We start from the raw sequence: 143,045 nt of genomic DNA, 5'->3' as shown, positions 1-143,045 counted from the left end.
TGAAACATTTTCATATACGCAAAACGGATTCAAAAAAATATTTCCAGATGTTTCGCAGGATTTTTTTTTTTTTCCCTACTAATAAAGGTTTTTTCAATCACGATCAATTAATAAAAAAAGAAAACGCAATTTAAGATAATAAGAAATATTCTCAAAAATCCGACGTGACATATGAAAATGTTTCGTCAACCATCGTCTATAGTAAAATGACTCCCGTTTCTAATTTTTTGACGTTTTTTTTTTTTTTCCATAAAAAGCTTGAAAACAGTAAGAAAAAAAAATCTCATCACTTCGGCTCTAGGTTTAAAAAATTTTTATACCTGACGCGCGATTTTTCAGAATTCTTTAAGATTTTTAAATTTTGTCAATCGATAAAAATCATCTTGAAAAATTGTAGAAAATTCAAAACCGTGTCGAAAAAATCTTTATAATGAAAGAAAAAAAAAAAAAACTTTTGGTGTCTTTTAATGTGAGAACAATCGTAAAAAAAAAATCGCGGACCAAATCCGAGAGGCCAAGGGTCCCTTATACAACATATATATGTACACAACGAATCTGCTTCGATATCATCGCGCATCAGTGCTTAATAAAATACATGCATATAATATATAAACGGCAACTCGCTTCGACCCCGATGAAAAAAAAAAAAAAGAAAAAAGAATTTAAAAAAAAAAAAAAAAACCAGGAGAAAAATAAGAAGAAGCGTAAGAGAAGTAATAAAAGAACGCGAAGTACGAGAAACTAAGGGGAGAAAAAAATATACTGAAAACTAGCTGCGGGGTAAACTCCGATAAAATAACAACAAAGAACAATAACAATAGCAGTACGGCGGCGATAACAATAACAATAGTAATATAAGGAAAAATGTTGGGAAAATATTTCCAGACGCTCGAGCCCGAGGCGTTTTTTTTTTTTTTTTTTTTCGTTTTTCTTTTTGTAAATTATAACCGTTCGGTCGCACCACATGTCAAGAATTTCGTCTGATCGGAATTTTATGAAAATAATATTTTCCATCGTCGGATGTTTTTTCTTCATCGCCTTCTTCTTTTTTTTTTTTTCTTTTTATGATAAATTGATTACATCCTTGATTTACTCCGCATGTTGTACACTTGTTGTATAACAAAGAAGAAGAAGAAGAAGAAGAAGAAGAAGAACTTTCTTTCAGATTTAAATTCTCTTTTGTCTTGTGTTTTTTATCGAAGATACGCAAAGTGACGAGGAAAATTGTGCGAAAGAAAATGCTGTAGGTGAAAATAATAAGTAATGATAAGTAACGAAAAATCGTCGAGTGAATTTATCTATATTATTCGTAAAATTTCATTGTTTGTTAAATTATTTCATCACACAATAGTACAGTAAGAAGTCAGGTAATAATTATGGATACCATGAAAATGTTTGAAATAATTTCAGAAAAAATTTACAAATTTACAAAATTATTTACTTACAATATATGTACATACATTTTTAAAATTGAAAAAAAAAAGAACAATTAATTTCGTCAAGACGAATATGGTTGTTTTTCTTTTTCAAGTTAAGTTACACAGTGTAAAGAAACGATTTGTCGTTTAATTTATGAAATATGCTAAAAGCGAAAAACTTGTTTTTTTTTTTTTAAATCTAGACATGATGGCCACACACGTGAAAAATCTGGTAAACCTGGAAACGTCAAGGAATTTATAATAAAAAATCTGAAATTGTCAGGGGATTTTGTAATTTGGTCATAGAAAAAACTGGAAATGTTACTTTTTTATCATGGGAATTAGAAATGATTTTTTTCAAGTAATAAGCTTACTTTTTTTCATCAAGAAAACAAATTGGCCCGAACAAACTTTTTTTTTGCGTTACATTTTTCCTCAATTCAAATTAAATTTCAACCGAATATAGAGTTAGCAAGTTTTGTTAAATAACTAGAATCGGGAAAATGTCAGGAAAAACTGGGTTTCAGGTCCTGGAAAAAGTAGAATTGTCATGGAATTTTTTTCCACAAAAATTTGTGGCCACCCTGTTAGATGAAAAATAAAAGTTACTTGATTAAACGTAAAAACGATCATTTCACGATTGATTTCACAATCGAGAAAAACATTTCCTTAACCGATTTATCCGATCGCTGCGGATTTTGTGGGTTCAACAATCGTCCGGGGAATCAGCGCACCTGAAAGAGGCACTGATTTGTATCAAAGGGTTTGACCATTAAGCCGAGTCGGTGATTTTGCGGTGCTCACATTACAAGGGTTGTATCGCGGTAGGTTTTTGGTGTTTGTATGTGTGTGTGTGTTTGTGGGGGTGAGTTACACAAAAAGGAAGGAAGAAGGATGAAATGAAAAACGAGGATGAAAGGCGAAGGGAATAAAAGAAAGCTCTGAGAAATCTAGGCTGCTGACAACGAGAATGGCGATAGTTTATATATGGGGTATTCCACGCCAAGTCGACCAGTGTTAAACCCCGATCATCTCAAAATCATTTCATATTTTTTTCCAACATTCTAATCGGTAAAAAACGTGACCTGAATTTTTTTCAAATTTTTCTGTTGAACCATTTATTTCTTATAAATAAATATATGAAGTCGATTGCGAATGCCCATTTTTTTTTTTTTTTTTTTTTTAACTGAAAAAATTCTCAAAAATCCTGTGAACGACACAAAACAACCCCCGTCAAGGAAAACATGGGTCAAACTTCAAAAAATTTTTAATACTCAAAACAATATTCGACTTACAGAGGCTCGTAAAAAATCTCCAGATATGCCTTTCTACTTTTTTGAACCAATCTTCACTGTTTCAATTATCCTGATCTGTTCACAGATACTTGATGATTTGAGTTTCCGGTTGAAAGTCATTTCGAGACAAAGTATACAGAGCCAAAAGCGATTTGCCACCCTCAGTTTTACAAGGATCACACCATCGTCTGTAGATATTATATAACACGAGACTTTACAGACATAACTGGCAACTTTTTCATCCCATGCAGGATAAATATGTATGTATAAAATGAAAGGATCGTTGTAACGCGAAGAAGGAGAAAGTATATAAAGTAAGCAATATAAAAAATAAACGACAAAAAGTTCGAGGCAGTAAAAGCTACGTAACTCTATTCGAGGGGGAATCCCATGAGAATCTAACCAACGTCTGACCCTCGCAATTTTTTATTTTCTTCAAAATTTTCTCCCCAACTGTCCCAACTCTGAAACAGTGTCCTTAATTTTATGAGATTTTTATTCGATTTTGAGAAGAATCTTTTTTTAAATTCTCAAAAACCATATTCTCTTTTCCAAATTATTTTTCTTCTTTTGATCGACTAAAACATTGTTCACAAACGGTACGAAAATTCCAAAAAATAATTTTCAAAACTTATATTTTTCACTTGTTTGGAAAATTTCTAGACCAATTTCAGTTTCAGATTATTTCTACACCACAATTTTTTTTTTCAGATCTTAACGACGGTTTTTTTCCAGGCCTGTCGATTTTTCAGCCGACGATAATTCTACCCGACATCATTGAATAAGCACTTTTGAAAATTCGTACGTCTCCGGAAAAAAAATTGGCAAAAAATAATAAGACTCCGTACAAAGTATAACGTGAAAGTGTTTAATGGGAATCGAGTTTGTTATACCGATACAGTCTGTTTATATTAGCGGCAGAGCAAACACCGTAATCGACTCTCGAAGAGAGAGAGAGAGAGAGAGAGAGAGAGAGAGAGAGAGAGAAACGGAGAAAGAGCGAGAGAAATTAGATTGGGTTAAAGTTAGGTTAGATTAGGTTAGGTTAGGTTGGACAGCCTGATCGTACAAAAACAACACAAACTCATTTCATCTTCTCTCGTGATACGTTATTACGTTTAATCAAATAATAATGCAGTTATTTATTATGATTTTTATCGTGATTAAGTTTGTTATTACATAATTACGATTGTTATCACTATCATCGTTATTATTATTATTATTTGCCTTAACGTTCTCACAAATTCTTATACCACTTCGATCACGCGCTGTAAAAATCAGCCAATTAAACTAATCCCAAAGCACGCTTTGATCATTAAGATAATAATGTCACGATCGATCGCAACAGAATTAATTTCTCTTGGTTCTTTGTTAATCCCTTTTCCTTTCGTTTCGGTGGTTTCACCCTTTTGCCTTAATTTACTTCGACAAAGAAAAGTTTGCCGAATGATAAAAAAATTTCTCACAATATAGTCTCAAATTATTTTTTATCCTTGTATACAAATGGCGATGAATTTTTGTAAGTTTATTAAAAAGAAAATTTGTAATAACTCTTTGTGTTTTTTTTTTTTTTTTTTTTTTTCCTTTATCACTATTGCTATAATCGATGTTCAGTGGACAGAATAAACTGACGTTGAAGGCTGATTCAATGGAAAAAAATTTAGTAAACTAAACAGAAAAACCGAACGTTGCAATGAACGATATAATTCAATGACGATTTTTGACATTTTTTTAAATTTGGAGTGACCTCGTAAAATTTTTTTTTTCTTTCGAACTGTCCTTTGGAGTGGGCTCTTAAAATTTCAAAAATTAACATTTTGTCATACAAACTCGAAAAAAAAAAAATATTCGGTTTTTTTGAGGCACCGTAATAATTATAAACTAAACAAATTAGCCAAAATCATTGCAAACGTTATTTAACATCGATAAACGTGAATCTATTTTAATTACATCTTTTCATTTTTCGTTCTGTAAATTTCCACGACAAAGAAAATTCCCCCAGGGATTCTCCACGGTTTATTCTGCAACTTCCGTTCTACCCTTTTTCCTGTCGATGGTTAAAACGGAGCGTATCTAATCGTTTCCCTAGCAATTTCCCGAGCGTTCTTTCATTCTGCAGGACACGTGCGGTATAGAACAAGCAGAGCGAAGTACCTGCAGCCATCGGAAAGAGAGAAAGAGAAGAAGAAAAAGCGAGAGAGAGAGAGAGAGAGAGAGAGAGAGAGAGAGAGAGAGAGAGAGAGAGAATCTTATTGCCTGGACGATTTTCCTTCCGCCACTGCGACAGCAAAAATTTCATCTACCAATATATAGGTATAGAAGAGCGAAAACTAAGAAGAGCTCTTGAGTAAACGAAAGTCAAGTATAATTGCTATTTGAAATTAGCAGAGCAAGTTGTAGGCAATATACGTATAATACATTAGGGTGGTCCTTAAAGGGGTTGTTTTTTCCATTTTTATGCTCCTAGGGACGTGAATTCTTACAAATTGATGAAAAAAAAATATTCCCTGAAAATTTGAACTCTGTATCAATTCTAAGATAGTCCGTTTTGTGATCGAAGTATTTTATGGAAATACCGACGATAATAGAAGAATAGAAAATAGTTTTTGTAAAGAAATTGCGCTGTGTTTAGCATTATCATTTTTAGTAATACTATTATATCAAAAGACAGTTTCCAAAATTACTGGTTCAGTTAAAAAAATATATAAATCAATTTTGGCAATCTAAAAGATAATTTGGTCAGTAGTTTTTATAAATTTTCAAAAAAATTTTATCGCAATGTTTCCTCGAATCAGAGAGCAATGAAACAAAGGATAATAATGACGAGTGTAACTGTTGAAGTAAAAATTAATATAAAAATTATTTGATGCATATTTTTTGTTTTGAAATCCATCGATGGGTCAACAATTCGATAGTTTAAAATGAGGGGTTGATCACTTTGGAATTTAATGTAGGTACATCCGATTTCAAATGTAAATAGGTTTCAAAAGATTCCAGGGATACTTTAAAGGATTTCGAAAGATTACAAATAATTTCTGAGGTTTCAAAGGATTTCGAAAAATTGCAAGATATTTCAGACGATCGCAAATATTTCAAAGATTTTTAATAATTTCAAAGGATTTCAAAAGATTTCAGTGGGTTTCAAATGAATTTAACAGATTTCTAAGAATCAAAACATTTCAAGGGATTATAAATAATTTTAGGAGATTTTTAAGGATCCCAAAAGATTGCAAGTGATTTCAGGAGATTTCTGATGACTTTTAGGAGATTTCAAAAATTATAAAAGATTTCAAGAAATTCATAGGATTTCATAAAATTTCAAGAAATTCCAGACGATTTCTAAGGATTTCAAAATATTGCAAATGATTTCAAGAGAATTCTGAGGATTTCAGAAGATTGCAGAAGAGTTCAAGGGTCACAAAAGATTTCAATGATTTCGAAATATTGTAAATAATTTCAAGAGAATCCGAAGAATTTCAGGAGATTTCAAAATATTGTAAACGATTTTAAGAAAATTCTAGGGATTTCAGGAGATTGCAGAAGATTTCAAGGGTTACAAAAGAATTCAATGATTTCAGAATATTGTAAATTATTTCAAGAGAATTCGAAGGATTTCAGATTTCAAAATATTGTAAACGGTTTTAAGAGAATTCTAGGGATTTCAGGAAATTTCAGAAAATTTCAAGGGTTACAAAATATTGTAAATGATTTCAAAAGAAGCTTAAGGATTTTTCAGAAGATTTCAGAGGCTTTCAGTGGATATTAAGAGATGTCAGTAAATTTCAGATGGTTTCAAAATATTTCACAAACTACAAAATATTTTAGAATATTTCAAAGATTTCAAGAGACTTTACAAGATTTACGAAAATGTATACACGACATTTCAGGAGTGATTAACCTCTAGGTTTAAAACGATTTTCAAAAGTAGCTTTTTTCCCGACATTTTCGATCCTTTTCAGTACACGTGCATATTTGAGAATTGCTATCATTTGCTCGAGCATTTGTCACGAAGGAACAAAAAAAAAAAAAATCGGAAAAGTGAAGCTCAGCCAAATGATACTCATATACGGTAAATCTGTTAAAATATGTTCAACCAGCCGACAGAGGGTGAAGCCGCTAATATTTTCGAGTGCGATAATATGCTCTTGGCGAAAAAAATAATAGAGAGAAAGGAAGGGAAAAAATGTGAAAAAGCATTGGATGAAAAAGAACAAGAAACGAAGGAAAAAAACGTGACGAAGAAAAAGAAATCCCTCGAGGCGAGGGAAGATATAAATCAAGGGGATGCACGGGTAGGTACACCGGAAACGACTCGAGGGGAAAATAATTTACGTACCTGCCTCTTAATGTATAACGCCGGAAGCCTTAACGGCGAACGTGCCAAGAAAATGAAGAAGGTCTCTACACTAAACGGAGTAAAATTCATTTTTTCTTAGGTCAGCAAGTATTTTCCTTATACATAATATATGTTGAATGTTAATTCACGTATCAGACACACCCCTGAAAACTTTTCAACTAAAAACATCCCCTAAAAATAATTCAGGATTTTTATTCAAATCAGTAAATTTATGAATTCTTTGATAAAAAAATTTAAAAACACACAATTTTAAGCAAAATTTTCAACAAAAATAGCCGAATTATTATCAATGATTGCAGAGTAGTTGGTTATTTTTTATTTTACGTTTCGACCAGAAGCTAATTATTTTTATTACATTGATAAATTCTGTACCAATTTCGCTGGTATTTTTTATCGTGGAAAGAATGAAAAAAAAAAAACGTTATAACGAAAATCTTTTTAAATATTTTTGAAAAATCCATTAATAAAAGACAAACGAAATTTTACATGTCTTTGGTAATAATAGCACCACCGCGAGTATAACGCATATCACTACTAAACAACAATTTCTTACCGTGTAAATGTTATTCAATTATTTTACAAACCGTTAATTTACAATTACTGAATAGAAAATATCGTAACACATGCGAGAAATGTGAAATAATACCTATATATTACGTAGAATGTAATCAGCGTGAACGATCATCTCGTGACATTTGTGTAATTGTGAATTTTTTTTTCTCACTCCCAGCCCTCTTTTATTCCATCTTTCAAATTCTTCATCTTGTTTTTTCGCCATCTAATCGCCACTTTGCGTGTCTCGAAATCGTTTCAACGCGGTCATAGAATTTCGAACTGACGTAATCGCCAGACTGTGTCTCAAGTCGTTTGACTAATCACCAGAAACACTCCAATTTTCAACTCCCCAAATGTTGATAAGGTCAGTAAGTTTCCTATTGATCCTTTGATTGGATGAATTGAAGTTTATGAATTTTGAAAATTGTAAAGTCAAGTTTCACAACTTTTCATGCAAAATATTTTAGCAAGTAATTCATTATTTGTTTTTTGTTTTTCAAAAAAATGTTGTCTCCAATTAATTGAAAGCAATTTTCTAGCGTGAGTGGATTCAAAAATTTTTTATTTTGAACTTAATGAGGTATACACACAAGAGCAAACTTGTTTCATGGATAACAAACATCCCCTATTACGATAATGAAAAGGACACATATATACTTTTTCAGCAGATGTTCCAAGGGGTAGAAAAAAAAACATCCCCGTCGTACAAAAAGTAGAAAATTACAAAAACCGAGTCCGATCTAATCGGAAAGAGGACGTCAAGTACAGCCGGCGAATCGCTTAATGCCCGGATATTTTCTTTAGCCGGAGGAAATAAGTCCGGAACATTAGTCAAAAGCATATATATATATATACATAGATACGGGGCATTCCATGTCAACTCCACCACGTTTGACCCTCAGAATTTTTTATATTGCTTGAAATTTTTTACGCAACTGTCCCATCTCTGAATTAGTACGCTGAATTTTTTTAGATCGCTGAATTCGAATCTGAAGTCGAAATTTGGAAATTCAAAATGGTGGATCCAAATGACGGATTGGAATGTACAAAATCATTTGATTTTAATGAAACCTGCTGTTCGTGGGTTTTTGGGGTCGCTTGATTTTAATCTGAAGTCGAAATTTTGGAAGCCGAGATTTGAAAATTCAAAATGGCAGATCCGGTACAGCGGATCAAAATGTAAAAAGTTCCTCGATTTTAACGAAACGTAGTATTCTAGGGTTATTGGAGTCACTGAATTCGAATCTGAAGTCAAAATTCAAAATGGTGGATCCAATATGGCGGACTAAAATGTAAAAAAATCATTTCATTTTAATGAAACCTGTAATTCTAGGGTTTTCAGGGTCACTGAATTCGAATCTGAAGTCGAAATATGGAAATTCAAAATGGCGGATTCGATACAGCGGATCAAAATGTAAAAAGTTCCTCGATTTTAACGAAACGTAGTATTCTAGGGTTATTGGAGTCACTGAATTCGAATCTGAAGTCAAAATTCAAAATGGTGGATCCAATATGGCGGACTAAAATGTAAAAAAATCATTTCATTTTAATGAAACCTGTAATTCTAGGGTTTTCAGGGTCACTGAATTCGAATCTGAAGTCGAAATATGGAAATTCAAAATGGCGGATTCGATACAGCGGATCAAAATGTAAAAAGTTCCTCAATTTTAACGAAACTTGATATTCTAGGGGTATTGGAGTCGTTGAATTCGAATCTGAATTCGAAATTTGGAAATTCAAAATGGCGGATCCGATATAGCGGAGCAAAATTTCTGGTGACTGCAATTCACAACCTCAGAATGTGCCATGTGGAGACTGCGATAGAATTTTACACTTCCTTAAACATAAAAAAAAAAAAAACTTTTTCAAATTTTGTTTCTTTTATTTATTTTCAAAACTGAGTTTTTCCACCGCAAAAGTCCGCCGACTAAACCAATTTCCAAGTTCTTACAGTAACTACGAAATTTTTTTATTAGGAATACGTAACATCGAAAATTCGATTCTAAATTCGAATTACCGATTTTCGTAGCGTCCTCGATCGTACCAGTTTTGACACGGAAAATGGCTCACCCGCTTACCAATTAACTGGTTAATTACGCCAGCAGCAGGTAATACCGGAAAGATACGGAAATACCGTCCTGTTTAGCTTTTATACAGTTATCGGATCGACGTCGGTGAAATTAAACTGGAAGATAAAGGATTGAGACAGACAACGATGGATCGAGATATTCGCCGCTAATGGACCGCGAGACGAGAGGATGATAACATCTTAGAATGGGCTCTGGAGTAGAACTTTACTCCGGAAACGATTTTTGCGATATATCTACGTCTAATACACGTGATATTATATGGCAAAAAAAGGCGAAAACAAATGATCGATAAATTTTTCGCGATGAATTTTTGATGCTTCTTAAAATACTTTAGTTTCAATTATTTTTATTTTCAACACGAATTTTTGAGTCTGGGTTCGAGATATCAGATTTTCATTACTTCGACGCAAACATTTATTTTAAATAAAAACTTAACAAATTTCAGATTGGCACATAAATTTTTAAATAAAAGTAACTTAAATCTAAAGTTTGTTTAATTCTTATTGGCAATAAATTTTTTATGGAAAATATGTAATTCTTTTAAAAATCGGAAATATTGTTCTGGTTCCTACAAAAGCAAACTTTATCTAATAAAAGTATTTTCACTTTTATTAGTTTCACGGAATAATTGAAAATTTCACATCTAGAAACCAAACTCAAAATTCGTGTTGACCGGTGTAATAGTCTCGTTAGTCCAGTCAAAATAAGTCTACATTAAAAAATATTCTGCTCGTGGCTGCATTTTGATTTACCGGGGTTTTCGACCCTCTCAAACTCAAATTTGAAGTCATTTTTGAGCCGCAAAACCGGGGTTTCAAGAAACCAGCCAAATTTGACATTCTTTGCATTTTTCTCAAAAACCGCTGTCGATAGATGAAAACTGACTTGCCCACCATGTAGAGCAGAAAATTCTAAATCGAATTTTGTCTGATTAACAAATTGAGAAAATAGAAATCCTACTTTTTGTTACATAATTTCTTTTTTCTTAATTTCTTAATCCGACTCCGTTTCCGACACATGAGAACATAATTCGATGTAAAATTTTCTGCTCTACACGATGGTCAAGTAATTTTTCATTTATCGACAGGAATTTTTCAGGAAAATGCCAAAAACCTCAAATATGCCTGTTTTCTCAAAACCCCATTAATGCAGTTAAAAAATGACTTCAGATTTGATTTCTTGACGGTCTAAAATCCCCAAAAATCAAATTTCAGCCACGAGCTGAATATTTTTAATACAGACCTACTTTGACTGGACGATCCTGTCACAGGTAAGATTTTGATGGTGTTATATGTGATCGGGCGATGCTCGAGTTTCGCCAAGAAAGCAAGTAAGCAAGCAAGCAAGGAAGCAAGGAAGCAAGTAAGGAAGGAGAGGCTTCCAGGGACTATGAGGCGTGAATTGAGCGTTGATTGATCGTTCAGACGCGTCAACAAGTCGATGGCTTAAGGCTCAGCCATCCATCGAAGACAGGAGACGGTACATTAGAGAAACCCTGGGGGTGGAAAGGGTTTAATGGGTTTTGACGAGCGTAGGTAGTTGCTGCACGCCTTTGCGATATATCAATCAATCCGATTCACATTTCCTCGAAAGGTGGTAAAACGAAGTGTCCCATTTTAAGGAAATGGAAATGAACATTTTTAAAAATTTGGAGCGACCTATTAAAATTGTTTTTTGATCTGTCCTTTGGAGTGGGCTCTTAAAACATGAAAAACTAACATTTTGTCACACGAAACTCAAAAAAAAAAAAAAAATAGTCCATTTTTTTGCGCCACCCTAATATAATATATATATATTCAAACTTGAAAAATAAATGTATTTTTCTTTTCTAAAAAGTGCTTGTACAGAGTTTTAATTGAATTGATCTTTATCGAGCTTTTTATCAATTTTCATTGTTTCTTTCTTTTTTTTTTTTTTGTTCTAAAAACATTATCGACCTTTCTTTAAAAGCACCAAGAAAAGTGATACAAAATTATGCAGCTTGCAGGGAAACGATTCGATGAAGAAAAAAAAAAAGCGACGAGCGTAGCTTTTGGAATCGCGAAATTCCACGAGGGTGGCGAAAAAACAATCGCGATTAACGATAACTTGGCAATCCGCCTGAGGAACGAATTTAGCGAGAAAGAATGTTTAAGGAACGAGGAGATAATAAAACTGATTGTGACGATCCAGGGATATAATTTGGACTCTATCGCTGGAATTGAGAGCGGTTGACTGTCCATTCCCGATAACCAGCCGCCCCCTGACGTTTTATATAGAGAAGCTCAATCTCAAGCTCTGGAACTGAAGCTTCGGTTTTAAGGCACGCCGTCTCTTCATTACTCGGACGGAGGATAAACTCGATCGGCTTAACGCCGGAAGAATTAGGAGTGGAAACGAATGTACAGGAAAAAAGAGAGAAATTTTAAACACAAATTTACTTTTTACTTTTTTATCACTTTGCTTCAGGATTTTAGTGCATATTTTAAACTTTGACTTATCTTTAAGTTTGTTTACTCATTTATGTTTTTTTCTTCTTTTTTTTTTCATTTTTCTTGAGTTGTTAATACGCTCAAATACTTGCGGTATGTCTTAATTTTCTATATTATTCTCTTTTTTTTTTCGTACTCTTTGGTGTAATATTTACTTTCAACTTTTATCTTTTCTTTTTTTCTTTTTTATTTCACTTATTTATTGTTTTTTTTTTCTCAATTTTTACTTATTTTTATCGATTCGTTTATTTATTTTCTTGTTTATTTATTCTATCTTCATTCATCGTTCGATTTAGTGTAGATTCATCTATTTTAATCTCTCGGATTCTTTTTTTTTTTGTTTATTGTTATTTTTTTTTCAAATTTTGTTTTCATTTTATTGTCGATTTTATTGTATCTTATACTCTTCATCTCTCTCTCTCTCTCTCTATCTCTTTGTAATATCTATAAGAGGAAAAAAAATTTAAATACAATAATAATGAAATTATTTATAAAATTATTTGTTGATAAATTTTGTTGAAACCGTGGTTGAAAAATAATTCCAAATTTCAAAACATAGTAATAATATCCATGAGATTCCTCGAGATATTTATTTTCTAAAAATTTCTAAAAAAAAAAAAAAATCATGAGATATATTTCAAAATTCTTGTAAATCGTTTGAAAAAAAAATTTCTCTCTAACGCTTCGTTAAACTTGTGATCAATTTTTTTATACATATTATAATATTTGTATTGTTGCGAAAAATATGAGTTAAATATTACGACTTTCACGTGTACAGAAAGAGCCAACCACCAACCGGAACGTATCGACGTATTCCGATAAGAAAGAAAAAAAAAAAAGAAAAAACAAAAAAAAGCCGCTTCTTGAGGGCAAAAGAAACAACAAAAAATAGGACTCGCCTTTCAACCACAATCTACAAATCCTTAAGCATCTGTTAAACTTTATCCGCTCGGCCGATATCCGTTGGCCTCGGTTTTTTACCACCCACTACCGAAGAAAATACCTTCCTTTTTGCAACAGACAGGTTACTGCGACACGATCGAGAAGATAAGAAGCAAGAAAAAGTGTTTCAGAAACAAAGGAAGCTGGCGAAAAAATCTCTTTAAAAGAATTCCTGCTATTCAGGGGAAAAGAAAAGTGCTTTTTGCGAAAAGTGTTTTTCGTTGTTGTTGTTGTTGTTTTTTTTTTCTCCGCAGAATGCTCGGTGATTTTTTCAAAATCTAATTAGTTCTTAAAGAGAATTAAAACAAACCAATCAACCCAAATTTTCCTCAAAATTTCGATTATTTAATTGGCGGTGTTTGAAATTTCGCTCTAATGTTTTTTTTATTTCATTTTTCTCAGACAAAATTCTATAAAAAAAAAATGCAGTAGCTCACTAATTCGGACATTTGTCTTAACCACGTGACGTTTTGGTGAAATTTATCACTTGTACAAAAGTAGTGTAAAATTGATCGATAACATTCTAGAATAAAATGAAATGAAAAGAAAAGGGAACAAAAAATTATTTCCAAGTATTCGGAAAAAAAAAAAAATTCGATCAACAATCTCTGCAGGTGTAAAATGTGTGGAAAAAAAAAATAAAAAAAATAAAAAACAACAAGGCGAAATTATCAAAATACGCGATATACGTACGACAAAGAAATTCTTCAACCGTAACAGCATTCATTCCGATTGACAGGTGCAGAGAATGGGATTTTATTATTGAACATGAGATCGACGGGTGAATCCTTCCGGAATTCTAGCCAATAAATTTCCACACGACGATCATACGCACAGAACGGATCAATGCACATTTGAATGAAACTTTTTTTTTTTTTTTTTTTTTTTTACTAAAAGATATCATATAAAACGAGGATTCGCAATCTGTTCAAACTAATTATGAAACTTGATATTCGTAAGTTTATAATTTGACGATACATTTTTTATTGTTATTGTTATTATTACACGGTAATAAATCGTTAATTGGCAACCTCATGAGAACGTTGTGTGAAATTCATTGAACACCAATATGCGACAAAATGAACTCAAGATTTTTTTTTTCAAATTCATTCGACATTTCGAAATACTGATTTTCGATTTCTTAAAATCTTTCGTTCTTTTCGAACAAACTTAACTTCAATCACGTAAAAACGAACGAATTTGAAAGATTGGTGATAGAAATCCAGAAATAATTTTTACAAAAAATCAGAATTTCGATAATATCGAATTTTCAAAGAATCGATTATTTAATTTATACAATTTAAATATGTTAAAAGTCCAAGCACGGAGGAATAAAAAATATAAAATCACATACAGATTCTATATTTTCAACTTTCTACACTTCGTATTTCGATTCAACATATTTTCGTTTTTCTGTACGTACTGTCGACCTGATCCATAAATTTCATGATCCTACGAATTTTTTTTTTCACCGTCTTTGGAAATCGACATTTTAGTCCTTCTATCAATCGGCTATTCCCACTATTTACCCCTGCTGAATTTGAAATATATTGTTTAAAAAATATTCATGAATTTTTTTTCAAATTCCTTCTTGTTGTTGTTTTTTTTTTTCTTTCTTTCTTCCTTTTTATTTCTCTTTCCACGTACAAACGCGGATCAATATTTCACCGGTCAGAGAAAAAGAGCTTTACAAAAAAAAAAAAAGAAAAAACAAAAAAGTAGGGGACAAAAAAAAATATCGAGAGACTCGAGGGATTAATCCTGGGGGGGGGGGGGGGGGGGGGGGGCGTTTGTATGATTTAGAACCGTGAAAAATAACGCGTGGCTCATAAATTTTCCGTAAACGTTTTGATAAAGAGAATGGGAAATTTCGAAGTTTATGACAGGCATCCGTATTGTAGTACAACCGAAATTACGGATGGATATTATGCCACGAATCGCATGTATACCGGGTGTCCATTAAGTCCCGGAACAGTTGAATATATTCTCGGAGACAGTATTTCGGAAAAAAATGTTATGAAAAATTCGACGAGGAATTAAATGGTTACCTTAAATTTGACCTTCATGGCCATTTCAAGGTTTCGACTTTTTTTTTTTTTTTTTTTTACATGTCTAAAAAAATCCATAGAGCGGGAAATTTTACGTTCAGATATCTATTGAAAACATAGAAAACGTTTAACCTTGCAGGTTATTTAAGGGGACAGGTCAGTGAAACTGTTAAACTTTTTCGACTTGCTTGAAAGTGGAAGTCATAATAAAGTTCCGTAAAACAAGTGATTTTTACTCGGTTCCAATCGGTTACGTTCCACATGTGTCGACAAAAACGTGAAGAAGTGATGTTTTTCGAAAAGTTTCTTGAGTTAGAATTCTCGTCGGAAAAATTTGGAAAAATATTAGAGGAGTGTAGAGAACAACAAAAGTTACCATGAAAATTGCAATCCGACAAGTTACGACCTAATTAATTATTCCAATAATTGGAAATTGACAATTTTTGTAAAAATTTGTTGTGAAAATTGCCAATCACCAATTATCGGGACAATATTGTCAAAATAATTGGTAATTGGACAATGAAAAAATTGTCAATTAACAAAATTATTAGTGACTCTTTTGTTCTTTTGTTCGAACGTCTGTTTGTCTTCTGTTTGAACGTAAAATTTTCCACTCTATCGATTGCCAGTGTAAAAAAAGGGATTTGCCATTTGAAAAAAAAAAAAAAAAAGAATTTGAAATTGAATTCCTCGTTGAAATTTTACTAAAGAATTTTCGATATCCTTTTTCAAAAATACTGTCCCCGAGAAGATATTAAGCCGTTCCGGGACTTAATTGACACCCTGTACATATATTGCCCAGCATACCTGCAATAAATCACATCGGCGAGAAAATAATTATCAAAAAAAAAAAAAAGTTCCTTATGAAGAAACACATCGCGTGATCTGGGGTATAGCGGAACGAATTAATTTTATCCCACACTTGGCAAGATTAATCACTGTGGTGATTTTTTTTTTCTTTTTTCTTTTTTTTTTTTTTGTTTTCTTCTTCTTCTTCTTTATATTGTTCATTTTCAATTCTATTTTTACATCTGCCGTGTTCTTTCGAGCTTTGACAAATTGCTTTATCCAGTATAAGCAGAAAAACGTGATGGTCAAAGAATATTTTCACTTTTCTTATTTTAATACTTTTTTTCATTTGAACTACGCGGTTATTTCATTTTATCGCGGAATCAAATAGAATAAAAATACATAATATTCAATAAAAAATTGAAGTCTGATGTAAGGAAAAAAAATTTCTTCAGAAAGTTTAAATTATATTTCAGATGAAAATCGGGGTTTCGTTTCGATTTTTGAGTCAGCGATCTCAATTATCCTGCAGAAAATATCAAAAATATTTTTATCTCATCTCGTTCGTATAGAAAAACGAAACACCTAATTGATAATTCATTTCGAAAGTGTAACGAAAACTTCCGATAATTTTAGTACAATGTTTTTACTGCTCTAATGGAACCACTATTTTTGAAATTTTTTGTCTTAACCATATTCTATACAAAATTTTTTCCAATTTTTATCAAATTCGTGTTCATATTATTGTAATGAATTTTAGATTTCACTCAACTAGTTGCTCAATTGAAATGAAAACAAAACCTATTGAAATAAATAAATAGTCAAATAAGTAAATGAATGAATGAATGAATGAATGAATGAATAAATTAATAAATAAATAAAAGAATGGAGAATGAATGAATGAGTGACTGATAAATGACAAATAAACGAATAAATAAATGAATGAATGAATGAATGACGGATGAATGAATGGAGAATAAATGAGTGAACGAGTGATGACAGAATGAACGAATGAATTAACCAACAAATAAATAAATAAATAAAAAATACAACAGTGAAAAGGAATAAAAGAAACTAATAAATCTTGCAGTGAATCGTTTAAAAAATCTTTTTTTTTACTTCTTTTCCTCAAGATAAATTAAACACCGTGAAACGTTTCAGCGTAATTTCAACTCTAACCAACAATTTCGCCCGCGCAACACGCAACGAAATAATTTATAACATAATACATCATTCATCATCCTTAAGTGTGAGTATATATTAGGTTACGTATAATTGCGGGTTACAGGATGTAATTAACTTCAACGCTCGTTTGATTCGCTCATACATTCGATAGCTAAAAATCGGACAAGATTAATCTTATTTCCTGCGGACCGATATTTTTATTATTGTTGTTTGGAATATATGGTAAAAAAATTGTATAAATGAATCATTGGATAAAGTGAGTTTTGTAAAGAAAAAAAAAAAAGAAAAAAAATGTCTAGACGTCTAAAAAGTGTTTTTTTTTTTTCCCCCAATTTTTTTTCTATTTCAACGAACAATAAATTTTTGTTAATGAACAATTGTTGGGTATTCATTTTGTGACATATTTTTACAGATTTGTTTACCGATAAATCTTCGGTTATAAAAATTCTTTGGCAACTTGTATATCGAACTGGTTTTCGTTCGTCGGTCTGGTGAATCCAGGTTCCAGGGTTTTGAAACGCTTCACCTTTTCTCGCCCCTTTCATAAATCGGCATAGAATTCACCATACATATAGTATAATATGGGCAATTCCAGGTGAATTAGATATTTTGATAAAATTACGAGAAAAATTGAAAAACTTCTGTAACCACAACCAAAACCATCCCAAGAAAAATTGTTGCTGGCAGAGAGAACGGTAATTTTTCAATCATTTTTCAACAATTTACTAAATTTTTTCTTCTTACTTATTTTCATTTTATTCTTTTAAATCGTAGCAGTTTCTTTTTTTTTTTCTTTTTCTTTTTTTTTTTTTTTTTTTTTTTTTTTACAATGAGACAATTTTGGGTGATAAAAAAACAGAAAAAAAATTCGCCCCCACGTTTTCTCGATATTGTCGAGAATTTTTACCAGAATTGAAAAAAAAAAAAAAAAATGGACATTCGCAATCGACTTCAAGTATTTATAAAAAGTAAACGGTTTGATAAAAAAAAAATTTGTAAAAAAAAGATTCAGGTCACGTTTTTTACCGAGTAGAATGTTAGGAAAAAATATGAAACGATTTTTAAATGGTCGAGGTGTCTAACACTGGTCGAGTTGACCTGGAATACCTCATATATATTTATACACACATGTGTACAATCTATATGCATGCGGAAATATACAGCTCTGCAAAACTTTCCATCAATTTCTCGACGTCGTATAAATTTCGAAGGTTTTATGACTTTGTGTGTATTTGTGTGTGTTTGTGTGTGTGTTACGTAACTGTAGAAGAATATCAAGACTTGAACAGGGTTCAGCCAAGGGTGTTTATTTTATTTTAAAATTCTCCCTTCAACAACAGCTTTTGGGGTGTGCAATTTCCGGAAAAATCTTCAACATAATACAAACAAGCCTAGATCCTTTTAGGTATAGAGGATATTCTCCTGCCGCACCGGGTCTCGCGACGAAGGGAGGAAAAATTTATACGACAGAAGGGACGCCCTTCGAATACAAAACTATTTTCATTTATCAACCGGGAGTTGATAATCAAAATTTTATTCACTTTTTTTTTTTTTTATCTTTTTTTTTTCAACTGTATCACCAATGGTGAGAATTTTTTTTCTTTTTTTTCTTCTAACCCGTCAGAAATCAGTGTGGAACATGAATTTTTTACCAACGAATGAAATCTCGCTTTTTTCTATATGCTTTTTAAGCCCCCATCGAGATAAATCGTTTCAAGATCTTATATTATATTGTTGAGAAAAACTGTCGAGGAATTCAGGTCTGAAAAACGACACCAAAAGTGATTTTAAATCCAGACGACGAATCCCATTTCAAAGAAATTGATCAAAAGTCGAGTTTCTAGCTACGCCACGCAGTATATATAAGGCGTTCCAATTTATTATTATTATTATTATTGTTGTTGTTGTTGTTTTTTTGTCCTTTTTGTATGCTTTGTATTTGTTCAAACGTTCATTGAATTATCAGAATTGAAACATTTTTTTAACACTTTTTTCATGTTTCAAATTTTGCATAACTTCATATTTTGTTGATTAAAAAACTTATCACATGTCCTCGATTCTCTAACAAAGATGTTTAAATCAAGTGTAGAAAGTTGAAATTATGTGCCATCAATTTTTTTTCTTCTCTTGTTCTTGGAGATAGGATAAAAAATATTTCACCGTCTACACGCATTATTCAAACAGGATTTTCATAAACACAGAATCGGAAAGATTTGACAATTTGTCCAGAGACAGAGTGTTCAAAAACGTTGAAGTATTGATTATTGTGAATCCGAATTTTCCAAAGTCTTTAAAATAAATAAATAAATAATCATTTCATTATTCTTCAAGTATGATTGTGAGTAAAAATGAATATTTCGAGAGTCTTAAGAAAGGTGACATTGCAAAACAAAAAAAAAGTTCGATTATAATTGACAACTCGAAAACAATTTGATAAAACGTAGGAAAAAAAATGAAAGTGTCTTGAAAGAGTGCTATTGTCAGTCCAAAAAAACTTTGTAAATAGTTATGAAGTGAAAATCTAGTCGAGTAATTGACACGGAATGCCTTATATAACATTTATTCAGTCAAGGAATCGAAAGGTCTTACCCAGCGAAGTTCAGGTCCAGCGAACCGTACAGATTCGAATATCATAGATTGAGAAGAGTCTGTCGGTATGGAAAACGTTTTCCAACTATCAAGGTTCAATTTTATCTCATTATATTACGTCCAGCTTCCATAAATTTTTCCTAGTTTCTACTCTGGACGGTTTGAAATGAAGAAAAAATAATTTTTACCGATGAGAAAAAGTCGAGACATTTGTTATTGATAAAATTTTTAACTGATCCTCCAGTTCAAGATGCAATAATAGTTACTATTTTCCCATTCAATTACCTCAAAATGTATGAAAATAATAAATTTTCATTTCCATCATTTGTCGAAGAAAAAAAAAAATTAGGGTGGCGCAAAAACACCGACTATTTTTTTTTTTTTCTAGTCTCGTGTGACAAAATGTTAGTTTTTGATGTTTTAAGAGCCCACTCCAAAGGACAGCTCAAGAAAAAAAATTTAAGAGGTCACTCCAAATTTTAAAAAATGTCAAAAATCGTCAAAAAATTAAATTAAAAAAATTATATTTTCAGTATTTTGTTTGATTTTTAATTCATGTCGTAGTGTATTGTTATCGATTCTTTCTTACTAAATTAAAGAAAAAAAATTTATGAAATTTTAATACGAATATTGAAAGATCGAAAAAATGTAAAGAAATGCACCAAAAAGTTGAAAAAAAATTATGAGCGACATTTCAAAATTCGAATTTTGAACTGAAACTTTCGGAAACTTATTTTTTTTTTTTTTTGTTCATAAAATTCGACCTCTTAAAATTTTTCTATAACGTTGAACGAATAAAAACGAATCTCAGAGAGTATGAGTCAGCCCTTAACAAACTTGAGTAAAAAAAAACCCCTAAAATTGTAAAGGATTCTTACTTCGGCAAAAAATTGGCTTCGCAAAAATGTTTGCATAAAATATCACGTCAATCGTCACTGTACATACACGTTACAGAGAGTTAAAAAAAAAAGTATGACAAACACCTTGAAAGGCGTCTAGAATTTTTCAAACGACTGTAATGAATCTAAACACAAAAACGCAACGAGCAACGCGTCACTATTAACACCTAACGAATCATCCCAAAATTCATTTTATCCGCGTCTTACAAAGAAACCCCTCCACCCCAAAAACGGTTTTTTTTTTGGAGACTTAAACTTTAAAAAAAAAAAACAAGATTTTTAACCCATCCTGGTATTCACCAAACGTAATGCCTTTCACCTTGATTTATTTATTTTCAGGCTAACGTTAGTCTACGTATACCTACGTTTTGGGTACTTTTGTAGCGAATGCCGCGAAAAGTGCAAAAAAGAGAAACAAAAAGCAAAACAAAAAAAAACAAAAACAAAAAAAAAAAAAAACACGTTATACACCCTTTTACCGCAAAATTCGCCTTTTTTGCGCATAAGTTCCTATACCATTAGGCACGCGATATACATGTAAACACGTGAGCATAACATGTACATCCACATAGAGTAGATGAGATAGTGTATACTTGTACATACATGGATGCATACCCTAGATCCCAGAGGGAATTACACTATGTCCCGTAGAGCATAGAGAAAACTCTTGCAGAGGCGAGGTTGGATCGATGTCGCGAGTACCTACATCCCCAGCGCTGGAGCAGCAGTAACAGTGCACAGTTTCTGTCTCTATAATGAACCTAGAAACCTGAAACCTGAAACCTGAAACCTACGCTGGAGGCATCATCAACACATAGAGCCTGCAATACATTGGCATCAATTTAGCCCGTCGTCGCGTCGTCGTCTGTCGCAGAAAGATTTACTTCACAGAACAGCAATTGATATACAGAAATAGATGGGAGCAAAACTCTTCTTCTATTTTTCCGAGAACCTACGATTTCTCCTAAAACTTTTCCCACTAGCTAGCACGCGACAACTCCTCCTTAACTCCTGTTTATCCCTCTTTTTTCACCCGAGTATATGGCCTGCTGGTTTGGTTTGGAAGAAGATACGGGAAAAGGAAAAAATTTTTTCCAAATTCTGATGGGAACACCACCTTTGAACAGTTTTGGGCTTGTTTTTGGTACTACAAATCAATCCAATTATTGAATTCATCACGAAAACCTACCATGGAGGTAATATGAAACGGAATTCTTTGATAATCGGTTCTTTAAGAAATAATGTTAACAATAATCTAAGCTGATTTATACATTTTTTTACAATTTTTGGCCACGATTGCATTTATATACCGATAGATATGACCACGAATGGATCAATGGATGGCCATAGACGCTACTGTGTTTCGGTTAAAGCCTCTCTTATTCGTTAAATATATAATAAATCGATAAAAATTAAGTGTATATAGATAGTCATAAATAAGTCCAAGTATATTTAAAATCGTATCAAAACACCAGATTTTAATCATTTCCAACGTTCTGATTATAAAACCTTTTCTCTAACTGTCCATACCTTGATTAACCTGATTTATTTTCTTCGACTCCTACCGAATCGTTATTTTTTCGATGCGAGAGTAGTTTTCAATGTGGTCCCTAATTTTAGAAAAATAAATTCTATCACATTTCCAATTTTTCCGCAGATTTCCTAACCGAGAGGTGATCCAATAATTTTCAAATCATGTGAGGAACGCTCGCAGCTGATACAACGCGATATTTGACCGAGTCAAACAAACATGTCAGACGCCTCGAGAAATCTCTCTACTCCTTTCTCTATGTTTGCAGGACAGATTATTAAACAACACAATATAAGTCAAACAATTGTCTTCATATTGCAGTAGACAAGAGCCCGAAGTCTACAAGCAGTTTCCGAGTAAACGCCGCAGTACGTTGAGTTGCCTATCGCTCAGGGAAACAAATATCGGTAAAACAGACCTACCAAATGATAAAATCACTTGTTTCGAGTTCAATAACATAGTCACTTCAACGTGATTTCCGAACGCGATCACTGAACTCTTCAGCATAGGTTGTAGACAACGAAACAACTAAGAACTCACTTGCGAGGACTTTAAACGCGCTACCTGCCGATAACTCGGTCCGTCTGTATTACCGATATTTGTTCCCCTCCGTTGTAGGCAACCCAAGATACTGAGGCGTTTGCTCGGAAACATTCTGTGTATGTATGTACGAGTAATTTGTCGAAACTTCTGTCCGCTGAAGGGAAACGGAAATGTTGGATATAAGGTACACATGACACGACCAGCGGGTCCTCATAGAGTATTAATACAAACAACCCGACGAGAAGAGAGAGAGAGAGAGAGAGAGAGAGAGAGAGAGAGAGAGAGAGAGAGAGAGAGAGAGAAAACACAGTTCTTCTGGCTAGTTACCCTGAACTTTCTGCAAGTTTCCTTTGGCTCGAGTTGCTTTGGTTTAACTGGAAGGTCCTTCCTGATTGTAAATACTAAGGTAGAGACGGTAGGCAGCCATTTTAATTCCACCTTACAGCGGATGTTATATGTGACTATCGTAAAGAATGAGGATCGGAAATTATATCGTGGAAAGACGTTACCACACGGTCTTTAATTATTTATATTTTTTTACTATAAAAACGAAATATATAGTTTTGCGTAATGAATGAAAATTTATTCTGTTACTGTAACCAGAGAATCTGGTCTATATTACTGAATTCTTTTTCGATTAATGACAAGTATTTTCATGTAACTACATAATACTATGGGATAATTTTATGCTGGTGTAAAGATAAATTTCATGGCAATGCTTCGTTTAAGTGAAAAATTGTCGTAAACTAAACAAACAGATTCGACATTGCATAAACGATGCTGAATAGTTATTTGTACCACATTTTCTTTTAATTCTATGAATTTTCGAGCTGTTATTCTAACGACACTTGTCTGACTAAAATTTTCTGCTATAAATGTGTTCGTTTTTTTTTTTTTCTTTTTTTTTTTACACTCAAAGAAACATAATTTTATGTTTTCAACGCGCTGCGTCAGCAGTTCGTGGATGTACGAAGTGTATTTCAAACCTTGGGAATTTCTGCAATATTACGCGCTGTTCGGGATTACGATACCTACACGTTATATTGTCATATACTATTCCCTTTAGACACCGCGGATCGAGGATTTTCATTTTGCTACAACACGCGACCGTATTATATAGAGGCATTACGTATGCACATACGTATGATATTGATTGAGGTTTTGAACTGGTGCGTAGACAGTGGGATACGATATTTGAAATTCCCTTATTATGAAAACACTTTGCTACGCTTAATTTTTACATCAAAATTCAAGTTTTTCCCGATTAATAAATACTGAAAAATGTTTCCAAGACTTTTTATTTCCACTAAAAGAATTCGGTGATTTTCCTCGTGATGTAAAAAAAATTGACAGGAAAATTTTTAACATGAGATAAGATGAATCCATTTTGTTATCTGAAAAAAGTTTCGACAAGTTGTTGAATAGTTATTATGCTTCGTTAAACTGTACACCTATGTTTCAAAAATTCACTCCAAAGTTTTTTTTTTCTTTTCCAAAAGTCAATTCAATATTGGTATTCGATTAATCAAAATCAAAATCAGTGCAATTTTGAGAAATTAAATGTATTATAAATTAACCGAGTATATAATTGTGGCGAAAAGTATTATAGAAAAAAGAAAATTGACAATTAAGAAGAAAAAAAACGAGAGCGAGACAATTTCGCATTTTTTCGTTTCTCGCGTTACTTGGTAACTGTGCAGCTCCATAATTCATGGTGTACAAAATGTTCGTTACCACGAAGTATATGATATACAAGATATATATATAACAAGCGTAGAAAAATCGATCGCAAGTCAACGAGACGAAGAATAACAGCGAACGATTACTCGGTGAGATAATAAATGACGGGGGCAAGGAAAAGAAGAAGAAGAAGAAGAAAAAAAAAAAGAAAGGGAAAAAGGTATATAATTGCACGAATAAAAAGAGAATCAAGGCTATTCTTCTTCGACGCTTCTTTGATGGTTTCCATCGACTCGCCTGTCTCAACAGACTACTTTTTTTCCCTCGCAATTCGCATTCGACGTTGCAACGTTGTTATTGGCATTCTCTCTTTCTCCCTCACCCTCTCTGAACGCCTCTGTGACTTAAGATCATGTAGTATTCTCACCCATACCGACCGAGCAGGTACCGCGTTTGCTCGGTCGGTAACGGTAGGAGTACCACATAACCTTAAAATTTCCGCGTAAATGCCGGCTCAAACTTTTTCAGCCTATTTCATTCTCCGGTTCTGGCGAGAATACGCCTCCGATCCTTGCTTCGTATATTATATGTTTATATATATATATATATATATATATATATATATACTATATACATATGTATGAAAATATGTAACCGTATATAAAGTGGGTATGTGTCTTACCGTAATAGCTTTCAAGATGGGGAAATTTCTTAAGTAGACCTGCTGAAAATTATCCTCCGCATTTTCTCCCTCATTTTTCTCCTCTGTATTTATCAATTTATCTTCTCGCGCCATTTTCATCCAGATGGTAGATTAATATTTCTGAAATCATGAAAGGATATGCAAAAGTTGATTAACTCTGAACTCAATAAGGGATGGGTATGAATATTTCAAGAGGAGATGTATTTTTCAATTTCGACATCTCTGTGGAATGATTATCGCTTATAAGTAACAAAACTATATGGTCAAACACAAGGTTTGAAAATTTTTTTTGTACTCAACTATGTAAAAAAAAAAAATCATGTCTTCTAATCGCAAAAATGATAAATCTTTGAATGCAAATTAAGAAAACCTTCAACCACATTCGAGATTTTACGATATTCGAAATGATTCCAAAAGATTTAAAAAGATTTTATGAGAATCCAAATAATTTCATGAGATTGCAAATTATTTCAAAGGATCTAAAAATATTTTACGATATTGAAAATGATTCCAAAAGATGTAAAAAGATTTCATGAGAATCCAAATGAAATTGCAATTTATTTCAAAGAATCCAAAAAAGGATTTTAAGAGAATCCAAATGATTTCACAGGACTTCAAATAACTCTAAGGGATTTCAAAAGACTTCAGCACTAGGCGTTACATTAACATCCCTAATTGGGTGGGTTGTGAGAAAACTGTTAACTGTTAAGCAGTGCAAAGTGAGCTCCAGCACCCCTCGACCCTTTAGTTCCCAAGGGATGTTACGTAAGCCTCGACCAGAGTCGACTGCGGGCTTGAAACCGGAAGCCGGGAGCCATCTGTTGGCGGAATCATCCGCCTTTAGCCAACTCCGGAGAGGTTATCACGTTCACCCATCGCTCCCTCGTCCCTCAACTTCGGCTTGAATATTAATCGACGAAGGACACACCGTCGTGTCGGCCAGTTGCCGGAAAGGAAAGTCGACTTCGTCCTGTAGTGAGTGCATTATGCAAAACGGCGGGGTTCGCGGAAGAATTTAATCCGAGTTAAATGAATCCCAAAATTCCGATTCTCTGGATGTTCTGATTACTTCTTTGGCAACTTGTCGTACAGCAATTGAAACTGAGAATTATTTGGATCCTTGATCAAATAAGGCGGCTAATAAAATGTGGAATGGAAAATTCGATGAGAATTTTAAGTTTTTTTTTTTTTTTTTTTTTTTTTTTTTTTTTTTTTAAAGACAATTTAAAATCAAATTTTTTTTTTCCATCAATCGACTGCGTAACTATTGTAGATTGATCATTTTTAGTGTTTTTTATTACAAAATTCAAGAAGAACTTTCAGAGAATTCCACGTTTTCCAAAGTTTTTCCAGATAAGAAAATTTTTTTTTCAATAGCGTTAAACCAATCGTGTGTTTTAAATGACGAAGCCACCGAATTATGAAAATAATAACAACTTTAGAAAAATGTCAATATAAATAATTACGGTCTCATTTTTTTCACGAAGGATAGTTTTTTCAATCTATTGAGTTTTGTAAGGACAAAAAAAAAAAAACGGTCCCAGTGAAAAGTTAAATCACAGAAAACAGTAATCTTTCTATTTCCAATTCCAATCAATCGATCAGAAAATAACGTTTCTCATTTTCCAATAATCAAGACTAATATCGTTTACAAGATTAATTAAAAAATTCGAATCTCATTCTTTGAAAAAAAAAAATATCTTAAAATAGACCCGAAATCTTGACAATTTTCGACAAAAAGCGGTTTTGAAAATACCTTGAAAACGACTCTCTCGACTTTCTCTCACGACGGATTGAATAACGAATAAAAAATTATGACGATCTCGCAGAATTTGAAATCGACTTTATAACTGCTTTCGGTTTTATGCTTCTAATACACATACATCTATATCTATATATATGTATACATATACGTTTTATAATGTATACATAATGCCCCGAGCAGGAAAATCAGATTGACCAAATTGCTTTGTGCTCTGTTGAAAAAAGAATGTAGAAAAATAAGTGGCGCTTTGTGTGTAACGATTCTCTGCAAATTCTATCCCTGTTGGTAATACAGTTTATTACCAAATTGAGTCACGTTTTCATATCGTGTTTGAATTCCAATTATTTACAGACGAATTATAATTGTTATATATTCGCACTGGAAAAAAATTAAAGAGCGGATTGAAATCGTGAAAAAGTTTCGTTTGGATTTTTTTCGATAAATTGTCGATATTTCGTGGTACGATCGTGTGAATTTTTTCCCACACAGTAGAGCTAACGCCGATGAAAAACCTCGTGCTCAAAAATTTTTTTCAACATCATAACTTTTACAATAAAATATATACTGAGAAAAAAAAGTTTTTCTCATGTCATTTCCATAAGAAACTTCAACCTCAAAGCGAACTATCTTAGAGTTGAGATAAAAATTTGAAAAAATTAGGTAATAGTTTTCTAATTATTTCAGGGAGGTGGGGCGGGAAAAAACCGTCAACACCCTCAATAAGGGACACCCTAATAGACAACCATACTGGTACGTCGGACCTTTTTCTTTGGGATTTTTTCAAGTCTATGGTTTACACCACAAGCCTACGACCACCCACATCTCGACGGAAGAAATCGAGCCATGTATCAACGAAATTCAACCATATTTATACAATAGGGTGGTTTAAAATTTCAACAAAAGAGTACAAAGCCATGGAGACCATTTACCCCATATACTATCCCATGTATAACCCCATACTGTATAATTTATGAATCAATATAAGATTACCAATTCTTAATATCAAACCTGTGTCTTCTACCAAAATTAATTTTTGCCTGAAATTTGAGACACCCTTTATAATACTTAGAGGAGCATCATCATAGCTCAGGACGGAAACACATGTACGTCGTCATACCTCGAAGCTTATGAGCTATCCTACGCTACAGCAGCGTCTTGAAAACGGTACGAATCGCAGGGTTGAATGCCGCCAGGGTGCCCGAAAGCTCAAGGCTCAAGGCTGAAGAATGAGGTCCTGCGCATGCGCGTCCTTTCCCTATTGATCATGGGCTCCGCGATTCAGTCTGGTTCAGACCACCGAGCCGGACAGACATCTGTGATCAGTTATTTTTCCGCAGGCGCGTGCCCATCGAACCCCTGCTGCTATTTGTTTGTTGTTGTTTTTTTTTTTTTTTTTTTTTCCATCTCTTTTCTTTCATCCCTTGTGCAAAATAATATGTCGCAATATAATCGTACGAGGGAGAAAGAAGGCTGGAGATATTTTTACTCCTAGTGGTTACTCCTCTGGAGTACTTGATAATATTTTTCAAAATACACAGTCAAACGGAATATCTGATTTTTGATTCCTGAACAGATTGTGAGTTTTCATCGTAGACTGTTAATCCTTGTTTGACACACTTCTTGACACACTCGGGGTCATTTTTGTACCCCAGTGACGAAAATTAAAACAAAAAATGATGAAAAATGAACTGTTGAATATTTTCGATTGAATTTCTCTTTTTTTTTTTTTTTTTTTTTTCTTGCAGGGTCTCAAAAGGTTACTTTTTCAAACTATTTTTCATAGGTTATATGACAAAATATTAAAATTTCAGATGACGTTGAAGGCCCGATTTTTTTAGATTCAAGTACTTTGAATTAAGGAGAAAAAAAACAAGATGTCAAACAAGGGTTAAAATCCTAACTAATAGTGCCGATTTGAGTATCCAATTACACATACAGCTCCGAATCGAGAATGAATCTCCAGTCAAAATTAGTTTAGAAAACCATTTGATGGACACGAAAGCAGGAACGTGTGGGAAAAAAAACTACTTCTTTTCATTCTTGTTCAATACAGTCAAAATATGTTTTGGATAATTGAAAAACTCAACATCTGATGAATTAGGTACCGATTAAAAAGAATTTACACAATTTTGTGTGTATTAACGAATCGATCACGAAGCTTGACTAATTTTTTTCACGAGTAGGAAGAATCTGGTTGGAACATGATTAACTGATCGCGTATCATGATCTTGTAAATTTATCTGCAGTTATAGATACACACTAGGGTGGCGCAAAAAAAAACGACTATTTTTTTTTCTTGAGTCTCGTTTGACAAAATGTTAGTTTTTGATGTTTTAAGAGCCCACTCCAAAGGACAGCTCAAAAAAAATTTTTTAAAAGGTCGCTCCAAATTTTTTAAAATGTCAAAAATCGTCAAAAAATTAAAGTAAAAAGATTATATTTTCAGTATTTTGTTTGATTTTTAATTCATGTCGTGGTGTATTGTTATCGATTCTTTCTTACTAAATGAAAGAAAAAAAAATCATGAAATTTTAATATGAATATTAAAAGGTCGCTCGAAAAGATCTAAAGAAATGCACCAAAAAATTGAAAAAAAATTATGAGCGGTCTTTCAAAATTCAAATTTTAAACTGAAACTTTCGGAAACTTATTTTTTTTTTGTCCATAAAATTATACCGTAACGAAAAAAAAAATTAAAAAAAAAAAATCGATTTTTTACGATTTCTGACGTTTTAAAAAATGTGGAGCGACCTCTTAAAAATTTTTTTTTTTGAAACTGTCCTTTGGAGTGGGCTCTTGAAACATCAAAAACTAACATTTTGTCACACGATACTCAAAAAAAAAGAAAAATGGTCGGTTTTTGCGCCACCCTAATACACACTGTAATTGAAAATACACTTTTTTCATAATTCACGCATATAATTACAAGGAATTTCAAAACCCATGATTCAACGTTCAAACGTATGGGAATAAGCTTATAAAATTATAAAACTAAATAAAATAAGTCAAAATAATAATGAAAATATCGATATGCTAGTGATTTTATAATTTTTCAATAACACTTCAATTTCTGTATGGATTTTATAAATTAATTTTCATCGTAAAATTTTTTTTTCTTATCGGTATATAATTAACCAATATCTTTATGGTCATAAATATGATCCAATTAATGTTTCCTCAACGATTTAAAATTAAACTAGCATCATATTATCTACAAATAATATAAAATTTCCTGAGAAAAATTATTATCGAACGCGAGGATGTTTTTAATTATTCATGGCCAAGAATTTGTAAACATCTGCACGATAACGCAATGCAGGGAAAACTTACAGATTATCGAGGAAAGAAGAGTTTTTTTTTTTTTTTTTTTTTTTGTTTTTTTCTTTTGTAAAAACTAACCTAAACGAACAAACTTGGTGGAAAAAACCAGGCCAGCGGCAAACGAGTGTAATGAAAAACAAAAAAAAAAATTTCAAAGCTTTGGATATTACGAGTACTCGGCCAATGCTAATGAATGTATAAATACGAAATGATGAGAACGACAAGAGTAAAGCAGCTCGTAAGTTTTCCTTCATTCTTTTCTTCCTCATACCTACGTATAACGTATAGGCACCGCATTGTGTAAAAAGTAATTAAGGATATAAGGAAAAACGCGTTGCTGATGAATATTTTACCCTCGGCACGTTAAAAGCAAGCGAAACCTTTTGAAGTTATCCAGATTCTTTTTTGTTTTTAGTTTTTTGTTTCTGGGCGGTGAAGGGGTGGGGGGGGGGGGGGGGGGTTCGATTTGTAATTTTCAACTATTGTCGCGAGGTGACAAAAGCGAAGAAAAAAATTTCAGGCTCATCATCTCTATATCGCCAAGTGGTTGAACAAAACTTTGCGAAATCTCACAAGTATCATCGATACGTCAAGAAACCAGAATAAACTGACAAATGTTGTTTGTAAAACATGTAAAATCCCATCTCAAGATAATTTCCCTCCGAGAATTTGAAAGAAGAGATAAGAAAGAAAACACAAGCAACGAATTCAAAATTATTGTCAACGGATAGCGGATTCATTAAAGAACAAATAAAATAAACAAATAAAAATGAATAAAAATTTAACCTTAAAAAACAAAATACCAGATCCATATAAAATTATACAATACCTATACGTACATGTACAATAATAATAAATTACAATGTCAACTACACAGCAGCAGAAATGCAGACAACTTTTTAATAATAATACGACATACGTTATATAAATTAATAAATAAATAAATTATTGCCATGACATAGTAATTTTCGTTTAAAAACGATGTTTTTCAAATGGAATTGCATATATATATATTGAATTATTGAATTATTACTTGTAATAATTACAAAATAAATTTCCTCAAGTTATGAATTCGTCGAATGATATGATTTTAAAGCGGTTTGAAATAGTTTGAAAAAAAGAAAAAAAAAAAAAAAAGTCACAACATTTTGCGGTAAATCTAGTATTTTCGCAAGTTATTTTCGAAAAAGAGTGAATTTCTTTTTTTTTTTTTTCAAATTTAACTTTGAACAACTGTTGAAAGAGTTTATCTATCGAAAGATTACAAAAAAGAGAAATTTTTTTTCTGCAGAGCATTGAATTCCCTGCCTCGTTATCGAGCTTAAAAAATTCAAAAAAAAAAAAAAAATTTTTTTGCACCCTTTTAAACATAAAATTTAAAATTTCTTCACTTGTCCTCTTTCTAATTTTTTGTTCTTTCTTTTTTTCTTCTCTCGCTTCTCTTCTCTTTGTTTTTCTATCCCCCCCCCCCCCCCCCCCCCCTCAGTTCATCGCGTTACTAATTTGCTTTTATTTTACTTTGTTTCTTTTTTTATCTTTTTTATTTCATTTTTATTTCATTTTCATTTATTTTTTATTTTTTTTTCATTTTTTTTGCGAAACCACCTATGCATGCATGGTATGTATGTGCAACTTCCGCTAATTCCGGCACGACTTTGTCACGGTTCAACCCCTCCTCCCCCTCCTCCTCCGCCACTCACTCTCCGCTCACCACCCGGTGAAAAATGGGCCAGGGGTGAAAAGGGGTTGAGGGTTTTACCCCCGCGTCAATGAACAAAAAGAATACAGACGCACACATTCGTACATGTATACACATGCATACACACACACACACACGCGTATAAATAATAATGTAGTGGAAGTCCTGGACCTGTGTACAGCATACACGATCTGTATATAGTATATAAATATAAATATATATATATACGCGCAGGAATGAGGTAAAAAGCAGCCCAACGACGCTGGCTCGAATTTTTTTTTTTTTTTCATCATACTGTCAGCCACCCTTTAGTACCAACCTACCTACCTACCCAAAAGCTTAGCGCATTTTAACCTGACAATTTTCATTCAAAACACTGTTGTACTAAAACGCCCGCCTAACATCTTTTGTCATTCGCCGAACGTTAACGCGCAACGAAAGGAGAGAAAGGAGTTTGAGAAAAAAAAACAAAAAAAAAAAAAAAAAGCAACAAGAAATTTATGAATAATTGGAAAAACACACACGCAGACAAACTGAAGGGAAAGGAAAAAAAAAAATATTGGAAAGGTAATAAACCGTTTCTTTTTTCTTTTTTTTTTTTTTTGGTTTTATTTTCTTCTTCTTTTTTTTCTTCTTCTTTTCCGCGTCAAAAACGTCCGGTTAGAATTATAAAAAACTCGCGGCATCGGTAGAAAAAAAAAAAAGAAAAAGAAAAGAAAACAGAAGAAGAATCGTAGCGAAAATTGTATATTTCAAACTCGTAAGTAGGAATTATATCATTGATATATAAATTAATCAACATAGACGAGGTGATGAATGCCGGGAGGGGGGGGGGGGGGGGGGGGGAGTCCAATGCTAAATATTTTGTGCGTCCCTTATTTTTTTTTTTTTTCGTTTATTCGTACGCAGTGAAAAATTTATGCTGCACAAACAATGGTTGTAAACGATTTATTTACACTATTGTATAATTCGATTATGGATAAGTTGATTATTGGGTACACCTGCTAAAATATGTTCAACAAAGAAGGTGGATTTAATCTGTAAATAATAATTTGAGGGTGAAAATTGATGGATGAAATTTGAATGAATAAAATTTAAGTTGAAAAATGTAGAAAAATTGAAGAGGAAATTTATAAAAGACTGTAAGTACCTCCATTGAAAGAGAAAAAAAATTCACATTACGAAGTACCTATGTATGTGCCAAAGTCAATATTTGCTAGAGAAAAAAGTTGGGTTGGTAATTGTGAATTTGAAAAATTCCGAAGGCTCAAAATTGCGAATTTTTTGGTGGTGAAACTTGAAGCAAAGAAGTCAAGCTTTGACGAGATATCAAAGTTGCGAAAGAAAGAAAATTTTAAAATCTGAAACGTCGAAATTCGGAATGATCGAGGATTTTCAGTTCTGTAAGGTTTACATTTTTACGTTCGGAATCCTGATCATTCTGATTTTTTGATTTTTCCGATATTTTACAACCAGTTGTTGAGTAAACTATGCTGTGTGAGTACATTTCAATTTTCGGAATTTTGCTCATATCGTAACTTGACTTTTCAAAACTTTGCTATATATCGTAACTTGAATTTTCAAAATCTTGCATTTCGTAACTTTTAGCCGTCGGGTTTCCCACAATTCGAAACTTTGCTATTTCGTAAAATTTTTATTGCCTCACTTCAAGTTTCGCTACCAAATAATTCGGAATTAGGCGTTTTCGAAACTTCAAACTCACCCCAAAAATTATTTTCCAAAAACAAATATCCAACTCACGTCCTTTTTAATTCTTCTTTTCAACTGATCGAATGAAAGAATCTTGCTTAAGGCTGACGGAGTCTCATATATGGGGCATTCCACAAAGAATGCGACCAAACCAAATCGATGGGATCGAGAATTGAAGTCATATATTTTTTTTCGAAAAGATTTTCAGTTTTGAAATCTACACCTGAAAAGATTTTTTAATTGCGGTCTTTGCTTGGGACAGAATCACTCTCGGTCAATTTGAAAGTATTTCATATTCAAGACCAATTTTCTAATACAAAAAAAAAATGGATGTTTCAAAAAAAAAAACTTCAAAAACAAAAAAAAATAACAGCTTCTGAAAATATGCCATTTTTTATTTGAAAAAGTCGAATCTTAAATTAATCTTTGTCAAATTTGTGGGCTCCTAGGGACATTTTCTCACAGACAGCCAACGGTGGGCTCCTAGGGACATTTTCTGACAGTGATTGTCGGCCAATAAAATTCGAAGGATTTGGTGCACGCGTATAAGGTGCGCACTTTCCTCATGAGTGCACGGTATATATAATACTCTATATCGTAATGGAATAACCGCACGAAGGAGCGTCAGAACGCACCCTTTACCAGCCTTTCATCTTCCCCGTACAGCTTGCAAGGAGCTTGCAAGGAGAATCTCGCTACGTGTTTCCAGGGCTGCTACAACCGCCTTAGATACTAAGGTAGACCCCATCCGAAGGACATTCACGCGTCTTCAAACCCTCGAGAAATTCGCTTCCGTATATACCTTCCATAACCAATCCCTACGGGAGTCCCTCTTAACCTATCGTGTATATAGGCCATTCCATCACGATTTGCGATCATGTTTACACCTTCGATTTGGAGTAGGAAACATTCTCCGTTTTTTGCTCAAACTGCCGGCTTTTTTTGCTTTCCTCGAATCACGAATATTAAAACCATTTAGCTGTTCGTTTGATAATTTAGAAAAAAAAAATTTTTTAATTACACTTTTATTTTTCGTCTTATTCCAACATTCTGCACGAAAATAACAATCGACAAAAATTTGTATCTCAGTAACTATACAATTTTTGTACATACATACAAACTTGATGAAAGAAAAAAAAAAAAAAAAAAGTAACGAGAAATAAGTCGAGTTTATTTTGCAAAAATGTATTTGGAATCAAGAACAGAAAATAAGGATGAAAAAACACAAAAACAAAACGCCAGTGTTTTTGGTCGAAGAAGTAAAATTAATTCAATCTTTATGCCTCTCATAATTATTGTTATAAAAAAACGCGGATAAAACACCGAGCCACGATCCTGGAAAATTTAAACGGATAAATTCAAGCATCGAGTCGGACTCGGCGTTTTTCTAATTAGTGAAATCAATATGGAGAAGGTAGTCGAGTTCTGCAAAGGCACGATATCAGTTAATTAATACAATCTGAAGCACCCTGGGGATCACCTATATTTATGTGTGTATATATGTGTACGTGTGTGTGTGTGTATGGGTGGAACGGATGCGGCATTATCGGAGGAACAGAAGGTGAGCCGAACCGTTGTTGTAACGAACCAACCACCCGAGGGACTCGTCTGAACCGCCATAATGTTGTCTTAACCACCTTCCTGCGAGGGCTGCCAAGCTTATCCCACTACGGTTCGATTAACAGGGCCGGGCTTAATTTACATTAATTTTCATTCATCGAGTTATGATTCATCGTTGAATTCATCCCAAAACTGTTCATCGAATATCATTTTCTCATCATTTCTTCTTCTTGTCCACGTACAGAGTGAATTTTCTAACGACCACGTGGTTCGGCATCTGCTAAAATTCAATGAGAACCACTGTTTGTCAAGAGGACCAACCCTCTCTAACCTAAAAAAAAATTTACCGAATTGAAGTTGGTAACGTTATCGTGACGATTTATCCTGAGGAAAAATCGTTACTTCGCTATTTTCGAAAGGTACTATGATATTTTGAACTCTACCACGATAACGCTTTAGCTACTCTATCCTCAATCTCATAAGACTTTGACAGTTTTTGGCGACAGTGGTGCTCAATTCGCAACTAAAATTTTATTAGCACGCGCAACGATGGGAGAACAATTGTTTGTTGGCAGGTTAACCAATCGTTTCTAACCTCAGAAATTTTAAAAATTGTCAATAATTTTTAGGTTCGAAAAAATTGGCCACCCAGTAAATAATGGCTCTCGAATTGTGCCGCGTGAGCGCTAAATTTTATTAAACGACGAAACGTGCAGTCGTTAGGAATTCACTCTGTGCATAAAAAGCTTAACGTCTATCTATCTGTCTGTCCGTATGATCGCTTATATCTCTAGAACTACCGAACCGATTTTGATTCTTTTTTTTTTCTGCGAATAACTATAAAGTCTGACAAAAAGATTTTAGGATATATTTGATCATAACGTTATCAAAAATTTTGGAAATGTAACGATATTTTTAAGCCAAGTCGCTAGGGGATCGCCCATTTATGCGAACGCTGACTAAACTTTAGTTAGATAGATACAGAAAAGTGATGCTGAAGAGTTTTCAAGGTCTCTATGAGCTTTGCAAAAAAGCCTCGGTAAAAATTATTTCCACGATTATCTACGAATCTTTAAATATACATTTAAACATTTCGTATAATTTCGTACAAAAACACTGTAAACAAGAATACTTTCTCATAAAAAATTTCAGTCTCCAGAAAAAAAAAAAAAAAAAAAATCTGCAAGACACTACAATTTTTAAAGAAAATTAACAATTCTTTATGATTAAGAAAAACGCATATTTACAATTTTGTACGAAATGATGAGAATATTAATATTCCAATTTCCTTAAAAAATTCTCGTATTAATAGAAATTTTCACCGGATTCGAAGAGTTTGCCAATATAGTTTAAATCATATACCTACTATATATAGAACAAAGCGCTTGTAGCAAAGAAAAAAAAAAAAAAAAAGGAATAAAATTTTACTCGACGTTTGAATTTCGTTTCTCATGATCGAAATTTTTCCAGATCTATAAATAATAAAACATGAAAAATCCTAAAGCCATTTTCAGGATTCATTTTACTTTTACACGTAATGGTAACACTTCTACATATACATATTATTTAACATAATTAGGTGTAGAAATAAAAAATTTCGAAAAATTCCATTCCTATCGTCAGATAGAAAGTCGAAAAATGATTGACACGTAATTTTTCTTTTTTCAATTCAATGCTTATTAACAAAGATATAGCAAGTAGAATTCCGCGTGACGTCATAATGTTATACATGTATTACATTGTAGTATATCTATATCTAGTAACATTGTGACGTCACGCGTCAATTTCAAACTGCTATATCTTTGTTACGGAACGTTAAATCGAAAAAAGAAAAAATACGTGTCAATTATTTTTCGACATTTGATCTGACGATACTAATGGAATTTTTCATTTGCACACCTAATTCAGAAATTCACAGAAATAATATTTCAAAGGAAGAAAATTTTGTGAGAAGAAAAAATATGGTGAAAGTGGTGGTGGTGGTGGTTCAGTTGAAATCTCGAAGGAAACGTACCTTCCTTCCGAGTCGCGAGCGAGAAATGAGAGAGAAGAGAGAGGGTGAAAGGGGGGTGAGAGGGGGGTGAGGAGAGGGGGGTGGGGGGAAGTGAGTCCCGCGGCCTTTCAGACAAATTAATGGATTCAAGTAGAATTTACGAGGGTGGGCGGTGGTTAATAAAGTGACATTAAATTACCGGAGATGTATCTGTCTGCCGTGCAGTTCGAATACATATAGAGTGTCGAAGAGTCGTGAAAATTTTCTATAAGGTTTCATACACAACCGTAGCAGCCTGCAGGTGAAAAAGAAAAAAAAAATTGAATTTCGACTGTGTTGAGCTTTTTTACAATTTTTATCATCCGTGAGTCTCTATTTGAATAAAATTTCGTACGATATTGGGATATAAAATGATACTTTATCGGTAATTTCAATAAAAAAGAAAACCAAATTCTCGTTTTTTTTTTTCGTTTCTTACTTTTCTTTTTTTATTTTTTTTTCGCAAACTTTACTGAAATTCGTAACCAAAATGAAAGACAAACAAACGTTGTGGTAAAATCAGCAGTTAGAATTGGATAACGTTATACTGTTTCATATTGTCAGTCTGTTGAATGAGATTCGTTTTTTGCTGAATATCATGGAAAAAATTTACATCGTTTTTGCACACATTTGAAAAATGAAGGGTGAACGAGAACCGATGAAAAAATTGTTCGTTTTTCAACGTTTTGAGAATATTCAATAAATAACAGGTCCGTCGAGGATCCATTGATTTAAAAAATTTCCATAAAGCCAAAGTTCGACTGAAAAAATACCGCAAAAACGGGAGAATTTTTTTGTTTTTATAAAAAGTAAAATAACAGATAGATTAAATCGAAATTTATGTCACCGTATATAAAAAATAAAAATATTAAAAAAAAAAATTGTAATCTAAAGTAATAAAATCATAAATAATCGAAATCAACTTCAGTATGTATCGGGTGTACAGTCTGGTGAAAAAGGTGTAAAAACTGACAAATATGGGATCGAAAATGAAAAAGTCAAAACTGATAAATTGCGATTGTTAAATTATCAAGCAAAGCTTTGGTTGATGTGAAAATCCGTATAATTTGTCAAAAATTTTAATTGCACAATAATTTATTCAATTCGTAAATAAATTCAACCGAAATCACCTGAAATTTGATAACATGATGAAATATTTTTCTAACCAGAGCATAATTAATTTGCAATTGCATGCAATCCGGAGTATTAATTTTAAATCTGTTGTTTGTTCGGTCAATTAAAGGATTAATTAAGAATTCAGATCCAGGCGATCAGCGGATATTAATTAATTGAGAAAAAAAAGATGAGCCTCGATTTGTTCATCAAAGGATATCGGGGTAATATGACGTCGAAAAAAATATTGATAACCGATAATCCTTTGTTGTTTTTTTTATTTTTTTCATGCATATCGAGGGGAAGCTATTCGATTTTTATTTCGTTATTATTTCGATTGTACATTGTTTTTACCGAACTTACATAATAATAATCAGTGTAAACGATTCTTGCACCCCTATAGAAATCACAGAAACAACGCCGACGGCGAAGAAGCTTTGCCAAGATTTGCCAGACATTTCAATTAGCCCTGCAGCATCGTCGACGAATGGATAAAATCTAATTTACAAACTGACGGCCAAAACTTGACTAAGAGAAGGGTTCGCACCCTCCATTCACATGGCTCGTTGGATATAATTCGATGCACCATCGCGAGGCAAGTGCGTCGGTTTAATTTTGGGAGAATTTCTGAGAGACTTCTTATTCTTCTAATGGGTCAAGGGGTGGTTGGGTGGGGGGGGTTGAAATTCCGAATTTGAAAAGCTCGGAAAGCACGAAAAACCGATTTTTTATCTAGCGAAACTTTGAAGTAAAGGAAATCAAACTTCGACTCAACAACAAAATTCCGAATTATCGAGGATTTTCAGTTCGGTAAAAATTCGCAAATTTGATTTTTTCTTTATTTTGATTTCGTTCGATATTTTTACTTCGAGCCGTCGGCTTTTGCACGGATTCGAAACTTTCTTCTTTCGTATAAGAGTTTCATTCCCGCATTTCAACTTTCGCCAGTAAATAATTCGGAATTAGCACCTTCGGAATTTCAACGCCACCCTTGGACAGGGATGAAAAATTAAAATTACCCCACAGAAATATAAGGGCGAAAATATCGATTTTCCAAAGAGTCATAAATCAGTTTTACAGAACTTCGTAATAATTATGAAAACACGAATGAGAGAAAAGTCAAAGTGTATGGTATAGAATCCTTAGAATTTTTGCTTTTTTATTTGATCCTCACGATTTTCTTACTTTATTATTTCTGCATTTTAAATTTTCCCCACATCAACATCGTTTTACGTTTTAAAAACGTAGCCAACTTCTTAATATTGCGAAAACTCTTACGAAAAAAAAAAAAAAAAAAACAAATTAAATAATAATTAAAGTATTATTATATAAACGTATCTCTGATCTATCATCGTCGTTATCATTATTGTACGCTGGTTAATGTAAAAACTATCCCCAAAATTTGGATTATTTAATTTTTCCAACACTGAGTAAAAGTTATCAAAACAGTAATAGCAATAAAATTATCAAACAAAGGTTGGATTCGTTGAGAAAAAAGATTTGGTTCTTTTTTTTTTTCATGGTTTTTTTTTTTAATCTGTTTTATTTTTCAAGTGGTGGTTTAGATACATCTTAAATACTTAGTGATTATCTTATTTTTGGATTTCCGAATTCTTTTTCATTCATTGTGTTCATTTCTTCTTTTTCTTCTTTTATAATATTTCTATAATTTTCTCTTCAATCTCTTTCTCTCGCTGCTCATTATTCTTCAACAAATAATCGTTAATATATAATATTCCTCAATTGTATATATATGTGTGTGTGTGTGTGTGTGATTAGTTTTTTATAAATAAACGAATCTAATCGTCGAGCGTATAATATAATTCAATATAAGTCATTCATGATAAAATCTTACTCGCATTATATTATAATTTTTCTTCCATTAAGTTAAACATATATTATTTATATTATTATTATTATTATTATTTAATTATATATATATATATATATATATTTCGTACACCCGTATATATCATTATTCGAATAAGTATATTATATTATATATTTTCTTATAAGTTATCTTCGTCTTTTCTATTATTTCTCTCCCGAGTGTTTCAAACGTCTCCGTTGTCAAATTTGAATAAAACATTCCCATCCTATGATAACGTAACAAATTATCCAATCTGCATAATATTGTAAAATATATATATATATATATATTATAATTATTATACCATTCACGTATACAACATAACGTATTTAAAGGAATAATTCTCACTCTTATGAAACACCGTCATTTTCAATAAGAACTGGTTGCGATTTTAAAAAACCAAAAAACAACCCCCCCCTCCCAAAAAAACAACAACATATACTAGCGTTTTTTTTCTTGTTTTTTTTTGTTCAAATACATTTCGATTCGTCAAAACAAAAGCGCAATTATCTGTTTCTCTTTCTCACACGCATTTCTATGTATAAATATAATTAAATGACGGAACTCTAATATACCTACATGTATATATATTAGGGTGGTCCTTATTTAGGGGTCGGACGCATTTTTCATCAGACGTCCCCCAAATCGGCTCCAAATAGTTAAAAAAAAAATATCCTCTTTTTTTCATATTTTTATCTAGCCTCTAACCCCTCCCCCCCCCCCGGGGGGGGGGGGGGGGGGGGGGAATTTCCCCATTTGAAATACACGTGTTTCGGCCATATTATCAGGATACATTTTATTCTAAGAGTAATAATTTCTTTAAAAAATCTGTAACTGCGAGATTTTAGTGTTCATTGGTTCTACTATATAAAAAAAAAAATTCACAATATCATACGGATCAATTTAGACAAATTGCACACCCTTTATTAACCCTATGAAGCGTAGTGGTAACCCACGTTACCACCTCGATTTTCTTGAATTTTTCTGATATTGTGAATTTTTTTTTTTTTCACATAGTAGAACCAATGAACACTAAAATCTCGCAGTTAGAGATTTTTTAAGAAATTATTACTCTTAGAATAAAATATATCCTGATAATATGGCCGAAACACGTGTATTTCAAATGGGGAAATTCACCCCCCGGGGGGGAGGGGTTAGAGGCTAGATAAAAATCTGAAAAAAAGAGGATATTTTTTTTTAATTATTTGGAGCCAATTCGGGGGGCGTCTGATTAAAAATGTGTCCGACCCCTAAATAAGGACCACCCTAATATATATATATACATATATATATATATATATATATATATATGTATGTAACCTACCTATCGTATAATAGTGTAAACAATGTTACACTTACCACATTACACGTTTACGTTAATCTACCAACGTGACAATTAATATTTATAATAATAGTCTAACGTAAGTCTTACGTTGTTCTTATATAGAATTTTATTATTATCATTATTATTATTATTACGGTTATGGTTTTTTTTTCACTCCCTTTTTTTTTTTTGTCGTCAATCAATTGTTTAAGAAACTGGAAGCTCCGTACTCTCTTCTTATCTTCCCACAAAACATGGTCGTTAAATTCTTTTACATATAATATTCCGTTGAACGGAATAGATAATTCGTATAATTTATAATACACAATGAAATGTGTGCGTGTGTGTGTGTGTGTGTGTGTGTGTGTGTGTATGATATATATGTATATAAGTAATTTATAATCGTATAATGCTTATTCGTATTTCTCTTGTCACATGTAATACATATATGTATGTATATATGCATTTTGTTGTTGTTGTTGACGTTGTTTTTTTGAAGTGATTTTTCAAATTTTATATCGTCGCATAATTTATTATTAATTATCAATCTATACTATTGTGTTTGATAATTTCTTCTTCTTCTTCTTCTTTTTTTTTTTTTTTTTTTTTGTCATTTCTTTTTTCTGTTATTTTCTTCATATACTATATATATACATATACAATATTACAAGTTAAATAATGTATAATATTATCTCCATGATTAATGATTATAAACATTTTTCACATACATGTGTTATTGTATGTATGTACCTAACTATTATACGTTCAATGATTACCGTGTATGTATATATATTATATATATATATATATATATATATATATATATATATGTATAACTAATATAATATATATTTTTTATAACGTCAAGTCAAATTCACGATATATATATATATATATCTCGGTTTGAAGCCAATTTATAATACACGTTAGCTTGCGTTTAATGTAAATCAATGATGGTCAAGTGTTTTGAGATGGTTTTTCGAAACCATAAAAAATAATCAACCTCGGTTTTTTTTTCTATTATAACAAAAGATTAATAATAACACCTGCCTGGTTTAAATTCAAAATGAAATTCGCGTGTTGCAATATTTTATTTTATTTATTTTCTCCCTCCGCGTTCCTAAGTGACTTTTTTTTTCACGTACCCCATAGTTCGCCGGGGGGGGGGGGGGGAGAGAGAGAAAAGAAAAAAAAAAAAAAAAAAACACGTAGGGAAGTATTTAAAATTACGACGGTGTATGTAATTATTAAATTTACGCTCTTAAATTGGAAATCAATGTTTGGATTTAAATTCAAAAAATTTTACCCAACCAACGATAATTTGTAAATTAAACCCCAACGAATCCGGTACGAAAAATTTGTCTAATTTCGATGACTCGAGTGAACCCAAGTTTTCATTAAATTTGAATTTATGATATGGAAATTTATTCAACTGTATTGTGATAAGTAGATTTTTTGTTTACGCGGTGATGGAAGATGGAGCGAAGGATTGAAATGAAACGAAAAAAGAAAACAAACGAGAAAAAAATAAAAAAAATAAAATAAAACAAGAAAGTGAAGCTGATTGATTTGTTACGCAGTTGATAATGGGATTCTGGAATAATCGGGTTACAAGTGTGTAAATTATCCAAAATACAGTCAAGATTTGAAGATAAGGCGAAAAGCATTTCCTTTTCCAAGGGTGCAAAGGTAAAGAGTCAGAGCCCGGTTCTTATATATATATATACTTGACCCAGAAACTATTCCAATATTAAATTGCACCTCGGCGTGAGTATATCAAAAGCTAAAGCTCTGAAGCAAACGAGCCAAGTTGGATGTGAATTTGATTGGACTTTTTTCAGAAAAAACAATTTTCATCAAACTCGGAAAAAGATTTGGTTTGTAACGACGAAAATTTGATCCTGGCAAAGAAATTTCGAGACTAGTGTACACCTGATCGAAATATTATTTTAACAAAACCAAAAAAACTTGTGTTGATTTTGTAGCGCGTAAAAAACATAATATTTTTGTAATTTCTGAGATTTGTTGTGTTGTAACTGAAAAAATTATCGCACGATTGTTATTCATGCCGCGTAAATTATACGCAACGTCGAAGAATGGCAAAATGAAAAATGAAAGCAAAGAAAAAAAAAAAAAAACTCCCAAACGTGTTAGAAATTTGGAATTGCAAAAAACGTCGAACAAAAAAAAATCACCAGCACCTATGGAGAGTAATTTGTATCGAAAATTCCGATTTACCACGATGATCAAAATCATCGGATCGAAATCAGAGCCTGACAATGAGTAAAAAAATTTTTTTACGAATCGATGTGATGGAAATGAATTGGAGGAAATTCGAATTCTAACAAACAAAAGTTAAGGCATCAATTATTTGAGAAAAGTTTTTATAATTAATAACGTTCAAAGTGATTAGACTCGAGAGTTTTTGATCAGATTTTAATACTGCCGAAGATTTTTTGAACGGTTTTTTCTCATTTCCTAACTTTTTACTCAGACTGTGGTTCCCATTGATCCTTAATTTCGCAGCCCTCATCAATCATATTACTTCTTTCATTCTCTGAGGTTTCGTTGAATATAACTTTTTATCGATTATTCAAAACCGAGGCGAATGATCAAAAAACGAAATCTTTCTTCCGAGTGAAATATAAAATTAAAAGATCATCCAATTCGCTCCGAGGTTTGAGATTGATTTATTTATACAACAAAATTTTTTGAAAAATCAAATGAAAATTATCATATCTCGAGAATGGATAAACGGATTTTAATGAAACTTAATACCGTGAGATTTTTTTTTTTTTTTTTTGGGTTACTAATCGCGAATCTAAGGTCAGATTTGCAAAATTTAAATCTGTCTTATTCAATGAGCTGGTACAAAAAAAAAAAAAAAAAAAAAAAAAAGAAAAAAAAAGAAAAAAAAAAAAAAAAGAAAAGAAAAAAAAAGAAAAAAAAAAAACTAAAAACTTTTGGATTCTGACAAAAATTGGTAGTCATCGGTTTATTTGCTTGGCTGATCACGAATCAGGAAAATAGTCAAAAAATATTCTAATTTTTGATAGAAATTAGTTGGCGAAAGAGTTTTTTGGGTCACCGATAACGAATCCAAGATCAGATTTTCAAAATTTGTAATGGCGGATGAATTGCAACAGTTAAAAATAAAAAAGATCGTTATATTTTCATGTAACATGATACTCGAGAGCTTTAAAATCGTTGATCACAAATTTGAATTTGTAGTTCGAAATTCGAATGGAACGTTATTCTTTTTTTTTTTTTTTTTTTGTCTTTCTCCTGCAGCGTGAGAACAGGAAGTTCGAGTGCTGCTGGCTCATGGCCAGTCCAAATCCGCTTGGTTTTTTTTTTCATTTTTTTTTTTTTTTTATGTTTTTGCTTGTTTTTTTTTTCCACTCCGATCCCGATTTCACAAATCTTGAAAATCACTCAGCCGTGATATTAGACGACCGCATCGTCCCGTCGCAAGATGAAAAAGCCTGAAAACTTTACGAATATCCGTGTCACGGTATGTTTCGCACAAGCGGCATGGCAAGGGGATGTTTTTTTTTTTTTTTTTTTTTTATGCTTTTCTTCTTTCACCCTTATTTCGATTCGGTATAAGCGTTAAATGTAAGTGAAGCGAAACAAGTACGTAAGAGACAAAGGGGAAGAGAAAATTGGAAGAAAAAAACTCGCAACGTGTGCGTGAGAAATGAATACGTAAAAATCGAAAAATACCACGAAAAAGTGAAAATAATTTAAGGAAATAAAAATCCACCGAAAGATAGAAAAACGAAACCAAAGAAAAAATTAAAGGAGAAAAAGAAAAAAAAAATTGACCACATAATTTTTAATATATTTCGACTACGAGTTTCGTTTCGCCCCTCCCACCCCCCTCCCTCCATGTAACGTGTGTGTATGTGTGTGTGTATTATGTATATACGAGTATATAAGCCTCCATTTTTTATATATATATAATTAGTTGTATATCATGTATAATAAGTTGACTAGTTTCAGGATAAAAGTATGATCAATGGTTGTTATAAATATTACAATATTATTGGTCCGAATCGAGAATGCAGGTTGTGCTATTTGTTTTTTTTTTTTCTTCTTCTTTCTTTGCGCGTTGCTTTGCTTTGCTTTGCTTGGTTTTTCAAGTTGTGTACATATATATATATATATATATATATATATATATATGTATATGTGAGATTTGGTTTCAGGTCTCGATTATACAATATCCTAATTCTACGCGGGTGTAGGTACACGGATTAAGTGAGTATATATATGTATAGGTGTAACTATTTCACTATTTCACTAGTTTACTATTTCAACATTCAAATCTCGAGTCACCTCGCAACGATTCGCAAAATTCCGCATATTAATGCAATAATTTATGTATCATATCTATGTATATAGTGTATACATTACATATGATAACATAATATTTATACAATTCAATTATATTGATATTCTTTACCGTCGATAATTTTATCATACACTTAACATGTATATCATGTATTTAAACTTATATTATTATTATTATTATTATTATTATTATTATTATTATTATTATTATTATTATTATTATTATATATCTTTCGTTTTCGTTTATCTCCCAACTGTTTTTATTTTATTCATTCGTTTTTGTTTTTTATGGTTTTTTTTTTTTTTTTTTCTTACCCAAAAAAGGAAACAATACAAGTTTCGAACCGAGCAGGATCGAGTAATCAAATTTAACGATGATACGATGATTTCCATACGAAAGAACCGTGTAAAAAGCCGGTCAAATTATTATCGAAAATCGTATAATAATTAATCGATCGTTCCAAACATCCATCTGTGATGAAACGTAATATCTTCAGATGAGAAGAAAAAAGAAAAAAAAAAAAAAAAAACTCACATCAATGTTCAAAAACTATCGATAAGTTTTGAATAAAAAAAAAAAAAGAAAAAAATTGTCAATATTTTCGCATATTTGCAATAAAAATCTGTCCAAAGTGTAACTTTTTTTGTAATACAAAACTTGAATGTTCCTTTTTAGTTTTCAATAATATAACAAGCGCTGAAACCAGTCTCGTTAAAATCGTTTCGTTTCTCCCTCTCTCTTTATTTCGAATTTTCATTTCATTAGAAAATACAATTTGCCAAAGATTATACGAAAGTTATTTAAAATTTCAACGAACCTGGTTTCCCGACTGTATACGTATGTATGTATGTACAACAAACCCGTATCTTCACCGACGACTAAACCTTTTCGTCCGAAACGGTTAAATTTCCGTTTTAAATTGTCACTCTTTTTCCATTTTCATCTCTCGCAATTCTCTTTCTCTTAAAAAATTTATATCAATGACAATAATAATAATAACAACAATATTAATAATAACATTAAATTATCCCGATCCACACGATGACAGTTGTTTTTAATTCAGGATTAATTTTTATCTTCTTTTTACCAATTCATATATATGTATATAAGTATTGTACTGATACAGATCAATACGTTACGGTTATACATATTTTTATCATTATTATATTACCGTATTAATATCCACATCTTTTATATATATATATATATATATATATATATATAATCTATAGGTTGAAAGAAAAAGTGAAAAAATTAGTGAATGAAAAAAGTATACAATAATAGAAAAAAAGTGTGTTTTTTTTTCTCCCTCTCTCTCTCTCTCTTTCTCTTTCTCTCTCCCTTTCTCTGATTGTCTCTCACTTTGTATTTTCCTGTTTCGTAAATGAGCGGTTAGAAAAATGATCGACACAACGGATATATATCGTGTGTTTTATTATACAATTCCAAACCGAATCGATCGATCAATCTCTTCGTTAATAGCCACTCGTTGATTCCCCTCGCCCAATTGATAGGAGATTTCCACCACGCCGATCCGTGTTGGTTCAACTATTCCGCCATATAATCACACTTAATTCCGTCCTCAATCGTACTTCCTTCCGGCCGATTGTAGACCGCTGCAGTAAGAAAGAAATAAAGAAAGAAAGGATCTCTTCCTTCGATCGCGCGGAATTTAACAGGCATGCAACAGCTGATCGACGCACCGGACATAGAAGAACATGTAGGAACCAGATCGAAGTTTCCATGATTTTTAATCCATTTTCGATGAAACAAAACACGACGAATAACTATTTTTATCACACTTTCAACGGATGTTCTTCATCCTGACTTCAACCAATGATATAATGATGGATCAATAGATAAGGTACAATCTTAATGATCCATTCCATACAACAGTTTTGTAAACTTTGTTCCATCTCGCATGTAAGATCTTGAAGAGAGTCTGATGATGATGAAAGCGTGCCTTAGCAAGTTATAACTTCAAGTTAAGTCAAGTTCAAGTTTATCGTTCGAGATTCGGTTACCGAAAATCATGGATTACTTAACGGTAATCCCCGACGTATCCGTCACGTAATAACAAGTCTTTGGATAACGAGGTTAACGTGGATCAGAGACAAGAACATATAAGAACCAAAAAGAAGTCTCCGAGTGACGTTGAATCCATTTCCAATGAAACCGAACTTGACGAATAGGAGTTTTCATCGTCACACTTCCAACAAGGATGAACTGATGTTCTTCATCCTGACCTCAACCAATGTGAGAATGATGGATCAGTACATAAGTGTAAGCTTCACGATCCATTCGAATATAACACTTCTGTAAACTTTGTGTCATCTCACATGCAAGATCTTGAAGAGACTCCCCCTTCACAAGTTCAAAAGTTGATCGTTGGATATTCGGTTATCGAAAATCATGTATGTACTTAACGGTAATCTCCGACACATCCGTGACATAATATCAAGTCTTTAGATAACGCGGTTTCATGTCGAAACCCCTACTCGCGTACAAACACAAACTCGTTGTAATGGTTCCACCGATTCTCCTCAGCATCAACGCCAGGTTTAAGTTGTTCAGTACTACCACCAGCAGTACCAGATCCACAGCTACCAGCAAGCCGAAATCCCTGTTCCTGAAGCATGTCGAAAGCCTGTTCGATGAAATTGTGTTTGAGAAAGAACCTCGACGTGTACCTATCGGACATTCCATGATCAGGATCACGACTCTCGTTAAGAGTCTCACCGAAGACGTCACGGCAAAGAGCAACTCGTCCACAGACGAGGATCCTGGAGAGCTTTCGGAACTTGACATCAGCCAGTCCATCCCGACCAAAGGCAAAGCTTCCACGATACCCAACGGTTATGTAACCAGGTGATCGCTTCCCGGTTCCAGGTGATTCCGCATGTTCTATGACCGCCTTTTCGAGTCCCGGAAGTCCGAAGAACTTGGCCTCCTGTCGAAGCCGTTCCCGCTCCCTGAAACCCTCGGGTAACACGAGAGCCTTGTTCCTCAGGAAGTCGAGGACGTAACGGAAAAGCACTCCGTCCCGATCCAGGAAGTACTTCCCCTTCGCGTCTCGTTCCACCGAAGATTTCTCACCGAACATACCGGCCAGGTTCGAATCTCCCTCACCCGTCAAGGTCGATAACGACGTCGTGTAAAACACGCCGCCCACGTTCAACTCGACGACACTTCGAACGGCTGCACCACCGACTTCCTGGGCCGCTTCCATGCTCCTTTAAACAACCCTCGTGTGCTTAAAAGACAAGAGCCTCGATTTCACAGAGACGTTAAAAGCACTTCTTCTTCTTCTTCTTCTCTTCTTCCTCTTATAACTTATCACTTGACTAAAATTGTTTCCTTCCAATTCATGCACTGTGAGTATAGTTACGTTGATTCCTTTATCGGTGTATCAATTTTTCGATTAAAACTCTTGTATTCCTGTAACACTTCTTTCCCCTTCGGTTCTCTAAGTGACGAAGATGATCCGAGAACGCGAAAAACGCGCGTAAAATTTAATGTTTCCTTAATCTTCCTTAGAAAATTTTCCACCGACTAGCTCGCCAAGGCGGACTGGAACTGACTGATTGTTAGTCGGTCACGGTGCCCCAGTTACGGGTTCGACGTCACCCTCCTCCCGGCTCCTGATGCTGATTCTCTGGTGCTGGTGTACGTTCTGCACGAGCAAAACGGCCAACGAACAAACCCGCTGGCGCAGGACGCCTGGAAACCAGCCGCCGTCCGGGGGAAACGCGCGCAGCATCCATCCAACCCCGCGTTCAACGCAGGTACATAAGACCATGACTATGTGGGGTTGTGTGCGCGTGTGTGTGTGTGTGTGTGTGTGTGTCTATGTATTTATACCTCTACGTACCTGCCAGCTATTCCACGGAGGGCGATTGGCTAGGGGATTCGATACCGCGGTCACAGAGACTGCGGAGCATTTCCAAAAACTTATATCTGACAAGTGTTGTGTTGTGTTGTGTTGTGTTGTGTTGTGTTGTGGTGTTTTGTGGTGTTTCGCGTGGATCGAACGTTGGAATTCTTAAAGCTCGGCGTGATCACTGTTCCATCGAATGATGAGTCCTCGTAGTTTCAATGGTCAAGAGTTTATTACATTAGAAATTTGGAGAATTAGGAATAACACATTTGAAATGATGAACAGTTTCGATGATGATATGACTGTTCCGGTTTTAGACACTTCGACGAACGTGACACTTCGGAATTACTCACTGTTCGAGAATTTAATCGTTCGAACCGATGACATTAAATTTTAACGATCGGTATGAACTTAGACAACATACGTAATTGAATGAGGTATGCAGGCTGAATATGTATGTCAACTATTTTTTTTATTTTGAGTCTCGTGTGACAAAATGTTAGTTTTTTATGTTTTAAGAGACCACTCCAAAGGACAGCTCAAAAAAAAAAAAATTTTGAAAGGTCGCTCCAAATTTTTCAAAATGTCAAAAATTGTCAAAAAATTAAATTAAAAAAATTATATTTTCAGTATTTTGTTTGATTTTTAATTCATGTCGTGGTGTATTGTTATCGATTCTTTCTTACTAAATTAAAGAAAAAAAATTTATGAAATTTTAACATGAATATTAAAAGGTTGCTCGAAAAGATCTAAAGAAATGCACAAAAAAATTGAAAAAAAATTATGAGCGACCTTTCAAAATTCAAATTTTGAACTGAAACTTTCGGAAACTTATTTTTTTTTTTGTCTATAAAATTATACTGTTACGAGAAAAAAAAAAAATCGATCTTTGACGATTTCTGACGTTTTAAAAAATGTGGAGCGAGCTCTGAAATTTTTTTTTTTGAACTGTCCTTTGGAATGGGCTCTTAAAACATCAAAAACTAACATTTTGTCACACGAGACTCAAAAGAAAAAAAAAAAAAGTCGGTTTTTTTGCGCCACCCTAATGTACATAGAAGTGCAACGAATCTTGGTACATGGTGGAAGCCATAAATTTAACAGTTGAGAAGAGCAAATTGTGAATCAAAGAAAGTCAAATCAGTGAAATATTCATTTAAGTAGCAAGCAATGAATCGAGATAAACGAAATCACTGGATATCAATCTATTCACTTTGAAAATCACTGAAACTTGGCTGAGAAACACGCAGAAATGATTTATAGAAATTTCTTGATAAATTGGAAATCAATAGAAATCGCTCAAAATAAATGTTAATAAATTGGACTTATTGATTTGATTTCCAAGTGAATCGTTCCTTGAGTCCATAACACTTGAAATATGGTGAACACGGGTGTTATATATATAGATCCAGACCCATGAACTGCCCTGTAAAGTCTTACAGAACCCCATTAAACCTTCAAAGTTTTAAATAAACATATGAAATCTTTTTAAGTTCATAAAAATCCCGTTATAAAATTTAATGAATTCAATGAAATCCGTTCGAATCATTAAACTATAACCGCGTAAAGTTTTTTCATAAATTCACCCCGTCAAGTCCCGTAATTTATCCCGTTTATGCAGTTACTCAAATCCTTAATGTCTTATGTTAAGTACCGTACGCGGTTTAATGAACTCCCATAAACTCTCACGATGTCCCATTAGATTTTATGAAATACCATAGATTTCGGGTAAAGGCACTGCTTAAGTCCTCCGACGTTTCGATTTCATTTAAAGTTTTCAAATGTCGTAAAATATTTGAAATCGATGAAAAACAACGACTCGTATTCAAACCAAAATGGTGTTTATTTTTTTAGTTTCTTCTACTTCTCCTTCTTCTTCTTGTTCTTTTTCCTATACATACTCATTCCGATGTATAATCGTACTTTGGATACTTCAGAAATTAAACTAATTCCATGTTTCAAAAAATTTTATCACTCCAGTTTTAATTATGATTCTAATCTGTATTCTTGTTGTTGTCGTTGTTATTGTTCTTGTTGTTATAATCGTTATCAGTATGGTATTAGGTACATACATACATACATAATTATTTAACAGATTAACGACCATCGAGGATTAGGTATTACATGTATTCACCCTCGTTGGCGTTGCAGGGATGATTTATCGACTGAGCGACTGTACACAGTACCAGGGGTGTTGAAATATATCTTATGACGCGTATAAATGTACCCAAGCAGGGTCATTTTTTTCTACCAACCCTCTGACCCTACTATCTGTTGCTTCTAGCTTATTAAAAAAAGGTTTGAAAATTTACGAGGGGTGCATCGACCGACTAATGTAGACACGATGAACCATTTGGATACGATAAACCGTTACATCGAGGTTGAGAAATAAATTTTTCAAACGTTTGAAACGATATGCGAAATTTTTTATCCTACTCTCCGACTTTTATCCAGACTTGAAATTCAACAAAATTTAAATGCAATATCTGTTCAACAATGAAATGCTAAAAAAATTACTTTATAAAAAATTTTGTCATCTTATTTGGCGATATTCTCGTTGAAATATTTCGTTTCCTCAATTATAAAATATTTTCGCAAAAAAAAAAAACGATATTCAATTCTTCTCTATTCGGTGATAAACGGAGTTTCCGGTTGAATTTGGATACTTTGTCAAATATTACAGTCATACCATGACCCCGAAATTTCATTTGGAACAACTTAATCGGAGAAAACAAAAATGTCAGCAATTGGTGTAGAAAGAAAAAATTACAAAATATATCCGAATGTCTTAATATAAATCATAAGTATACACGAATATAAGGTGGTATAATAATCGTCAACAAGTATTAATCTCAACTTTTTCTTTCTTATCTGTCTCTCTTGAATTCGCTTCAAAGTTAATTAAACTCATGCAACGCAATTAAATATGCAAGTAGAATTTCAACAGCAATAACATACAAACAAATATCCAACTTGGGTATAATATCGCAATCCTCAATTCAATTTTTCAAGTTTTTCTAATCTAATTAGTGAAAATTATGTATGCAACGTAATTCGAAAATTGAATTACATATTTACCATGCGATAAAAAAATCATGAACAGTTTCTTTTTATCACTCCTCTTCACCCTTTAACTCCCTCTCCACGTCGACTCTCGACACTACGTTGCGTGCTACGAATATCGCTAATAAGAGCTATTTAGTTACAATCGATAGTGCAGAAAGCTTGCACGCTTCCAGACCAACCAGGCGATCAAAATTCTACGGGAATGCTCGTATATATTATTTTTCATCACCATTCTTTTTAAATAAAAAGTCTAAAGACCAACAAATCAAATCCAAGTGTGTTGAAAACCGTCAAAAACTGGTCACGATAATTTGGTAATTGAGTCTTTGCGCGGGTTCCGAAATTAGCTCCAAGTGCCGTCAACAATCTTTCATCTCTTATGCGCTACAAACTTCACGACTAGCTCTGCCTCTGTTTCTAGCGTCGCCAGCTACTTTCAGAACACACAATTTCTACTCTCCCGCGATTCCCGCGTTAATTTGAAACGGTTCGATCAATCTCGAATAGAAGTTCGAGTAAGTCGATAACCGTCAAACTCAGTTGGTCACAAGAGTCACGAGTTTTGCTCTATCGATGTGTGTGTGTGCATGATATGAATTGTATCCACACACAAACACACACAGACACTATCGACGCTTTCACTTAGCTGAAAAACAGCTGTATTCATAGTAAACGCCTGCACAGATAGACGGACATCAGAGGGAACTCGAGTCTCGAGGTCGCGTGGGTGTCAGTTGATCGCGATAATTCCGTAACGTAATATCGAGGAGAAAAACACTCTGGCGATGATCGAGTAGAAGAGGGTGTATTTTATTGTAATTCTAATTTCGTGCGTACACATACCCCTCGGTAAATAGTTTTTTTTTTTTTTTTTTTTTTTAAATCTAGAAAATAGTTTTAAAAATCAATCACCGCTGGGTGAACGTAGGGAAAATAATCCTCCGCGCGATATAATCGCCCTGGTTCATCTAGGCTGGCCTGCTGCATCAGCCGTCGTTCACCAACCGCGGATGAGATCTAGTACCAGGGAAATGGCGGAGGGATTAACATCGTCGACGACGTCTTCTTCTCATGAGAAGAGAAGAAACAACACAACAGGCAGCAACAACGTTTTACGCAACAACAGTTGGAGCCACGGTGACGACAGCGGAGACGACAGCGATTTGCTAAACGGAAATGAAAATGATCAGCCGAGGTTAGACTCGCATATTTTTTTCCCCACTATCTTTTGTTTCGTGAAAACAACTGCGTGACAACAAAACAAAAGACGTTATATGTATGTACCGTTTTCGTTTCGTTCCTAAATTCAGGACGGTTGAAAACCGCCAATTTCATCATATTCAAATATCGAACGTTAATTTCAAATGCAGAAACAACGAAAAATACAACCGTCAAGCTGTTCACGATCGAACAAAGAGAATGAGCGCGTCAAATATGCTTTTCCAGTACAACACGATTGCCCTATATTTTAGAATCCCCCCCCCCCAAAAAAAAAAAAAAAAAAAAAAAAAAAACTATAACAGTTAAAGCAAACAAATTTTGTGTGAATATTTTATTGCTTAAAATGTTACGATATCGAATAGTTTTTATCAAAACTATATATTTTCTGCTATATAGTTTTCTTTAAAAGCAACGAAAAAGATGTTTCAATTTTGTATACAAAAAAATATCTCGCTTTGTTGTACATAACTTCATGAGAATTTATTTTGCAGGACGATGCAATCGAGTCCGCGACAGAGTCACCGTTTCTACAGTTCGACGTCCGTGGCGGAGGATAGAATGCGTCGGAAGTTGAGATTCTTCTTTATGAATCCCGTAGAGAAGTGGCAGGCCAAGCGTAGAATACCGTACAAATTTATTATCCAAGTGATCAAACTAATACTGGTCACGGTGCAGCTATGCCTTTTTGCTCACAACAATTACATGCACGTCAATTACGCATGGGATAACCGAATTGCATTTTCGCACCTTTTTCTAAAGGGATGGGACAACACTCAGGAGGTGTGTAAAAATCGACAATAGAAAGACTTGTACGAATCGATGGAATGCTAGAGTCAATCTTCTCAAACTGAGACTGCTCTTATACAGTTTTTATAATTTGTGGTAATCATTGATGATTACCAATTAATTATCAGCAAACCAAAAATCCCAAACATTTGTTCGTGACACTATTTTTTTGTTCCCCGTTATTAAATTCGCAACCATCGCTAACTGTGGTCTTTCGATGTTTGTTCAAGTCAATTCATACTGATCATTAGACTGCATCAAAAAAATTGACTATTTTTTTTTTTTGAAAAATATACTGAAAATATTGTTCAGGATACCGAAAAGAGGCGCCTGTTGAAATGAGAGCTCTTAATTTTAAGACTAAGAAGTGCCTCATCGCGATTTTCTACTTTCCATAAGAATAACATGGAAAAAATGGTTCTTGCTCCTTGCGATTTTTATAACTTGATAACGATGCGTCGTACAGAAAATTCAAAAACATGTCTTTGTAGAAAATTCAACGTTCTACAAAAAAGGTCTCTTGTCATTTTACGATAAATCTACTCCTTCAAAAGTTATTTGAGGTCCTTTGTTGATGTTTGACCTCAAATAACTTTTGAAAGAATAGATTTATGGTGAAATGACAGGAGACCTTTTTTGTAGAACGTTCAATTTCCTACAAAAACATGTTCATGAATTTTCTGTACGACGCGTCGTTATCTAGTTATAAAAATCGCAAGGAGCAAGAACCATTTTTGCCATGTTATTCTTATGGAAAGTAGAAAATCGCGATGAGGCACATCTTAAAATTAAAATTAAGAGCTCCTATTTCAACAGGCGCCTTTTTCGGTATCCTGTACAATATTTTCAGTATATTTAAACAAAAAAAAAAAAAAATAGTCAATTTTTTTGATACGGTCTACTGTTCATACTAAAACATCGTCGCAAATAAAACTGATCGTCATTTTCCGTTTTTCCAGGTAGCCGCCTATCCACCAGCAATTGGTCCGCTTGCGCTGTACAGACAAGATGAATTTTTCCAGACGATAGATTACGCTTTGAAAGGTTACAACAACCTGAGCAACGCGATAGGCCCTTATTCTTATATAAATGAAGATAATTCGATAGCACCGGTTCAACTCTGTCTTCATCGTTACAAAGTGGGAAAGATATTTGGTTTCAACGAGAGTTACGTCTTCAACAGCGAAATCGAAGAGAAATGTTGCAACGTGCCGCACAATCTTTCGAAAAGTTTTGAGTCTCGTAAATTTTTCCAAGAAAAACAAGAGCCGATCGATTTCCCTGCGTTGGTCAGGGCGTATTTAAAGTTTGCCATTAAAACCGTCAACTTTAAAGCAGCTGGTGCAATTACACCGCCCGATTGCTACCTGTTCAACATTACGATTGATTTTGACAACCGAGATCACGATGGACAAATGCTTTTGTCTTTGGACGCAGATCCGATAAGGCTGCAGTGCAAGGAAGATGCTACTTACATAATGGACAATCAGATTGAAATGGCGCTTGGAACGCTTTTGAACATGCTGGTAATGATTGTTTGCACGACATCGCTGATTCTCTGTTCGAGAGCAATATACAGAGCGCAGCTACTCAAGTTTGAGACTATAAATTTCTTCCAAAACGCATATGGCAAAAATCTGAGCGTCGAAGGCAGGCTCGAGTTTCTTAATTTATGGTACATCATGATAATCATCAACGATCTATTGATCATAATGGGATCCGCCATCAAGGAGCAAATTGAGAGAACACATTACGGAGGCGATCAGTGGAATGTCTGCAGCGTTTTTCTGGGCACCGGTAATCTTTTGGTGTGGTTCGGAGTTCTGAGGTATTTGGGCTTCTTTAAAACGTACAACGTCGTCATACTGACGTTGAAAAAGGCTGCGCCCAAAGTGGCCAGATTCTTAATTTGTGCGATATTGATATACGCTGGTTTCACATTCTGCGGCTGGCTAATTCTTGGCCCGTATCACATGAAGTTCCGCTCTCTAGCTACAACTTCGGAATGCCTCTTTGCCCTGATAAACGGGGACGACATGTTTGCAACATTTTCAATAATGTCATTCAAATCGTCCATGCTCTGGTGGTACTCGAGGATATACCTATACTCGTTTATTTCGCTCTACATTTACGTGGTTCTCAGTCTATTCATATCCGTGATAATGGATGCTTACGACACGATAAAACTCTACTATCGTGACGGTTTTCCAAAGAGCGATGTACAATCTTTCGTCGCAATTTGTACAGACGAGGCGTCGAGCGGTGCGTACATGTCAGAGAACGACGATTCCGGCAATATCACTGAATTGTTTGATAAATTTTTTTGTTGTCGTAAAAAACCGTATTCCACTTTCGACGAATCGAGCACAAACAGCGGCTCTGCTAAGTCAGAACCAGTTTGCGGCACGGCTATCTGTATATAGTAAATTAATAAATCATCAAAGTTTGTACAGCAGATACGGATCATTGCCAGAAAGTAAATTCTAGCAGCCATGGTATTCGATATTCACAAATAACTTTCACTTCAACACTAAACATACTCCACAGATTTTGCTCATCATCTATTATCGCATTTACCAACACACTGTACGCAGATAATAGTTAGTAGCTATTGGTACAGTGGAAGGGTGCTATATATTTATTATCTTACTGAATTATTACCAACGATTTCATGTGTATACAGTATACGTTACAATTGTATACGATTAACAGATTTATGTATACGCTCTTTGTTCTATCGTTTGTTGTTAAAAGCTTTTTATACTTTATAATTCGCGTTGCTCAAGTTTCCGTTTACTTAACAATCTCCAGTGTCGATAACAATCATGAAATAGAATGTTCGCCGAAGACTAGGATCAAATTGCACAATTGATTCCACTTGTTATGTTTCCCACCATTTATTATTGTATATTAACAAGTGCCTCGCTCATTTTGTCTACAATATATAATTCAATGGCTGTATTTGTATTTTAAGATTTGTATATAAATTGATCGACTTAGTTGGAGGCGGAAAGCAGCATTCTCTTCATTTTGTATTTCGATACGAAATCTGGGAAAGATTTCTTTACAAAGTGTTCATTTTAAACGTGTAAATAATATAACCGATATTGTAGAATTAAAATTGAAATACTAAAAAGGATTCTAAGTCCGTATAGTTTATAAATAAATAAATTAATAAAAACGCCTAGTTATAACAAACGCACGATTAATTTATAGCTAGCTAATTTGTGATACAGATAATAATGTTTTACAAAGACAAACGAATCGATACAATACTAGTTCATCCTAGTTGAAAATGTAGATTGCTTAAAAAAACTCGATCCGGTAATCTAACAGTGCAATGTACACCCAGATATATTTGCTATCAATTTATATCATACATAACTAGAGCAATGTCAACTATTGTCAATCACGCTAAAAATAATTTCTTAGATATACACTGAAGAGCAGAACTTCCAGTCAAGTTGCCTTCAGAATGAAATTATTTTACGAAATAGAATTGGAAAATGTTTCTTCTCCACTAATTGCGCCAATTGGTCAATAAAATTTTTAATTCATGCGATATCTTCTGTGATAGTTTGTAACTATTAATATAGCACAAGGGGAATCGCAGGTAATTAATTTTTTTAGTCGTATTTTTTATTTTTATTTTTTCTTCTTTTCATTTTCTTATCAAAAATCTTGTTCTACGATAATACCTGAGATATTATTACTTCATCGCGTATCTAAAGAAATTGATAACCACTCGCAGTGCGATTAATTGGTGATCATACAATTTGACAAATAGCCGCGAATCTTCAGAGCTAATCGCAAATATATTACAATCAAGTAATCGTGCGATATGTGTATTTTAATTTTTATTCCCTCCAGAATTCATTTATGAAGGGTTTATTAGCGTTAGCTTTAATCGATATTTAATTCATCATTAATCGAACAACTCTAATCAATTGCGCAGTTAATTTCCATTTCCAATACACACGGCAGTTTAGGTAATACTACATATTGCTGATTGTAAATATTTTGCCACGTAATTATACACATATGCCCAGGCAGTTTGTGGCATATACATACATGTATATTCATGAATCATGAATTTTGAAGATAAAACCCAAAGTGGGAACTTTTATCTTATACATATATGCTTATACACAAGTGATAAACTCATGACAATAATAATTATATTACAGTTATGATTATTGTCATCCAATATCTTTATCTTTATTGATTGTTGAATTCTAAATTTTCAACGATTCAGTATTTTCACCAGCATTAGCTCAGCAACAGTGACGTAAAAATCTTGTAAATCAGAAAAATTCTGTCTTCCTGTTACGAATTAACCGTCACGATAGCTGCTTGCACGTTTTTTTATCTTTACTCTGAATTAGGCAGTTCGTATCGTATCAAATAAGGCAAATTCATATATGTATAAATATAAACACCATAATTGTGCCAAAGAAATTTTTTTGTATTACATTACCAGTGTCATTGTAAAGCAATTACTGAATTAAAAAGTGTACGTGTATATTACGAGTATACTAATTAAAATCTCATTTATCACCTTCTCCCTGTTATTAGATAATTTCAATTAGCAAGAAGATGAAGAACAAATTAACCGTAACGATTCGAATCCTTTGTTTTTAATATAAATGCAGTCAATGAGGCTGAAATTTGAAATTCAAACAGCTGTGACTTAGTTATTCTTCAATCTTCATTAAGGAGCCAAAAAATTCTACAGCAAAAGTCACATGTTTGAAAATTTTATTTTGTTTTGCAACCAAAATAGATATCTTCAATTAATAAACTTAGTGAAAAAGAAAACAACAAGTGTGTCAAAAATGTCCATCAATCTACCTATAATTCGGTATCGAGTTATTGAAAAAGTTTTTAGACGTCCTTTTGCTACTGAAAATTAATTGATATCCACGAGCCAGTAGCACTGGAAAATGGGATAACTATTTTGAAAAATGTGCCAAATTCATTTCGCATTCAAATTTCCCGGGCAAAAGAAAATCCTATTATTGGCAGAGGTCTGACGCATGCGCAATAAAGTACCATGGCATTAATTCGGAGATTAAAAATTCACCATCTGTAGTGTCAAACGAGCCTCAAGTTCACATCAGAGTTAGGAATCGACTTATCGTACGACGAACTTGTTCTATTGAAAAATCTCATGAATTTCCATGATCAAGAATCACCGAAAAACGGGATAACTATTTTGAAAAGTACACCAAATTCGTTCCGCATTCAAATTTCCCGCGCAAAAGAAAATTCTACAATTGGCAGAGGTCCGACGCATGCGCAATAAGGTAACATGGCGTCAATTTGGGGGGTTAAAAATTCACTATCTGTAGTGTCAAACGAGCATTGTTTACATCGTGTCTGTCAAATTGAAGTATAAACAAAAGAATAGCGTAATATAACCGTTGAGCGTTGATTTTAAAAGAACGAAATGAGGCAAGCCCGGCTAAATTTTAAAACGGATATTTAAGTGTGGGAAAAGGATCAAAGAATTATTTTAAATACGTGTAGCAACAATTACCTTGTTGTGTTCTTTGTTAGTTTGCTTTAGTCGCGAGTTTTTTTTTCAATTAGAAAACCCGAAACAATGCCGACAGCCCGATCGAACAAAGGCGATCCGGAGATTCGTTTTTCGCAGAGAGAAGCATCGACGAGCGAGCAGAGCATATCCAGCATTGTATCAAGCATTTCAATATCACAGGATGAAAACTTTCGGGTTCTCAAGCATGCCGAGAACAGCCTCAAAGTTATGGAGTCTTACTTCCAGAAACAACAGCTCACCGATGTCACTTTAGTGGCGGGTAAGCCCGACGATCAAGCAAAGGAGATACGCTATCGATTTTGTATTTTTTCAGGCTGTACATTTCAGTGCTTTGCTTCGATCGCGATACGAATAATAAACGAGTTCTAAAAACTCGTGACCTATTGTTGAGAAAATGAAAGAAAGAAATGGACGTTCGTTCGGCAATAGTGGCGCAGGAATCCTTCGATATCAGGAGAAAAAAAAATTGCATCCGATTTGTTTGTGAATGACGAAGAAGGGGAAAAAAAAAATTCATTACGCAAAGGAAAATTTTATTTAGTTTCAAATATAAGCTAAAGTGAAAATTTTTATGACGACAAAGTTGGTGACGTTACGCTGACGATGCATGTTTAAAAAACATTTGAAAAAAAATTTGTTTCAATTTTGAAAAGCCAACTTTTTCAAAGTCAATTTTAAATCGATTAATAACGATGATTGTTTCAGCGTGAGGTTTCGTTACGTTAACGTAACTAACTTCGGTCTGTGAGTTTATCATATCCTTACAGCAATCGTTAAGATAGATAAAAAGTATAAGCAAAGAATAAGCGAAAAACTTCTCGCATCTTTACGATTTAGAAGAGCAAGACTATTATCAGAAAAAAATTGTTACATCTTGATTGAATTCTGTAATAAATTTTAGACTGAAAACATATCCAATAATTTTTCCTATAGAATTTTTCAATATTTATCTAACAAATATTTATCTTTGTTATATTTCCAGGCAACAAACGGATCCCTGCGCATCGTCTTGTTCTTAGCGCAGGCTCAGAATATTTTGCGGCAATGTTTACAAGCACCCTGAGAGAATCGGCACAGAATGAAATCGAGCTGATGGGTGTTGACGGAGATGCGCTCTCGGCGCTCGTCCAGTACTGTTATACCGGTAATAAAAATTCGCTTTACATACGAGTGGATTAAAGTGAGAAAAACTTGAAGAATTATCAGAATTAATCTTAGAATCGTTGAACCCGATATCTAAAAATGGTTCAATTTCCTCATAAATTAAAAATTTTCATTTAAAGATATTAATTGAACTTCATTTATTTCTAACAGGATGCATAGAACTGCGAGAAGACAGCGTCGAAACACTGCTGGGAACTGCGTGTCTGCTACAATTAAACCCGGTGGTTAAAGCCTGCTGTCATTTTTTAATAAAACAACTTCACCCAAGTAATTGTCTCGGGATAAGAATGTTCGCCGATACTCAAGGCTGCGCTCATTTATTGAGCGTCGCGCACGCATACACGACCGAACATTTCATGGAAGTAATAAGCAATCAAGAATTTTTATCCCTATCTGCTAACGAAGTTGCTAAACTTTTGGAATCCGAGGATGTAAACGTTCCGTCAGAGGAGACGATCTTTCACGTACGATTAAAAATTCAAATACACTTTGTTTCCATATTTTTGAAAACCTTTTTACCTTTAATAAAAATATTTCCTTTTTTCAGGCTCTAATGACATGGTTGCAGCACGATCCTGAAAATCGGTGCAAGGATGCGAGCAAGTTACTGAGCTACGTTAAACTGCCGCTACTGTCGCCTGCTGTAAGTTCAAGTAAATTGATATTGCCCAATTGGATTTGGGCAACACCAGTCGAGACGCGCACCGTTCATTCTAAAATTGCCTCTTCTAAATCGCATCTTATATTGTCCTTAACTCATTGCCTAGAACTCACTACTTAAAGTAACTTCCTTTAATCATATCCTTAGTTCATCGCGGACCACATCGAAAGCAACGAGGTATTCAGAGACCAAAGAGCCGCTCAAGATTTAGTCATGGAGGCGTTAAAGTACCATCTACTACCTGAACGTAGACCGTTGTTACAATCCGGTCGTACTAGGCCTCGGAAAGCAACCGTTGGTTTATTGCTGGCCGTAGGAGGAATGGATGCTAACAAAGGTATTCATGCCCGTACGGATCATTATTGCAAAAATGATTTCGCATCGATTTGATCCAATTTATTTATATGTATGTTGAAGGTGCTACATCTATCGATGCATTCTCACTGAGGGACAACGCGTGGAAAAACTTGGCAAACATGAGCGGAAGACGTTTGCAATTCGGTGCTGCAGTTGTGGAAAAAAAATTACTAGTCGTCGGAGGAAGGGATGGTCTCAAAACTTTGAACACCGTCGAATGTTTCGACTTTTCTAGTTTGACTTGGAACACTTTGCCACCAATGAATACGCATCGACATGGATTAGGTATGAAAAACTTATTTTTTGCCAACTGGCGTCGAAGGAACGTGCAAAGAGAAATTTTTAGCGAATAACGAAACAATGTATCTAAATAAGTCTGTAGATTAGAAATTTTCTCAGAGATTTAGAGTTTCTCTCAGAAATCATTTTTAATGCAAATTACGAGAAATTTGTTACAAGAAAAATTATCCGATAATAACGAAAGATAACTATTTCTTTCTGATCTAGGAGTCGCGGTATTAGAAGGACCTTTGTACGCTGTGGGAGGACACGATGGTTGGAGTTTTCTGAACACAGTAGAAAGATGGGATCCAGCAGCGCGCCAATGGAGTTACATTGCTCCCATGTCGACGCAAAGATCGACGGTCGGCGTCGCAGTGCTGAATAACAAGTCACTCAACTCTTCTCGCGATTGTTAATTCTCATTTCCCAAAGAAATGTGAATCAAGATAGTAATTCCTACTTTTTCTACCTCTTAGGCTCTACGCTGTAGGTGGCAGAGATGGTAGCTCATGTTTAAGAACAGTGGAATGCTACGATCCCCATACAAACAAATGGACACCTTGCGCTCCAATGTCGAAACGCCGAGGAGGAGTTGGCGTCGGTGTTGTAAACGGGTATCTTTACGCTTTGGGAGGACACGACGCGCCTGCAAGCAACCCCAGTGCGAGTCGATTCGACTGCGTTGAAAGGTAAAGGACCACTTTTTGCATTGATCTCGATAAGCGCTATGATTCAGCAAATTGAAAAACTTTCGACTTGTAAGTAAAACTATATTTTCAAATAGGTACGATCCTAAGACCGACACGTGGACAATGGTGGCAGCAATGAGCGTAGCCAGAGACGCGGTTGGCGTTTGCATACTGGGCGACAGACTTTTAGCAGTTGGTGGATACGATGGTCAACAATATCTCACTCTGGTTGAGGCTTACGATCCTCATCTAAACGAGTGGCAAGAGGTAAATGTACGGTCCTTTTTCTTTCTCTTCACTTGTTACATTTCATTCAGTTTATTGTATACACGAGGAAATGGATTCTGGAACAGCTAACTTCTTCGATAAGTCAACTACGTTGACCTGAGTGACGTGTCGAAAAAGTTAGCCGTTTCAGAATCCATTTTTCTGTGTACATACATATAAACTATTTGTTGAAGTCATTCTGATAGATGTGTCAAATTCGCAATAATGATATTACTGATATGACATGATTTATTTTTAGGTTTCGCCATTAAAAATGGGCAGAGCGGGACCCTGTGTGGTTGTGAAAAATCTAATTGGAAAAACTTGAAGAGAGTTCAATCTTACAAGTGGTCCAATGGTTTGGTTTTTTACAGGAACATAGTAAAATTAGTATAATTTCAAAGGAGTATTCAAAACATCAATCAATTTTCAGAACTGATACAATCTAATGCAGCTTACTTGCAAATGCTTTAACTTAAAATTAATTTATAAATCTAATAGTAAAATTTTGGTGATAGAAATGAATTGATAATTAGGGATGTCTAATTGATTTGAATATCAACTGTATTCACGTTGAAAAAAACAGAACATACGCGTGGTCAAAATACACAATACGCTAAAGTATCATGAAATGAAAGAATTTCGGAGAATTGACGCTATTATATTTGGTAACTTTTAAAAGCCTGATATTGCACCAATAAAATTGGTTCCTGCGACAATTTTCCAGTGTTCAAAAACAGCGCTGTGTTATAATTTGTTAGCTGTAATGGAAATTTTCTTTAATGTAGTTTTTAAATCGAATAATAGCTATGAAGTCTAGACGATAATTACACGTGCGTACAAGATATAATTCAGAATCCCGATTGCCGGGTTTTTTTTAGTTTTTTTCAAGTATTAAAATTATTCTGAGCTCAGTACTAATTCCAGTTTTAAGAGACTTTTCAAAAACATATTTGCGTATTTTTGTAATTCTAGATATTATTACCTAGAGTATTTTAAACTAGAGACTGCTTCTAATTAAGATCAGTTCTGCGTATTACGGTAGCTGCTAGTCTATTTGACTAATAAGGAAGAACTGAGCGATTTTTTTCGATAAGATATTGTTAAGGTAAATGATTTTACAAGTTTATTTTATAGTCAATAAGGAATTATATCACTTCAATCTGTAATCGATTAGTTATTTATTTATAATTAAGAATCCAAGATTATACAGGAAAATTAGGAATCTCTTGATTGCTATGCATTTTCCCGAAATATTCTAAGCAAAACTGTTTCTTTGTGATTCATTCAATCAAATAACAAAAAGGGATTTTGTACTAAAATTGGAACCTTGTGAAAATATGCATTCACCCACACGTGTCACAAGAGCTGCAGCTCCGTATTTCGATATATGAATAATTGAAGAATAGTTTTAAGATTTAATAGTGTTTTAACGATTTAATGTACTGTGAATTTTTGCAAATATTTCGAGAGCTTTTCTCTTTCTTTTTCTTTTTATAAACTTTTCATACTTTACTTTTAAATCATGACAATTATATATTGAGATTTAGTTTATTACTTTACGCATACTTGCGTTAGAAAGAAAAACAAATGGATAAATGAGGAGTTGCTAATTATGACTATTAAAGATATCAAATCATTAATTGGCTTCACTGCCTGCCAACTCAGTATTCTATTGATGAAGTTTATAAAAATTTTATAAAAATTTCAAATATGTGTGCATGTGTGTGTACACAGAGGGCAAAAAAACATTCCTGTTCGTAGTTATCTTCGTAGTCGATTCTATAGAACGAAATTGCTTCGATTAAGAAGGCCTCCTCTGTGTATATACATAATATATGGATGATGTATGTAAAATGTGTTCGTAATAACATTGAATTTTTAATAAAACGTATTTTGCATCCATCTTAGGGTCGCTGATTTTATTTCCACCTCATTCGGATAATTATCAAAGGTTTAAGCAAGCACGTTATCGACGCACGTTGAATTTCTCTTTGTACAGGAAATTCTGACTCAACTTGTAGAAATATTCCTCAGATGAGATGGAAAAGTAGCCCTTATTTAAGGGTTGGAGAAATTTTCATTAGGTCACCTCCAGATCTGTTTCAAATCATTTTTAAAAAATCTGTGCAAAGTTTAAAGCCTCTACGTCAACTAGAACACATGCCTTTAGGCTCGGAAAATTGTAAACATAAAATACATGTAGTTTTTATAATCAGTTATTTGGTTTTGCATGACTTTGGTATAAATCGAAGGACCGATTTGAAACTTAGCAGAGTTTTTGCTTGTAATGATAGAAACAAACCATAAAAATTTTTACATTTTATAATTATTCTTCTCTTGTATATACGCCTAATAAAAAGTGATGTTATTGAGCTGATATAAAAAAAGAAATTCATAATAAAATTTTGCCCAGTTTCAAATCACTCCTTCAATTAATACCAAAGTCATAAAAAACAAAATAACTGATTATAAAAACTACGTGTACTTTACATTTAAAACTTTCGCAGCTTAAAGGTTTGTGTTCCATTTGACGTAGAGGCTTGAAACTCAACACAGATTTTTTTTTAACAATTTGAAAAAAATTTCTGACCACCAAGTAAGGACCACCCAAGGAAAATTTGATTGACGTGTGTCTAGGACTCGTGAAGCATTAGAAAGAAATTAAAAACTGTTTCTAATGAAATCGACGAATCTCTTGGAGATACTTACTAAAAACTGCACGACACTTTCGTGTTGATAATAAATTCTGTAAAGTTATGTTGTCACCGTACAGACGTTCGTAATTCGAACGTAATTCGAGTGTGTTTTGTTTTATTATATTGTCCTACGAAACGCGGTTGCCAAGCAACGCGGTTAGAAAGAAAAAACACGTGCTTACTACGTGCTTACTTAGGCCGGATTTTCACGGGCAACAAAATGCTGCGGCAGAGGCATCTTGTAAAACTAAAATCGTCGACGACCTCCAAGTGCGCTTTCGCGTATTTTGCGTATATTTAAAAAAGATTTATCGAACGTTTCTAGAAACCGTGTTTCAGAAACAGCGCTTCGATAAAAATGCAATGCTATTGTTTTGAATATTCTCAACTTAATTACCTTAGCCACCGATTCCAGGGTCCTCTGCAGCAATAGCAGTCAAGGTTACCAGTTTCGTCATATTGTTGATCTTCACTTGTCTTCAATAAACAAAACACTCACACTTTCAACACCGTCACCTGAAACATTTTCGTTATTCTTTTGTTCGGAAGTTAAAAACAAAAGATCGCAACGTTAAAAGTTTACACTTGAAGCTTTCGTGCCTAATAAATTACCTCAACAATCTACAATATCTTTGAATCCAATCAAATCCAATGCAAATACATACAACAAATAAATCAGTGACATTATAGAACGCCGAAAATGTCGACCCACCTCGTGATCACTGATCATAATTGGCATGAAACACGTTTAGATCCGATCATTTTGTAATATCATCAGTACTAAACTCCGCACACATTTTGCACACGTTCACTTCGTTTAAGAAAATTAAAAATTACAGCAAACAAACGATACTGAATATAAAAAAAAATTCTGTAATCTTGATTATTAACACACGTACTTTTCAAATTTGTCACTGTTGGGAGCACACCTGTTATTTTAAAAATCAATTTTAATGCCAAAATGAAATAAAATTTCATCATAAATAGCCAAATTATCCGACACACCACAAATATTACGATTTAAATAACGCGACGTTCCATCGCATGGCTCCCCGCGCGCTTGCCAAACGCGAATGACGCCTGGTGAGGCCTGTAATCGGGGTTCGCAAACTCACGCATGCGCAATGTTAGAAAGTATAAGGTGTGCAGCTTTGAAACGTGGTTCACCATGCGGTATTAGTTCCATGACCATTTTAAGTATATTGAAATCAATGTACGCCGATTACAAAATGAATAAATGTACTTTATTATTATATAGCGATTGGTACAATATGACAAACCTTCGTAATCGATCGTAGCGTAGTTAAAAACTCTGTTTGCTCTGCCTCTTTACTTTCGCGCTGTAGAGACATCCCCTCTAGGTTGCGTTGCGCCACCTGACGCCTTAAATGTAGAACTACGACCCAATCATGTGCTGCTTCAAAGAAGCCATCTTGGATTTTCAATCTATCGAATTGATCGAATTCGAGATCACCATTTTAAAATTTAAGCAAACATTACACATTAAGGAGCATATTTTCAGAGGGCATGAACCACTAATCTCTATTATATAACTGGATGAGGGATCACGACTCTGCTGTACAAAATCACGAAAACACTTGAAGATGGGAAGTCGCTATTCTTTTTTTGGCAGCGGTGACTTTTTAGCGGGAAATTTGAACAATCTATTGGCAAATCGTTCGCAAGTGACTAACACCTGTTACCTCCGGCGCAGTTTAATCGGTGTTCAAGTTTTTTTGTCTCATTCCGAGATAGGCTGAACTTAATTTATTTAAAATTCGATTAACGTTGGACAAATCCGGCCTAAAACCTTGTATTCTTGTATCATGATTGGCCCACCAAGGCAGGCGGCAAACGTTCAATTCCAATAGCACGTGATCAGACATCGAAGGACGACAGGAACGTTTAAAAATAATGATAGATAATGATATCTTACGGCCGGACGAATGCTGCCGCTTAAATATATGGCATGCTGGTAAAATTGCAGTACAGCAACGAAAGCAACAGTATCATCATTATTGTCGTTGATTTAGGTTATGTAACAGTACATAGACTTTTTTTCTTCCCCTTCATATACGACGGAGTTGATGTATGTACATACAATCTCTTATCTCTTTGTCAGTCACTCTGGCGTTCAATCTTACGAAAACAATCCTCCGTGAAGAACATATTGAGATAATTCTAGTCAATTGTCATCATGTTTCGCAGAGTTTATTGCTGTAAAAATTTGGCCAATGTAGCGTTTTTATCAACAGAAACAGCGACAGTGGCAAAGCAACAAACGTCGGTAAGTATTAGCGTGACGAAAGAAAAAAAAAAACACATTTCCTGAGATTTACCTACAAAACTTTACGATTGATTTAATTCTTTGTTATTTCATTTTTTCAGATTCAAAAATTCAGAGAACGACTGAAGAACGACACAAGTCGCAGTATATTGACTGATACTTTTGGAAGACATCACACTTACCTCAGAATATCGCTAACTGAACGTTGTAACTTGAGATGTAAGTTCAGGTTTTTGTCTAAGCTATCACTCAAATTTAATTTTCATCGAGATTCTTCAATGGTTTAAAATCTGTTCTTTTACAGGCACATACTGCATGCCAGCCGAGGGTGTTTCATTGACGAAGAGAGACGGCATTTTAACTACGGACGAAATTGTCCACATTGCAAGTCTTTTTGTCAAGGAAGGTGTCCAAAAAATACGTCTTACTGGGGGCGAGCCTACAGTTCGGAAGGATTTAGTAGAAATAGTTGGTAAGTCACCGAATCACATAATTTTCTGATATAATAAGTCAATCCAGGTTACTAAAAGTTTTTAAAAGTTCATTTGTAAAAAACAAGAAATTTTAATCGTGATTTTTCTCTGTTTTAAGGTCGTCTGAAAGAGTTAGATGGCTTGGAACAAGTAGCGATAACGACAAACGGGTTGACATTAACGCGGCAGCTTCCTACGCTGCAAAGAGCCGGTCTTGACGGACTTAACATTTCCTTAGACACTCTGAAAGAAGAACGTTTTGAAAAGTTCACTAGAAGAAAAGGATGGCCTAGAGTTATGGCAGCTATTGACTTAGCCGTCCAGCTAGGATACGATCCAGTCAAAGTGAGACAAATTATTACTTCTAACAATATCATAATTTTTTTGCAGATTTGTTATTTGCACCTGTATTTATCTTTTTTCGTGTTTCTTAAATTTATAGATAAACTGTGTTATCATGAAGAATTACAACGACGACGAGCTGGTCGATTTTGTCACATTTACCAAGGACAGACCTATAGATGTACGCTTCATTGAATACATGCCATTTTCAGGCAATAAATGGCAGGAGAATAAAATGGTTTCGTTTAAAAATATGAAGGAAATTATAAGAAGAGTGTACCCTGGGTTTAGGGCTCTTGAAAATGGTCCCAATGATACATCGAAGGTAAACTAACTGTGTTAAAAGAACTTTTGTTACGCTTTTTTAATTACCAGTCTTTCAAAATATGAACTGAAGTAAAATCCAACTTGAAATCTATTTAACATTAAAACTGGGTAGCCAAAATTTGATATTTCACATTTAAAACCCTTTTGTTTTATCATCATCAAACTTGAACAAGTCATGTTTTCTGCTCAGGCATACAAAGTACCTGGATTTGTGGGTCAGGTGGGTTTCATTACATCGATGAGTGAGCATTTTTGCAGCTCGTGTAACCGATTACGCATTACTGCAGATGGTAACTTGAAAGTGTGTCTATTTGAAGGAAAGGGCGAAGTTTCATTGAGAGATGCAATTAGGAGCGGAGCTTCTGAAGAATATTTACGGGAAATTATTAGCGGGGCAGTTTTGAGAAAAAAGAAACAACACGCAGGTGTGTTCACTTTAAACAATACAGAAAATGAGAATTGAATCTGAACTCCCTTAGTTTGTCTGATCAACGATGAGTCAACTTAGAATGAAAGCAGACCTATTCAATTTACTCCCTTCTTCGCTCTTAGATTCTTGTAAGACTAATCTAGCGATAACGGTCACGTTAATGTCACTTGTGTTACAGGAATGTTCAATCTTTCCCAGATGGAGAATAGACCTATGATTCTGATCGGCGGTTAACGCGAGGCAAGTGAAATAGTTGGTCTCTGCCCTATTTCCCACAAGAGACGTTATCGCTAAATTATAAACATATTCGATAAACGATGCAAAAAAACAAAACTACACACAGATAATCACATCGTCATCAATTTTCACGGATTCATTTTTAAATCCACATATCAATTACAGATCACCTTGAAGACCACGTGTATTCGAAGAGGCATAATAATCGCAATTGGAGTTCAAAGTACAAGGGCATTATCCGCGCGAGAGAGAGAGGTGCAACAAAACTTTCTGTAATTCGACGATTTTCCACACTGACTCATGTGGATAGAAAAAGCGGAAAAGCCAGTATGGTGGATGTGGGTGAAAAACAAATTAGCAAACGCACGGCCAAAGCTAAAGGATCAATTTGTGTGGGGGAAACTATTTGCAGATTAATAAAAGAGAATAATTTGCAAAAGGGAGATGTTTTGACAGTCGCACAATTGGCAGGAATAATGGCTGCTAAACGCACTTCAGATTTGATACCTCTCTGTCATCCGTTAGCTTTGAATTACGTCGATGTGCGTCTGACATTGAACGAGACGCTGAACGTAGTAGAAATTGAGTCGGAAGTACGATGTACGGGAAAAACGGGAGTTGAAATGGAGGCATTAACGGCTGTCAGTGTGGCTGCACTAACGATATATGACATGTGCAAGTCTGTAACTCCCCGTTATTCTATGGTTATATCTGATATTTGCCTCCTTTCAAAAACTGGAGGAAGTAAAGGTAATTTTAACAGAAAAGATCTCGAAATCGATGAATCAAATTGAACTATTTAAACCGATTGAATAAAATCAATATCCTCCTGTCTGTATTTTCTATATACTTATTTATAACAATTATTGTTCCTTGGCTGCTGTTACTCTAAGGGGTACGATTAACTTACTGTAGATGAAATTTAATTTACGAATACGCTAAGAGAAAAGTATTATTATCATGAAAAAATACAGTTATGAGTCAATTTATTTTTCTCGAGTGAAACAGGTATGAAATTTTTATCGTAATTGTTTCACGCAAAATATCATCTACTCCCTGCATTAATTCAGAAACGTATTTACAATATAGTAAAAATATGAGCATAATGTTTCAAATAGAACTAGTTCTTGAGTATTACGACGAAAACAAACTAATTTAATTGTTTTTGCCATCGGAAATCAATATTGGTTTGTTAATAAATAAAAAAAGGATATATTTAATTGATAAATATTCATGAAAGTTGTTATGTTGCATTATTTAAGCTGATATACACCTATACGTATATCATTGTCAAGTTATGTATATTATATTTTATATATTTTTATACTCCAATGTTATACTTTGTATTGAACCGTTACTAGAAAATATACTACTATATATATTTTAATAATGGCATGTAAAATTTGTTTTGAAGTCCATCGTTTCCCAACTATTTGAATATCTAGCTCTACACACTCTTCTCCCTCATTTTCTACCCTGCTTACAAAACATTGAATGCAAATTCTCTTGCTGGAAAATGCATAACGGATACTTACTTTCGGAATCGATTCCAGTGCAGTATCTGCCCTCGTCCACTCTAATTTATCTCACATATCTTGCACGGATCACGGTAATTTCCGTTTTGTAGGTTCCTCGTGTACGCGAACTTGGAGAGTCGAACGAGGTCCACACTTCCACACATTCCCAGCTTTGTCCAAAATACTCGCACTAGCGGTCACTTGATATTGTCCGCCACCACTTCCACTTGTGCTACCTCCGCAGACAGCAGCTGCGGCCCCAGGACTTCCTAAGGAGAGTAGAAACTCACAGGCGAAAAAGTCGCGGTGAGGTATCACCGTTTGCTGTAGTTCGTTCATGTTCGTATCCTGTAAACGACAAGCAATATACAGTCATCGTCGTGATTTCACTAGTCAGGTAAAATTTAGAGTAAACAAAATCGGACCTTCTGATCTGTGTTGATCTTAGATGGCGGGGCAGTTGAAATGGAAATGCAGACTGCAGCGACAGACCGAAACAGAGATGCACGTCTGCCGTGTCTCAAGACACCCTCAACTTTCAGGGCAAGCTGGCTTCCTTGAGGTAGAGAAACAGGCTCGCCAAGAACACGCGGTTGTGGAGAAACGGAGAGCTTCACACTGGTGGCCTGCAGGGCTTGGAAAAAGTAGCGGGGCAATGGAAGCCTGACTTTACCCCCAGCCAGCAGCGTCACCTGCGCTATTAAACACCCGACTCTTACGTGACTAATCGCCCCACCTTCTCCTTCGCCTTCTCTACCACAGCTCGGCGCCAATCTGTACACTTCTGTGCAACAACGTGCCAATTGCCTCATCTCGACGGATTCACCAAAATTGAATTCCGTTTCATTAGGCTGGCACATCGCTGCTCCGACACCCCCACAGACTCGTTCCACGCTGTTAGCCATCAAACGACACATTTCTTGCAAACTGTAGAGTTCATATTAAGGAGTTTTAACACAAAAAACCGATCGATGGCTCAGGCAGAACTGATGATAAATATATTTCCTTAATATTATTTTGTTTTTCCAATTCAAGTACGACTTTTAGTTTTTCTTTTTTTGCCGAAAAGTAATATTTTTTAAAGCAATCATCTGCGACTGTGATTATTATTAATTTTTGTAAGGGACTAATTAGTTCTTGCAAATGGATACTGAAACCCTATACACGGTTTCAAATAACTATAATAAATAAGATTTTCAAATTGAAAAGGTAATTTTTTTCACTAGCATAAGCAAGGTTTCCGGCTACTAGACCTGTTAAAGTGATTTTTTGGTGAAAAGGATACGCTCTGATGTTTGCTAGTGATCCTGGATCAGCGTCAAATGCAGATTGATAAAGCTTTTGGTAATTCTCTGCGCAATTCCTCAACTCTTTTGCAGACTTTCTCAGCTGGTTGAAGGGAAGAAATACGTTTTTTATTCACCTAGATAAATATTTTTTACCAAATACGATCTATATTCACCTGTTGTGTAACACGTCCAAAACGCTGCAAGTCATCTCTAGTGGCTAAAACAACTGTGGCCGCAATTGCTGGTGGTGGAGCAGTGCACAAAGACCTGCAATCGACAGAAATAAATTAAGTTAACATCTGCATTAAGCCATGTTTGAAATAAGTTACTTGTCACAAAATGCGTCTTTGCCACAATGCAAGATTATTACACGGTGCAACATTGACCTGCAGGAATGTAGAAGCTGCACCATACACTGAAGAAATTCACATCGCAATTTTGAATACTCGCTGGCGAATTGTAGACTCCGTAACGGCGTGCTAGCTGCTTTAAGGGATGCACATGCGCTAGCATACCGGGCAATTGCTCCATTTAGTCGTTCGACTGTGCCCAGTTTTTTCTTGACTCCGTCACTCTCTTTTGGATCGTCCCTGCATTATATTAAACCCAAAACAATCAGTTTTGTTACAATTTAGTGAATGACTGGTAAAACCAAAATTTGACAATTGTTAATTTGAACTCACAACAGATGACTCTCTGCGCTGGTGACCAAATAAAGACCGGATAGCCAAAAGTGTAACTGCTCAGAAGCAACGGTTTCCTTGAGGCTTTGAAATATCTTTGTAGACACACTATGATGGCCGTACCTCGCAGCTCCACGAGCGATACGGTATTTGGCCCATCCGTCAACGCTAACAACGACTTTCTCAACCGCTTTCAAACACTCTGCGTTCCATTCGTAACCACCTGCCACAGTTTGGAAGAGTAAAGTGCACAGCATCACCTAACAAGCAAAAAATATTCATTTCCAAATCCTAGCAAAGCTGCTGCACTTAAGCAGATATATACGAGTAGAAATCCGACAAGATGGTGAATTTTAGGAACTCATTTAGGGTTTGTTTTGAGCAAAAGCATGTAGATCAAGCTTCGTTTGCATTTTTTTTAAATTAATATTAATAGGAAGCATTGTTATTGACAAACACATCAACTGTTTCGCTCTGTCGAAAATTGGCAACCTTTTCTGTTAATCAACGAAGAAATATGATGATTAAAAAACAATTTGGATCGTGACAGAGAGAATAAACTATCCAAGAATACTATCCCCAATTTTGAAGTGAATCACTTCAGCCGTTTCTGAGATATCATCGCTAATCATTCGTAGGCACTGCAAAACATGTCCCAGAGCATAATGGTTCACATTAACGTCAATAAAAATGCTTTCTGTGCTCGGTTCTAGTAAAGAAAATATCTAAATAAAGCTTGATCTACAAACTTTTGAATAAAACAAGCCCCAATCCAATTGTATAATTTTCAGCCGTCTATTCGTGTACTCTCCCAATTAAAATATCCATACACACAGAACTTTTCGCTACCTTTGTGTGAACGTGAGAGGTTTGTTCAAGCTTCAACAGAATGTCAGGAAGGAGCGGGAGCAGCGCATTTTCACCTAAACTGCCTATAGCCCCCAATGCTTCGCACAGTGCTACAGTTTGACCCTTTTCTTGCCCTCCTTCGGTGTTAGCATTTATCAGAGTTGATCCAATGGCGTCAACGAATATGGGGCAATGTTTAGGATTAGCTTCGCACAGCTTCACCGTCGATCGCAGGCATACTTTTAACTGGCGTAGATGACTGTCGTCTAATGCCAACAAAACGATCAGCGACTCGAGGCAAGACACCACGTCAGCATCTCCATATGCCGGCAAACCTTCTTCGTAACTAGTTGAATGTAGAATCATTATTGATCACAGTTTAAGGATTTACGAGATTTCCTAATGGAAAAATAAAAGTGTTTATTTACCAGTAGCAAGCTACTCTAGCCAAAATTGTAACTGCTTTGACGGCGACGAGAAGATCCGGCGAGTAACATGCGTGGACACACAGGCAGAGTAGCGGGCTATCTTTCTCCATATTCGCATCACAGGTTACCGCACTTTGACTAAGCACCTGTAATTTTTGAAAATCAGTCTTGAGCCTCGGAATAGATTGCACTTAAACTTTTTTTGGAATTAACTTTCTTTACAAATGTTCAAAAAAGTTAAAAATATTACATCACCTCTATTACATCCAAAGTTCTAATTAGAAGACCAGAGTTAACGGTTCCATCTTGTAACAGTGTTGTTGTGCTATCTTTAACAGGAAATAAATATATCAGGCTTATTGGCTAAACTTAAACCTGTAGAAAGTAAAATCTCCGCATATGTTTAATTTGAAAATTACATTATATCTCATCCACATCCAAACTAGTGCATACATAAATCGAAAATAAAATTTACCATCTTGTTTTACTTCATTATTTGCTTGACTATCTTTAATAATTTTAGATCACGTCTGCCAGGAATTCTAATTTGTAAAAATTTAAGACATACCGATCAGACTTGTGAGTGCCCCCTGTGGCCAGAGATGTGCACCTCTCCTAGCCAAAGAGTGAAGAAGATCGAGAGCATGGCGTTTAATGGATGCTCTTGGGTCGTTGTGTAAGTAACGTAATAGCAAAGCAACTTGTTCTGGGACATCTACTAGAGTGGCAGAAGCCAGTGTGGTCAAAGCGCTTAATGTTACCCTTACAAATTCCACCGCTGGGTAACTCCCCAGTAATTCCATACACAAGTCATTTACCTAGATTTCAATGAAAAGAGAGAAAATTCTAAGTAGTCGATTATTGGACAGCTCGTAAAATTTTTTCCATCAACTATTACGAAGTGAAAACAAGAACGATGTAAGGTTGTTAGTACCATCGAAGCTGTTGATGTGTCGTGATGCATGTATTGCAGAATTGGTATCAACTGTAACTTCATTGTAGCAGGAGTAGCTTGTCCTCTAATCATGTCCGATATCTTACTGCACATTGAAACTGCGAAGAGCTTGGATTGAGCGGCAAACATCTGGGCAGCATAAATTGCAGCTTCAACTTCCACAGAGTCGTGAGAATCGAGCGATCTTCTTATGCTATGATGCACCTTGACAAAAATGGTAGAGATTATTTATTTATGTAGATCAACGGGCATTAAATGCATAATTTTTATAACATTGGAAGTCATACTTGTTGTGTATAAGAGCTGGATAAATAAATAATTGCAGTAATATTACCTGCTGCCTTTCTGGTATAATCCCCGCAACACTGCCCAAGGTACGCAGAGTAAGTGCTCTTGCGACCGGATCATTGGAATGAATGACGCTAAAAATTCGTCTGACAAATTCATCGACATTAAGAATTTTGTCCAAGTGTTTTTCACTTTGTTGGCAAACCCTCAATACCCAGACCCGCAGAAAATTGCTGCCTATACGAAAAACGTCAGCCAACTTGAGCAGTGAAGAATTTATGAGAATTGGAAACGGATATTTTTCAAATAGGCGGGGAAATCGTACGATAGCTTCGCACTGCTCTCCTATCTTGTTCGACCGAAGACCTGAAACAAAATGAAACATTGTTAGTAGATTGTCAGATTTCGAATTTTTTATTTCAATTTTTAATCATCCATTTATTCGATCCGCTAATACGTGAAGCTTTTTTCTTCTATAACTACAAGCTGTTACTTGTATTACTACAAATTGTTCAGACGATTTATTACCGACTAGTTCAACAATTTCAATCGAATTGAGCAGTAGATTTGGATGCTACAGAGTTTTTTTCTCTGTTGAATAATAGTCCCGATACGAATTGTTCCACAATAACGTCAAAAATTTGTTTGAAAACCAGGGATGCATAGGCTAACCTCAAATTCAATAACACGTCATATCCCGGCGAAGATTATAATATTTTTAAGCATTTGATTAGTCCTACAGAAGGTGAGATTAAAGAGAATATTAGGAATACGAAGATGCTACAAAAATTTGAAGAATCTCCTACTTTATCATAGAAATTCAATGTGGTAGCTCTGACAGTCAAAGCAGTTAACCTACAATTTGAATTTTGCAATTACCTTTATCCAGCTCGATTAGAGCTGAATTTGCATCTTGCTCTGGCTCTCCTAAGCCTGTATCGTTGAATGCGTTCATCCTCATGCCGATCATCTTATAAAATGATGTGTTATATTAGTTTATTAGAAATTGATAATGTTGTGCTTTTCTCGCACGGCCCAAGTATGTTTACTTCGGTAAGCAGTGAGTACAAAATACAATTACTACCCGAAGGATCCCTAGGGAATTTTCAGAGCTCTTAGGAAACTGGGGGAATCTTAGGATGCGTTCCGAAATTAGTTTCCAGTGCTATTGGCAATCTCTTATCTCTTTTCCACTGCTGAGTTTGTGACTAACTCTGTCTCTGTCCTAGGGAGTTTTCATCGATCCCAGCCTGTTTCGGAACACACCCTTAGAGCATATAAGGGGGGAATGCAACTAGTTATAACATGTCAAACACTAGTGATGGCGGCGATGTTAAAGGTTAGTTGTCATTAAATAACCGAAAATAATAGGTAAACGGTGAAAGGATTATCCTAATGACGCAAAAAATATTAATCACCAACCACTGAGTAGACCCAAATTTTGGGCGAACGCATTTCGATAATACTCGAGTTATTCGAGTGAAAATGAGTCATCTGGTATTGGAAATCAAATGTGATCACTCAACAAACCGCCGAAATTGAGTGAATTGCTACTAAGCGAATACTACTTGTCACAAAATACTAAAAATTTCTCACCTGCGCGCCTACTAATTCCGTTTTTCATCACCCATTTATACAGGACCGGGGTCAGTTTAGCTTCGCAGGAAAATGGCCATGTATGCGCCCAATAATATTGAAATTACTGAAACAAGAAGCCGTTACACATACGGAATGGCAGGATCTATTTTACTCAGTTCACTTGGTCTGCTTATGGGACGAAAAAGGCCCCCCCAAATTGAGGGACACCCTCAAAGTGGACATAATGGATTTCATACAACAGGCGCAGCAGGTAATCAAAGTTCTGATTAGTATTCTTCCTCTCGGAGTCTGTCGGCGACTCTCTTTCAATTCACATCTATTATAATCCTTGTTTTACATTGATTCAGAGAGTATTGGCACATCAGGAAGAACAGGCGTTGCTCAAAGCCTACATAGCTGAGTGGCGCAAATTTTTTACCCAATGTAATTATTTGCCAACACCGTTTAGGCAACTAGAGACTGCACTGGCTGGAAAAACTAGTACACAGAAGAGGAATCAAGTGGAGGAAAGTATAGTCAGAAAGGTAATACTCGTCCCTTATTTTTCATGACTTTCTGCTGCTAGATTTTTTAATCGAGTCAATATTTATTTCTGAGCAATAGCTGATGCTGGACAGTTGGAACCAGAGCATATTTGGAGATATAAAACAAAGGTTACAGGATTCAGCCATGAAGCTTGTGCGGGCAGAGAGAAATGGGGAGGCGTTTGACTCGCAGTTGGTCATTGGTGTTAGAGAATCTTATGGTGAGACCTATGCAAATTAAAGAGGAGTTCTCAGTTAAAACAAATGGAAATCAAAAAGCAAATCTCAGAATTAATTCACCCAAACACGTTATTGATTCAACAATAACTATTGCAAGAATGACATTGCCTCGAGCAAAGCTTAAACTATGGTCTGAAGTGAATAACATAATGTGGAACGTTTTATAGGACGACTTGTTAAAAAATATCCTGACTTATATTTCAGTAAATTATGAGTAAAGTTAAAGATTAATTTTTAAATTTATTTTTATCTCTTGTAGTAAATCTGTGTTCAAATACAATGGACAAGCTGCAAATATACAGAGATAATTTTGAGGCAGCTTACATAAAAGCTACGGAAGAATTTTACAAAGTAAAAGCTCCCGAGCAGCTTTCTCTGCACGGAGTAGAGACTTACATGCGATATGCAGAGGTAAAGTTGAGAGAAGAAGAATTGAGAGCTCAAAAATATTTGGAACCGAACAGTGCAAGTGTACAGTTGTTGACGGATTGCTGCGTGTCCGTACTTGTCGCCACCTTCAAGTCAGCCATTCTCGCCGAATGTCCTCGCATGATTCAGCATCACGAAACAGAAAGTAATTTGAAAAAGAGACTAATAATCTTAGACAATATAAATCATAAGCACTAGATACGTCACAAATTTTTCACACAATTTTTATTTACAGAGCTCAGACTCATGCTCAAGTTGATGGATCGCGTACCAGACGGAGTTGGTCCAATGTTAAAAGACCTGGAAGATCACATAGCGAGTGCCGGTCTTGCCGATATGATGGCGGCGGTCGACGTGATAACCCAAGACTCTGAGAAATATGTAGAAAGATTATTGGATCTCTTTAGACGATTTTCTACTCTGGTCAAGGAAGCTTTTGACGACGATCCGCGATTCCTCACAGCCAGAGATAAGGCATATAAATTAGTTGTCAATGATTCAACGGTATTCAAACTAGAATTGCCTGTTAGACAAGGTACTAGTGCAGCTGCTCCAGTTGTCCCAACTAAACCTGTAAACAGTAATAACGGACAGCCAGAATCCAAGTGTCCTGAACTATTAGCAAATTACTGCGATATGTTGCTTAGAAAAACACCGTTAAGTAAGAAACTTACTTCAGATGAAATCGAAAGCAAACTTCGGGACGTGGTGAGCTCAATTGGGTTTCATATATTTTCAGGAGATGTTTAAACATTATCAGCTAAGTTCCTTACAATCATTAAAGTAAAATGTAAACATCTCAATACTCAAACTTAATTCTAGCTGCTGGTGCTGAAGTATGTTCAAAATAAAGACGTATTCATGAGATACCATAAGGCTCACCTCACCCGAAGATTGATTCTGGATACTTCGGCAGATTCTGAGAAAGAAGAAAATATGGTGGAGTGGTTACGAGAAGTCGGCATGCCTGCGGACTATGTAAATAAATTAGCACGCATGTTCCAAGACGTCAAAGTTTCCCAAGATCTGAATCAACAATTTAAAGAACAGTGCCGCGCTACCATTGCCGATAGCATTAATATAAAGGTGAAGTAAATGAGGAGTTTTTTTTTTCTTTTATAAATAGTTATACTTTCGTTTTCCCACGATTGACCTTGTTCTTTGTCCTACTTTACAGAAAATATATTTATAAACTATTTATGTTCATTTCACAACAGATATTGAACGCTGGCGCATGGGCAAGGGGCAGCGAGCGAGTCACTGTGAGCTTACCCCTTCAATTAGAAGATTACATCCCCGAAGTTGAGGAGTTTTATAAAAAGAAGCACAGCGGGCGTAAACTGCAATGGTATCATCACATGTCTAATGGAACGGTAAATGCACTGATATTTATAAGAAATTGATTAAAAAAATTGAAAATCTGCACAATGTCAAAGAACTAAACAGGAAGTAACATAAAATGAGTTTGCAGATAACGTTTTGCAATAAAGTGGGGCGATTTGATGTTGACGTGACAACATTTCAAATGGCTGTTCTATTTGCTTGGAATCAACGACCCTTTGAGAAGATTTCGTACGAAAATCTGCGATTAGCAACAGAGTTACCAGATACAGAACTAAGGCGTACATTGTGGTCGTTGTGCGCTTTTCCTAAACTTAGACGTCAACTCCTTCTAGTCGATCCTACCACTTACAGCCCGAAAGAATTCGCGCACGACACTCGTTTCTGGGTGAACCACGAGTTTGCTATTGTGTAAGTGAAAGTGAATGTGTCAAATCTGCGAATAATCAGGCGGAAATAATGTGTACTCTCTCCTAATCGCAACAATTTATCATTTGTTAGAAAAAATGGAAAGTTGCAGAAGAGGGGCAAGATCAATTTGGTTGGGCGGTTACAACTGTCAACCGAGCGAAGCAAAGAAGAAGACAACCAATCTATTGTACAGCTGAGAATATTACGAGTACAGGTATGATTTTTCTAATGATGGACAAAATAGAGGGAGAAAAAAAAACTAATGTTCAGATTGTTCTCAAATTGATTCGTTTCAATATTTTACAGGAAGCTATTATTAAGATTTTGAAAATGCGAAAAACGATAAATAACGCTCAACTGCAGACGGAATTGGTCGATATATTGAAAAATATGTTCCTGCCGAGTAAAAAGATGATCAAGGAACAAATTGAGTGGCTGATAGAGCACAAATACATTCGGAGACACGAGGACGACATCAATACTTTTGTCTACATGGCGTAGCCAATAACCAATATACGTGCAAACAGAATTTTTTAAATATTCATTACTATATTTTTATATAACGTTCAGTTTCCCTCGGTTAGATGTGTATGCTGACGAATATAACTATGAGATGTGACTTTGGTCCGTGTATCCTGAAGTAAATAATCAACTGTTGTTTGAAAAGAGCCAATTACCATATCATTCGTAGCAGTTCAGTTAACGTATTGTAAAATCAAATTGAGTACTGGAATGTATCTTGTGGTGTAATCGTTGCATACGTATCAGATTTAGGTAAGCGTCAAGTCAACGAATGAATATTTTCCTTTTTTTTTTTCCCGTTTCACTTCGTAAATGTGTCGACACCACCAGTAATTCCTTATACAGAACGAAGGTTGACGTTAATCTCAGTTTTACTGCTTAAACTATAATATTCGGACTAATTTCTAAGAACTGTTTAGTCTTCGATCGACCGGGCTATTATATTTGTATAGTGTATATAGGGACATTATATTTGTGAGCCTGTTAAGTCTAAGTGACGAATGTATTGTTGTCAAATCCGAGTAATCACCTATTTTTTCTAACATTCTCAATCTAAGTATGTGTATATTGTCAGCGACATGACGACGTACAAAGTTATCCAAATTCCGCCGATGTTTGTTTTTTTTTTTTCTCTTCAACACTGGAAAATGGAATATAAAATAAGATGTTGATGGTATTTCAGAAAAAAATCTTTGCGTTTTATGCGTGTAAACTAGTGACGAAAAAAAAGATGTATTCTATGTAAACTGCATCGATTCAAATCTGCATATTGTATAAAGCCTTGGTAATATTATAAAAAATTCTACCAGATTGTAAAATATAAAACTTGTGATTCCTCATGAATTAGAAGGGAGAAAAAATCGCATTTTTTAAGATAAACTTGTGGCATGTATCACGTGATAAATGATATTACATTTACCAAATCTTTCACTTGTTGAGCATACTATTGTTTGACATATCAAATAAGAATAAAAATTGGAATTCATGATAATAAAGAAAGTCCTACTTCCATTTGAATAATAAATCGCTTCAAAACATACACAAGTACTTTTTCCAAATTCATTCCAATCTGTGACAAAAAGGATTGATTCAACTGAAAGTAAGACTGTGAGAAAAATAACGATCTCCCAAAACATACGGAGTGTCTCTTTAAATAGAAATCTACAGGTTATCGATAGGTTTTATTATGCAGCCAGCTTATATGTATGTCATTTAGCTCAATTGGCAGTTCTTACCTTGTAAAAAAAAAAAGAAGAAGTGATAATGGTTCGACACACATTTATCGGCCTTTGTTATTAACATGATTTAATATCAATTTTTTTCGCATACCTTTTATGCATATTTCGTATTGAAATATACAATCCTTTTACAGGAACTATAAAATCTCTTTTTTCATCTCGATATTAATCTGTCTAGTTTACAATCGTGTTCAGATATACATACGTGAGTGAAAATAATCATTTTTTTCAATTCTAATTTCTAGCAGATATTAGCAGAGTTTATTTTTATCATTTATTTCATCAACAGTAGACTGTTCTATTTGCCTATTAAATACATAGTTCGATGACTGATTTGCTAACGGGTAAGCATTTTAATATTACAGATATAATATCTGAGACCGATTTATAAATGCGGTACATGTTTCTTTTTTAACTATAAAATAATACAAACACAGCTGGCGGTAATCGAGAGAAAAATCTTTGTTTTTATCAACTTTATTTTCACGAATTCAATCTTAAACATTAAGAGGCCGTGTTTAAATTAATTTTTTTTTTTTTTTTTTTTTTCTCTTTTTCGTTTTTCTTTTCAACAACAATCCGTCTGAATGAATCCCTAAATATTTTAAATACAACTTAATGCATAATTGATCTTAAGTAATAACTATATGCAGATAAAGTGACGTAATATATCAAGTATTTTAAAAGAAACATGTTCAGTTTGAAATACAACTGTATAATATAAGAAAATTTCAAATTGAATTTATCGGAGGAACGTATATAGAGTTGGTAAAAAGAAAATTCTATCTTCAGATCTACTGAGTGTATAGGTATACTGTAATCTGGAAATCTGTGGAACACAATATTCGAATCTCTTTATTGTATAAAGAAAAAAGATTTTCACTTCTATCACTTGATCTGAAACAAAACTATTTTCGCTAACGGTACCGTGAACTTTGACGAAATTTATTATTTTAAACTGAACAAGTTTTTTTCATTTCACCTGATATGTATCATGTAGATAATTGTATATATATACAACAGATTTAAAACATACAAGAAGACATTCACACACTCATTTCAACATCAAAATGTAACATCTCCAAAATTACATTGAATACGAGAAGAAGCCACTTGGCTGTTTAAATATTCTTCTTTTATTCTCTTTGTAACACAAGTTACAAATACCTCATAAACAAGCTCGATTTTACGGCTCAACCACCAGTGTTGCACTTTATTAGGACAGGTATGTAGACCGGAAATGCCAAATTTCTCAACAATATGATAATTTGGTTTCTGACTGCCTTCTGAGCTGTTACCCATTTATCCAAGAAAAAGCGTAGTTGAAATAAGCCTAATCAGTTTTATCCACCCGCCCTAGAGTTTTCTTATATTGGAATTACTATCGAGATTGATGACACAAAATATTGTTGATAATTTTTGTCATAATACCTAACTGTGAGATTTAAACATGTAATAAGACCTGGTCTAGCGTTGTGGAACTGTTCTAAATATGTATCTAGCAAATACGTATGACATTTCTCCGAACATTGTAATCAACGTTTAATAATTGAAATATTTCGACTAATAATGATTATTACAATTTCAATAGTTAACATTGAAATATAGAAAAGATTCTCGAGTTCGCTTAGCTTTTGAGCATTAACAAAAATAATATTGATCGTAATAATAACAAATGTTATCCCTGGTAATGACGTCGAGACAACTAACGATTAGTATTAAAGGATTGGGGGGGGGGGGGGGGGGCAATGCAATGCTAAGCCATATTTTGTCAAAGTGCTAGCTAGAACCAGTAATTTACCGTACCCTAAGTTACATGCAACTTTCGAATGATCATCCAAGTCAACTATGTTTTCGCAAATTTCGAACGAGCATAAGATCAATATTTCAGTAAATTGAGATATTTCAATTCTTCCTATCCGGAAATCGAAGGAATATACTTGAAGAAATCGACAAAATATATGTTCTCGTAACAAACAAGAAGAAAAATTAAGCATTATTATACAAATTAAACTTAAGCAAAATATCAATTTGCCGTAACAAGAAAGTCCTATTTTACACTACTCAAGCTTTACAATAAATACTCAATGAACGATTTCATGGCAACGTATGTTTGGTGCACCATTTGAAAATTGCGATAAATAACAATTTTAAATTACCTATTTTTCTCCTTATTTACAGATTTGTTAAAGCTTTTATTGTAAACACCATATATTATCTTATCTGTTGCAAAACATGACTTCGCTATGCGATAATTTATGATTATTAATTCTCTTCTCGCCGTTTGGATGGAGTAAGCAATTCAATATCGTCCAATGGACGACCAATAAAAATGAGAAATTAAAACTTCACGATAAGTTAATACTCTGGACAACGTGTGTGCTGTATACGAGCACCACTTTTCATTGGGTTCGTTGTCTCACAGACGTGAACAACTATACCAGGTTGACCAGATCCGCCTGGATGGAGTTCGTGGGTCGCACCTGAAACAAATACGGTTGATATATTTAAGCCGATATAAAATCTTACGCTGAGTAAGAAGCAAAGATACTTTTTGTTGTAACGCCTAAGTAAATCTGAGACCTGGTGATAGGTTGGCAATTGCTGCGAGTAAGTCATGGTTTACGAGCGGCTCGCCTTCTTCCCGAGGCTCCCACCCAACTGGCGGTGATGCCGGAGGTGAAATTAGGAACTGTTTAGTTGGTGCTGGCGGGTGGAGATGCTGATCTTCCATATCTGAAATTGAATCATTTTAATTCATTATTTGCAGAAGGGTTGTCAGATTCTAAACACTATTTTAATCCTAACAATTCGAGTTCTGGTCAAAATAGAAACTAAGGTAAAAATCATTGACTAGCAAAAGACTGAATTGATTACAACTTCATAAGCAATATTGGATTCTATGATTTTTTTCAAAGATTTTCAAACACTTCATTCATAATTACGTGTAAAATAAAGAAGTGGACAAAGTAGAAGTAAAAAAAAAAGGAAGTGGAAGAAACTCATGAATACATCAAGTAGCATTTCTGCATACTTAATTGGTTTCGGTACTAAAAGCGATGACGCTTCTAATTTCAACTTCGTTAATAAATTGGTTTAAAATCGTTTTGAAGCTTGTACTAATATGCATTAAGTTTTTCAAGCAAAATATGTTAAATATCACTGGATGATAGAAATCCTGGGTAAAAAACATAAATCAAAAATGAGTGTAAAATATCAGGAACTGTGAACCTATTGGCGTGACAGGTTGAGCAAAGAAGCAGTTGATATCCGTCTCTCCATAACGTGTTTGATGCAGCTGTATCCTGGCATGAGCAGCGGCACTGGGCGAACTGTAGTTGACCCTCATTCGTCTGAAAGATCTGAAGTACTGAAACGTGGCGTCTTCTCCGAACTGTTTGAATAGTGTTTCTATGCCGCTCTGTGAATAAGAAAAATGGATATAAGTTGAGAAAGCTTGTGCGATAGAACATTAGATTACAAAAATCTTTATCCAAGAGTTATTACCATTATCTGAGGGTCTTTGAAAACTCTGGGGTCTACATTGGTGACAATCACTGAAGTCGGGAGATCCTCGTCTTTGACTAATTCGTCTATCGTTCTCAAGCTCGCATCCCCGCGACCCTTGTCGGATTCCAATTCCAGTACAAGCTGTTGATAATTGGGATGCAGGTTCGGCAAGCCGTCGACTTCGTTGATTATTATATCCTCCGTACTCTCCGAGAACCCACGCTCGCTATCGAGATTCGCCTCTCGTTTTTCCTCCATTTTTACACCCTAGAGAAGAAATGTGTATGAAGAAAAGCAATCGTAACAAAAGAGGATACATTTGTTCGATGTGGTAAAAACTTCCTTACAAAGTCCACGTCGGTTATTTCAAAAGCAGGAAAAATTCACACCGGCATAGACGAGAGGCTAGTTGAAGCCTGAATTTTACCATCGCATTTTCAAAACAGTTCAGGTCGTAACGACAAAATTTTCACACAGATAATTGAAAGCATGGGGAGTAAATTGACACAAGTTGACTGGAAATTTTGCTCTGATTTCACGGTAACGAAACGCGGGGATGACAGATGAAAACAGATTCAATGATGATTACGAGTAGAATTATTGTTGTTGCACCCGGGCTGTTTTACGATTGTTTTCGAATTTTAACAGTCGAATTAGCGGGGCGATAACATCGGTGGCAATTGATATAGATAAAAATTCAAAAGGTTGTTGTTAATTATCATTTTGCACAGAGAATAATCGCATATGATTAATTTCCCTGTAATTTACCTGTCTTCAAACCTTTCGTCCGCGTAGCGACTGCAGTTTCAGTCCGACTACTCTTCTCTTTCGAGAAGAAATCACCGCAACAAATCACAAAACAATCTGTCAATTCGTCCGAGCGAACTGCCGACCGTCTGATAATTAACACACTACTCGTGTTTACACGGCTGTACGAACCTCCTATTCGATTATTTCAGGACGCCTTTGCCCTTTCAAATTTGTCAATGTATTTATATTATTTTTATTGTTGTGAATCTAGACCGATTAGCGATAGATTACCCATTGAGCTTATAGACCGTGTTTGTATGCCTGAGTCCAGTGTTACCAGATAAATAGTACCGCAAGTCGCTAAAAGAGAGCGCAACGGTAAGCAAATGCAGCCAACCTCCAAGCCAAATAGCCCCTAGTAAAAAAAATTTTGCTACGACGCGCGCGTTTCAAAACAAACTGTTTTGACTCATTTTGGAACGTTGCGAAATATCACTCGTGCGCAAACCCATTTCCAAATACGATACCGACTTACATATTTTGTCCTCTTTTATCGCACAGGTTGGAAAAAGAGGAAAAGGCATGTGAAGTACCGACTAAATACCAACCGACATCCTTATTTACCGGCATGTACTCTGCTTCTTTCTTCCTGAACGGTTTTTTAACGCTTCCGTTTTCCATTTGTAGCGGTTAAATGTTTGAAACTTTTACGCGACTTAATTCGTAACTAAGAGGCCGTTTTACTAGGTAAGATAACCAAATTTTCTTCTCTGACGATGAAAAATCTGCTCGGCCGGTATGCTGAAAATTGTGACCAGAAGTTATCCGTTCTTGCAGTTTTAAATTTAACGCCGGGGTGGAAAATTTTTATTAGTCTCAGTTACGCCATATTTACTATAAAATTATACTCAATTTCATTTTCACTGTTTTATATTGAATATATGCGGACCTCAGTGATTCACATAAGGATTTTCCATGACTAAGAAGATAATTATGTGTGAAAATATTCATTAATTTAATGTACAAAGTCGGTTGAAAAGAATAACCTCATGATGGCGATTGCCCGACTTTATCAGCGACAGATAAAAATTTCATTCGAAATTTATTCAGGATATTAATATATTGTCATAATTTCTTTCTGCAATTTTGAGGGAAAGTTGGTAATAGCTTAAGCTCATTCAATTGACATTGTTTTGACAAGTTTATCAACTTTCTACTTCGTAGTTCGTGGTCAACAGATTTTGGCGGGATTCGTGTCTTATACGGCGGAGTTCGGGTACAAACAACTGACAATCGGTAGAAAATTTTTCTTCTCGCCTCCAAATTAACCGACGTGTCTTGGCGTGCCGTTATCGCATAATCGTTGTTATTTCTCATTATTAAAGTGAAAAAAGTGTGAAAAGTAGCCGCGAATATTCTATTTTACATTTGCAATTCGTCGCGTGCAGCGGATCAGACCGCAGACGTATGAATATAGCAGTCAACTGGCACCGCGAAGTTGTTTAGGCTGTGAAAAATTCGTCGAGTCAATTTTCACTCGTTGCGATCTAATCTCCGGTAAGATTCGAAATTATTTACGTAAGTCCCTAAGTACGGTAAGTTCTCGATCTTTTTATCAAAATGTATTCACGTTGAATCTTAGCAAGTGCAGTGCGCATTTTATAAAGTGAGTTTGTTCTATTTGCGGGGTGAAAAAATTATGGTGAGCTCTCCATCAGCGATTTTCTTTTTTTTTTTTTTTTTTGTCACGTCATGCAGTGATTGTGTTATCAGTGAACGAGTGCCTTATTGTCAGTATTCCTTTCCAAATGGAATATAAAATTTGTTCAGTGTTCACCACAAAAATATAAAATTTATGCAGTGTTCTTCAGAGGAATATTTGCGGGGTTCACGCCAGACTTCAGATGGTGAGGTTGGACCGATTGTCAAGATGCAGCATTGGTGAGTCGCATGAATTTAGAATTACTGATTATTTCTGACTGTCCGCTATTTGAAAATGTTTTGTCGTTACCATGATAAAAGTATTCGAAACTTACACTTGTAATTTATAAGTTACTAATATCGGAGTGGCAACGAAAAAAGTTTTTAAGCTTTTCAAATGTATGTTGACCAACTTCAATTGGGCTACTTTTTAAGGATGAAAAATTAATGGCTTGGTGATTGGAACTAATTTTAAGGTGAAATGTTCAGCGCACGGCGTGAAGATAGCGTTAACAAGTGAAAAATAAGCTTAGAGCAAAGAAAATAATTGAAAAATAAGTCAAAATCAGCGGCCAGCCGCAGATATTACGGAATTTCACTAGTTCATGCTGTTCAACTGGCGAAAAAAGTTACCAGAAGTTTGAATAAGATAAATTGTAAGCATGTTAGGGATAATTATTACGGTATCTCAATTTTTCGTTATATTGTAGATGAATCGCACACCGAAAACAAACTTTACGATGTAGCATAGTTTTTCATAATTTTTCCTCTCGTTATTTGTACCGTAATTTGAATTATTCTTTTTCAATCCTTCGTTATAGGGATTTTTTTTATTTAATAGATAATCCGACAAATGGCGAAAGCGAAAGATTTTCGTCGATGTTTGACAAGTTAAAGTTCCGTACTTTCTGCTCGGATTTTTAGCGTCACGAATGAATCGAAGTATCAGAAATTCAATAGTGATATTTACATTATTCACATATGCCTGCATTTAGTGAAACCCTCTAACCGTATTTTGTAAGTATTTTGCTTTCGATAATCCACTTGACTGTAAAATTTTCCGCAAGTTTTCGCCTTCCATCAACCCGTGTACATAACCTCAAACAACAAATGTCGCTGTGTGTTCAGTGATATAATTATGAGCGAATGCCCTAACTTCAAAACTTATTTGTTTGATTCTACACCTACAATTTGATTCAAAAGGAAAGTCTGAATAATGGGGCGAAAGAAAAAGGAACGTAAGGTGAGGAGTTCGGAAGACGAGTCTGATAGTTCGAAGGAAGAAGCTTCGTCGGATTCAAGCGATGCCAAAGAACAATCGCCGAAGCACCGCAAGAAGCAAACGGAGAAAGAAGACCGCGTAAAACCAAGGGAAATGCGTCAGGATAGAAACATAGAAAGATCAAGATGGGAAAGCCCGGACGGAAGGAAGCGGAAACACAGTCCCCAATCCCAGAGCCAACAACGGTATCAAACGTCGCGCGACGACAGAAGAAAGGGTCACAGAGAGCGCCAGGATGGCGGAGAAGCCAGAACTAAGTGGGAGAAAAAGGAGAGAGATAGAGACATAGATAGAGACTTGGAAAAACGAAGGAAGGAGGATAACCGCAGTCAGAATGATTCAGACAATCAGCGAAGACGGGAGCGAGATGCTCCAGAAAGGTCGAACAGAAATTACAACAGCGAAAATCGTCCCGTCGATAGGTTTGACGGCAGGAGGCAAAGCGATAAGAAGTCTCCTCGGCGAGACGAGAGGAACAGGGGATTCGAAGAACGAGAACGAGGTAGAAATAATAGCGGTAGAGGTGGGAGGCGAGGAGGTAGAGGAAACAGATTTGGGGACAGCGATGGACCGAGAAGTAGTTTTGACGGTTCCAGAGTGAAGAACGAGCCGTCACCCGAATGGGGAAAAGCGGACGTGAAAAAGGAGAACGATGGGAAGCCAATTGAGAAAGAGAAGCCAAATTTCGAGCCCTCTGGAAAGTTGACGGAAGATGCAAACACTGTGAACGGTGTGGTGATAAAGTACACGGAACCAATGGAGGCGCGGAAGCCGAAGCGCCGTTGGCGGCTCTATCCCTTCAAGGGTGAAAAGGCGTTGCCCACTCTCTACGTTCATAGGCAATCGGCTTACTTGATGGGCAGGGATCGAAAAGTTGCAGACATTCCTCTGGACCATCCGTCTTGCTCGAAACAGCATGCTGCTCTGCAGTTTAGGCTCGTCTCATTCCAGAGGGAAGATGGCGGCGAAGGAAAGAGAGTCAGGCCATATTTGATCGACCTAGAATCTGCCAACGGCACTTATGTCAATGACGTCAAACTCGAACCTAAAAGATATCACGAGCTCTTGGAGAGGGATGTTCTGCGCTTTGGTTTCAGCTCTCGGGAATACGTTCTTCTACACGAACAGAGCAAGGATGATGCTCTGGATGATGATGTCCCATTTACAGCTGCTGTTACGGTGAGAAATTATTAATAGCCTTTGTTCTATGGTTATCATATCGATTTAGTTTCTTCAAAATCAGTGTAATATTAAGAAAATAGTGATTTTTTGCCTAACGTTTCGTTACGATAACGTTACTAACTTCGAATTCGATGATGAAAACCTAGTTTCGTTAATTTTATTTTATCATTTTTATTCGCAGAAATGAGCTTGACGGGTTTATTGAGCCAATACGATGCTCGAAGAGATGAAATATCAATGTAAAACGATGATATTGCAGTTTTACGGAATTCAGGTGTAAGTATTGTTGAATTTCATGAGTAGTTTGTTGGCAATCAGAGCTGGAAGAGTGTTTTGAAGTTTTAGAAGGATTAAATGTAAATGAATAGATCTTGATGAAATATTTTATAGATATTTTAAGATCAAGGTATCGAGAAATTTGGATTGTTATTTCTTCAGAATTGTTTACTTTATTGTCAATCCTGATTCACAAACTTCGTAATGTTCTATACTGTAAGACATGACGTACAAAATTGAACCTGTACACTACAATGTGAAAAAGAAAAAAAATCGGATAAATTAAAAATATAAAACTTCACGAATCTGTGCTACCTCTCAATTTCACTGTCAGTTATTTTATTTATTTACATCGTTATTTCCTCCGTTACACGTTGGGACGTAGACGGATAGTGGTCAAGTATATTGGCCAAGTATCGGATACATTTGGGCAATTTTAGTCACCCTTTCCGACCCACGAATCTTTGGATATTTATTTCTTAAACAATAACATACGCGCGCCTTTTTTATTGACGCAAGGTAATATTTACAAAAGTAATTACATTGTTCAATCATAATCGTTTATATTCCGTGTAATAATGCTTTCTTTCATTCTTATGCAATATAATAAAATTAGTGTCAAATGATCAAGGAACAATATAAATGTTACATATATGCAAAATGATATTTGAAATGGAAATGACAAAAAATAACTACAATTAGACATGAAATAATTATTTTAAGCAAACTCGTTTTCAAGTTTATTCAAATTGACTGGGGAAGATGCTTAATACTTGAGCATGTGTGTAAGTGATAGATGAAAATCTAATAATGACATATTAGGAAAGATTTACAAATGTAATTATTTACAATTTTATTTATGCTAGCTTATATTTATTCATTTATATCTTAATTATTATCGTTCAAAAGGCACAGTTTAAACATATGAGCAGCACGTTGAAATAATTTAATTACAGCAATATCATAACTTGCCTTTAATATACGTTGTTTTTAAAGCTTGATAAAATATCTCAACCTTCAACTTTGTGTATAATAATTGTTGTCTATGCTAAATTTAAACTTAACAATTTCGTATATATCGTCGCAATCATCTGCTTCAGCTTTCGACAACACATATATACCTCAATTCAGAGTACGGCGTTTTAAAACATGTTCCAATATTTCTTATTGATTACTTATCATAATAGTAACGAAAGTATGTATTACACAAATAATCAATCATGGCAGTCGAGGCTCTAAATAGCTACACTATATTATCAAATTTTTCAAATACCACCTTTTATTATTACCCATTTACTCTGACCGCATCAGAGTTTATATTTGTATAGGTAGCGATCTCATTTCCATCTTCACTGGTATCTGGTGTTTGCCTGAGAGAATTCAGTAAGGCACTATTTATTGCTAAAGGTATATTCGCTTTCAGCAGAACTGAATGTGTCCTGTTTAATTTTGAAATTGTATTTTTTCCACTATTCGTATCACTCGAGAGATTTTTTTGCTTGGTTGCCGCATTCTTCTTCAATGGCAAAGTATTCTGGGAATTCAATAACGACGAGCTTGGCCTAGATGGAGTCAAGCTTGTAGACGAGCCGTGGGAGCTGCTGCTTCTACCGCTCAAACTATTCAGCGATCCTCTGATTTCTGTTGAGACTTTTTCGCTCTTGCGACTGTTGTCGATGGAACTCGGAGAGTTCATCGCGGTTATACATCTGGAAACATGATTCGTAATGCAGAATTTTTCTCCTGTGCTTGAAATGGAGGCCCTTTTTGGTTCCCCCGAGTCAAAGTTATTCGCCGAATCTCTTCTTTGATTTACAGCATCTTCCAATTGTTTATGATCCAAGTTTGAGCTTTCGTTTTGTGGATCTGATACTTCTGGAGTTTTGCATTCTTTTTGGACTTCATTTTTATCCAGGCACTGTACAGGCCTTGGTACTTCATAGCCACCAGTTGGAGTATCTCTAACATCAGGTACGTCGTTATCTGCTATTAATTCTAAATATTTTGGAATTTCTCCGGATGCTAATAGTGCCGTTGTGTTACAAGAATCGGGTAAGAATGGCTGCATGTCCCTACTGCCTTCGGAGCTTGTAGATTTCCAGGAGTTGCCTAAACAAATTTCAAACCAATGTCAACAATTTTGTATTATCTCCTAATGCCAGCTCCAATTTCGGAGCTTGCAAAGTATATTCCAATTTCTTTGATGGTTAGTCGCTGTATTCTTATATGTTAAGGTTTGTTATCTTTGATTTATCTTGAGATGTTCATTGTTGGTTAAATAAATGGGCTAAATGACATTAAACATGAAACCTACCTGAGTGGTTATGATTTTGATTCTCATCAGCAAAGTAAGCCATGTTAGACACGCCTGCAAGCACAAGCCATGCGATGGTCATTTCACAATTTTTTCAAGCAATGTTAATGAAGAATAAACGGGAAATTTTCATTTCAATAAGATAGTTTAATCCCCATTGAAAATTAACAGCAAATAGACGTTCTTACGTGTTGAAATTTTCAATTATACCGAGCAAAAATACATCTGACTTTTGCTTCTTCGTCACGGATAGTCCAGGAACTTTAGGATTTCACTTCGGAAGAGGTAAGTGTAAACGAATTTTTAGCTTCGTTGAACTTTTTCCGAAGATGAGCCCATTTCCTGGACTAAGAGTAATATCGTGAGCGATCGTGAGAATAAAAACGAAATGACTTTCGGTACCTTCATGTAGATATTGTCACAATAAATGTAACATATTCATGCAAGATAGAGATCAATGCAAATGAGATTGAGGTACGGTTGAATCAAGTTGGAACAAACCTTGTTTGGATAAGTAATGGCCAGCATGTGCAGGGCTGATCGCAGCGTCTTCTGTTCTGCTTCTGAGCGTTATTATATGATCTAGACAAGCCTTAAAACTGGGTCTAGCATCTGCCGTGCTCCAGCAGCGCAGCATCAACTGGTGTAACGCCGTGGGACAATTTAGCGGCTTTGGCAGTCTTCCGCCAGCTCTAACGTGGTATAGCACTTCCAGATTCGTTCTTGCCGGGTACGGCTGTTGGCCCAGGGAAGTGATTTCCCACATCAAAACACCAAACGCCCAGACGTCGCTTTGAGAGGTGAATACTCCATCCACTAGAGACTCCGGTGCCATCCACCGTACCGGCAGTAGGCCTTCGCCCTCCTATGAAATAATCATAACTTATTAAATATTCGAGGAATTTGTATTTTTTTTTTATTAAAATGAATGATTGGAAAGTATTTTTTCTGACAATAACGTCGAACGTTTTGCTCGGTGAGATATTTTCTATTCCCAAGGAAATGTTAATCGTTTAAATTTTATATTCGATTCTTCTTTCCGAATTGGCGACTACTTTATTTAATTATCAAAAAAATTATGATCGTTTAAAAAATCATACTCAAAATTCAGCCACTCTCTCAACCGTTTACTCATATATACCCTCTGAATAGCAATGCGGTCGAATTACCTTGCGGTAGTAATCGTTTTTGTAGATGTCTCTTGCAAGTCCAAAGTCTCCAATTTTCACCACACGGTTTTCTCTATCCCTGGCAGATACCAAGCAATTCCTGCAAGCGAGGTCCCTGTGAACAAAATGAAGTTCTTCCAGGTATTGGCAGCCCCTCGCGACGTCTTCGCACATAGCAAGAAGATCTTGGAGACGAAGAGCACAGGGATCTGTTGGCTGCAGACAGCGGCTGGCTCTCAAGTACGTCAACAGATCCCCAGCCTTCATCAGCTCCAATACCAGCAGCGGCGGATCTGTGTCTAGGCAAACTCCAAGGAGTCGAAGAACATGCTTATGTCTGAATGGACTCATCAGTCGAGCCTCCCGTAGAAATTCAGTCTTTTCTTGCGCAGACGCCCCTTTTCTCAAAGTCTTTATAGCTACTCCAGTTATTCCAGGACCGTCCAGGTCCTTCGCAATGCCTTGAAAAACCTGGTACAAGACACGAGCATTGTTTTAGAAACTCAAACTTCGTCTCAGTTTGTATTCCAAGAGATAAACTCACCTCTCCAAACGCACCGCTACCCAGGAATTTGGCCAACGTTATTTGCTCCCGTTTTATCTTTGGCAAAGAAGAATCGTCCGGGTCGTCTTGCTGCGCAGTTGCGTACAACGTGTTTGACTGCATAAAATTTCCCCGTGGAATTTCACGCAGCGTTGCTAATTCAACGTCTGGCGCAGCTGGTGGAATTACTGCTTTTTTATCCTCTTTACGTTGCCGGTAGACTGCTAAAATATTGTACAAATTTTAGTCCTTAAACTTAGGTTTCGACTTTAAATTCAAATAATTCTTAGTAAATGAACACTCACGACAAAGGAAAAAGCCAAAACATAATAGCATGATCCCAAGGACTAAAGGAACACTGAGTCCCAGTATTAATCCCAGGTGTTGCGGAGGAACAAATATCCCGCTCCCAGCCTCACTTAAATCAACTACTGCGCTGGCTTTACTCCAAGATCCAAGGCCATACGCGTTCTTTGCTTGAACTCGAAATTGGTACTTTTGCACCATTTCGTCTGGGATTATCCAGTAAGTGTCTGTCCCATTATAGTAGAGGCGCCATTCGCTAGTTTTGTTGCGATGTTGATCCATAGTTTCGGAATTTTCTAAGATGGTTCCCTCCAGACGATACAACGTGATCGAAGATCCACGAGCGTGTGCAGGCTCCCAATTAACTTGATAGACTGGACCACGCACCTTTGTTATCGTCGGAGTTCCGGGAGCGCTTGGAACATCACCTGGAAGACCGGAGGGACACACATCGATTAGGTTCAACCTCGAAAGGTGGGGAAAAAACAGGCAACTTACCTGACGTTTGGAAAGTAAATCTCGCGTCTGAAGGCCAGATGACATTATGCTTATAAGTTGGATACCTAAGCGTCAATCTAAATCTGTAGAAAGTTTTCGGTTGCAGTTTACGAATGTGGAATTCCACCTTGTCATTTTTAACTATCGGACTGGTAACTGTCTGCCATTGATCTGATCCCACAATCGAGTACTGCAGACTGTAGATAATAGTCAGATTTTTACTCGGCAACCACGATATGTTCATCGAGTTGACACTGGTACCAGTCAGCGTCAAATTGTTTGGTTCAGGATACATTTTCAGGGTTTGTGAAAGGCTTTCGTTGTAAATAGCAGTGGAAGTTGAGTAAGCACGAACGCATATCAGGTAATCTTGTCCTGGCAATAATGACTGCAGCGTCGCGGATAGTTTCCCATCCGAAGATTGCTCCGTTTGTTTAATCGACTGTTCTCCGTTGTGTCTCATTCCATTAACAAGCTGGACTGATCTCCAATGAATTTCATAGCGAACAGCTGCTCCATTCAATATTTTTGGGGGAAGCCAACTAACCGCCGCTAACGTTGGCGTTAGTGCTTCAACTTCGACATTTTCTGGCCTTGTTGGAGCTCCGGCCTCCGTTATTGTTATTATTCCCTGGCTTAGTTCGGGACTGGAAGACTCCAAGTTACTATAGTAGTTGCTCAAACTCAGTTGAAACATGTATCTACTAAACGGTTTGAGATTCTCAACTTCAATTTCCTTCTTGAAAGTTTTCAGTTTCATTTTTTCCCTGTTGCTACACTTAGTAGAATCGACCATGGAGCATTCGGTAACGTAAATGGTATACAGGGTTGCCGGAAGATTATATTTCTCACATGCGAAGTGAGGCACCGGTTCAGGTAACTTAATCTTGATAGAGTTTGAAAATTTTTTCACAACTTCAATATTATCAGATACTTCTCTCGGAACTAAGCATTCGGCAACTGGATAAGGCTGCAAAGATTTTCCAATAGCTTTTAGACTGCGTGGGCTCTGCAAGTAAAGTATCTTGATTTTACTGTCATCTGGATTGTTTTTTTCTACATAATAAACGCTGTCCTTATCCACGTTTGACCAGTAAAGATTGATCTTGTCCACCGTCAATGACGTCGGTGGTAAACCTCTGTTAAAACCTGAAACCGTGACGAACCAGTTCAACACTGTATTCGATATTTGTATATGTTACAATTCTTATCGAGGTTCTTTGTACTCTGGAACATACCTGGACCGAGAACCGTATTGCAAATACATCCATCCGTGTCTGCAATGTTCAAGTGGCCTTCCAACGAGACCCAATAAATTACAGGAGTAGACGCGTCCGTGTTGTCGACTGCCATGACCGGTCTCACAATCGGCGCATAAGGGCATGTGCAGTCCTCAGTTTGGTTGAAGAAATGCTGAACACTTTCTCCGTTCAAATTTGATTGCATCGTTACTCCACGACCGGCTTGAGCTAACTCAATCCAATACAAGGTTCTGTGTCGGAAAAAATAAAATAGTTAACAAATGCTAATGAATTTCAACACTTCTGTAGTACTGTTAAAAATGATTTTTTTTCTCACCCTGTCAGAGGTGATATATCCAAATTCAACATAACTTTCCTACTGGTTATTATTTTCTCGGCAATTGTATAGCCCGCTTCCCACGCTGTTAAATCCAGTTGCATAATATTGCTACCCATAGATTCTCCGTACTCTACTTCAGTCCAAAATAAGGTCCTGGTAACCCAATTGACGCATAAACTGGACGCGGTATTGTTTAATTTAAGAATTTTCGTTACATTTGGACTATCCATGTCTGCGAGCATCATCTCCTGCATTTCGTTTATTCCATATACTTTATTTTCCACCGCAGAGTAGTCTACTTCAATAGCGACATGTCTAGTTATCGTGTCGTTGATTTGTCTATCCAAATCTGAAATTCTCACAGCCTCTGGAGTAGCTACTAATATTTGTGGCACAGGATTTTCGTATTCAGTTGATATATTCACAATGTCGGTGAACCATCCGCCACCGACTTCTGTGTATGCCTGTACCCGGAAGTAGTAAGTTGTGTTTGGTAGTAATTGATACAATCGGTATTCCAACTTGGTCGAATTTACGTTGAGACGGTTGCAAATGTCTATATTTATGCCTTCGAGCATATACCAACAGTCGATTGCATAGATCAGGATCAAGCCGTTGGGATGATCGGGTGGATCCCACCTGTAAGCGAGAGAACTTGACTTAGCGTACGAATAACATACGGAGTTACGTTTCGGCTGATAACTATCGATTTAACATACCTAAAAACTGCAGAAATATTAGTCTCATCGCTAAGTGGTTTCTTGTCAAATTCAACGAATCCTCTTGCGTTTGTTGGCTGACTAGGTTTCGCTTGAGGAGATCTCAGAATTTTTCTTGTATTATGAGACATTCCCCAATAAGTGAACGCTTTTATGGTTACTTCTAGTACGGCGTACGGTGAAAATCTCTCGGAATTGTGATAAGGTATCGTAGTTTCCTTAGTGATTTCTGAATTCGTATTCTTGTTTATATAATCCACGAATTTCACCTCGTAAAACACCGTTCCGTAGTTTATATTCTTCACGGGGTTCCATGACACGTTGAAATTGTTCCATTTACCTTCCACTCTAATACTGTCCATGCTTACCGCAGATGGTAATACAACAATACTGTTTGCAGATAAATTTTTGGGATACTTGTGAAGTGCGTGATCCATTATAGCAACCATCTGCAGACCAGACAAAGTAATTCCGTTGATAATGGCTGTATTTTGACCAGACAAATCCCCGATAACTGCATTCCTGTCATCTTGGAGCCACAGCAAGTGCTCCGAAAAGTAACAAAGTGGCCCCTGTATGTTGGGATATTGTAACGCCGAAACCTGAAATTCAAAATATTTTTCAAACAGTGAGTAAGGAACTGTTGGAATTGGATAAACACGAATCCGGAAAAAAACAATCAAACCTGCTCCGGAATAATTTTCTCATTCAAACGTATTCTTTCAGATGTTGGCGCTTTGTAGAGTATCGATCCGCTTTCGTAACTCCTGACAATCCAATAAACAAACTTGTTCTCCGTATCCAACGTCAAACCCATTACTTGCTTTCCAATAAATATTTCATCAGAATAATAGAACCTTCTGTCTTGGCCATTGAGTCTCGATACTTCGACTGCATATCCAGTCGACCAATACAAGTAAGCTTCTAACGAGTCTATCATTAATTCCTTAACAATCGCCAGTATCGACATCGGTTCTTGATGAGTTCCGTCCAAGTTCGCTCTGGTTATCTAAATGTCAGATTTCCATCAGTTTCAATATTCTCCAAAACTTGTAGGTACGCAATATTTCATAAGATATTATGATTATTCGTGCTCACTATTTGCTGATTTGGATTTGCCCAGTAGAGTTTTTTCGATATCCAATCGACAGCTACGCTTCCAACGGAATTTATGTGCATTCTGTTATTCTCATGGCTAGTCGTGTTATAGCAGTACAAAACCGAGTTATTACCGACCAAATAGAGCAGGTCTTTGTACCACGCAACGTCGACAATGTGATACTGCATTTCAGAGTCCTTCCAGCTTGCCCTGTGTATCAAAGTCTCCACGTTTTCCCCGGTCACGTCACTCCTTAATAATCCTTCAGTTGCGGACCACAATATAGAAGCGTAGGGCTCGCCTCTAGGATCTCTGCAAAAAACGAATCTCACTAATAAATGAAAGTTCACATTTTTCACCTGCAACTGAGTTCAATTATTCCCAATCCGCTCACCTCAACGTTCGTCCTCGAAATTCTGTAGACCAGGGACCTCGGCCAGCGCTGGTATATGCTGCAGCTTTTATCGAATACTTGGATCTCTCTCTCAATCTATGAACAGTGTGAGACAATAAACGGATTCCTTTTTGGTGGACAGCTTTCCCGGTTATTTCATCTTTGATTTCTAATTCGTAGGACCAGTTTTGCCAAGCTCCCTTGCCCTGTCCTCCGAGCAGATACGGCGCTCTCCAAGAAACCTTTGCCATTTCGGCCCCAAGAACGGCTTGAACACCGGTCGGTGGATTGACAGGAACTGGAGCAGGTTGACTGGCGTCCATCAGCACATTTACGCTGTAGCAAGACCTGTCGAATCAATTGAGTTAGTTTTGAGTTGTATTTTATACCAAAAGATGTTTCATCGACTCTATAAATCTGCTTACTTGTAGGGATACGAGTTATGGAAATATCTGTTTTGGCCTGGATGATAGTCTTCCGTTAGTATATCTCTTCCGTTTGCCCAATAAAACAAACCGTTGGCCATAGCCAGAGAAACTACGTTCTGAAATTGGGGCTGCTGAGTATTCGCTCGGAGATTCGAGACTTCTCTACCATCCAAAGTAACCGATAAAACCGTATTTTGCACAGGATGTGGTATCAGCAGACGAAAATTTCTGTGATCGACCATAAAGGCCTCCAGATGCGAATCTTCGAGAATAAGGTCTGGCTGTGTCTGTGGATCATGAAGTTATTGTTCAATCAACGAATGTTGTAGTACATACATTTGTCGCCGCCCGCACTGATCGTTTTTGAAATTTACCTCGTGCTTCACACCGTTGCTAATATCGGCTAAATCCAAACGAGATAATCCATCCTTGCTGACCCAAAACAAGTACCCGTTGTACGGATCAACCTCGATGTGCGAAGGCTTGGACAAAAATGCCGCAACAGCAACAGTCAGTCCCTGTCCGTCCAGGTTGCAACGAGCTATTTGCCAGACGGTCGTTGTGTGTTTGACTTCGCCCAAGACGTACAGATGCAGGTTCAGCCAATCAACGGATAAACTCAGTGGCTTGAAGTTAACTTGGTCCGGACTCAGCACGACAATAGGTTTCGTTCTTTCGTCAACCGAGGTTCGATAAACGTAGCCACCCGAGTCTGATACGAATACTTGTCTTGAGGCAACGTGTATCGCAACCCCGCAAATTTTGTAAGCCGTTTCATAGATCAAGACTGGATTTTCTAACAAGTCGGCGACCTGCTTCTCCACTTGGTGTTCTCCTCCAAGAATCAGAATCGGTAGTTGCATATCTGTGACTGTGAATTAAGGGAAAAATTCAGATGATTCTACAGTTACAATGATCCGAAAGACTAGATCTGAAGATTAATGTTTACCAGCTGGCTCAGGCGTTGTTGAAATGTATATTACGGCAGGAGGTCCCTCCCCTTCGCTATTCCTCATCGTCATACTCACAGAATAGTTTTGATTTGGCGTTAAATTTTGAAACATGTAATGATCGGTCACATTTTCAACCGCTGAAATATCCTGTTGGTAAAATAAGAGAATTGTTCAACGACTCGCAATTTGTTGCGCATAACTTTTACCCGAACATGTATGTATATAATTGATCCCTGTTAGAAAGTAATTGAGTATTTGAAGCGCAGGATAGAACGCCATGCCAGAATCTGCTGCCTAAGTGAATTGGTTCGTACAAGCTGGAAGTGTCGATGTTAGTTATGAAAAGACGGCGGATTTAAAGCTTAAAAATAATTCAAATACCAAGTTTGTTACCGTACTGTAAGTCGGACGAATAGATATTGGTGCTTTTTTGAATTTTTAACTCAATGTCCGTTCGATTACATAGAAATGGTGACACGCTAAGCCTAAGTATTATGTTAGATACATTTGGATAGCAATAGTCATGCGCTGTTATTTCTCAAATTAGAAAAAAAGATCTTCTACTTTTAGATATCTACTCGAACCACCTATTCATCTTCCGTTACTGCCGTTACAAACTGGTAAAAATGAACCATTATACACAAACTCTTTATCCTCAAGCTCTTTAAAATTGTTCTACTACGAATAAGAATAAAACGCATGCATGCATAACGGGTGAAAAGTTGTAGCTTGCCGAACCAGTCTCACATAGAATTGATTGTAATAGAGAGTAAGAAGCATCGTGTCAGACTATAACACGTTTAAAAAGTGTAATCGACAAGGTAAAGCGTGGTAATGTGGCAGAGTAAGCGATTGTCACAAATAGATAAGTATGGAAAGTAGATTATAATTACAATGTTATATGCGCACAATATAAAGCACTGGCAATAAAAGAAGTAACGATAGCTTGCTTCTGATTCTCACTTTAAATGGGAACACATAATTATAAACGTAATCGTCAAAGTTTATCTTCTGGCGTGGCGTGTATACCTTAAGCGTGGAATAATTGCCCCCTTGCAGCCGCAGGACATAGGACAAAAGTGGGCCGTTTGGAAACGGTCCCGGTTCCCAAGACACGGACACGCGGCAGCAATCTACCGCTGCCGCCCTAACAATTACCGGTGGTGACAATGGAAAACCCTCGGGTTTAGTCAATATTGGAACACTAGGAGCCGAAGCAATTGATTCTCTGGAGTGCTGAGTTGATTTGAGGATCACCGCGACGCGAAACTGCAAAAATGAGATTAAGAAGTTTTGTTACAGTGTCACATCGTCGTACAACATTCGATCATTCCATTACGTCAAGCGACGTTCCACGTACCCTGTACTTTGTGTAAGGCTGCAAATTTTTTACTAGAATCTGATTGTCTTTTTCCCACGATTCGTTTCTGCAGTATTGCCAAGATTCTGCAAGCTCCTCGTACATCCATTGGACGACGTAAGATAATTTCGCACCTCGTTTGGCCAAGTCGATGCCCTTCCATTCTAATCGCAGGGAGGTGGCTGTAAGACTGTCAGCGACTAGTGCCGGAGCAGGCGGAGTGCCTATTTCCTCTGAAATGATTGGTAGTGATGATTACGTCAGTATTGCATTTCATTCCATGCTGCTGTATATCATCTTTTTAATTCTCTCCATTGAACAGATGATCCACTCTGAATAAGTCTAGAATTTTTTTTAACAAATGCTAGTGCATTTGGCGACCAAGCTATGAAACAACTTCTCCTGCCAGTCGTTAACCTATACCTCTTCATTGCATCCCAAAAGTGGGAAAATATATGGATTCTAATTGAGTGAAACGTTCAATTATGAACGATCGTGATTTGGATAAATCTTTTAACGAATACGATCAGATTTTGGAAGGATTGAAATCGAATTTCGTTGAGAACTGGAAGACGAAAAGGAAGCCGACCCAATCGCTGGATGATTTTGTGCGGTATAGAACGCTGGGGACCGGAGCATTTGGCCGAGTGATGCTCGTCAAGCAAAAAACAACCGGCGTTTACTACGCGATGAAGATATTGGAGAAGGCGAAGTTAGTGAAACTAAAGCAAGTCGAGCACACTGGAAATGAGAAGAGGATACTGGAGTGTGTGCGATTCCCGTTTGTTATCTACATGGAGTTTTGCTTCAAAGACAACTCCTACATATACTTGATCCTCCCTTTTGTCACCGGCGGGGAAATGTTTTCCCATCTAAGAAGAATGGGAAAGTTCGATGAGGCATTGTCGAGATTTTACGCTGCTCAAGTCACTCTAGCTCTTGAGTATCTGCATCACTGCGGTCTGGTTTATCGGGACCTGAAGCCTGAGAATATATTGATAGAAAGCAACGGCTACCTGAAGATAACAGATTTTGGTTTCTGCAAATTGGTAGATGGGAGAACCTGGACGCTGTGTGGAACGCCTGAATATTTGGCTCCTGAAATAATCCTTTCAAAAGGATACGGGAAGTCGGTGGATTGGTGGAGTTTCGGGGTTCTAATTTACGAAATGAATGCCGGATATCCGCCGTTCTACGCTCGAGATCCGATAAAAATATATGAGAAGATAGTTTCGGGAAAGTACAAATTTGCAAGCAACTTTGGCGAGGATTTGCGAGACCTGTTGAAGAACATTCTACAAGTAGATCTGTCCAGACGCTACGGCAACTTGAAGGATGGCGCGGTGGACATAAAGAGACATCGTTGGTTTCGCTCTATTAATTGGCTACTGATATACCAGCAGAAAGTAGTGCCGGGCTTCGTTCCTAAGACCGGTAGCCTCGGAGATACGAGCAACTACGATCACTATGATGAGGAAGAGCTAATCATTGACAAAGTGGATCGTTTTGCCAAGGAGTTTGCTGACTTTTGATAGCTGGGCTTAGTTCATGATAAGCTATTTCCTGCAATACCGCAAATTCCATTAGACACAACGCACAGTAAAACGTTTAACAACGGCAGATAGTGGGTAGCCACATGTGTATTCGAGCATGTCGCTACGCTAAGCTAAATAAGTATGGCTTATCCCTTTGTTCAAATTACCTTTAAGCTGCTGAAAGTATCTGTTCACAGCATCTTGACATCCCAATACGCAGTAAAGTTGTTTAGGTGGTAATAGTTCTTGCGTTACATTCTGAAACGATTGGAATAACATTTTTAGTCCTAAATGTTGAGGTGCTGATTGATCGTCATAGAAATTACATACATATTATAGCTTAACTTATAAGAAACACAATAAAGAGTTATAAAATGTATGATCCAGATGTTGCGACGAAATAATTCCTGCGATTTTATCTTTGTAATTCTAAGCCCCAACTTTTTTTGACGATGTGAATATATCGCCAATAATGTCAACGAGCTTTCGATGTCGTTGACAATGCTTGATAATTTTCATCGCTTGCTTATATTTACACTGGCTGATTGCATCATTGAATTATATCCCACAAAATCATTATTTTAACTTGAACTATACTTTTTTTTGTAGATAAAATTTCTGAATTATAATATGCACCTAATTCGGAGGATTTGAAATATAATAAAAAATTTATTATTATTTTTTTTCATCGGCTTTTCGTGAGGAATTATTACTGCAAGTAGTAAGCAAGTAGTATTCTGTTATTCCTAATGGGTATTAGAAATACATTCATTAGCTTTAGGTCGTCGGTCGTTTCCAAAAAATCTCACCATTGCGCCCTAATCAGCAATTCGTCCTTCCCGCGCAAAAACAATAACAGATCATTAGCGTGTGTTCGTGAGCGTGATTAAAAAATGACAAGAGTTTGGCGATCCTTTGTTTTCCTGTCAATTAAACCTCGCGCCGAATTGACGACGCGCGTCGGTGATCGTCATTCGTTTTCGCGATAGTTTATACCTAAAATTTAATAATTTCAGTCCGATTCCAAGTAGAGATGGCTTCAGCGGGAAGAAAAACTTCAGATTATCAAAACTGTGACGCTAATTTTTCATCGAATTTAATAAATTAGTGTTTTTTTTTTTTTTTTTTTTTTTTTTTTATATACATGGGGGGTTAAAATACTTACGCAAACAGCCTGACAGTTAGTTTCCAGCGCTGATTCCCACGCCGCGCACCCTATCGTACACTGAAATAAAACCAGAGAGGATTATCACCGTCCTAGATGCAGTGTGAAGTGTGAATTTAATTTGTTCGTGGTCGAAAAGTAAACATATAATGAATTATTTTTCACGTTTTTTTCGTTGAATTCTGGTTACTATTTTTGCTTATATTATTTGTCGTGATAAAGCTACGAACCATTGTCATGTTCATTTTGATATTCGGCACTTTGACGCAGCCCATAATGGAAAGAAATTCATAAAAGCTGGTAAAAACTTCAAAAATTAAAGTCTTCGAATAACATGTAGGGTTTGAAAATTTGATCTTATGTAGATAGGACATCGGTTCGCTGTATCGTCATCAAGTGTCACTACTTGAACCCTGTTTATTGTTAGTTCGTTGCAACGTTAAAATCTTGAATATTGTTCGAAAAACGTGAGTGTTGCAAGCCTGTTTATAAATTATTCATCGCAGTATTTTCGCAGTTCTACGTAATGGTTTTGGTATTCCCGAAGGTTAGTAATCCGTGTATTTGCCAATATTTATACAAAATTTCGTTGTAAACAAATGTTGTAGATTATCGATATCCATGAGGATAGTTGAAAAATTACGAAACTAGAGATAACGTATTTAAAAATATCGATAAGTTTCGTACTCCGCATCGCTCTGCTTTTAAATTTGTATGAAAATATAAATGAACAGTATAACGGTTCGATAATCTTAGAATCAATATTTGTACTTGAAATTGAATTCTTTTTTTTTTTTTTTTTTTTTTGTCAAATCTGACATCGATTTTATAATCAGTGATCTTAAAGAAAAGGCTTCTGCAGTTATTTTGATGGATATACAAGAGCTGCAGTTTTCAACAAAATTCATCCACCATTTAGGGGCGCCATTTTGTTTTTAAAAAATCTGAGGATTTAGTTAATTCCGTTTTTCGACTGCCTGCTGCAGATCGATTTTCTCTGCTATAAAATTCAATCATTACAAATAATCGTCTTTTGAAAAACATAACTTTAAACGCAATCGAAGATGAAAAATGCAAGAAAAGCAAAAAAAAAAAAAAAAAAAAAAATGCATCAAAATTAAGAATCTCGTTTTTCTATTAAAATTTGTTTGTCCTCGCATAATGCATTTATATACAGGGCATTCCATGTCAAATGTACCTATATTTTCCCTCACCATTTTTTATTCGTATCGAAATTTTTTTATACGATTCTCCCATATGAAAAAGGCACTCCTGAATTAAAAAAAAAATTTCTCGCTAACCGTTTTTTTTGTTTTTTCAATATTCAAACCCATTTCGAAAATGGGCGTTTTTAAAAATATAAAAAAAATTTGAAACTTCACACTAAAACAGGGAGACGAAAGGAATGAAATAAAAATCTGAAAAAATTAGGAAATCATTATTTCATCATTTTAAACCGATTAGATGGGCTCCACCATGGATTTTTTTTTTTTACCCATGCGTATTCTCAGGTTACGTTACGGTGCATCACTGCGGCGTAACTGAATGATGAGTGTAACTCTTCCGCTTAAAGTCTGGCAAATGAAGTTTTAATTTCTTTCAAGACATTAGTTAGTACTGTTATTATACTCATGTACAGTATGATACATGCATTAGTATGTATGTATATATGCACATACTACATATATATATATATCAAATCTGCGGTGGCACGCGCCGATCTCAACGCCCACGTGGTTAGCCGTAGAGACGAGGCACATTCTCATAATATAATTATCATATTCGTTGGCAAAGTAGGTACGCGGTAGCTTCTGTTTACTTTTCTCTTTTACTTCATTTACTTCATCTAGAACTTTTTACCCGGAAAATAGAAGCGAACTTCTTTGATTAAGCTTGAGCAACGCGAGATCCTGTAACGGAAGTTGCCGCCGTTCTTTCAGATTGAGTCGAATTCACCTACTTATAATTTATCTTATATACATATACCTTCATATTTATGTTCATCATACAATGGAACAAACAGAAAACTCGCTCGTCATATATATTCATAAAAATTTTTTCATTTTTCAAAACATCTTTTTTTTTTACAGCCGTATAATATATGTACTCATAATATATATATATATATATATTAGGGTGGCGCAAAAAAACCGACTACGTTTTTTTTTTTTTTCGATCCTCGTGTGACAAAATGTTAGTTTTCGATGTTTTAAGAGCCCCACTCCAAAGGACAGCTCAACAAATAAATTTTAAGAAATCGCTCCAAATTTTAAAAAATCGTCAAAAAATTGAATTAAAAAAATTATATTTTCAGTATTTTGTTTGATTTTTAATTCATGTCGTGGTGTATTGTTATCGATTCTTTCTTACTAAATTGAAGAAAAAAAAATTGATGAAATTTTAATATGAATATCAGAAGGTCGCTCGAAAAGATCTAAAGAAATGCACCAAAAAATTTTTAAAAAATTATAAGCGACCTTTCAAAATTCAAATTTTTAACAGAAACCTTCAAAAAAATTTTTTTTTTTGTCTATAAAATTATACCGTAACGAGAAAAATTAAAAAAAAAAAAAAAAAAAAAAAAAATCGATTTTCACGATTTCTGACGTTTTAAAAAATGTGGACCGACCTCTTAAAATTTTTTTTCTGAACTGTCCTTTGGAGTGGGCTCTTCAAACATCAAAAACTTACATTTTTTCACACGAGACTCAAAAAAAAAATATACATATATATATATATTTATACTCTCAAGATTGAACATATATATTCCTGTAGGTATATATCAATATATGTATGTACACGTCGTATTATACTTGTGCAGATGATTATCACGTTCATTATTAATATATATCGCTATATTAATTGAATTTCAAACGATAAGAGGCAGGCGGAGAAAGCGTTTGTTTGTCTCAGATCATATACGTTTCTGTTGATTCCTCTGAACTTTTACAATGCATGCAAGCCGTTGACGTAAAACTATTATACATTTATAGATAATCTGTGAAGTGTTTATTATTTTATTTTTATTTTTTATTTTATATTTGTTTTATTGTAGTAATAGTAGAAAGTCTATTTTCAAGAAATAGTGTCAGTATTATATGTATAGAGTCTGTACTCCTGTATAAAATTTAATTCTAACAAACAAAGTTATGAAATGAAATGATTATTAATTTTTTAACGATGGTGAAAAACAGAACAATACAAAACTAAAACTTTGTATAATCGTATAAATTTGAAAAGATTTCAGAGACTGTATAGTATATACAAAATTGTATCTGGTATTTGGAAATATTTACAAAAATATTAATCACTTCGTTAAATTTTTTTTTCTTTAAATCGTGTGGAAAAAATTTGTATCTGAATTTTTCTGTATTTCGATTTGAAATTTTTTTTTCGAATCATCCATCATTGTACAAAATAATCTTTGATAGAGAGGATTTAAGTGATATGCGCGATGTAATGAAAGGTTAGAAAAAGTGAAATATTCATGCTGGATAAGTAATAAGTGAAATTTAGTAAATATAATTTAATTTCTTCTATAGCGTTACATATAATAATAATTATTATTATTATTCATAATCTGTAACACGCGTATTATACATATATATATATATATATATATATATGTATGTGTGTGTGTGAAAAATGAAAAATATTTTGAAGAACACAATTTAAATGTAAATTTCTTATTCTGAGAACATTTAAAATTTTGAATGTAAAATTCAATTTAAATTTTAAATGAATATCATTTCATTTCAAATATTACTCCAGCAGTAAATATTATATACATATATATATAGGATATATAAGTGAAAGGACTCCGTTTGTGTTAATTATAACACCCATGCGATAAAACCGCGGTTTATGTATTGTTCATGGTGTTGTATAGTAGATGCATATACATATATAGTCTTATAGAAATTCCATTCGACACAAAACGGTCCGTGTGCATCGCGATCCATTACGGGTCAATTCACAATCTGTAAAGGTCGCCGGGTGATAAACGATAAGGATATTATTAATTTCAGTTTTCATTTAAATTATCACTGAATATAATTCCTTCGCCTTTCGAATTCTATTCGCTTCACTTATATATAGGTTTTATTATACTCATATACGTGAGTCGCTTTTTGTTCAATTTATAATAAGTCGTACCGTGAGTCCATGGCCGTGGACACGATATATTGGAGGCTAAAATTTTTTCAACCCTTACATATATATACGTGAGTGAAATTATCGCCTAATTTATTTTTATTATTTTTTCCCCCCCGTCAGTTTTTATCAGAAAATTTTCATCTGCGATGCTTACAATCGATTATCCCGACAGTTGACAAAGTTATATGATTTTTCCTTTTTTTTTTTGTTTTTTTTTTTTTTTTTTTTTTTGTTTTTTACCATTCAGTAAGATATTCTTAATTATTACAAAAGAGAAGAGAAAAATAATTTATTTTTACGAACGTTAGAATCAATTTTTCAATATTATCTATACGATTAAGGGGTCTACCCAACTAACGAGCGGAAAAAAAAAAAAAAAAAAAAAAATTCGTGAAAAAATCCTTTTTTTTTTTACTTTTAATGCTAATAGTTGACACAATTTCGATGATAAATTCAGTTGATAAAGACGATTATGACCTTCCTCGTACCGATCCTGCATGAGACTGGAACGACATACATCACGCGTCACGTCACGTCCGGTTTTTCTGCACCACGCGCCGTGTCGACACCGTGCACGCAATTGACGCGCGGCAATGATACGACTATAAAATTTCATTTCTAAGTAGCCACGTCGAAGCGTGACTTCCGTTATAAATTAGAAGAAAAAAAAGAAAGAAAAAAAAGAAAAAAAATACGCTCGTCTAACGAGGGTAAATGCGTTGTAATATCGTTTACCTTTTTTTTTTATACTCAAAGAAATTATCCAAGTTTCCGAAAATTTCGCGGTGGTGTGCAAATTATTATGAATTTTTATTTTTGTAAGAATTTATTGATATTGGTATCGAAGAATTTGTTTTTTTCTGACAAACTGTGGGAAAAATACGTGTTTTGAAATCAATATTTTTTAAAAACTTTTTGAAAATTTGACTTCAGAGAATTTGGTATCGTGTTAAAGTTAGTGACGTTATCGTAACGATTCGTGTTTAGGAAAAACTGTTATTCGACGATTTTTGAACCGTTTGAAATTCAGTAAAACTTAATAAAAAAAAATGTAAGATATATTTTTCATTCATCCCATTTCTTTCAGAATCGTTGCGAAAATAAGAAAATAGCGATTCTTTCCCAATTAAAATACTGTATCTACGTCATTAATTGCATTTCCGTTGCACGTAAATGACCTAATTGACAAATTTTATCTAGACAAAATTGAATTTTACTATATTTCTAAGCGATATTCTTTTGAATTTTGAACAAAGAAAGGAATGAAGCGTCAAAATCATTTTTTTACGAAATAAAGAAAAATTCATAAAACTTAATTCCTATTGATGTGACAAGTACTTGTTTCCTGGGCAGTGCAATTCTGTGTTATATCATATATTCGTTTTCTCTGCAGCAGCGCAATTCGCAGATCCTTTTAGACTCTAATTTGTCCGTTTCACGCAGTATTTTTCATCGTACATAAAACATATTTCTCCTCACAACGAAACACTGATATGCAATTTTGAAATGAAGTTATTTTCACGACAGCGAACGAAAAAAAAACAGTTTTCGAATTTTCGACGCAGGATATTTGAAAAAATTCCAATTGTTAAATCACAATTCCGTGTATTACTAGGATTGTCACTTTGCAATGCGTCATCTGGTGGAAAAAATCAAACTAACGTAAACAGGCTGACTGCTAACCGTTGACCGTGTTTTTCCACGTGTAGACATTAGACCAGGTATACAATATCATTGATTACATTTCATTAATCTATCTAACATGAGTAATTTGAGAGCCAAAGAATTATGGTTTGCCTCCATTAAAATCACAAACTTAGGTTATGTGGTGATAAAATGGCGCCAACCACCAGACTCTGACGTCACGAGGACATTTTCCAATATCCCTATATGATTGGTGTTGATTGAAGCCTTGAACGGAGTGTCTGGATCAACGCAACATCTATAATTTACGAATTACGATAGTTGGTCGAGGATACCGAATTAATGCTGAGCTACTATAGGTGATAACGATAACGATAACGATAACGATAATGATAACGACCCTTACAACTTAAACAGCCCCCAGAGTACAGTTCTCAAGGGTTGGTAGAATGGCCGAATGGTCCTCCGACTCTTCAGCAGCATATGTATGCCTGCATGTATGCATGTGTGTATGAATGCACGAGGTGTAGGTATACTGCCTCCGCGTACTCTCGCTAATTTCTCACTTCCTCATTAAATCCTCGACACACATTACGCCCCCTTTTGTTCCCCTCCCTCCCTCCTTCTATCTCTCTCTCTTGGCTTATCCCGGCTCCATTCACTCACACTTCGGACCTGGACTGTCTGTACATTCTGGGGTATGTGGTGCGAGTCCATCATGGCGGTAGGTAAATCTACGGCGTTAATCTCTACTCGTCCGCACAGCGGCCCACGTGTACCCTAAATAGTAAATACACCCACGATCGTTTCGAGTCGATTATGCATGGACGCATAGGTATCTATGGATACTCATTGATCACTTGGTCATCTGGAGTTTCATGAATGATCAATTTCACTGGTTAACTTATCGTTATGGGCACCATTTTTAAGTCGATATTTATGGTCCGTAGATGCCATGTGAGGTCAATTGAAGTCAGAGAATTTATGGATTCATGTTGAAGTCTTCCAAGTCATTGATAGTCTTCCATTTTGAAGTCAGGTGTTGTGTTTTGCTGTATAGATTGCTTAGTACTATTTTATTGTTATGATGTGAAGTCATTGGAGTCCACGTGGAGTTATGGTAAATATGAATTCACCTCGAAGTCTTTCAAGCCACTGATAGTCTTCCATTTTGAAGTCAGGTATAATAATTTTAATGAAGTGGTAACAGTTTTAGCGTGACAGATAATAAATATTAGGTAACAGATGAGAAGAAGAGTAAAAGGAGGAAGAAGAAGGTCTACGATTCATCAATTATTATTACAGTTTCATGCTGCACGGTAATTGAAGGATTTTAGTTCGTTGTTCACAAATATTTTGCGATAAATCGGCAATCAAAACTGAGTAAATTTATTGTTAAAAGTATCGTAACAGTTTCATTCTCTAACATTAATTATTTCAAGTATCCGATTGAATGTCTCATGTTAGACTTTAGATCTCGATAAATTTCCATTTCTATATGAAATCCGAATCAGTATGTACACTTTTTGACTAGGATTTTCCAGTTTTATAAGAATTGTAAACTATACTGTAGACTTATAGAAAATAGATAGTCAATCTGTTGAAGATTAGACTAAAAAAGCAGAAGAAAAACACATCAGCAAATAGAATAAAAGATGAATAATATGGAACAAGATATATTAATTTATTATGATGAATATATATATCGGATAATTAAACCTCGTAGTGTCAAATATCTCGAAAGAGATATCCGCAAGACAATTTAGATAACAAAAATACTACATATTCAAATTAGAGTACGATTTATCATCGACAGTAGGGATCAAAGAATTTTCTCGCTATACATGAACTTCTTAAATTAACTTGAACTGGTAATAAATAACGTTCGTTTACTATAAATTTACCGCACGGTCAAGATTATTCGAGATATATTATCTGTTCCTAAAAATATCACATGTCTTACAATTAAATCAACTAAAATCACTAACAAATAGTGAATGATTAATTTCGATGAACTATAATGAACACTAATCGTATCAACAGGTAAAACAACAAGAAAAAAGAAGCCAACTAGAAACGTCTGCTTCTCATACAAAAACACTGTACATAAGTCAAGCATTTTTTAAAATCTATGTTGGGTCTTGAGGGTGGTCCGCTACCAGTGCAGAGTGAGTTAGTCATGTATATAAAATCCTGGACGAGTGTTCTCTGTTGTACGAGTAAGAGCCAACCCCTTGAGCCACTTGAAGTCCTAGCTACCAATTTCGACTTTGTTTCCACATAATTTAAACACACTACTCAAGGATCGCATCCACTTGTGAAACGAAAGGAAGCAAATGAAGTAACCATGCATAAGCTTCCATCAGACACAGTTCAACAGTCTCCTGGTATGTTTCCATGTCATTTACAAGCGCAGCTACTGCAACAAGCTTTTCAAAAGTAGCGCTGAATTCTTGGTCTGCCTCGTGCAATTCAACGCGTTTCTGAAGACCAAGGAGCGTGTAATGACCTCTGAGAATTCCATGTTGGTTTATAAAAATGCGTTGCACTTCTGGCATCTGAGGTTAACTGCAGAATGCGCAAAAGGTTATAGAAAACGACACCGTGACGCGGTTAGACTTGGACTTGGACTAATGTATAATGACACACTTCATTCGCATTCGAGTGTTGTTACACAAACACATCGCGTGTCCTGGACACAACAATGAACATGGCACTCGTTTTTTCTGATTTATTTATTGCCGATGGCTCGTGTAAGTGATTTGACCACGCTAGGCACACCATATTATATCCGCATCTCGTACCTCCTCCTCCTCTTACTCCACCTCCTGATCCTGGTCGTTGTCGTGGAGATACGGACTGCTGACTTCGTATCCGGCTTTTCAAACTTTTTCCTCAGTACCTAAAGCCGAAATGATTTCCGTTGGGAAACGCCAACGCCTCTAATTGGATTTCTCAGGTTCCTGTATGTACCTACATTCAGCGCGCTAGACGATCTATCCTCGAAATCTCGGAATACGTGGATCGTAAAAGGAATCGAATAAAACCAGTCGGAATCACTTTGTAATACAGATACAAGTTAAGTTTACCAAGTTTACCACGTGACAACACTTACTTTTTTTCAGAATCAAAAAAAACTTCTGGTAAACTTTCATTCTAATTTGATCCCTTTTTCAAGGGATTGCAAAAAGTTTCATGGAAATCCATGCAGGATCCGCGTAGTCTGATGTGACTATCCAGCGTGCCTCAACTGTTAACCTTCTGTCTAACTTGTTTGGGTTAAGGCAATCATGAATATTACTGTACCGTGACAATGACTCCCCATCTCTAAACTCGGTAACAAGAAATTGGGAGTCATTGTCAGATAATTCGTGTAGAATCGAACTCGCATTTTTTGTTAGGTACCGAAAACAAGTTAGCCGTAACAGGTTCACGTTGTTCCAATCTGACGCAGTGACCACAAAATTGGAAGTCAACTTTTACAAAACTATGGGCTTCTTCTTTTCCACATAGGCAGTCACTGGTATCTCGTTTCCACAATTTACGCCTGTATTGCGATTCTAAAGTCGCACGTCAATTTGGCAACATCCGTTAATGAGGCAGACCGTCTGTCTGCCTTGTCGGTTGCACTTGTATTGCACGCGTTCCAATTTAAAACGTGGAGTAGCCATCAGCCCTACGTAGTTAATACCGGGTGTTCATTCACTCGTTTCACATTCATCCTTGATTCACTCATGCATTCGTTCATTCGTTCATTCGTTACGTTTTGTTCAACACACAGCACGCAACTAGCCCTTGTGTGACACTACCACGTTCGTATTTGTTGTTGACGTGCCATGTTTTACTCGCGGCCCTCGTATATTCATCTTCGTGTGTCGAAGGGTGCAGGGATCTCCTCCGTCCATCCTGAACCGGAAGTTAAACTTTATTGTTCCCCGCTGTGGTCAGAACAACGAAAAGGAAACGGACACCTAATCTCGCCCTTCCTAACTGTCTCCGGTGCCAATTTTACAACGCGTGCAATAATTTGACTCGTTTATTTTGAGAACTCGAATTTTTGCATCGTCAATACAAATGACTAAAAATTTATCTAGAGAAAAAACTAAAGGTAACATCAAAGTTGCAGCAAGCGCGAAACGACTTACCTGGTCCAATCTGCAACTGGCACCACATCCGACTTCGGAGTTGACCTCGTCAGTTCGACTCTGAAAGCCCAAAAACATCAGGATCGATTAAAATAACATATATTTGGTTCAATTCGCATCTGATTTGAAAAAACAATCATCAATATGCATGGATTCGTTTGGGGGAATATCGTTGATCGTCGATCTATGATTTTGAAAATTCCCGGTTCCCAGGAACCTGATATTCAAATTTCGCCCGTTGTAAAGTGGAATTCTCATACTCAGACGTGACACGTGCATCGGGGCTGCTGCCCCACGCTTCGCTTGCCACCCTTAAATTCAATATGCAAACGCGAATAAACCCATTACGAAGTCGTGCAATGCATATTCAACATGCGTGTGCAGTACGCACTCAAGCTTTAAACGTAACCCGTGTAAATGTGTAACAAGAAATACCCGAATAATTACTATACGTTACGGCTGAAAAATTGACTGAAGGGGAGAATTTCGAGGTGGGTGTTATTGCAGTTATAAATTTTTGTATTCCATTATACAATACACGCAACAATTCCGAGGGCGTGTAACCTGCAGTCCTCGTTATACTCGCGAAACCGGAAGTACACCTGTGCCCGGAAGCTCTCTGACAATGAGTTCAACTGCTCACGTCCTCCTCACAGGTGGGGACTGTAGGAATTAGATTTACCGGTAAAAATTCCTGTAGTTTCCCCCTCAGCTGACTTCTTATTCCAGTTTAGTTCAATGACGTCGAATTAAAAAGCTTTTTCAATCACGCTTCAATCTGGTCAGAATTTGAAAAAATTATTAGTTTGTTTTGCCGAGAAATATTGGAAAATGTAGGGAAATTTTAACCGAATTTTTTATAGTCACGAAGAAAGTTTTACACCAATTTACTTGAAAAATTTCATTTTAAGATATAAATTATTTACGTGACAATCCGTCTTGTCATTATTTGTATATACGCATGCGTACCGTTCATTTACTGACTCTCTATACAGCTTTTTACTCGATGATTTATTGCACGCATGGAGGCAGCTACCGGGGGGTTAGAATTGAACCGGATACAACAGTTTACCGTCTTTTAACCACCACCAAGCGATTCAATTTAAGTTTTCAATGCCCCGCAAGCTTCGTGTAGTTCCCCCTTCTGACGTATAATATAAGCTCTACAAATACGTCCATCATATACAGCTTTCGTGATTTTGGAGCATGGAAAATCAAATATACTCTCACAGGTTTATCAACTTTTGAAATTCAACGTTTTTCATTAAAAGATTAAACTTTAATCTTATTAATACCTTCAGATATCAAATTTAAAGTTCTATAAGTTATCATTCTCAAATGCACTCGCGTGTTGTCGAAGATTCAAATTGTCTTTACAAGACTGACTTCTATGGTTTGAATATCATTATATATGTAAATATATAATTCTCGGAACACTTTTTGAAAATTTTAATTCCAGTGAATTCATATCACGATTTCGAATGATATCGTTTTACGTTGCACAGCTTCCAGTGAGCATAGAGTATATAAACCATGGATTCAATGAATTTAAACAGACCTTGAAAGACTCCAAGTGACTTTAAAACATTTCGACTGACTTGTAAGTACTGGAGGCTTGAAAATACTTCAAAGTATTTCAAACCATCACTTTGATCGCATTAATGATCATGAAAGACATCAGGTGACATCAGTATACCTATCATAAATAAAAATGTATCCACCTGACTTTGAAAAATATCGCATGAATCAGACCTGACTCCATTGTTAATCATTATTAATCAAATAAATTTCTTAACAATATTAATCATTGTTAAATGACGAGAAACTATACTTTATCACAGTCTTTTTTAAACCCATCATTCAACTATGGGGTTAATAAAGTTCGAGTGTATCATTTCCACAAGGTGCCAGAGCAGCACCTGATTGCGGAACCTTCGAGTCATTATTACTATACAAACCCAAACCCTAAGCTTCCTGTCTCAGAACGAGAAGAAAAAAAAGAACACGGTAAAAAATAATATCCACCTGCGTTTTTCATCAGACCCGAAGACCAGAGATAGAGAATATATAAGAGAAGACCAAGGAAATGGGAAGGGCTTCTCATGATGTTAGAGTAGAAAAAAAACTAACGACCATTCAGCAAAATACATCGAGGTACCTACTGCGGGAATTTGTAATGGGTTAAACACTTCTAGCGCGTGTATTTCTCCATGGTTTCCATTCCAGGACACACTGACATAACACACGTGACTACCGTGATCCCCTAATCGCGTCCACCTGATCTGCACCCGCCGAGTTTCACCCCAACGACGCGTTGCAGTCTTCGTCTTCGTCACGGTCGGTTGCGTCGACCAACTGTTGCGTCTTTCCGGAAGCAGGTATAGACGACTTGGACGTTGAAGGTGAAGGTGGACTCGACGGAATTCTTCCATACCCTCCAAAGGATTCAAGCCAATTTACCCCGAGGACTTACAACGTTGAAATTGGCGTTTCCTGTTATCCTGATTTTCAACGGCTTTTTTCCTATCGCGCAGCACTCGTGCGCATTATAACCTAAAACTCTTGCCTCTTTCTGATGTTTCGTTTTTTAATTTCTGTTAAACTTTTCGGGATTCATCGATTCTTCGAGAGTGAAGAACGTCACTTATGGTTACCGTACAGAATTTATCCTACAAACTAGCTACTCCATGGCAGCTCGGAATATACATAAACGGTACAAGAATATGAAAACCGAGGGAGAAAAGGGAGGGGGAGAAAAATGTATAGTCAGTGTTCCAACCGAGTGAATTTAGGAGATGGGATAGGTGGGATGGCAAGGTGGAGGTATACACCGATGGGCAATCAACACCGTGCGACTCTGAAAACGAGGAGAAACGCGGCGCACATAAAACCCGACACCGTTAACCTCAAACTCGAAACTTCGCCTCACCGCTAACACGTTTCATAGTGTGATCGTGAGTACAATACACTCTTCCACAGGGAGCAGGACTCCCGTTTGGTTGGATGGCCGACCAGTTCCCGGTTGGAACTACTCGACCGAGGTCAAATTTCTAAAGAATTCTCGGTAATGAGAGGGGGGACATCATTGGATAGCCGTGACCAAATCAATCTGGCGATGGGTATATAACGGATCGATTTGAAAGATGAAACCGTTTCGGGGTTCGTCGGTTTGGGGATGAATTTTATGCTAGTACTCAGCATTGCTGTCTCATTAAATTTAATTTTTCAGGTATACAATAAGCACGAATTTAATTCATGCAGTAATCGGACTTTGTAAGAGTTAAACGATTCTTGATTTTAGGCCAAGGAGTTTATGCTCGGTTTATTAAAGTGGCGTATATCGACTCCGATTATTACACGTAATGGATGGATGGCTTTACACGTGATTACAAATGTTACAAGGATGACCAAAAAACTGGAGAGATCGCGCGAATATTATACGGATTACAAAAAGATTACAAAGAGATTACAGCAATTATAAAGATTTCAGAGGCAGCAGAGATTACACGAAGATTCGATCGATTGTAAAGATATTACAATGATTATACAAAGAGATTACAAGAATCAAAAAGATTCCAGAGAATGCGAAAATTGTAAAAGTTATCAAAAGACTGTAAAGATTACAAAAAAAAAAAAAAAACCACTTGCATTGCAAAGAGAATACAAAAATAACAAAGATTCCAGAAACAGCAATCATTACCAAAACACTGCAAAGAGATTACAAAAATTACAAAGAGATTACAAGGATTACAAAAGTTGAAAAAAAATTACAAAAATTCTAGAAATAGCAAACATTACCAAAAGACTGCAAAGATATTACAAAGATTACAAAAATTACAAAGTGATTACAAGGATTACAAAAGATTAAAAAAATTACAAATATTCCAGAAACAGCAAACATTAACAAAAGACTGCAAAGAGATTAGAAGGATTACAAAAATATTATAAAAATTACAAAGATTCCAGAAACAGCAAATTACATGTGATTACGTGAGATTACAAAAGTGATTAACTCCTTGTTTTAAGCATCTGTTTAAACTTTGAGTACACATTGAAGTTCGTATAAGTTACAATCACCATTGAAGCTCATTTGATCACGAATTCTTAGTCAGATCTTGTTTAGCGAATGGTTAATATTCAGACTTCATTTCTGTCCAATTATCGTTATAGATTTCCTCGGAAACTTGCTGGAATTGAGAAATGATCTGTCAGGGTTCTCAACTTCTCGTTACTACTCGTCATCTGGTCAGGCACGTTTCATTTGGAAAGAGTTCCGCCAGTTTATTACGGTTTCAAAGACCATAAACATAAATTTTAATCTGGACGAATCGTAACCGCGTATTCCAAGTAACCAATAACAAATGGTTATAAAATTCCCTGAAGCCGATGGTCGAATTGATGAATAAAATTACTCGAGGTGTTGGGACCACCAGGAATTTGATTCTCTCTCTCTCTCTCTCTCTCTCTCTTTGTTTTTTATGCTACTTCGCGTCCTCTTCTCCAGTTCAACTCAACACACGTGGTCCTGGTCATGCGTGTGCATATAAATAATTGTTGTGTACATACTGGAGAGGCCTTAATTGGCATTACGTCATACGAACGAACGAACGAACGAACGAACGAACGAACGAACAAACTCAGCGCAGACTCCATGAGCAAACCGTTGCTGCACCCAACTATACATATATACGGTACGTTCCCAGGATTTGTTTACTACGTACGGCTTAAATTATAAATTGGAGAAGCAGGCGAACCGATGTTCAGTTTGTTTGGCTTCAAGTGCGCAGGCTTCCCAAAAAACTGGCCAACTGGGTCAATTCCTTGCCTTCGCACGGCTCGTCTGTACTTTTAACTAAACCGTATAAAAAAAAAAAGCATCTTCATAGTGATCGTTTAGTTCGTATTAATAAACTTAATTATATCTCTTATCATTATTGGTGATTTGAATACTGACGAGTTTGAATACTGAACAATTTGTCTCTAATTTTTATTACTAGATAATCCCACGTTTGATATATATTTGTTGAATAAAAAATATTTCAGGGACAAGTGGTTTTTGTATATATTTTTATTTTTTTATCTTTTCAAACTGTTGTCTAAATAATAGAATAATATTAACTTGTCGAGAGTACGAGAAAATGTAAAATGCTTTATCGTACGTAACACAATATTATATGGAGCGTATAAAATGAAGATAGAGTTCGTATAAACAATATTTAAAATTGTAACAAACATAATTCTGGCAAAACATTACGATCTTCTAACTTTTTCTCGCCTTATATTTTATTCTGTTTATTTCTTCTCCCCTTTGACCTGACATAAAAATTTGATAATAGAATACCGCAGACTGATGCCTGCTACATAATGATTTTATATCATAACCGTTTAACGCGACACATTTTCCCAAGACCGCGAATATTAATACAATTATCGCAATTTGTCTTAATATCTCAAGAATTTATTATCTCGATAATAATTAAGTAACGTGCAAGCGTTTCGTATTATACACTCGACATCATTTGTCTCGTCTGTATAATTATGCTATACATATATACAAGTCTGGCACGCATGTGCGAGACATCACGTGACGATATGTATCTATCTATAATTAAAATTAAAATATTTTATCAACAAATTCGAACCAACTACGTACAGTTTAAATATATTATAAATTTAGATTATTTATTTATAGGTACCTATATATATACCTACGCGTGTATGTTTGTTGTACATCGTTTCAGGCAACAGGATATGAGGCCCAGCCGGAAGTCCATTGTGCCCAGTGTGACCAGATAGGTACACACGAGCTTATATACGCGCGTATGTTTGAAATAGCTTTGATATTTTTTTTAATTTTGTATTTTGTTATAGAAAACTTGATAAAATTAGATTAATAGAAATTTGACAAAATTAATTTCGAAGAGACTATATAGTCAATCATCGAAAACAGGAAGAAGTAAAAGTATAATTTCGATACAAGTCGACCGATTAAATAATAAATTTACTCAAAAATCGTGTAAGATTTATTCGACAATAAGATTTTTACGATTTCTGACTAAAAAATTACTATAATTATCTGAACTTTTGGACAATTTACTAATTTCTTGTTTATACGATTGGAGGAAATAATAATCATTCAACTTCTTTTTATACGAAATATAAACGCGTGTGATTTCCTACGAGTCAAATGAAATTTGTTTCTCACAAGTCCAATAAGTACCAGAAGACAAAAAAATTTCTTTACGCTCAATCTCTTTAGGATTGCAAATTCCCACAAAATTTGGTCAAAAACAAAAAAAACATTATAGTACTAAGAATGACAAAAAATAATTGATTTTCTATTAAATCGATTATTTTTCAGACTCGATAATTTTTCCTCAGAATCGCTTTTCGTTTTTTACTCCCATATGATTAAATTCAATCAATTATTCATACTCTCATAACTCTTACTTACTTATAAATATCTATTTGTGAATAATAAGTGATAAACAAATGAATATTTTCACCTTAAATTAAAAAAATATTTTGAATCAAATTATGCATAATCAAAAGACTTTTCCCTCATTCAGACTACGTACTAAAATTTACGAAATTTGGGTTTAAAATGCACCGTTTCAAAAAGAGAAAAAAAGAAAAAAAAAGGACGAAATAATCGATTATACTTTTATCGATTTAATCGAGCGAGGTTCGACTATTTTTTTTTTTAACTCGATCAATCGACGCATCGATTATCTTCAGCTAATGCCACGTGCTTTAAGGTTTTCGCATCTTCTCCCCGCGATCACAGTTTCCGTTAGATTTTGCAATTTGTCAGGGTCATAAAAATTCTGTATTTTGGCCCGACTGTCGATGCTCATCGTTATAGTGATAGAACACTGGAATGAGTGAAGGATGAGCCGTTTTACGCAACTAGAACAGGTCACTCAGCGGGCCAACATCGACAAGATAAGAATTTTTCTACTACTCGTGCCGTGACTGTCAATAGATATTTCGCGTTTTTCTATACATCTCAACAATATTATGGGATATTCCATGTCAAATCGACTCCTTTCCGTTTGACTAAAAGTTTTTTTTTTTTTTTTTTTTTTTTTTTCAACCTTTTCTACCCTAACAAAACAAACTTTGACATTTTCTGCAAATCCTCAAAATTTTTTATTTCTACGTTTTTTTCACAATTATGATAAAAAAGAAAGAAAGAAAGAAAAAAAAAAATCGACAAAATTCCAAGAAACGTTTTTCACAAGTTAGAAAAGGATGAACAAAAAAAAAAAAAAAAAAAAAAAACACTTGAATTACAGAAACGGATGCAGATGATGGTGGGTGTTAGTGAATGAATTTAGGCGCCTCGTGTGTAAATAAATATATGTGCTTTCGTCTTATCGCACTATTATGTATAATTTATGGAATTCTTATCGCTGCAATGGTGCATTCGTGTATCTACCCATTTATAACGTACAACGTGTAATGTATTATCTATGCAGCCTGCATTCGAAACTTTTCATTACCCTTTTCTAGTTAAGATGTCTCAGATATTTAGGGAATCATTTCCAACTGATAACAACCGCGAAGACATACGTCACGAATGTGGTATATATATATATATATATATGTATATAATAACTTGACTTTTGAACCCATTTGTTAAGTATAACGGTCACATTTTTTTTTTTTTTTTCTTCTTCTTTTTTCGTACGTTTTTTCTGTCCATTTCCTCGAAACACTTTTGTCTTCACTTATGTCTCTCTAGAAATTCATCGATATCGGACAAAATGAAAATAATTTTTTTTTTTTTTGTGTAGCTTGTAACGTAGAAAGTGTATAAAGTATACATATTTTACATTCCGTACAAAGTTCTTAACTTGAAATATCTCAATAATAACTTAAGAGGTTTAACCAACTGACGAGCCAAAAAAAAAAAAGCGTTTTTTAAGAATTTTTTTTAGTATGTTTTAACTGTAAATATTGATACAAGCTTTGTTAGGCTTAATAAATACACTTTCGAATGACATTAAAAAAAAAAACTTTTCATCGATTTTATTCACTTTGTATAGACGAAAATCGGTTTGAAAAAAGGTAAGTCTGCGGTGTTGATGATTTCTCGGAGATGGTTGACTTAAAATCAAAAAATCTAACGGTTTTAGATTCAGCATGTTACTTGCCTTGGAATGAATCATACTTTTTTTGACATTTTCATTTTAACTATATTTTTTTTGCAAAAAAAAAAACGGCGAAAAAAAGCCATTTTCTTAATTCTTCAAATATCAAAGATCGTATTAAAAAAATTCTTGAAAAGCCCTTTTTTCTGCTCATCAGTTGGATAGACTGTTCTTAATGTGAAAAATATTGATCAACAATTTTAGCATTACTCACTAACCAAAGAGATTGAAAAACAATTTCCAATCGATAGAAATTGAGAGTATAAATTATTATGCTGTAAAAAATCGACCGAACATTTCAGATTCGTTCCTTTTACATAAAACGGTTCACCAAAATATTCTTCATTAATTGAACGTTCATACAAGTGAAATTCGTACGACATTAAACATCAGAAACAAATCAATTCGAGTTACTAATTGCGAGAGTAAGAAAGAAGGAAAGAAAAAAAAAAAAAAAAGAAAAAATGAACACGCGATATTTCAAAGCCTCGAGTTTTCAATTAAAATTGAGATAAAGCTTGAAACGTGGCAAGTCCCGGCTAAAATCAAAGCTTGAAATCACAGGCAGATGACAGATTATCTCTCCTCTTCGCGAGGAAGTTTTTCTGATCATTTACCCTCCTCGAGCGAGATGAAAAAAAAAAAAAATACAAAAAAAAAAAAGGCAACAAGTAGAGTGAGAGAAACGTTTAATCCAAGCCTCTCGTCAATCGACGCGATAATTACAGTCTGTGGACAGAGAACGACAGCCGGATGATGAGGAGGATTAATTGATTACGGATGAAAAAAATCCCCCCTTACATAAAACCCGTAAAATCCCTTACTCCTCACTTTTTTTTTTTTTTTTTTTTTCTTATCGTATATTTATTATATCCACTCAGAACCGAGAAATTCATCTTTGCAAAACACTTTACAATTTACTTTGTAAAAGTTCATTGATTGTGTTTCCATTTTTTTTTTTTTTTTTTTATCTTTTTTATTGTTTTTTTTTTTTTCCCCCCTTATCCATCGTCAATTGTAACGATATAAAATCTGTTCTCTTTTCTTTTTTCCACGAGGTAAAAACTAGATTTAGAGTGAAAATTTGTGTCTCTCTCTTCGCGATGCTGCTAGTCTGGATCTCGAGATGTCCACGAAGAGCTTAGCTTAAGGCCGCACCGTTCTGTGGTTCTATGGTTTAATTTAATTAATGAATATATATACTACCGCCGTTACATGTCACAGTCGTCGGTGGGGTTGGAGAGTGAAGAGCAACTCAATTGATACGTCCTTCGTAGCCGGCCATTTTCATCTCTCTCTCGCTCTCTCTTTCTATCTTTTTCTTTCCGTTTGATTTTTTTTTTTTTTTTTTTTTTTTTTTTCTCAGCTTTTATCCCATTTAATGCATAACTTTATATAATTTAGTGTAGAGAAGATTTTTTTTTTTTATCCTTCGTTCTCCTTATCTTTGTCGCTCCGTTAAAATTTTTTCGACAATTTATACAGCGTGAAGAAGTTTGGTTAAAAAACAACAATAAAAAAAAAAAAAAAAGAATCGAATTTCATATCTAAGAATAAAGAGGAAAAAAAAAAAAAAAAACCCACGAAGCGATAAAATAACCTTACATGAGAAAATAATTTGTTTTTGATTAAACGCACAATATTATTATATAATGTATCACCGCTTCTAATTGGGAGAAGATTGATGATGATGCCAACGTGGATTGCAGTGTAATGTAAGTAACGAACAGTATCTATATGACGAGTTTGTATTTTTTAATTAACGCTTTACATGAAAAAAATTGTCAACCACGAGCTCATATCGCCACGACGCTTGTCGCGACGATTTTTTTTTTTTTCCTTTTCTTTTTTTTCAAACCGTTTTCCCCTTAATTTTTTAACGCCAATTCGGCAACGCTTATCGTTGGTAGAAAAAATATACTATTTATAATTGGTTTGTACAAAATCGCGACGAAATTCTTTTTTTTTTGTTTTTTTAAACAACGTTTGTATAACGCTATTTACATATATGTTACATATATGATACAGTTTTAAACAAGTTGCCGCTGTAACGCTAATTAAAATTTAACCGACGAAAAAATTAATCCGGTAACAGTATACGTGTTATAAAATATTTTGTATAATTATTTCGAAAGTCTGAAAATAATATGAGTTTATACGTTGTTTTTGATATATTTCATCTGTTTCTTTGCACATCAATAATCATTATATTCATATATTCTCTGATTTATTCAACGTTGTTATTGTTGTATGATATTTGCAATTATTTAATTTTTTACGAATCATTTCTATCGCATAATTGAAGGTCTTCCTCAATGCAACGTTCGATCAATCGCGACTCGCTTGTTTGATGATAAGAAATGCGTTGAATTTTTTGAAACGTTTCAATTTCGGATGTTATAAAACTCGTTGTCAATTGGTGCGTATAAATTAATAATCTATTTATAATTAATAATTTTTCATCAGTTTCTTATTCGTTTATAAAAAATCAAATTATCAATGGGAAATTTTTTTTTAAACTTCTCGATTCCAAAAAATGTGAAACGAAGCTTTTGAAAAAGAAGAAAAAGAATCGTCTTAGAATCCTGTTCAATACAGTGATGGCATCAAATTCAGGAAGACTTTAACGCGAAGAGTCTTTAAGTACAACCGAAAAAATTCCATAAAGAAGTGATTTTTCCAACCGCAAATGACGTCGTCATATTTTTTATCGCTAGACCCACCTGGTTGACGTCGAGATCACGACACCACGCGATGCAATCCTGTTCGAAACTCGTGGGGCTTCCAACGTCGAAGTCATCCGGAAGGACTCCCACGACTCCAGCAATCAGGGCGAAGAGCCTCAGCACCACGCATATCCTCAGCCCTACCATAATATCACCTTCTTTCGTTCACCCCCTGCATAATATGTACATACACGTGACTAGGCATTCACGTAGATTCACGGATACCTGCTCTCTATATCCTCAGATTCATATTTCAAGTCCTTTTGTCCCTCGGATCATTCGAATGACAAAATATTGTGAAAAATCGTTGAACCCTTTCACAGGAACAACACACAGACACAACACACAGGCTAAAGAACACTAAATTTCGAACATTTTTTATTTAGACATTGGAGTCCATCTCCACTGTTACAATTTTATATGGTATCACAGTTGGTGTTTGGTCCTTTGGTTTGAATCCACAAAAGTTTGCTTCTCTTCGTTGGTTCTCTTTGTTCACGTTTCTTCTTCTTCTTCTTCTTCTTCTTCGGCAATAAGATCAGTTCTTCTAGATCGGACCAACAACGTGGGTCAAGGCGGTCAACCTTTAATATCTACTCCGACTCGTCCAAGTTGCGGGTGCGCGCACAAGAGAGCAACTGGCTAGTGGCCTCCGCTCTGGGGCCCCGAACACCAACGAAAGTCCAGCAAAGACTCGTCGAGTGCGCACCCCACCACTTCAGACGAGCTTCGAAGTTGGCCTAGCTCACCACTTTGAAGCTCTGGATTCGGCCCTTATTTACTCCACTCCCTTCAACGGTCGTCAACTTGAAACACTCGGGAGGAAAGTCACAGAAAGAGGGAATATTTAAAGAGAGAGAGATAGAAAGAGAAGACGCACTAGCATAACGATGAACTATTATCAACTTTGCTCTTCGTCCAATGGAGCTGGAAACTTTCATCAACGTAAACAGTGTGTTGTTCACACTATAGCTTGAAACGCGATAAACAATTATCCGAGGGTTAATAAAACAGCTCGCTTCAGATCATAATTAAACTCCTTATTCAGCAGTGAAGTCATTGGACAAATCAAGGCAGAATTCAATGCTATTAACACTTTTTTATGAACGTAGTGAGATCGATGGAAATTAAATACGACTACGATCTCCTAACTCTTTGTATGTCAAGTTGAACATTCGATACCATGATATCCATGGTGGAAGAGGACGGTGGTGGTGGACTGTCTTCATTAGCCAGCGTCCTGGAATAATTGTCCTGAGAGACACGTAACAGTCCTTCAGAAGTATTATGACGCTCTTTTAGCTCCACATGTGAGCAATGAGCTGAGAAGGGGCTGAGTAGCCTGAACCTCATGATATGCGGTAGATGCTGAAGCACTCGATTTAGAATGGCACTTGGTGTGTATCACCGCGACTCTTTATACTCTCGTAATGCATGCACATACCTATACTCCACGGTTTATGGTACATCGCCGAGGCATCATCTATACGTGTAATACGTATGGGCAAATGGACAATGGTCAATTGGCAGGTTGACCCGCTGTTCTCGTAATGCACTTACAATGTCCATTCACCAATTTGTATACTTGGTATATACCTAAATTGAATAGGACGACCTATGTCCTATTCACCTACTTAAATACCAGGATTAGGATGAATTTATAGACGCAATCTGGACACCCGGAGACTTTCGTTTCGGCAAATAAACGCCAACCATTTCGGAAACATCAATCGATTACACTATATATATATATATATATATACCGAATGGTGGATGGTGTTTTCAGGGTTTTGAGATCGACTCTTCGGACTTCCCGAAACTAGTTGATCGCAATTTAAGGTAAGTGTACCAAGTACTGACCTCCTTTGGTTGGATCTGCTTGATCCTTAGTTCTAAAACGATTAAAAAATAGTTTTTCACGGCATGGGCATTGAAAAGTCCACTTTTTGTGGCAGTTTTCGTTCCGTAAAGTGACGCTTTATACGGCAGCGAACAAAGTTGCTGAATAAAGTCTTTATACCGCAGTTTTGATGCGCAGTTCGAAGTGCGCATCCCAAACTGGCGAATAAAGTAGCTTCGACGAACAGATCGCGACATAACCTCACTCTTCGTTTTGCTTTTCAATGCCCATACCGTAAAAAATATTGTATGTCGCATGCCCGTAAACCGTTTTTTGGCTCGGATAATTTCAGTACTCGCTTCCGGCTAGCTTCCGGCTCGCCTTCAGCTCGTCCTGAAATCTTTATCCTTGTCAAAAAAAAAACAGGCGTTTTACGGGCATGCCACGTAAATAGCTATTTTAGTGCCTAACCCTCTAGCAACTGGGTTTAGTCATCGCGAACTTCACAATTTGCGCGATAAATTTATAACTTTGAAAAATAAAAAGGTCAATAATTGGATCTAAACGTGTCAATAGCTGGTACACTTATTCCTTATCCACTAGATTATTACTCTTGCAACTTTTTAACTGAACACCCTGCAAACTCTTTGAAGCATCTAATCTGCCCCAACATCAGTATTTCTAACCTAACCTAAAATGGTCTGTTTTCCATGTTCTCCTAAGAATTCTGAGAATTGTGTTAAACCAATATAATTCTCAATTAACAATAAGATCAGAGAGCATGACCGCAGCATCGTGTCCTCGCGAATATGGTTTCCAAGTTTCCAAGTAGATCCCAGTTTCGAGATTGTTAAAAGGTTCAGCCAAGGGGCAGCTGGATGGATTTGCGAGTCTGGGTCGCGTGCGCTCTTCTTCCAGATCAGTTACACTCCCGACGTCTCGACTGACTCCTCCCGTATCTTCATCGCGATCATCCTCTCGCAGTCAAGGCATTGTGCCCACGTATTACAGGCATTTCGTCGCGTCTGCGTCTCCTCTCTCCACGTCTGTTCATCGTGTCACATGCGGGCATGGTCGGACTGCATCTTCTCTTGCGGTTGGTTCTTGGTTGGTTCGTGAGTCGTAGGTACTTGTGTAAAGGCGGAGTGCCGACTCTGCCTCTGACCTTTGCCGTTCGGTCCATTGTGTTGATCACACTTCGGAGGGACAAAACAAACGGAGAAAAGATCGTCAAACAAACGTTTTTTCCTCGTTTTTCCCCTCCGCGTTTTTCTTCTTCTTCTTCTTCTTCGACTTTTTATTTTTATTCTTTATTTTATTTATTTTTTTTGTTTGCTTTCCTTTTTTCTCGTCTTGTATAATATATATATATTCTCTCGTTCTTCTTTATTATGATTTTCTCACTGCAGACGCATCTTCGCCGCAGTTCTCTCTGACAAGGACGACAAACACGTGACTCTCTGAAGTGTGTGTGTGCGGGTCGAAGAACCACGAAGAAAAATATATCCTTCGCCGCCTATGTTTGCTCCGAAATTTTATTATTTACTCTCGATTTTTCTCAAATGCCTCGGTATGCTGCTTCGACGAATGGTCAATAATTAGAGAACCTTTCAGGCGTCCTTTTCCCCTTAGCCGACTCAATTAGGGTATGTAAATACGAAAATCAAATCCCTACCAGCCGCAGGGCCTGCATTTCAACCAAAGTTGTGATCTGTCAGCCGAGATTTTCAATTTTCCGTCTTTATATTGTTTATATGCATTTCTAAATTTCAAAGTTAGAATTATTCGGACCTGCAATGAACGAAAAATTTCTAGATTGTTTTTATCGGTGGAAGAATAAACAATTTGTTCAATAAATCCGTTGATAATTTATTGTTCCAAATCAATTATACCCGATTCAATAATTGAGCTTTGAACTAATAGTTTCAGGCCTTATGCAATGTACAGTTAGCTCAAAAATGTGCTGAAAATATACTTTAAAAGCTGCAAGTCTAATGAAATCTGACTCGAAAAATTCCCGTTTTACAAAAGAAAAAATTATGTTTAAACCCTGAGTGTGAGTTTTAACGGTTAACATCTAGTTACAACGTGTGCGTCCATTTTTTTTTTTAAATAAGGTGTTCGTTAAAAAAAAAAAAACAATTCTTTCTATCACCGCGTCTTTTCCCATCAAATTTGAGTTTATTGGCCCGAATATCACTTTTTGAACTTTTGTTTTCTAATGTTTCTGTCTGACATTACGTCCCATCTATCCTGAACATTTTTTACCAGATTGGTCTTCTTTGGGATTTGTAAAATGCAATTGAGCAGCTCTTGGAATAGCGTAGATACCCACTAACTGATCTCTTTCGATAACTATGCGGGACATCAAATTGGCTGTCGACCATAAATGACCGGCGGAGGTGAATCGAGATCGATGTATTACGTAGGAAACATATAGCGAGCTCAATTCCAATCTCAACGACCGTTACAGTACAGGTTGGTAGCTGGACTTCCTGCGGAAATGGCCAATGTACGCGCTTATACTTCTATCCTATCCATCGGCCGCGGGGCCTCAGCCATTCACCAACGGCCAGAGTGAATGCCGCTCCTGTTTGCTATCTGCAACCGACACCCCACTTCACGAGGCTCTCGCATCCAGCTAACCTGCGAACTCATTAGTCACTGACAATGAGAAAAGAAAAAGAGCAAATTTTACTCAAAACTCAAAGAAAAAGGGGACACCGCAAAGTTATTCTTTAAATTTTAACCATAAATTTAGCCAATTTTAATCTGCATATATGCACAGTGGTTTTCACTTCGTTCTACGAAGTGTGTTGCAACAAAAAAAAAAAACAAAAAAACAATGCATATATTGAATAATATCTGCTCTTTTATTTTTTAATTTCAATTTTTTGAACGGTAAGAATAATTTCTATTAACCATTGAAATTTAATGATCATTTTATTATTTTTTTTCCATTAAAAAATTTAAAACAACACCGATCAATGAATACAAATTCTGAATTGAAAGTGTGAGGAAAGTTGGAAGAAAAAATTTAACACCGAAAAACAAATATTGTCGAATTTTATATCGACCCTTATACACTATACAGTACATATACGATTGTAGTAACAAAAGAAGGGATTTTTATGAGTATAGCGTGGACTAACTGAGTTATTAAAACACTGAGAGAAGGAGAGAGAGAGAGAAGACGATGTCTGAAGAGAGTGAAGAGATCTATTAGCGCTATTAGGGATGTGGGAGATAATATGCTGCTGCAGGCAAGTCAATCCATCCGTCTGGACGATGCTCATAATATGCGGGGTGCGGGTGCGGATTGCATGGCTCTCATCATTTATATACATATGTATATATATATATCTACAAGCGTAGATATATACGTAATACGTATATATAATAAATGTGCGAGCGAGTATTTTTAGGATTTTTATTTGTATTTTTTTTTTTTTTTTTTTTTTTTTTTTTTACAAGAAAATGAAGACACTTGGAGCAATTTGAGTTTGAAGGCTTCATTGTTTATAGTTTCAAGAATGTTTTAGAATTTTTTTCATTGACATTAATAACAAAATCGTGGCAGGGTGCATGTAAGAAGCGAACGACTCCGAATTCGAGGGTTTTTGGGGTGGCGCATCTCCTGACGTCAGTGTTCAACTTATTGTAACGGATAGAAAAAAATTTTTCGAGTTAACGAAACCTTCTCGGGTTCAAAATGTTAAAAACTATATGAAATATCTACGATTATGAACAAAAAAATTTATTCTTTCGACAAATATTTGTAAGATAAAAAATTTTTGCGATTTAATTTGAAAAATCTAGACACTGACTCGAATCGATAAACAAGTTTGTAAGATTATGTCAAAGTTTCAAGTAAATCCGATAGAAATTAACCAAGGAATCTACGACATTGGATTGAAAACGTGGTCGTTCGCTATACTTATATACGCAAATCCCACCATTTTGTTAATAATTTCAATACAAAAATTCTAAAATGTTCTTGAAACTATAAATAATAAAGCTCTCAACCTAAAATTCTCTTAACTTTTTCATTTTTTTTAAAAGAAAAAAAAAAATATAAATTTATCTATTGAACGATAAAAAATCCGAATGTTACGAATACAGAGTTAAAAAATGGTATTCAAATCGACTGAGAAATTTTTTTTTCCAAAACTACAGAGCAACTTGAAGACCTTTGAACATACATTTCTTGTAGTTTAAATCTTTCATCCTGTTTTGACGGGTCTTCCATGAGAATTTTCTTATGTCTCTTAATTCCACATGTCCTTGTAATAGGTGGTTTAGAAAATTCTGAATTCTTGATTTTTCTGAAAAAAAAAGAAGATTAGTCAATTCAGTCCCTCTTTTCATACATCAATTCCGTCAATTGGCTGCAATACACGAATCTGCACCTGATGGACGCAGGTGGATCTAATTCGTATAAATTAAGAGTCGCGAGTAATTGCGCTGTTATAGAAACGGTCGTTTATCGTCGGTTTGATGAGCAGCTAGACGTTACATAAAACGGTTTAATTTAAGAGTATAGCTCTGGCGCGTGGTCAGATGTTGGGAATAATCGTCATGCAACGTACCAGTGATATTATGGTTCCACTCCCCCATTATCTCGACGAATAAAACTAGTAAAATACGCGTCGTAAATGTGTTTACTAACTTTCCACCATCTCAACTTACTTACACCGAAATTCACTCGGTGTTCATTCCTCGGATCAAAGTGAAATACTAAATGTAAACGTTATTATACTGCACCATTGATGCTTTACCTCTAAACTTACACCATTTGCAATACACTTATGAACGTTTACCTGTCTTTTCAGATCGAAAATAATTCTGTTGTAAGATTATAATCCTTGTATAATAATGACGAATCATTCAACTCACGGAGAAAATATGTGAATTTATATTCTGGACATATCGTGACTTACTATGATATGTCATCGTGGTCATTAATCACAGGCTGAGCTTCGAATCATTCGAGTCAATTTTTTACCGATATTGTAAAAGTGCTCGTGCAGACTATGTCAAAGTCCCTCAAGATTGTATAAATTGCGCAGCTCGTGAGAGAAATGCACCAAGTCAATGCTGCGATCGTCTTATCAAAAAATGCTACTTCAGCATTATTGAGGTTTTTAAATGAAGCGAGATGTATGTATGTACAATTGTACACTTAATTCTTCTTCTTTTGATGCAGGAAAAAACACTTGTAATCAAAATATTTGTACTGATATTTGAAAAAAAAGCTCACATTGTAATCAATAGTATACATTTTATTTTTTTCACAAGGTTTTCGATTTAGTTGAAGACTAGAATTTTTTTTTTTTCAATATCTCGTTCTTCTAACTTCAAGAATAATGCGCGCTTTTTCTTCAATGTAAATTTGAAGTGAAGAATTAAGAATGGGAATAACGGAAAAAATTTATTCACATTCTGAATCCCCTTATCATAGATTCGACAATTTAACTTCCAAATTGTCTTACAATGAAACATCAATACGATTTTTCGAAAGACACGATAGAGGAAAAAAGCTCGTAACACCGATCAGCACGGATTTCAAATCTGAGTTCTAGTTGTCAAATTTTTATTTCTTCACGGATGAATTTTAATAAGAATTACCTATTTTCTCAAATATCTATTGTAAATGACAATTAAACAATCTTCAATTTCGCACTTAAATAACTTTGATTCAAAAATAATATTGTTTCGTTTTTTTATCAACGAATAATTGAAATCACAGATTTTCTATGGGGGGTATATATATTTTTCCATTATTTCGATGCATGAGAAATAAAAATGTAATTAACTCATCTCAGGCACAATACCCTGGTGAAAATTTCTACTACTACGAATTTTTACAGAAATTGGACCATTTCGTAGCATTTCGTACAAAGTTGAAAATATGCAGAGTTTTTCGTAAAGAATTGTTAATTTTTGCTAAAAATTCTTGTGACTTGCAGGTTTTTTCACTAAAAAAGTATAAAATTCTCATGAAGATCTACAAATTTTTACGAGAAACTATGAAAATCAATTTTTGCACAAAATTGTACGAAATGTCTTAATTTCCCTAAAAATTTGTCGAAAATCGTAAAAATCATTCTCATCAGGGTGATAAATTTTTTTTGTCGAGCGGTCTTATCGGTCCTTCTATTACCGATCGACGGGAGAAGCGAGACACTAAAGTTAGATGTTGACGAGGTCGAATATCGCGGCACGTTTTCTTCTCTAAAACACAGCATCTAAGCCGTAAAAATTGGCAGAATCAAGTCCGACAGCGACACGTTTGAACGGCTCGTAAATGAAAGTCTATAAAATTCTTATGAAAATCTACAAATTTACAAATTTTTACGAGAAACTATGCGTATTTGTAATTTTGTACGAAACAGTTGATTGCAAAAAATTGCATGAAATATCCCAACTTCTCTAATAATTGTCGAAAATCGTAAAAATCATTTCCAAAAGAGTGATAAATTTTTTTCGTCGACCGGTCTCGTCGGTCCCTGTATTACCGATCGAAAAGAAAAGCGAGACAATAAAGTTAGACGTACATACTTCAGAACGAATATCGCGGCACGTTTCTCCTCTACAACACAGCAGCTAAACCGTGAAAATTGGCAGAAATCAAGTCCGACACACCGACACGCTCGAACGGCGAGTTGATTTCGACCGCGTGAGTCACGAAATAGAATAAAGATAGAAAATATCAACATGGAGGAGGGTGGCAATAACGGAGAGACCAAGTTAGGAGGCGATAAAAAATCATACGCCGGAATACCGGAGGCAGACTTTGTGGTGAGAGATAATTTCAAAAACTTCTTTCCCATCCCCTTTACCGATCGTGAATGAGAGATCAGTAGATCCACTCGATCTGCTCCGAAACGAATTTTGGATCTCTTAAGACTATCGCTTTGGTTTTTTATCTACTTTTTTCCCGATCAATTAGCCAGCGAAACAATTCTTGAGATGAATATTTACCGGCTCGCAATAACACCTTGCGATTATCGATCTTACTTGCGTAATTTTTTTCACACTCACATTTCCTTGCCTTATATGGTTTCATTCGGTTTTTTACCATCCAATTTTATTAGAGACAGTCTTTTGTCTCGCTCAATAATTTCTAGTTGTTTCGTGCTCCTCGCATTTTTAAAGGACATTCGTTCGCTCGACGATCGAGTCTTTAAAGTTTGAAAATTTTCTTTTTCAAACAAGTATTTGAACCGATTCTTTCGTTCTTGACTTTTCTCAGTTGCGAATTGTCTTCTGGATCTCTAAAAAATTTTTGCTCTCTTGAATCAAGGATTAACGAATCCATATCCGTACAAATATATCTCAGATAATCGCTTTACATCAGTGTTTAAGTATCAAAAAATACTTTTTCAATTTCTGATATGAAAAAAAAACTGATTCGTTTGGATTATTATACATTAAAAAAATTCCGACTTAGATTCAGAAATAACAGAATTAAGTTATCAATTTGTTTGAAAAGTTTGCGGAATCAATTGGAGCGAATTAATTTCTACTTTTCTCTACCATCGATTTACTCGTTTCGATTCTGAATAATACAAGCTGATAATCGAACCTCGACCGATAGCTGCGACTTAATATTTCTATTATCAAGAACCTGAGATATGATTGAGATAATTTTTGTACGGCAGGAAGATGTAGACGCATTTATGGCGAAACCAGACAACGAAGGGTCGGTGGACAAGGTGTTAAAGAAGCTGGACGAGCAGTACAGTAAATATAAATTCATGGAATGTAATTTATCGAACAAACGTCGGAGGCTAAGAACGCAAATTCCGGAGCTAGAGCGTTCTCTCGAAATGATCGAGAAGCTTCAGGCGGAGAAGAACAACAGCCAGGATCTAGAGACGCAGTTTTTGCTGTCGGAACAGGTCTTTGCCAGGGCTCTGGTGCCGCCGACTAACAAAGTTTGTCTCTGGCTAGGGGCCAACGTGATGCTGGAATACACACTGGACGACGCCCAAGAGCTTCTAGTCAAAAACATCGAAGCTGCCAAGAGAAATCTCAGCTACCTAGAGCATGATTTGGACTTTTTGCGCGATCAGTTTACAACGACGGAAGTCAATATGGCTAGGGTTTATAATTGGGATGTTAAACGTAGACAGGCTATGAAATCGACGTGAAGTTTCTTTTTAGTTTTTTTTTTCCCCCCAGGATTTGACAAATTAATATCGTCGCTCCAGGAACTGATGGTGTTGTTGCTTTTTTTTTTTTTTTCTTTTTTTTTTTCTATTATTATTTAAACTCACCTTGCTTTGCACGCAACTGTGCATTGAAAAGAACAAATTAAAGTTAATTCCTCAGTGGAATTTCCATTAACATAAAAAGTTATCGTTATAAAAATATGAACGTGTATAAAGTCGTGGTTTCGATTCATTGTTTTCATATTTGAGGAGAACGTTTGTAACAGTTTTTGCATATCTTAACAATCAATTTCATTATATAAATTAATTCGAATATCATGCTGTCTGTACGCAGTAACGCTAGGTTATCAACATTCGCTGTTATTTTAATGCTGTCAAAGAGTACACAATAATAACTCTTACTTAAACTTGTGTGAACAAATTTATTCTTCCATGTATTGATGATAGTTGAATTATAGGTTTTGCACTATTTTAAGCGTTAATTTATCCATCGATCGTAGGCTTTTCCAAATATTTTATTCCTTTTTCACATCTTTTCGTATCTCAAACTCGGTCTACCAAAAATTACAGCTGTAATTAGAGAAAGAAAACTTCTTTCTAATCTTCGTAATCTTTGAAAAATAGTGAAAAAAAAAAACAAAAAAAAACAAACAAAGACCGAAAACTTTACCATATTAAAAGTGAAGGAAGAATAAAATCGATAAATAAACAAGAGACAAGCTGCATTCTGTATAAAAAGATTTATTCACTTATTTATACATTATATTATATCATTTTGAAATCAACGGTGGCTACCTTACATTGTGTTGTAATATAATATATTAATAATAATATTTAATGAGATGTATTTATGTACTATGCAGATAGTACTTAAAAAATGTCATTTATCGTTTCTTGAATAGTAAGGAACGAACGACGAAAGTCAAGAGAAAAGCGAAGAGGTTTAATATTTAGTTTTGAACTTGCTTGCCAAACCATTTTAACACGCAGCTAGACGTTTTTATGAACCGATTATCCATTTCTAGTAAAGATATCGACTACGCCTACTTCTAATGGAATAATACATGTTTCAAAATTGTCACACGTTATGATTTTAATACTAAGTTTTGAAAGCTTACTCCTAGACATATAATAATAATAATAATTAAGGCACATCAGTAGTTGGAATAGATTTTTTTATATATATATATATATATATATATATATATATATATATATATATATATATGTTTATATATCTTTTCTTTAGGTTTTTGTTTCTCTGTCTCGCTTAACGCGTAAGACGATCAAGGGACTAGTATTGTACGTTTTGTATTGCCGCAAGAACTTGTTACTCCGCTCCTTCGTCAGACTCATACTTGACTAATTTCTCCTTCAGACTAGTAATCGTCATCCTTGCCTCTTCCAATTCTTTCCTTAGTGTCTCAGTTTCTAACGCCGCGTCTGTTATACCGCCCAAATTTTTTCGAACGTATCTGTTATTTTGAGTTAAGATTTTACTATAGACTATACTGGCAAAAGTGAAAGATCAAAAATCGGTTGCTTTCTTTGTGTTGATACGGTAGGAATTCTCAGCTTGTAGTGAATATTTAGAATTCTCGGAATGTTTCAGATCCGCGAGCTCTGAATTGTTGGGCAAAAAATTTTTCAGCCATTATTTTTCGTCCAACAAATTACTTTGCAAAGGATACTCTAAAGCGTCATCAGGCTTCTCGGTTTCTTCGTACAACGAAACCAGCACCTTGGTCAAAGCATCCATAACTCCGGCACGTTCCAAATATTTTCTGAACTCTTCGCGCTTTGAATCGATTGGCTGAAGGACAGAAAGTACAAGATTTTTAGAAATAACATTAAGCAAGAAAAAAAAAAAAATGGAGAAACTAGCAGTAATAAAGGGGAAAAAAAAAAAAAAAAAAAAAAAGAAAGACTGTTTTCACAGGCACACTATTGATCGACTTTGTGTAATATGTTGTCGTTTCTGGATTAGGTTAGATTCGGTCGTTTTTACTCATCGCTGTACGATCTTACCTTGTTGAATTCCTGTTTGTAGTTAGACATGTCGAAATAATACTTTGAGCGTTGGTTATTTGCTACTTAAGAACGATTTTTTTTTTTACTAATTATCAATTAATCCTAGCCTATAGAACCGTGCCTGCAAAGTCCTTCGACATCTGCACAGCGTTCGCAAATGAATACTGAATACTGATTGTGTTCGATAGTCGACAAATGGTTTTGTCCTAATCTATGGCTGGTGGCAGGGCGTTGAAACTCTGTGCTGTCGCAATTTCGTTTTAGCGACATTATTGCGCCCTGGGAAAATAGGGCCAACTCATTGGACCGACAGGCGTACTTGATACATACTTATGGAACTTTCTGTTATCTTCAGCCAATGATAGCGCTCGATTTCTATCGTCACGTGGTAATGTAGGTACATAGAAACAGGACACAAGTTGTGTTATTTTTGTATAATGGAATTCTAAGCTGTTGACAATAGCAATTTTACAATTATCATCCTTCGAGAAGTAATATTCTATTTACAATAAATTGAGAACAAAGATAGTAGATAAATTATCAAAGCATGTAATTAGATTTTCAAAAAATCGAGGAGTAAATATTCTTACCTACTGAAGAGTAGGACTACATTTTTCGAAATTGAAGTAAATATCGTAGACAAGCTCGAATCTATTGTTAAAAAAAAACCATCGATTTCAAAAGGGAAAATCTTGGTAAATCATGAGTCTGAAGTTAGTTACTTTAGGAATAAAAACCATTATCGTACAATTTTAGAATGACTTTTACGAAGTCGGCATTTCAAAATAAGAATATATCTTATTTATCACGGTTTAGTAAATTTCAGACATTCCGAAAGGTTCGAAGTAACGATTTTTCCTAAATATTCAACGTTACAGTAACGTCACGAACTTCATCTTCATCGTATATCCTCCCTTCCAAGAGATTCGAAAACGTAACCGCCTATTCTCGGTCGGTAAAAACTACACCTTGACATTAATCTGACATGTGCAATGTGCGAAGTGTGACTAGTCGATGACCGCGTGGTGCGTAATACACAAAAAATGAAGCGGAAACTCCGTTCATATTTTCTTGATACAGAGTTGAATAGTGTCGAAAATTAGAGTGAATCCGCGACGTGGCTTGAAGTCAAAAGCAGCGTTTTGCCTCTAGAATGTTCTTTCTGCGGACTGAAACCGTCGTTCGCATTCTCCTGACAATCCTCATAGGAGGGACGTCGCGGGTTGGCGATGTTCTACTTTACCGTCTGAGCAGTCTCGAGCTACGCGCGGTATCCGATAACCTGACACATGCTATCGTCGGCGGCCTAAGCTGGTCCCTCGTCGTCGCACTCGCGGGTAAATCGATAGTTCGAAACGCGTTTGGCATAGCGTTGTGCTTCGCAATTTCGTCGCTTATAGATTTGGATCACTTTTTGCTAGCTAAAAGTTGGAGACTGCGGGTGAGTGTTTAATCTGAATATAACTGTATAAAACACGACATTTTTTTTTTTGTAATGCGTATTTTTCACCACAAACATTGCCAAGTTTACTGCGTTTCAAATATTTTTTTAAATTAATTTTAACCAGCTGTAACATGTAATCACGAAGTCAAGGGTAATCGAAATTTGAAAGTAACGATGTATAAAGTCTGGAAAGGCATAGAAACTTTGCGGAGATTGAGAATTTTTTTTTTTTTTTTTTTTTTTTTTGCTTTTGAAACAATTTAAAAATATCTGAAGAAATCCGGATACACAATTAGAGATTCGTACAAAACGAAAATGCAATTTTATCGCTTCATACGCACATTTAACACATCGTTAGTTGTTTATGGGAATAAAAATCTGAATTGATGGGAATACAATTTTAATCTAGATTGTTATCTACGTTTGTACTCACTCGCGCCATTTTATCCCGCGTCCAAGTACCCAACACCAAAAAAGTCCGGTTGATAGGTGTCAACGAAAAGCAGTATTAAATTGCCTGGAACAATTTCTCCTTTATCCTCTATTTTTGCGTAATATTTAAGCCACGTTATTCAATTTTGAAAATGATTTGACAGCAGGGTCGAAAACATAAGACGACTCGAGTTTCGATTTTCATTTCGATCAATATTATAGGGTGATAAAAATGTATAATATTTGCATCATACGAATTTTACGAGACAATGAGAAAAAAAAAATCGAAAATCAGTCAGGAAGGAATTGATTTTTCTACATTTTTATACAAGCAATTTAAGTTACACGAGTATATTGAAAAAATCGAGATCAGAAATTGGTTTTTCGATTAATTTCAATGCCACAGCGGTTTTCGATTATTATCTTTTCATCATTCGAAATTATTGAGCAAAGCTTTTCCTTCTTTGCTTACTCGAAACGTTTAAACGTTCAAAAGAACGGTTTTTTTTTAATTTCTGAGTACCCCCTGATAGAGACTATGAACCGAAATAGCTTGATTATTAAAGCCACCAAAAATGTGTATTAACTAAGCCTGAAGAAATCATTAAATGTTCCGAAAATTGTATCGAATTTCTGAAAAAATCAGAATTTGGAACTAAAATCTTTACATCGTTCGGAAGGTTTCATAACGTAATATTTATATCGCATATCTGTGATTGCATATGCATGATTCAATCGTGAATGAAACACTTCAATATACATATATATAAAGTGAAGCATACGTTACAAAATTCAAAATGAATTAAAATATAATTTGCAATGAAAAACAATTTGAAAAATCTAAATTTTTCGTCTGTAAAAATTGGCAAAAGCAGGGAATTTGACAATTCAAAATCCATGGCAATCCTGAGAAAACATCTAGATTACAAACTACGAGGATTGTTATTATTATTCACAGGACGCCCGGAATTTGGGAGGGCAGAGACCGATCTTGCACTGCTCATCGATACCTTTGCTGCTTTTGCTGATTAGCGCGATAAGCTATAAGGCGTTCCACCATTCAGCATCCGGCTATTACGTATGGGTGATTATAACCGGTTTCCTTAGTCATCACATCCGCGATGCCACCAGGAGAGGGATGTGGTTCGTCTTCGTTGGATCGACGTCGCCGTTGCCCTACTATCTCTACCTATTCATGGCCATGGCTTTGCCTTACTCTCTGCATTTGCTAATGCCCGAAGAATTCATTCAAGAGGATCAGCGTCTGCCTTGGATCCAGCATGTTTGAGTTTTACAAAGCAGATCGAAACCATTCATGTGATAAACTATGATCATTTATTACATGATTTTTATAATAAATTACGAAGACACGAATCATCAAATGTACTGGATAAAAAATTATATATAATTGACTAAATGATTTTTGATCTAGCATAACTGATGATGTGCGTTTTTGTGATTAATATCGTGTAAATAATTACACCTTGATTTCGATGATAACGGTCATTTTCAGTAGGGTTGGCAAATGAAGATCAACGGGGTGTCTGATTTTTCGAAAACTCAGAACACTTCGATTTCACGCGTTTTATATTGTTAGCAGACATCTTCAAGTTCCGATTTAGTCATCCAACTGCAATTTACTTGAGCTCTCTAGTCGTGTTATTATACAAGGAATTCCACGTCGATGCATGGTCGAAAAGTCAAGAGAAAAATCAGAAATGTATTTTTTTACTTTATTATGCGGCTATAGTTCCGCCGCTAATCGATTTCTAGAAATCAATTAAATTTTGTGGAAAAATTCGATTTTACTTTAAACAATTTTTTTTCACTTTTACAATTAGAATAAAAATTTAATTCGTCAATTTTATATAAGACTCACCAAACTCTGAACTCAGTATTAATTACCACATCGGCTTACGATCTGCCATTATAATAACGATTCCATATGTAGATTGGTTGACATACTTTACCTTGTATGTACTTAATTAATTCCTATTTTCGCATTCCTTATGTTCAAACAAAACTGCGGCGAGAAAACCTTGTAAACCGATACTCGCAAATTTATTTATTCAATAAATTGTAGAAAATAAAATAGGTCAACATTTTTTTAAACGTATATAACTTATCTACGTTCAAAGTTGTGAAATTGTATTAGAATTTCAAAAAGTTTTTCTCAAAAATCTTCCTTCCTAAAAGCGATACGTGTATTATTTTGGTACAATATCGCTAAAAACTTTTGCATGTACAAGATAATACTAGTTTATCGAACGTACATATATGGGGTATTCCACGTCAACTCGACCAGTGTTGAACCCCGACCATCTCAAAATCATTTCATGTTTTTTTCTAACATTCTACTCGGTGAAAACACGTTATGAATTTTTTTTCAAATTTTTTTAACGAACCGTTTATTCTTTATAAATATTTGAAGTCGATTGCGAATGCCTATTTTTTAAAATCTGAATAAATTGTCAAAAATCCAGTGAATGACACAAAACACCCCCCGTTAAGGAAAACGTGGGCTGAATTTCTTTTATATTTTTTTACCACCCGTTTCAGAATTTAAAATTTTTGATTTGATCCTGTGTTAAATTTGGGTTTAAAAAGTTTTAAATTCCGAATTAGGTGATAAAAAACTAGAAATC

General features: G+C 35.2%; 13 protein-coding genes across 24 annotated transcripts; 8 read left to right on the top strand and 5 right to left on the bottom strand.

Annotated features, from left to right (window-relative positions):
- Window positions 1–47,827: 47,827 nt before the first annotated feature.
- Window positions 47,828–49,093, bottom strand: LOC124414605 (BTB/POZ domain-containing protein KCTD12). The gene is made up of 2 exons (XM_046895587.1): window positions 48,321–49,093; window positions 47,828–47,945 (listed from the first exon to the last, which is right to left on the bottom strand). The coding sequence occupies exon 1, from the start codon at window positions 49,073–49,075 to the stop codon at window positions 48,341–48,343; it is 735 nt and encodes a 244-aa protein (XP_046751543.1). The 5' UTR covers window positions 49,076–49,093; the 3' UTR covers window positions 47,828–47,945; window positions 48,321–48,340.
- A 4,551-nt stretch (window positions 49,094–53,644) lies between these two features.
- LOC124414692 (mucolipin-3-like) lies at window positions 53,645–58,285 on the top strand. Its single transcript, XM_046895708.1, has 3 exons — window positions 53,645–53,984; window positions 54,502–54,790; window positions 55,756–58,285. Exons 1-3 carry the CDS (start codon window positions 53,800–53,802, stop codon window positions 57,217–57,219), a joined length of 1,938 nt encoding a protein of 645 aa, XP_046751664.1. The 5' UTR covers window positions 53,645–53,799; the 3' UTR covers window positions 57,220–58,285.
- A 1,848-nt stretch (window positions 58,286–60,133) lies between these two features.
- Window positions 60,134–65,386, top strand: LOC124414862 (kelch-like protein 5). Of its 2 annotated transcripts, none has more exons than XM_046895967.1 (10): window positions 60,134–60,615; window positions 61,339–61,500; window positions 61,671–61,984; window positions 62,068–62,163; window positions 62,329–62,518; window positions 62,599–62,823; window positions 63,046–63,208; window positions 63,297–63,509; window positions 63,605–63,776; window positions 64,036–65,386. In XM_046895967.1, exons 1-10 carry the CDS (start codon window positions 60,402–60,404, stop codon window positions 64,102–64,104), a joined length of 1,818 nt encoding a protein of 605 aa, XP_046751923.1. In that variant the 5' UTR covers window positions 60,134–60,401; the 3' UTR covers window positions 64,105–65,386. The 2 variants fall into 2 exon arrangements, with proteins under 2 accessions (XP_046751923.1, XP_046751922.1); XM_046895966.1 differs by having other exon boundaries at window positions 63,605–63,782.
- A 2,953-nt stretch (window positions 65,387–68,339) lies between these two features.
- LOC124414863 (molybdenum cofactor biosynthesis protein 1) lies at window positions 68,340–71,404 on the top strand. 2 transcript variants are annotated; one of them, XM_046895969.1, is made up of 8 exons: window positions 68,340–68,762; window positions 68,864–68,981; window positions 69,067–69,234; window positions 69,354–69,580; window positions 69,678–69,902; window positions 70,095–70,329; window positions 70,513–70,574; window positions 70,737–70,870. In XM_046895969.1, the coding sequence occupies exons 1-7, from the start codon at window positions 68,673–68,675 to the stop codon at window positions 70,566–70,568; spliced, it is 1,119 nt and encodes a 372-aa protein (XP_046751925.1). In that variant the 5' UTR covers window positions 68,340–68,672; the 3' UTR covers window positions 70,569–70,574; window positions 70,737–70,870. The 2 variants fall into 2 exon arrangements, with proteins under 2 accessions (XP_046751925.1, XP_046751924.1); XM_046895968.1 differs by lacking the exon at window positions 70,513–70,574 and having other exon boundaries at window positions 68,348–68,762; window positions 70,737–71,404.
- Window positions 71,405–71,574: 170 nt separating this feature from the next.
- Window positions 71,575–77,622, bottom strand: LOC124414860 (integrator complex subunit 7). Its single transcript, XM_046895962.1, has 13 exons — window positions 77,460–77,622; window positions 76,627–76,946; window positions 76,272–76,496; window positions 75,906–76,155; window positions 75,593–75,666; window positions 75,338–75,483; window positions 74,910–75,255; window positions 74,061–74,320; window positions 73,764–73,967; window positions 73,551–73,644; window positions 73,374–73,477; window positions 72,514–73,015; window positions 71,575–72,436 (listed from the first exon to the last, which is right to left on the bottom strand). Exons 1-13 carry the CDS (start codon window positions 77,548–77,550, stop codon window positions 72,176–72,178), a joined length of 2,877 nt encoding a protein of 958 aa, XP_046751918.1. The 5' UTR covers window positions 77,551–77,622; the 3' UTR covers window positions 71,575–72,175.
- Window positions 77,623–77,864: 242 nt separating this feature from the next.
- On the top strand, window positions 77,865–82,714 carry LOC124414861 (cullin-5). Of its 2 annotated transcripts, none has more exons than XM_046895965.1 (11): window positions 77,865–77,919; window positions 78,220–78,429; window positions 78,527–78,703; window positions 78,783–78,924; window positions 79,203–79,517; window positions 79,608–80,080; window positions 80,195–80,458; window positions 80,590–80,745; window positions 80,844–81,124; window positions 81,215–81,333; window positions 81,426–82,714. In XM_046895965.1, the coding sequence occupies exons 1-11, from the start codon at window positions 77,869–77,871 to the stop codon at window positions 81,623–81,625; spliced, it is 2,388 nt and encodes a 795-aa protein (XP_046751921.1). In that variant the 5' UTR covers window positions 77,865–77,868; the 3' UTR covers window positions 81,626–82,714. The 2 variants fall into 2 exon arrangements, with proteins under 2 accessions (XP_046751921.1, XP_046751919.1); XM_046895963.1 differs by having other exon boundaries at window positions 81,215–81,338; window positions 81,431–82,714.
- Window positions 82,715–84,309: 1,595 nt separating this feature from the next.
- LOC124414867 (protein sarah) lies at window positions 84,310–87,434 on the bottom strand. 2 transcript variants are annotated; one of them, XM_046895974.1, is made up of 5 exons: window positions 87,163–87,434; window positions 86,392–86,672; window positions 86,116–86,305; window positions 85,468–85,620; window positions 84,310–85,367 (listed from the first exon to the last, which is right to left on the bottom strand). In XM_046895974.1, the coding sequence occupies exons 2-5, from the start codon at window positions 86,650–86,652 to the stop codon at window positions 85,243–85,245; spliced, it is 729 nt and encodes a 242-aa protein (XP_046751930.1). In that variant the 5' UTR covers window positions 86,653–86,672; window positions 87,163–87,434; the 3' UTR covers window positions 84,310–85,242. The 2 variants fall into 2 exon arrangements, with proteins under 2 accessions (XP_046751930.1, XP_046751929.1); XM_046895973.1 differs by having other exon boundaries at window positions 86,392–86,661.
- Window positions 84,644–91,749, top strand: LOC124414864 (FHA domain-containing protein DDL-like). Of its 2 annotated transcripts, none has more exons than XM_046895971.1 (3): window positions 84,644–84,654; window positions 90,049–91,306; window positions 91,491–91,749. In XM_046895971.1, the coding sequence occupies exons 2-3, from the start codon at window positions 90,062–90,064 to the stop codon at window positions 91,494–91,496; spliced, it is 1,251 nt and encodes a 416-aa protein (XP_046751927.1). In that variant the 5' UTR covers window positions 84,644–84,654; window positions 90,049–90,061; the 3' UTR covers window positions 91,497–91,749. The 2 variants fall into 2 exon arrangements, with proteins under 2 accessions (XP_046751927.1, XP_046751926.1); XM_046895970.1 differs by lacking the exon at window positions 84,644–84,654 and adding an exon at window positions 89,699–89,862.
- On the bottom strand, window positions 91,739–126,767 carry LOC124414858 (proto-oncogene tyrosine-protein kinase ROS). 6 transcript variants are annotated; one of them, XM_046895956.1, is made up of 22 exons: window positions 126,474–126,767; window positions 115,595–115,654; window positions 105,651–105,710; window positions 104,653–104,743; window positions 102,951–103,183; window positions 102,620–102,859; window positions 101,587–101,737; window positions 101,012–101,508; window positions 100,635–100,924; window positions 100,210–100,557; window positions 99,815–100,127; window positions 99,402–99,725; window positions 98,717–99,336; window positions 97,995–98,636; window positions 97,655–97,908; window positions 96,417–97,565; window positions 95,918–96,346; window positions 95,613–95,836; window positions 95,069–95,539; window positions 94,401–94,764; window positions 93,900–93,953; window positions 91,739–93,694 (listed from the first exon to the last, which is right to left on the bottom strand). In XM_046895956.1, the coding sequence occupies exons 1-22, from the start codon at window positions 126,621–126,623 to the stop codon at window positions 92,871–92,873; spliced, it is 7,788 nt and encodes a 2,595-aa protein (XP_046751912.1). In that variant the 5' UTR covers window positions 126,624–126,767; the 3' UTR covers window positions 91,739–92,870. The 6 variants fall into 6 exon arrangements, with proteins under 6 accessions (XP_046751912.1, XP_046751913.1, XP_046751914.1 ...); XM_046895957.1 differs by having other exon boundaries at window positions 95,613–95,833; XM_046895958.1 differs by having other exon boundaries at window positions 98,717–99,318.
- Window positions 103,434–104,509, top strand: LOC124414865 (cAMP-dependent protein kinase catalytic subunit 1-like). Its single transcript, XM_046895972.1, has one exon. It carries the CDS (start codon window positions 103,436–103,438, stop codon window positions 104,480–104,482), a length of 1,047 nt encoding a protein of 348 aa, XP_046751928.1. The 5' UTR covers window positions 103,434–103,435; the 3' UTR covers window positions 104,483–104,509.
- Window positions 126,768–134,957: 8,190 nt separating the features above from the next.
- Window positions 134,958–136,771, top strand: LOC124414631 (prefoldin subunit 3). Its single transcript, XM_046895632.1, has 2 exons — window positions 134,958–135,117; window positions 135,981–136,771. The coding sequence occupies exons 1-2, from the start codon at window positions 135,034–135,036 to the stop codon at window positions 136,470–136,472; spliced, it is 576 nt and encodes a 191-aa protein (XP_046751588.1). The 5' UTR covers window positions 134,958–135,033; the 3' UTR covers window positions 136,473–136,771.
- A 483-nt stretch (window positions 136,772–137,254) lies between these two features.
- On the bottom strand, window positions 137,255–138,703 carry LOC124414633 (c-Myc-binding protein). 2 transcript variants are annotated; one of them, XR_006930047.1, is made up of 4 exons: window positions 138,522–138,703; window positions 138,185–138,306; window positions 137,724–137,968; window positions 137,255–137,683 (listed from the first exon to the last, which is right to left on the bottom strand). XR_006930047.1 is itself a non-coding variant. In XM_046895634.1 (3 exons), the coding sequence occupies exons 1-3, from the start codon at window positions 138,549–138,551 to the stop codon at window positions 137,824–137,826; spliced, it is 297 nt and encodes a 98-aa protein (XP_046751590.1). In that variant the 5' UTR covers window positions 138,552–138,703; the 3' UTR covers window positions 137,711–137,823. The 2 variants fall into 2 exon arrangements, 1 of the variants encoding a protein (XP_046751590.1); XM_046895634.1 differs by lacking the exon at window positions 137,255–137,683 and having other exon boundaries at window positions 137,711–137,968.
- Window positions 138,704–139,522: 819 nt separating this feature from the next.
- LOC124414630 (transmembrane protein 267) lies at window positions 139,523–141,696 on the top strand. Its single transcript, XM_046895630.1, has 2 exons — window positions 139,523–139,965; window positions 141,359–141,696. The coding sequence occupies exons 1-2, from the start codon at window positions 139,678–139,680 to the stop codon at window positions 141,686–141,688; spliced, it is 618 nt and encodes a 205-aa protein (XP_046751586.1). The 5' UTR covers window positions 139,523–139,677; the 3' UTR covers window positions 141,689–141,696.
- Window positions 141,697–143,045: the final 1,349 nt, after the last annotated feature.

This window comes from Diprion similis, chromosome 14 (assembly GCF_021155765.1).
Source record: "Diprion similis isolate iyDipSimi1 chromosome 14, iyDipSimi1.1, whole genome shotgun sequence".
NCBI lineage: Eukaryota > Metazoa > Arthropoda > Insecta > Hymenoptera > Diprionidae > Diprion > Diprion similis.
Note: the sequence above shows the minus strand (reverse complement) of the source record. Positions and strands in the feature narration are given on the sequence as shown.

Bases quoted from the DNA above. Each gene is read 5' to 3' on its own strand.
- LOC124414605 (XM_046895587.1), bottom strand. From the start codon at position 49,075: ATGGAAGCGGCCCAGGAAGTCGGTGGTGCAGCCGTTCGAAGTGTCGTC.
- LOC124414692 (XM_046895708.1), top strand. From the start codon at position 53,800: ATGAGATCTAGTACCAGGGAAATGGCGGAGGGATTAACATCGTCGACG. The intron at 53,985-54,501 runs GTTAGACTCGCA...TTTATTTTGCAG, and splicing joins AATGAAAATGATCAGCCGAG to GACGATGCAATCGAGTCCGC. The intron at 54,791-55,755 runs GTGTGTAAAAAT...CCGTTTTTCCAG, and splicing joins GATGGGACAACACTCAGGAG to GTAGCCGCCTATCCACCAGC.
- LOC124414862 (XM_046895966.1), top strand. From the start codon at position 60,402: ATGCCGACAGCCCGATCGAACAAAGGCGATCCGGAGATTCGTTTTTCG. The intron at 61,501-61,670 runs GTAATAAAAATT...TATTTCTAACAG, and splicing joins CGTCCAGTACTGTTATACCG to GATGCATAGAACTGCGAGAA. The intron at 62,824-63,045 runs GTATGAAAAACT...TTTCTGATCTAG, and splicing joins TACGCATCGACATGGATTAG to GAGTCGCGGTATTAGAAGGA.
- LOC124414863 (XM_046895968.1), top strand. From the start codon at position 68,673: ATGTTTCGCAGAGTTTATTGCTGTAAAAATTTGGCCAATGTAGCGTTT. The intron at 69,581-69,677 runs GTGAGACAAATT...TTAAATTTATAG, and splicing joins TAGGATACGATCCAGTCAAA to ATAAACTGTGTTATCATGAA. The intron at 70,330-70,736 runs GTGTGTTCACTT...TATCAATTACAG, and splicing joins AAAAAAGAAACAACACGCAG to ATCACCTTGAAGACCACGTG.
- LOC124414860 (XM_046895962.1), bottom strand. From the start codon at position 77,550: ATGATCGGCATGAGGATGAACGCATTCAACGATACAGGCTTAGGAGAG. The intron at 76,156-76,271 runs GTACTAACAACC...ATTGAAATCTAG, and splicing joins ACACATCAACAGCTTCGATG to GTAAATGACTTGTGTATGGA. The intron at 75,256-75,337 runs GTAAATAAACAC...ACATTCAACTAG, and splicing joins GCTAGAGTAGCTTGCTACTG to TTACGAAGAAGGTTTGCCGG.
- LOC124414861 (XM_046895965.1), top strand. From the start codon at position 77,869: ATGCAACTAGTTATAACATGTCAAACACTAGTGATGGCGGCGATGTTA. The intron at 77,920-78,219 runs GTTAGTTGTCAT...CCATTTATACAG, and splicing joins TGATGGCGGCGATGTTAAAG to GACCGGGGTCAGTTTAGCTT. The intron at 79,518-79,607 runs GTAATTTGAAAA...TTTTATTTACAG, and splicing joins TCAGCATCACGAAACAGAAA to AGCTCAGACTCATGCTCAAG.
- LOC124414867 (XM_046895974.1), bottom strand. From the start codon at position 86,652: ATGGAGGAAAAACGAGAGGCGAATCTCGATAGCGAGCGTGGGTTCTCG. The intron at 86,306-86,391 runs GTAATAACTCTT...TCTTATTCACAG, and splicing joins TCAAAGACCCTCAGATAATG to AGCGGCATAGAAACACTATT. The intron at 85,368-85,467 runs GTCTCAGATTTA...TATTTGTTTCAG, and splicing joins AATTGCCAACCTATCACCAG to GTGCGACCCACGAACTCCAT.
- LOC124414864 (XM_046895971.1), top strand. From the start codon at position 90,062: ATGGGGCGAAAGAAAAAGGAACGTAAGGTGAGGAGTTCGGAAGACGAG.
- LOC124414865 (XM_046895972.1), top strand. From the start codon at position 103,436: ATGAACGATCGTGATTTGGATAAATCTTTTAACGAATACGATCAGATT.
- LOC124414858 (XM_046895956.1), bottom strand. From the start codon at position 126,623: ATGGTAGGGCTGAGGATATGCGTGGTGCTGAGGCTCTTCGCCCTGATT. The intron at 97,566-97,654 runs GTATGTTCCAGA...TCACGGTTTCAG, and splicing joins CAATACGGTTCTCGGTCCAG to GTTTTAACAGAGGTTTACCA. The intron at 93,954-94,400 runs GTTTGTTCCAAC...TTGTGCTTGCAG, and splicing joins CCATTACTTATCCAAACAAG to GCGTGTCTAACATGGCTTAC.
- LOC124414631 (XM_046895632.1), top strand. From the start codon at position 135,034: ATGGAGGAGGGTGGCAATAACGGAGAGACCAAGTTAGGAGGCGATAAA. The intron at 135,118-135,980 runs GTGAGAGATAAT...TTTGTACGGCAG, and splicing joins TACCGGAGGCAGACTTTGTG to GAAGATGTAGACGCATTTAT.
- LOC124414633 (XM_046895634.1), bottom strand. From the start codon at position 138,551: ATGTCTAACTACAAACAGGAATTCAACAAG. The intron at 138,307-138,521 runs GTAAGATCGTAC...TCTGTCCTTCAG, and splicing joins ACAAACAGGAATTCAACAAG to CCAATCGATTCAAAGCGCGA. The intron at 137,969-138,184 runs GTATCCTTTGCA...TCAAAATAACAG, and splicing joins AAGCCTGATGACGCTTTAGA to ATACGTTCGAAAAAATTTGG.
- LOC124414630 (XM_046895630.1), top strand. From the start codon at position 139,678: ATGTTCTTTCTGCGGACTGAAACCGTCGTTCGCATTCTCCTGACAATC. The intron at 139,966-141,358 runs GTGAGTGTTTAA...TATTATTCACAG, and splicing joins CTAAAAGTTGGAGACTGCGG to GACGCCCGGAATTTGGGAGG.